Source organism: Thamnophis elegans, chromosome 13 (assembly GCF_009769535.1).
Source record: "Thamnophis elegans isolate rThaEle1 chromosome 13, rThaEle1.pri, whole genome shotgun sequence".
In the NCBI taxonomy this organism is placed as follows: Eukaryota; Metazoa; Chordata; class Lepidosauria; order Squamata; family Colubridae; genus Thamnophis; species Thamnophis elegans.
Genome location: NC_045553.1, coordinates 47,806,212 through 47,945,624, shown reverse-complemented (window position 1 = coordinate 47,945,624; position 139,413 = coordinate 47,806,212). Strand labels below are relative to the sequence as shown.

Sequence of the window (139,413 nt, the reverse complement as noted above, 5' to 3'; positions counted from 1 at the left end):
CCTCTCCCAAGTTATGATTCATCAATAGTTCTGAAAGCAGGTTCTTTGCTTAATTATTATTATTATTTATTTTAAAATCTCACTTAAGCATCAACAGATGAGTAAAAGCAGCTAAGAGCAAAAGAAAGGGCAGTCAATAAAACTTCACAGAATTCCAAAATTAAAAGGGGGCGATCATTTGAAAATGGCAGGAATTATGATAAAATTGTCAATCTAAGCCCGTCTCAACAGGGAAGTCAATTAATTAATTCTTTGGTAAAGAAAGCAAGGCTTAATCATTTGAGACCTTCTTAATGCCAGCAACGTTGCGAGGGCCACCTCCTCCAATCTACTGGGTCTTCCAAATGCTTTGGACCACAACTCCCATCAGCCTAGCCCGTTTGGCAGGAAAAGGGTAGGAATTCTGGGAGCCCTTCAAAATGCAAAACGAAAAGGAATTCGGTTTACCCATAACACAGGTTTCAAACTGGAGCAGTGGCCTTGACTGCCTTCCACCATAATTCCTGGGAATGATATTTTGATGAAAGGAGGGTTAGAGAAGAGATCTGAAAAGATCAGCTGTAGCTCTGAAGACCTTGTGGGAGAAGCTTCTTGGAATGAAAGCCCTATCAGGGTTGCCCAAACTTGGGCACTTTAAGACTTGTGAACTTCAATTCTCAGAATTCCCTAGCCAGGCTGGCTGGGGAATTCTGGGAGTTGAAGTCCACAAGTTTTAAAGTACCCAAGTTTGGACAGCCCTGCCCTAATTATTTGGGGAGGAGGAGAAGAGGCCAAGGAGACCAACAAGATATGGCCTTTTGGTGTCCATGAAAGACCACTTCCAGACTCACCTACTCAACATGACCAAAATTAGGTCATCTCACAAGGACGTTTTAGGGATCTGAGGTATCTCCTGAACTTCTTTCTTTCCTCTCAGGTTGTCCTTGGCAGGTGACTTCCACCTCGTTGACTTTGGACTTCAGTTCCTTCCCCGTCCGCCGGACCTCCACGCTCAGGATGCCATCGTGGGTCACTGTAGCTTTAACCGACAGAGGATCGACATCCAAAGGGAGGATATAGGTCCGGGTGAATTCACGGGAGATGAATCCATGGCGGTCCACCTTCTGAGGATGCTGGGCCGTCACCTCCAGGAGGTTATCCACGGTGCGGACAGCGATTTCATCGGGGGTGAACTGGCAGACGTCAAGGAAAACCTGGAATTTGTGTTCATTGAGGGCGACTTCTGAAATCCCCCGTTCCAGCTGTTTGTTAATCCGGGGCCTGATATAGTAACCGTGGTACAAGGTTGGAGCCAGGATATCTCCGGGGGAAAGGCCTGGAAGAAACAAGGACAGTGGCTTGACATAGATGATGGTTTATAAGAGGTCCTTGCAGCTCTCTGAGCTCGATTGTTTCCTTACAGGCATTTCAAGACCCAGCTAGGGAACATCATCAGTACGCTGCGTATGATGTTCGGGGCGTGAAACATCTGCAAGAAAACAACCAAGCGCGGAGACCACCAAGGACCACTCATTTCAGCCCTGAGCTACAAATATTCTCTCGTGTGGATTATGGCTTATTATGTTATGGCTGAAAAAGCAGTGGGGGGGGAAGAGAGAGAAAGCAATTTTGAGCAGGAGGAGGAATCTGTGAGGAAAAAGCAACGGGTTTTGATTCCTGCAGATTAGAAGCAGCTGTATGAAATTCTACGACGTATGAAAGAAAAAAGGGGTCAACTTTTTCTAAAGCATCTGAAGGCAGAACAAGAAACAATGGTTGGAAACTAATCAAAGAGAGAAGCAACATGGAATTAAGGAGAAACATCCTAAGAGTGAGAGGACAGTTAACCAGTGGAAAAGAAGTTGCCTTCAGACATTATAGCTGGTCCATCACTGGAGGCTTGTTAAGAAGAGACTGGACAGCCATTTGTCTGAAATGGTCTCCTGTCTGAGCAGGGGGCTGGACTAGAAGACCCCCAAGGTCCCTTCCAGCTCTATTCTCATTGATTGATTGATACAGACTCCCAGCTCTAAGCCCACTGTTGCTTCCACAGCTAAGCAAAGATATTGCGCAGAAGGCTAATCCTTGGTTTTAAAAACCCACAAAGCCCTTTTACTCTGAAGGAGAGGGCAGCACCATCTCCCTCCCACCCTGCAGAGCCCCAATCTCTTCGGTCTCCCCACTTCTGCCAGTTCTCCTTCCCCAAGTGGGCTCCATCCGGTTATGTCGTCGGGAGGCTCTGGCACGATTAGCTGGGCCACAAAGACACCCCACCTTTTGCAAGGCAGTTGTTCCACCGGTTCCTGCCAAGAGCTCCACCCCCTGCAGGCTGCTCGACGGGGCCGATGGCTGCCTCTGCATTCCTTCCAGGGGCGTTTCGGCTTGGCGAGCCAGCTGGGCTTTTCAGCGCTTAAGTGGGCTTCTCAAAGACTCCGGCCAGCAGCAGTGTTTCCCCCCCCCAAAAAAAGCTCCCTCTTCGTGCCAGCCGACTGCATTCCACCGGCTGTGCTTGTGCCAAGGGAGGGGAAAGGACAGGCAGAATCATCTCCTTGTCTGCAGGCAGATGGAGATTATTATTAGCTCCTCACCAGAGAGAAGTCCAAATCTTTTTGCAGCCGTATCTTCATCACCCTCATGCTTTCAGGAATACTTTTATTTCCCTTTGTCCTTTATTTCCTTTGTCCCTCTTTTCTTTTTTTACTATATTGCCCGGAGTTGTTCAGGAGTCGGGTGGCAACTAAATCGAGTAATTAAAAGCAATCCTCTCTATAATTAAAGAATGTTTGCCACCGGCATCCGAATTAACCACAGAAAGGGAGGGTTTTCCAGACCTCAGGAATTCGGCTGAGAACCAGAAGCAGCGAGTTCCCTCCTTTCCTGTAGACGCGGAAGAGAAATGGCCAGCCGTTGGGAAGATTTTCATTTGGGCCTCTCTTGCTTTGAGCAGGGGGTTGGGCTCGAATTGATGGCCTCAAGGGAACTCTTCCAACTTTCAAGAGTCAAGGCAAAGGCAAGCTTTTCCTTGGGAAAACTCCTTTGTCTTTGCGAAGCTTTGGGGTAGGAGAGGCAGGGAGGATAAGTTTCCCTATCCGATGAGTCTATGAAACGCAACCAGCAGCATGATTAAAAAACACAACAACCTACAAACTTTACAGCAAAGAAGGAAGTCCTATGGGTGCCCGAATCATCTACGAAACCGAGTTATTTATGGACAACCACCTTGCAAGGCTGGGATCCCCAAAATGTGTCCGCTGCCCCCCAAAATGTCCCTCTCCACTCCCCACCCATCACTGACAGTGGATAGGACGCTCAGCAGGGATGACTCCAAGAAAATTAACCGAAACTGATGCGGAATTTCCTCCTTCCCAAGCACAGGACCTCCATCCAGATATCCATGGTCCAGATATCATCTCGTTCTTTCCATCTACACAACCACACAATCAAGGCCTGGGAAAGATCAGGCTCCAGCCATACAAGGCTCACGATGCACTTTTTAGCACACTGGAACGGAGAGTGGGGACCCCAGGTTAACTATTCCCGGGAAGGTCTTTCCATCCCAGAGTTGGAAACATCCGAAAAACCTGCAAGCTGGAAGGGTGTTGGGGGGGTGGGGGGTGGGGGAGTCCCTGCCCGCCTTACCTTCTCCAAAATTCTGGTCGTAAATCTTGCTGGGGTTGGCAAACTCGCATTCCGGGCTCATGGGGTAGGCGTGGGGCAGGCTGTGCTGCTGTGCCATGGTGAGGAAGCTGTCTTGATATGCCCGCTCTCTCCAACGCCTTCCTTGGGAAGGTTGAAGCCGGCCGGACGGCTGGCTTGGACACTTGGATGAAGCAAATTCCACCGGGGGGGTGGGGGGAGGAAGCGATAAAAGATGGACCGAAATAGACAGGCAGGTCCCGCTGTGCTGAGCCCCCAGGGAGGGCCAGATGCTCGTGGCTCTGCCACCCACCCCCCAAGGAGAACATCTACGGGCTACTAGAAGGGGGTGGCAGATGCCCCTGGCTTGCGGGGGGGGCTACCACGGGGGGGGGGGATTTCATGTGACTCCTAGAATTCGAATCGGACAGTAGCTGAATTCAGATGCTGCCTGGCTGGTGGCATTACGGCTGCTGCTGTTGCTGCCACTGTCCATGGTTAAGGGGCCTCTCGCCACGCGGAAGTGTGCAAATTCCTGGGTACTTTCACGCCCAAATTGAAGCGAGAGGCAGACAATCGTGCACAGGCTGGGCTGCTTCCTTCCTTGGCATCTTGCAATCTGTTTATCCAATGGTTGCAGAGCTTCCTGAATGCGCTGGACCTGACCTCCAAGATGCGTGCAACGGTGGGCTTCCCATGTGCCTCATGCACAACCATCTGTAGCCCTGTGGAGAGGCTGGCTTGGACATCGCCGGAAGCCCTGGCTCGCTGAGCCACAATTGGTTGGATACACCAGGCAACTGTTGTGGTCTGCCGGTGGCCTGCAGAGTTGGCAGCAGATTCGGGCAGTGAGGAGGTTGGGGAGGAAGATGGGCCAGTCCTGGAGTCTGGGGAAGGCTCTGATGAGGGCTCTGTGTCGGAGGCAGAGAGGGGGCCAGGGCCGTCTGACAGTTATCAGCTGCCTTCGGAGTCAGACATCAGTGGGGCAGAAGAACAGCTGGAGCCTGTTCCCAGTGTGTGCATGCGCAGAGTTGCTAGACAAAGGGAACAGCTAAAGAACAGGGGATGACTTGGGAGTAAGGCCCAAAGGGGATGATTAATCCCACCCTGCAAGAGGAAATAAAAGAGGAGCGAAAGGGGAGTGGAGTTTGCAGGAGACAATTAGTTCGCTTAATGGATTCGTGACTCTCCAAGACTCCTTGCCAAGTTCTGCAGAGATCGGCCTGGCAGCTGTCCAAGCCAGAGAAGGTCTGTGACTGTAAATCCTCCCTCGAAAGACTTTTCTTGATGTGAATGAGCAGAATACACAGAAAATTAATAAAAGGGTTTTTTTGTCGGGACCAGGAGTTTGTTTTATGCTCTTGGGAAGCCTGGGTCAGAACATGCATCTTATATTTGCATCGGTAGATCAGGCTGCAAACCTTCCCTGCTCCCAATGGCTGACAGCTAGCAACTGCATCTGATTGATTGATTGATTGATTTAATTTGTATGCCGCCCACTCTCAAAGAGACTCCGGGCGGCTAATAAAGCCCCCTTCCAATGGCTTTGCTCTGGGGGGGGTGTCTCCAAGGAGAGGGCAGCACCAGCTCCCTCCCACCCTGCAGAGCCCCAATCTCTTCGGTCTCCCCACTTCTGCCAGTTCTCCTTCCTCAAGTGGGCTCTGGAAACGTTATTATATGTCTAGGAATAATCTTAGGGGTTTATTGCCACAACATTTTCCAACAATGAGCTATACTTTTCTTTATTTCCAAGGGCTCCTGAAAAGTAAACGAGAAACTTATTCTGCATGAAGTTTTGGAAGCTTCTTGTTTTTTTTCTCTCCAAACGTTCACAGTCAAAATCTAACCCAACTTGTTGTGCTAAATGTCCACTCCACCCTTTCACAGAGTCACAACAACATGTGTTTATTGACCTCACGGTTGCATATAAATAGGCACGTTTATTGCTGAATGCAAGCTTACTCAGAGGCTCCTTAACAGAGAACTTGTTGAGTGAAAGCACACCGGGGATGGACTTGACTCGGGAACAGGTCGTATTTCCAAGTAACCACGGACAGGTTCTCTACTCAGAGGCCCATCATGATCCCAGGATCTGATTTCCAAGGAGAAGTACTAATTACTCAGGAAGCTGCAGAGTGGAGGCCATTGTTGTGGGTGTCAGGCGTGCCTCCTTCAGCATCCAAGAAAGAAAACCCCCCAATTCCATTTAATTAGAGCAGTGGTTCCCAAACTTGGCAACTTTAAGACTTGTGGACTTCAACTCCCAGAATTCTGCAGAGCTGGCTGGAGAATTCTGGGAGTTGAAGTCCACAAGTCTTAAAGTTGCTAAGTTTGGGAACCACTGAATTAGAGAAAAGGTACTTTTGCTGGACATGAATTGAAAACAGCAAAAGTGAAGCGAGATCTGAAGCAAAAAAAGCGCAAACTGGCACATATCAAAAGTTTACCCAAATCCTTCCCCCCAGACAGAGCTGGCTGGAGAATTCTGGGAGTTGAAGTCCACAAGTCTTAAAGTTGCCAAGTTTGGGAACCACTGAATTAGAGAAAAGGTACTTTTGCTGGACATGAAATGAAAACAGCAAAAGTGAAGCAAGATCTGAAGCAAAAAAAGTGCAAACTTGCACATATCAAATATTTACCCAAATCCCTCCCCTCAGACACCCCGACCCAATGTCCAATCTCCAACCCCCCCCCAAGGGTGTCCTGTGGGGCGCATCTTCAGGTGGCCTCCTTCAGCTAGTAAGCAAAGACAGTTGGCCTTGACCAAACCCAGACACGAGACATCAGCATGTGCAGAAGGTGGTGAGAACAAAACCCCCTTTTCCGAGATATCTCCATCGACATGTTTCCCCTCCCAAATACCACGAGCCCCCCACCCTCCCCGTTACTATGGCAGCCGATAGCAAGCATGTGAGTATAGAGGCTGACACTGGGTCCCCCCCCCCCAGCATCTGATGACAAACTTTATTTAACCCACCCTCTTCTGAGCCGAGGTGGCGCAGTGGTTAGGGTGCAGTACTGCAGGCCACTTCAGCTGACTGCTATCTGCAATTCAGCGGTTCTAATCTCACCGGCTCAAGGTTGACTCAGCCTTCCATCCTTCCGAGGTGGGTGAAATGAGGACCCGGATTGTTGTTGGGGGCAATATGCTGACTCTGTAAACCGCTTAGAGAGGGCTGAAAGCCCTATGAAGCGGTATATAAGTCTAACTGCTATTGCTATTGCTATTGCTATCTATCTATCTATCTATCTATCTATCTATCTATCTATCTATCTATCATCTATCTATCTATCTATCTATCTATCTATCTATCTATCTATCTATCGGATTGTTGGGGGCGATATGCTGACTCTGTAAACCGCTTAGAGAGGGCTGAAAGCCCTATGAAGCGCTATATGTCTAACTGCTACTGCTATTGCTATTGCTATCGCTATCATCTATCTATCTATCTATCTATCTATCTATCTATCTATCTATCTATCTATCTATCTATCTATCTATCTATCGGATTGTTGGGGGCGATATGCTGACTCTGTAAACCGCTTAGAGAGGGCTGAAAGCCCTATGAAGCGGTATATAAGTCTAACTGCTATTGCTATTGCTATTCTGACCGTCTGGAAATTGTGTCCAGGTGTCCTTGCAACGGGACTTTAGACTCAGCAAAAGGATAACTCCAGGCCTGGCGAGGAGAAACTCTCGGCTCTCGGGGGAAAGGCATGGTAGCGCTTCCACCCTCACATAGTTGGGGGTGAAGAAAGAGGAGACGTGGGAAACTGGTCCAACCACATTCATGGCCTGCTGGAGGTGCTGCAGTCACGACTGGCGGGAACAGCCTTGCGTAGGTCTCCCGCCCGCCTGAGCAAAGAGGTTTAAATTTAACCCAGTGGTAAAAATGATTCATCTCTTCTATCTCAGCCTCCTATTAAAAACATTTGGCTCAGTGGTGAGGTCAAAGAAGCAACACCCGCCCCCTCTCCATGGTCCCCAAGGCCAAAATGAATGACCCAGGCTGTGTCTGAAGCCTTCTGCCTTGGGAGGAGGGAGGGAGGGAGGGAGGGAGGAAGGAAGGAAGGAAGAAGAGAGAAGGTAGCAAGAGAAGAAGGGAAAAAGGAGAGAGAGGAAGGAAGGAAAGAAAGGAAAGGTTAAGAAGGAAGGAAAGGAAGGAAAATGAAGAAGGAAAGGAAGGAAAATTGAGAAGGAAGGAAGGAAAGAAGGAAAGGTTAAGAAGGAAGGGAGGGAAGGAAGGAAAGGAAGGAAGGAAAGGAAGGAAGGAAAGGAAGGAAAATGGAGAAGGAAGGAGGGAAAGAAGGAAGGAAGGAAAGGAAGGAGAAGGAAGGAAAGCAAACAAAAAAAGGAAAATGGAGGAAGGAAGGAAGGAAGGAAGGAAGGAAGGAAGGAAGGAAGGAAGGAAGGAAACTGGAGAAGGAAAGTTAGGAAACTGGAGAAGGAAGGAAAGAAGGAAAGGAAGGCAAAGAAGAAGGAAGGAAGGGAAAAGGAAAGAATGAATGAAGGAAGGAAGGAAGGAAGGAAAGAAAGAAAGAAATAATTTTGGATCCATTGAATCCAACTTCTAACTACCATCAAAAGTCTTTGCAACATTCCAAGCCCAGTTGACCACGTACCCTTTTGCCGTGACATTCACAGCAGAGATCAGATACTGGGAGTGTGACCCTCCCTGCCCTTCCTTTCCTTTCTCACCCCCCCCCCACCTTCCCTTACGTTCCCTAACCCAACGGCCATCATCCTCAAGCGTTACGGGGGTGACCTCATCTTCCAACCCTTGGCAGGCCAAGATGACTCAACTCCCCCAGGGAGGGTGCGAGGGCCCGAGTCCCTTCCCCGTGGCCGTCCAGCCCAAGAGGAGCAGCAGGAGGCTGTTGTGGGCCGGATGACTGAATGCCAGCCTGATGCCAGCTTCCTGGCACTCTTTCCGAGACAAAGATAGTCAAAGGCAGGATTCGCGCCGGCGCCCAAAGGAGCAGGAATGTGGATCACGCTGGCTAAGCCTTTATTTTCTTTTCTTTTCCAGAGACCGGTGGGGTGGGGGTGGGTGGGAGAGAAGCTGCTGACCAGCTAGAATTTCACTGTGTTCTTTTCCATCTGCCATGCAGGCACTGAGGAGCCTCTGCCAGCCACCCCCCAGCCAATGGCCGGCCGACGCAGGCAGAAAAGCAGGACTGACATCATGGGTCGGGAGGATTTAGCCAGGGCAAAGCCTGGCACCAGGCAAGCATATAAAGCCGGGCCCCCTCGGCTCGCCAGGATACACTGCCACCGGCCGCTTCCTTGGGGGGAGATGGACGTCACCATCCACCACCCCTTCTTCCGCAGACGGCTCTTCCCCGGCCCCTCGCCCAGCCGCCTCTCCAGCCAACATTTCGGGGAGCCCACCATGGAATCCGAACTCTTCGCGGGCAGCTGGCCCCTGGGCTCCTTCCTGGCGAGGCCCTTCGCCTTCAGAAACGCCGGGTGGATAGACAGTGGACTCCCCGAGGTAAACCCTTCCCCTCGCGCCGATGCCAGGATGCCTGCAGAGGGCACCTGCTGACCGTTTGAGGGATTTGTTACATTAAGGACATTTATGTTGTTGTTGTTGTTAGTTGCAAAGTCATGTCTGATCCATCGCGACCCCCATGGACAATGTTCCTCCAGGGCTTCCTGTCCTCCACCATCCTCTGGAGTCCCTTTAAGCTCACACCGGCTGCTTCGGTGAGTCCATCCAGCCACCTCATTCTCTGCCATCCCCTTCTTCTTCTTTTGCCCTCCATCGTTCCCAGCATGAGGCTCTTCTCCAGGGAGTCCTTCCTTCTCATTAGGTGGCCAAAGGATTTGAGTTTCCTCTTCAGGATCTGGCCTTCTAAAGAGCAGTTAGGTTTGATCTCCTCTAGGACTGACCGGTTGGATGGCCTTGCAGTCCAAGGGGTCTTCTCCAGCACCAGAGTTCAAAGGCCTCCATTCTCTGGCCTTCCTTATGCTCCAACGTTCACAGCCACACACATTTATATGTAGCCACCCAACTCACTCTCGTTGCCTCCAGGAGCTTACAAATCCCCAATACGAAACCCAACACACACACACACACACACACACACACACACACACACACACACAGCAACAACAATCAGACCAGCCACTCGATGGGCTCCGTATCTTCCCCAGCTCCCTTCACGGTGGCAAAACCACACCTGCAGGAAAGTGTGCCGAAGTTATCTTTGCAAGGATGATGATGTTCCCCCGGGGAAGGAGCCACCACGGAGAAGGCCCTTCTTCTTGGTCCCACCATATAGACCTCCTTAAGAAAGGGGACCTGTGACATCTCTTGCCCACCCCCCCTGTTCTGATGGGTCAGTGGCCGTAACTGGGAAGAGAAGGTCCTTCGGCTTGTCTGGCCCCAAGGTTGTCATCTTTGCTCCGTTCTTCCTTTCTTTGTGAGGTTTGCTTGCAGCAGAGCGAGGGTGGTGGGGGGCTCCAGGCCAAAAAGCCTCTTGATTCGGGGGTTTCTGATGGTTGAGCCACAATTCCCGTCATCTCAGCTGGCATGGCCAGGAGGCGGTAAGCCAGCATCTCTGCCGACAGTCCGGTTCTCCTGTTGCACCAAGGACCCACTTCTTTGTGAAATGGGCATTGTTTCTATCTCTTCAGTTCAGATGCGTGTTTAACTGTTTATTAAATTTATAGGCCGCCCAATCCTGGAGGAGTCCGGGCGGCTTACAGAAACAGAAATTAAGAGAAATTAAAAACAGATAAAAACACGACAAATTTAAAAAGACACAACATGCACCAAATCTAAGCGGGGCTGGATCTCGATCCAGAGGTCAACAGCCCCAGGCCTGCCGGAATAGCCAGGTCTTAATAGCTTTTCAGAAGGCCATGAGAGTCGGTAGGTTCCGGATCTCTGGGGGTAGTTCATTCCATAGGGCCGGAGCGGCAACAGAGAAGGCCCTACTCCGAGGCATCGCAGCTGGCGTTGTCCAGCTGATAGCACCTGGAGAAGGCCCATCCTGTGCCATCTTATCGGTCTTAGGGAGGTGTGCGGCAGAAGACGGTCTCGAAGATATCCGGGTCCTAAGCCATGTAGGGCTTTAAAGGTGATAACCAGCACCTTGAATCGTGCTCGGAGCATCGCTCCTTTCCATGCGATCGGTGTTTAAACAAGGCTGGGTATTTTTTCCAACCCAAGGACAATTCACACCTTGCTTGCTCCTTGCAATCTTAGATTGGGTTAATGTTTCGACTGGTTTAATTTTAGAGTTTCCTTGCGGTTTTATCGGTCTTCTAATCTTGGATTGGGAGCTACCCAGGGCTGGTTGAGAGATGGGCGGCTATATAAACGTTTTAAATAAATAAAAGAGTAAACCAGGCCTCATAAAGGTAAAGGAAACATTAAAGAGGGGGAGGATAAATTAGAAAAAAAACAAGAATCTTTAAAGAAGTGGAAAGTTGGAATACAACTGGTCATACGAGGAGAGGAAGCGCGGAAGTGAGGGGTACTGTTTTCTGGGTTTGGACCAAGTACGTTAAGTAACCAAAGATGCTGGATTCACACATGATGCAAAACCACACACACAAAAAAAGCTGAGCTAAAGATTAAGCAAACTGGAGTTCTGACGTTGTGAGAATGCATCCCCTCCTTTTGCACTGACCTCATTAAACATATTTGCGAAACCGGCCCAACGAGAGAACAGAGAGGAAGAGATTCACAGCAACTTCCACACGATGGCAAATGTTGTCCATTTTTACAAGGGGTGGGGTCAAACTTTGCAATGAGGCGCACAAACACGCCAGAGTGCTCTGGGTCTAGAATTTCCCAACTTCTGATAAATAGGAAATCTTATTACCTAACCCAAACTTCTTTTGTCGTCAGATGCATTTGGACAACGCTAAGTTTTCCGTCAACCTGGACGTGAAGCATTTCTCACCGGAGGAGCTGAAGGTCAAGGTTTCGGGGAACGTGATTGAGGTCCAGGGGAAGCACGAAGAACGCCAGGTTGGTCTCTTCGGGGGACGAGCCCGCTCGGCAGGGCAACAGGAGGGGAACTGGGTTACATTTATATGTCGCCCATCTCGCTCTCCGAAGAGACTCCGGAGACGCCACGCGGCCAACGTAGCCGCACCTGGCGAGGCTTACAGCAGGGCATGGAGGGAGGCCAAATTAATTGACTTATTGTTTCATTTAACATCAGGGCCAGCAGAGATGAGGTTAATCGTGAGATTGCCCAGGTTATTTCGGGGTAACTTGTCCAGTTCTCAGGGAGAGGATAGTTCTTAACCCAGCACCCAGAAACCTAAATTGGAAAGCTGAACACAAGAGCTTTTCCACTGTAAGATGCTGCTTATTTTATCTATTTACTAGCCGCTAACCCTGCGTTGCCCGGGTATTTATTTATAGGGGGGAAATGTCTTGACCAAATGTAATTTCTAATGTTGAATTTCCCCCCTTGTGGAGTACTGTGAAGCCGTTACCATGGCAATTGCACTCTGCTGCACAGTAGAAGCCATTTGAAGGCACAACAGGCTGTATCTTAACAGAACACACACTCCGAGGTGTGTTAGGGGTGTCTTACCCCCACTGTATTTGTTTCCAGAGAGTAAGTCATCTGTGTACCAAGTTTGGTTGAAATTACTCAAGGCGTTCCAGAGTTATTCTGGAACAAACATACAAACAGTTGTTTTTATATAGACAGATTCAAGATTCATTCATTCATCATTCATTAAATTTATATCCTGTCTTTATTACTGTATAAGTAATTCAAAGGAACGGAAATACTTACTACTCCTTCTTCCACCATTTTTTCCCCGTAACAACCATCCTGTGAGGTGGATTGGGCTGAGAGGGGGACTGGCCAAAACCCCATTCAGCTGGCTTTCATGCCTAACGCAGGACTAGAACTCACCATCTCCCAGTGATGGGCCCAAAGTCACCTAGCTGGTTTTCCTCTCCTTTCATGCCTTATGCAGGACTAGAATTCCCCGTCCCCTGGTTTCTAGACCACCAGTTTCACCACTGGACCAAACAGGCTCCTGCAGGCCGATTCCCAAACTAACGCCTTTTCTGCCTCTCCCCACGAAGGACGAACATGGCTTCATTGCCCGCGAGTTCAACAGGAAGTACAGAATCCCAGCCGACGTGGACCCTCTCACCATCACCTCCTCCCTCTCCTCGGATGGCGTCCTGACAGTGAACGGACCAAGGAAACTCAAGGAAGTCCCGGAGCGCAGCATCCCCGTCACGCGGGAAGCAACATCGGCCCTCCTCCCAGGACCAAGGAAATGAAGAGACCCTCGGAGACCCCAACCCCCTTTTTTTATATGCCAAAGAAAGCCTCTCTCTAGGACAGAAACGGCAAAGCGAATCTTCTTCTTTATTTCTCTGTGCAAAGATAGGCACGCGAGCTTTTTTTAGTAACAAATAAAACGGGGGGGGGCAGCTTCTCCCCTCAATCTTCACGGCCAGCTGCAATCTTAGCTAAGGCTCGGAGGTCCTGAGTGGGGGGGGGGAAGGGGGGAGGTTGAATCCGGCTGTGGAGTTGCGAAGAGAGCCACCCACGAAACTAGGAAGGAACCAGAACGGAAAGGCGAACATGTCGGGAGTCTCCTGCCAGGCATTTCTTTTATTTTAGGAACGGCGGCTCAGGCAACCGCACTTCTTCTGAACTTGGTGGTGGGGCAAGGAGACCCTCCGGCAGAGATTTCCAGCCCCAGGGGATCCTGGAGCAGCGGCCTACTGCTTGGGCGGCGTCTCCGCTGCTTCCTTGGGCTTCGCTTCGACCAAGGAGCAGGCTGCCCTGCCGTGCGGGGACTCATAATCGATCATGTAGCACGACCGGGCGGTGGGCTTGATTGGCGGAGGCTCCAGCTCGGGCTGGTGTCCGGGGAACCAGTGGGGCTCTCGCGTCACCCCTAAGAGCAGACAGACAGGACGGAGAAAGGCAAGAGGAAAGGGAAGCATGTGTGTGCGTGTGTATGACAACACTTAGTTTAGTTTAGTTTAATAACATTTGTATGCCGCCCAATCCCGTGGGACTCCAGGTGGCTAACAATACAATAAATCCAAAAAAGAAGAAGAAAGAAAAGATAGATATAAAATACAACACATCATGCACTCCGTTCTGAGTGGGGCTGGACCATATTTTGGGGTCAACAGCCCCAGGCCTGCTGGAACAGCCAGGTTTTAGTGGCTTTACGGAAGGCCGGGAGAGTGGGAAGGGTGCGGATCTCTGCGGGAAGATCGTTCCACAGGGCCGGGGCAGTTACAGAGAAAGACCTCCCCCCGAGTAGTCGCCAACCGGCATTGTCCGGTCGACGGTACCCGGAGGAGGCCCAATCTGTGCGATCTTATAGGTCGTTGGGAGGTGTGTGGCAGGAGGCGGTCCCGTAGGTATCCAGGTCCCAAGCTGGATACTTGTAGGGCTTTAAAGGTAACGACCAGCACCTTGAAGCGCGTTCGGAGACCGATGGGAAGCCAGTGCAGCTCGCGGAGGATAACCCACACACTGGGCTCCCTTGGCAAGCGCCCGAGGCAGGCCTGGCCTTCTCAGGTCTTGGAGCCTTCTGTAAAGCGACCAAGACCTGGCTGTTCCAGCAGGCCTGGGGTTGTTGATTAATTTCCAGCCCCACTTGATGGAATGGATGTTGTATTGATTTTAATTCCGAATTTTTTAAATATTTTAAATGTTTTTATATTGTTGTGAGCCGCCCAGAGTCCCTAGGGAGTGGGCGGTATAGAAATCCTATTAAAGTTTAAAGTTTAAAGGGTCTCAGATCAGAGTCAATCAATATCCCAAGCAAAGACTTGGGGGCAATGGTGAAATTCAAATTCAGAGAGACCCTTTGGGATCTCTTAGCTCACATGCTACCGGCACTTGTATCTGTCTTATTTCGACTCTTCTGCTACCCTGTTTCTCTCAAAATAAGCCCTCCCCTGATAATAAGCCCTCCGCGAAAATATTGCAACACAGCAGCAGCCATGCGGTGACCACGCTCACCCCCTCCTGCACCTCAAAAATAATAAGTCCTCCCCGAAAATAAGGCCTCCCCGAAAATAAGGCCAAGCGCTTATTTTCGGGGAAACCCGGTAGGAATATATATATATATATATATATATATATATATATATATATATATATATATATATATATATATATATATATATATATATATATATACTTAAAGTCACAACCCCTGGTATGCCCAAGTATGGGAGGAAGGTCACACTTCCACTCTCTGTCATTAGGCTCGTCACAAGAGACCATCCAGACAGAAACCCAATATTTTTTACTGTTGCCTTTTTTGTTACATTTGTTATATTTATGCTGATAAATAAATAAAGGGAGACTAGTATAGATCTATTTCAAGCTATTTAGCTCTCATCAGCTAGCCATACCCAAGTTTTTGGGAATCGAACCTGTGCTCTATTGCCTCCCAGGCAGGGAGTGGTTCAAATGGTTAACTCCCTGCCTGGGAGGCAATAGAGCACAGGTTCGATTCCCAAAAACTTGGGTATGGCTAGCTGATGAGAGCTAAATAGCTTGAAATAGATCTATACTAGTCTCCCTTTATTTATTTATCAGCATAAATATAACATACATACATACATACATACATACATACATATATATATATATATATATATGTAGGTCTCTAGTTGTTCGGGTTTTCTCCCGCGTAGAATTGGAGATGTCTTGGCGACGTTTCGACGAAGTCACATTCGTCATCTTCAGGCTGCTGCTGACTGCTTCAGGTTTGGTGTTTCCAGGATATATGGGATATATGGTATATATATATATATATGGTATATATATATATATGGTATATATATATATATTGGTATGCCCAATATATATTTGGGCATACCAGGGGTTGTGACACTAAATACATACCTATTTCCCTGGCTCAGCTGATAAAGGAGGAGAACCTTGTGGCTTAGTGGTTAACACATCTGCCTAAGATGTAATACAGCACAGGTTCTAATCCCAGTAAGGGTATGGCTAGCTGATGACAGCTAAATAGCTTGAAATAGATCTATACTAGTCTCCCTTTATTTATTTATCAGCACAAATACAACACAAATGTAACACAGGCAACAGTAAAAATATTGGGTTTCTGTCTGGATGGTCTCTTGTGACGAGCCGATAGACAGAGAATGGAAGCAGTTAGCTTCCTCCCATATTTGGGCATACCAGGGGTTGTGACACTAAATACATATATATATATATTGGTTTATATATATATATATATTGGTTTCCCTGAAAATAAGGGTCTTATTTTATATTTTATTTTACACACACACACACACACACACACAGACACCCTTGCTCTCCCAGCTGTGTGTTTTCTATCTGCGTGTTAGTTCTGTGCACCTACTTCTTAATCTGCGAGGCTTTTCCTTGGAATAGTCTGTTGCGTAGGTGGACTCGAAATAGTGAGTGTACTGCAAGGCAAAAGGCGGGGTCAGTTGTGCACGCTTCATCCCAAAGCCCCTCTCCTTCACTCAGGCAAGCCCAGCCTTCGAGCAGAGGGGGCTTTCTCCCCAAAGCAAACCGTGATTTACAGAACAACAGCGGGAAACGAGGAGCGTGATGTGATCCCCTCCCAATTCCTAAACTCAGAGGTCAGTCTTGCGAGGCTCAATTAGTTTGCAGCCAAAAAAAAATACACTGTTTACCCAAAAATAAGACCTCCCCGGATAATAAGCCCAATCGTGGCTTTTGAGGGCATGCGCTAAAATAAGACCTCCCCTGAAAATATTGCAACACAGCAGCAACCTTGAGGTGACCACACTCGCCACCTCCTGCACCTCAAAAATAATAAGACGTCCCCGAAAATAAGGCCAAGTGCTTATTTCAGGGGTCAAAAGAAAATCAGACCCTGTCTTATTTTTGGGGAAACACGGTAAGCACCCAGCGTGGCAGACAAGCAAAATAACCCAGGAACTGAAGAGAGAAAGTAAGACAAAACAATAGCATATTAGAATAGAATAGAATAAGAATTAGAATAGAAATAAGAATAAGAATAAGAATAAGAATAAGAATAAATAAGAATAAGAATAGAATAGAATGTGGAATAAAATGTGGAATAGAACAGAATGTGGAATAGAATAGAATAGAAAGGGAAGGGAAGGGAAGAGGAAAAGAATAGGAATAAGAATACAGTTGGAAGGGACCCTGGAGATCTTCTAGTCCAACCCCCTGCTCACAACAAGCAGAATGTGTCTTGAGAGATGCCCAGAAAGCTGACTTTTTCCTCCAGCTTTTATGCACATCGTGTGATAGGTGAGGCTGAAAGAGAACTCACACAGCACAAAATCTTAAGTGTGGATTTTCTGGGTTTTACACGACGGTCGTTCGTGAAGGCCATCTGCAGTGGTTTGAAAAACCAAGAGATTATTCAACAAACCATCCTTTGGAACAAGTGTTGGGTGGGTGCAAATGCGTGAACGCAGCTGCTGCCTGCCCCCCAAGGCTACGCAGAGTTATCACCCCTGACCAAAAAAGGAACACACATCTCATCCTATGTTGAGTCCTGAAGGCTGAGCTTCAGACGTTTGCAAATTATAAAATGCCCTTTAGCCCTGGTGATGTTCCCTAGCTGGGTCAAGAAATGTCTGCAAGAAAACAACCAGGCTCAGAATCCACCAAGGACCCCACCATCCTCCTCCTCCTCCTCCCCATGAACCCCACTTCCTTCTAGCACTGATGATTTACTTAGTTTGGCAATGAAATGTCTGCATGAAAACAACTAAGATCAGATGGCACCAAGGACCCCACAGTCCTCCTCCTCCTCCTCCCCCACTCCACCTCTCCTTCTTCTCCTCCACTCCCCAAACCCCTCTCTCTTCTGGCACTGATGATGTTATCTAGTTGGGTCATGAAACGCCTGCAAGAAAACCACCAAGCTCAGAGAGCATCAAGCACCCAACACTTCTCCTCCTCCCCTCCCCAAATTCCACTCCCTTCTAGCACTGATGATGTTCCCTAGCTGGGTCATGAAACGTCTGCAAGAAAACTACCACACTCAGAGAGCACCAAGCACCCCACAGTTCTTCTCCTCCTCTACTTCAGAGCCGAGGTGGCGCAGTGGTTAGGGTGCAGTACTGCAGGCCACTTCAGCTGACTGCTATCTGCAGTTCAGCGGTTCTAATCTCACCGGCTCAGGGTTGACTCAGCCTTCCATCCTTCCGAGGTGGGTGAAATGAGGACCCAGACTGTGGGGGCGATATGCTGACTCTGTAAACCACTTAGAGAGGGCTGAAAGCCCTATGAAGCGGTATATAAGTCTAACTGCCATTGCTATTGCTATTACTTCTCCTCCCCTCCCCAAATTCCCCTCCCTTCTAGCACTGATGATGTTCCCTAGCTGGGTCATGAAACGCCTGCAAGAAAACTACCACACTCAGAGAGCACCAAGCACCCCACAGTCCTTCTCCTCCTCTACTTCTCCTCCCCTCCCCTCCCCAAATTCCCCTTCCTTCTAGCACTGATGATGTTCCCTAGCTGGGTCATGAAACGTCTCCAAGAAAACTTCCCAACTCAGAGAGCACCGAGGACTCCCTGAAGAGCTATAAGCCCCCCAAAAAACCTTGATAACTAGCCACGTCTCTTTCCGTGGCCGGAGTCCCGTCCCAAGAGAGCCTGACCTGGGAAGGGAGAGGTTTGAGCTGCCTCCTTTTCTGGATGTCGTAACGCTCCTCGTTCCAGTTCCCCAGGAGGGTCGGGCTGGTGTACATGTCCTCGTTGGTGGTGCACCGCCAGCCATACTGGAAGAACTTGGACGTGCTGTTCCAGTCGGTCCACACTTCCCCGTGGCCGTCCGCGTGGAGCAGGCATCCGTGAAGAGGGTTAAAGAAGCACGAGAGGGACATGTCCTGGAGGGAGACAGGAAAACAGGCCAAGGGCTGCACCGAAAATCAAGGAAGTCCTCGCAAGCGGTCCTCGACTTCCGGGCACTCGTTTAACAGCCACTCAGAGTTACAACAAGCCTCCACCCCCCACAAAGTGACGTATGACCGGTCCTCGCATTTACAGCCAGTCACCTGGTCTACTGAATTCGAGTCCTTGGCAACCACCACGTGCAGGCCGTCCTCAACGTACGACCCCAAAATTTCTATCGTTAAGTGAGACATCGGTTTCGCTCCATTTTACGACTTTTCTTGAAACAGTTGTTAAACGAATCACTACAGTTGATAAGTTAGTAACCCGAATGTTTCCTCCCCCCCCAAGTTTTTTTATTTTTTACATATCAGTGTATGAAGAGCGTGGTACCTGAGTATCACATAAGAGCCGAGGTGGCGCAGTGGTTAAATGCAGCACTGCAGGCTACTTCAGCTGACTGCAGTTCTGCAGTTCGGCTGTTCAAATCTCACCGGCTCAGGGTTGACTCAGCCTTCCATCCTTCCGAGGTGGGTGAAATGAGGACCCGGATTGTTGTTGGGGGCAAATATGCTGACTCTGTAAACCGCCTAGAGAGGGCTGAAAGCCCTATGAAGCGGTATATAAGTCTAACTGCTATTGCTATTGCTATTGCTATCTATCATCTATCTATCTATCTATCTATCTATCTATCTATCTATCTATCTATCTATCTATCTATCTATCTATCACAGTGTTTTTCAACCTTTTTTGTGCAAAGGCACACTTTTTTTCATGAAAAAAATCACGAGGCACACCGCCATTAGAAAATGTTAAAAAAATTTAACTCTGTGCCTATATTGACTATATATAAGGTGTTTTTCCCACGGCACACCTTATACTATGTCATGGCACACTAGTGTGCCGCGTCACAGTGGTTGAAAAACACTGATCTATCAGATTGTTGGGGGCAATATGCTGACTCTGTAAACCGCTTAGAGAAGGCTGAAAGCCCTATGAAGCGGTATATAAGTCTAACTGCTATTGCTAGTAATAATACACATCCTTATATTAAATGTTAATCTTTTGTTGTTTACTTATTCAATATTTCAATATGCTATTTTTGTACCGATCACCCTACCTGAATTATCATCCCTTTTGATGTGAATAAAATATCAATCACATGTGTTCCATCTGACAAACTTCTATAACTAACATTAACACCAGCATTTATATTGCATTGAGATCTTCCATTATTGCTTATTCAGCTTCTTATTTGATTATTCAGTATATTGTTTTTATATCAATCACTATATTCTACGTGACACAGCTGAAATATTATTAATCGTATGTTATTACATTTAGCATACCTATGCATATTTATATTGAATTATCATTTTTCATTTAGTCAGAAATTCTATGCATTCTTTTAATGCTTAGTCCCCATATTGTTTAAATTATTAACCCGGTTGGTAAGTGAACCTGGCTTCCCCATTGACGTCGCTCGTCAGGAGGTCGCAGAAGCGGATTGTGTGACCCCCACAACACTGCGACCGTCGTTAAGTATGAACCCGCTGCCCCAAGCCCCTGAATTTTGATCACGTGATCGCGGCGAACGCTGCAAAGGATCTAAGTTTGAGAAATGGTCGTAAGCCACATTTTTTTAGTGCCGCTGGAACTTGAAACGGTCACTAAACGAACTGTCGTAACTCGGGGACTTATCTGTATTTGCCACGTTTGCAATGTCAGGTCCTTTGGGAGTCATTTTAATCCAGAGTAGCAAATGGATGGCTAAGAGAATAATCAAAAGGGGGAAAAAAGGGAATTTCCCCCCCCCCCCCCCAACATTTTCAACCTGGAACGGTGAGAAATCTGGATGTTCGGCAGCCGGAAATACCTCGGAGTCCGAAGTCGTGGTGGTGATATTGGAACTACTGGTCTCGTCCAAATCCCACATTTTCTGGCTACTTTTCCCCTTTCTCAATTGGAAGATCTCAGAAAAATGGAAGGCCTCAGTAACCTGGGTGCGAAAGCTATCGATGGATTTTAAAAGTGCCAAGGGTTTTGCTGCGATGGGGACCTGGGGCAAGTCAGCCCCCCCCCCCACCCAAAAAACCCTCCTAATTTGTTTAGTTTGTGATGTAATCTCCTGATCATTGGGGAGGGCTGAAGTCACTGTCCTGTTGGGGTGAGAGGCTTTCATCCCAAACTGCATCTTGCCAAGGGAGGTGGGCACCAAATGCTTTGGTCCCTTTGCCCACCAGCTGGCATGACTAAGTCCCCGTTTCTGTTCTGCCTGAGTCTTCATGTTGTTGTTTTTTAAATTTATTTATTTGGGGTTTTTTTGGCCATGTTAGTGTAGTGCCTGTCAGAGGTGGAGACTATGAATGTTGTGTGTTTTAAATTGTTGTTTGTCTATTTGTCTATTTATCCCCTTGCTTTGTTTATTGTAAGCCGCCCGGAGTCCTTCGGGAGTGGGCGGCGTACAAGACCAATAAAACTAAATTAAACTAAACTAAACTAAGACCCTTTGGAAGTTGCATTTCATTTTAATGCACGCCGATTAGGGTACATTTAAAGGGACAATAAAGTTATTTTAAGACTTGTTGCCTTTCTCCTGCCCGTCCTCCATGAGTGAAGAGGCGTCTAAGTGGGCTCTAGCTGTCCCTGGGTTAAAGTGGTCAAAGGCAGGGAGTGGGAAGAGAGGGGGGGTATGAGAGGGGCAGCAGTGGGGCCAGTCTTCCCTCTTGCTGATGGGGAGGGGGCACTAAAGTCCCACAGGCACCCCCAGGCAGCCGATTTCATGCGCTCCTTTCAGTCTCTGAGGGTGGCTCAAACTACCACTATAATTTACTCGGAATAAGATATGCTTTGATGGGTTTCTTTCATATAGTGTAATTTTTTAAAAAAATGTAGGCTGGCCACACTTGTTTTGAATTTGCAGACACGGAGAGGGTCTTAGGGAACCCCCAGGGACCCTTGGGCCGTGCTATAAGCAGCACCAACTTAGAAGAACCCTGTACCCCACCCTGCATTTTTTTATTATTTGTATTTTGTTTTTAAGTTCCCCTTTTCCCCCTTTTGAATTGTTTGCCGCCCTGAGTCCTCCCGGAGAAGGGCGGCATACAAATAATAAAATTCTATTCTAATTCTATTCTATTCTATTCCTCGGAAAAGGTTGGACTAAATGCTCTCTAGAGGTACCATCCCACTGTAAAAGCCCTTTCCCTCCCTTCCTGTTTTTTCCTTCCTTCTTTTCTTTCTCTTTCTCTCTCCCTCCTTCCTTCTCTTTCCCTCCCTTCCCCCTTCCTTCCTTCTCTACTTTTCCTTCTTCCTTTCTTCTTCCTTTCTTTTTCTCTCCTTCCTTCTTCCCTTCCCTTCCTTATTTCCTTCCTTCTCTTTCTACTTTTCCTTCCTTCCTTCTTCCCTTCTTCCTTCCTTTTCTTTCTTTCTCTCTACCTCCTTCTCTTTCCCTCCCTTCCTTATTTCCTCCCTTCCTTCTCTTTCTACTTTTCCTTCCTTCTTCCCTTCTTCTTCTTTCCTTTTCTTTCTTTTTCTTTCTCTCTCCCTCCCTCCTTCTCTTTCCCTCCCTCCCTTCCTTCCTTCTCTTTTTCCTCCCTCCCTTCTTTCCTTGTTTTCCTTTCTTTCTCTCTCCCTTCTTTCTACTTTTCCTCCCTCCCTTCTTTCTTTATTTCCCTACCTCGCTCTTTCTATCCCTTCTCTTTTCGTCCCTCCCTTCTTTATGCCCTTCTTTATTTCCTTCCTTCCTTTTTTTTTGATAAAAGAAACCATGCTTTTGCCCAGCTTTCAGGCATTTTGCCCCTCCCCCTCCTTTTTCTTTTCTTTTTTTAAAAGCCAGGTTTTTCTTCAACGGGTGGCCTGATTTGAGCTAAGTGGGCTTTGGCTGCCCTCTCCAGCTAGGCAGGCTTACATTGTGTCCCCCTCCCCAATGGGGAAAAAAGAGAGACGATAGACTGCTGCTGAACCTGGAGGCTCCACCACCCACCAGGCTACCGTCTCAGCCCTTCCCAAGAAGTGACATGCCCGAAAAACGACCCTCTAACAGCTGCAAGGAAAGAAATAATTGCCCCCATCAAACCCCCCCCCCATACCTGCCCAAGACGCCCCCGCCGCCAAAAAAAAACCTCGGGGGGGGGGAGGAAAAACACGAAAGGGGCGGGGCAGGAGCGAAGGAGTGGAGCCGTTCCTATGGCAACCGCGGAAGCCGCGCGGCAGGAAGAAGGCGGGGGGAGGGCGCCGCTCGCGCCGGAAGTGACGCGAAAAACGGTCGACCGCGCTTCGGGAGCCCTTTGGGAGGGGCGGGGCTAGGAAGGGGGGAGGAGGGGGAGGGGAGCGAGCGGGGAAGTTTTGCAGTATTTTTTTTAATCCTTTTTCCCCTCCTCGCCTTTCCTTGAATTTGTTTTATAAATTGGTCAGAAGGGAATTTGGGAAGGGGGATAAAAATAGACAAAAATAGTCACCTGCTGGGTGTGGGTGCCGTACCCATCATCCCCAGCTAGGTGTCAGCCTGTCCTTTTCTTTCCTCTCCCAATGAATATAACAGTGGTAAGAATAGTAATGTAATATATTACAATAATATACTAACATAATATATTACAATAATATAATATATCACACCCCGGGGTGGGGTTTGAAAGAGAGCAGTGGAATGAAACCATAGGTTGATAGGGGTGGAAGGGACCTTGGAGGTCATCTAGCCCAACCCCCTCTGCCCAAGGCCTCATATATTCTGGATAAATTATCCAGGGTTTTTTTTTTCTTCTTGAAAATCTCCAGCGATGGAGCGACCACAATTCGGGAAGGCAAACTGTTCCCTTGATTGATTGTTCTCGCTCTCAGGGAATTCCTCCTTAAGTTCCATTTCCCTGCATTTCCCTTTGATCAGCTTCCACCTGTTGCTTCTTGTGCAAAAAACAACCTGGACTGTGACAGTTTTACCTCCTTGGTTTCACTCCTGCAGCATCCTTGGGAGGTAGTTTATAGGCAGAAAGCCAGGATCTCTTCTCTAATCCATCAGGAGGTGCTTCCTGCATGTTTGGGGGGCACAGCTCCCCAGTTTGCAAGCCATTGGCTACGCTGGCTGGTGCTGAGTGAAGCTTGATTGTTTCTCTGCTATAGAACGAGGGATCTGGTGGAGCTCGCAGCTCCTTATTTCCTGTTCCGAAAATGATTCAACCGATCGCCTCAGGAGCAACAGACTAAAGGAGCAGAACCCCCTGAAGTCTTCTACAATCCAAATTCTGGCTTTTGTCCCTGATCGTTTTCCTCCATGCAGCGTCAACTGGCACGTTTCCTCCTGGTTGGGGAAGGAAATTTTTCCTTCTCGGTCTATCTGTACAAAGCAAGAGGCTGCGACACTCATATTATTGCCACCTGCTACGGTAGTGAAGAGTCTATATCTGAACAAGCTTTCACCAAATCCAACGTACAGTTTCTGAGAGACAAAGGTAAACAATCTGTGGGGGGAAAGTAGTGTTGTTGTTGTTGTTATAAACTTTTATTCATTAAACATGAAACTCACTCAACTGAACATTTAAAAATGCATCACAAATATCATTGACTGGCACCGATGGTTGATACAGATTGCTGCCAGAATCCTAGGTATCATCTAAGTACCTTCTTAAAATATATGACGTTCCGAGTAGCACAGTTTCTTTGCAGTTCCGCTGGTGTGAACTGCAATTTCTTGACTTATTTTATAAAATTCTTGGACATGGTACCAAGTGCTCTGATGACAATGGGTATCACTGTTAGATGTTTCATCCATAATCGCGTATTGTTGTTGTTGTTGTTGCATTTTTGTTATCCTTATATTTTGTTTATCTGGGGAAAAAATGAAGTGCTAAACTGTGCATTATTATTCTTTTTCAATAATCCAGGTGCCGAAGTCTACTTTTCTGTCAACTGCACAAAACTGAAGGAATACTTCTTGCCGGCTACGAGGGATTTTGACCGTATTTATTTCAATTTCCCCCACTGTGGGAAAAAGGGTGGAATAAAAAAGAACAGGGAGCTTCTTGCCAAGTTTTTCTGCAGGTGAGAGAAAGCAAGATTTGTTTGTTTGTTTGTTTATTATATTTATATGCCGCCCTTATCCCCCGAAGGGGACTCAGGGCGGCTCACAACTCAAACCAGGGAAGGGGGATACAGACAAAAAATTAAAAAACGAAACATAACAATGCATAATTTAAAACACACAACAGTCATACCATTCGAGATGGGGGCAACAGCTCTTTAGCCCCAGGCCTGTCAGAACAGCCAGGTTTTAAGGGCTTTGCGGAAGGCCTGGAGGGTGGTGAGTGGTGGACTGCATAATTTTTCCTGGTTCCATGTGTGTGCCTGTTTCAAGGCCATTATGTTTTGCATTAGAAGCCTCAAAATCAGGAAAATAGAGCTACCTTTTGAACTTCCCTGCAGACACATCTTTGTTAATCTTAAGAGCTTTGTGTAAAGAGCTGCTGGATCGGCCATGGTATGGGCAGAAGGAATATAACTGAGGATTCCTATGACTTTCGTTCTTCCCTGTATGCACTGTAGGTTTACCGGTCCACAATAGAAAGCGTCCTCACTCATTGCATTAGAGAGCCGAGGTGGCGCAGTGGTTAAATGCAGCACTGCAGGCTACTTCAGCTGACTGCAGTTCTGCAGTTCGGCTGTTCAAATCTCACCGGCTCAGGGTTGACTCAGCCTTCCATGTTGCACTGGGACTGGGTGTTTGTTAGCAGGATTCACTGGCCTGGGGATTTTTTTTTGTCTTTCACTGTGGGTTGTGTTGGGGAGGGGAGAGGGGGCGCATGAAGGGAGGCTCAGCTAATCTCACCGTACACATGTTGTACTCTGACAATAAAGGTTTGAAACCTCTGACAGCAAAGGTTTTTATGCAAGACAATGTTTCCGAAGTTTGCTGAAAAGACTCCTTTGGAGCTGTTTTCCCTTCTTCTGAGAAGGACAGTTTGCTGCATTAGCTCCGTGGCAATGACATCCCTCTTTGTGTGTGTGTGTGTGTGTGTGTGTGTGTGTGTGTGTGTGTTCTAGCTGTGCAGATGTTCTGGCAGAGAAAGGAGACGTCCACGTGGCACTTTGCAAAGGGCAAGGGGGCACCCCTGCAGACCAGCCGGTGCGTGAGTGGCACAACAGCTGGCAAGTTGCAGAGATGGCAGCAGAAGCAGGATTTATCTTGAGCGGCATCGAGCCATTTAATATCAGAGATGTCAACGGATATAAAAGTACAGGCTACAGGTAAGCTGTGGTTGATCTTATGCCAGGTGCCATGTTGCCCAAGAAAGGGCCTTTGCATCATGCAAATTTTGTGGGTGAGAACTGCACATACAGGATTAATCTCTTATAAAACTAGTATGTCCCATATTTAAATTTCTATTACCTCTAGCACAGAAGATTTATGGCCCTGTTGGTTCTCGGGCCTTTGTGGCAGGCAAATTTATTAAAGGAACAGGTTAAATACACCAAGTGAATTAGAGGAAGAGTGGGAAGCAGAGGAGAGAAGAAAGATAGGAAGAGAGGGACAGGAGAGAGGGTGAGGGGGGAAGATGAGGTGTATAAGGAGGAGAAGGAGAAAGGAAGGGGAAGTAGAGTAGAAAATGATGGCGGGAAGAAAGGATGTAGAAAGGGGGAGGAGAGAGGGGGAAGAAAGTGTCGGATAAGGTATAAATATGGTGTATGGAGAGCAGAAGAGCCAATAACTGGTTTTTCTTTTTCTTTTTATTGTTTTGGTAGTTGATGGTGAGATGAATTGATGTAATTACTTAATAATAAAACATGATATTGACTGTGTAATAGTCTGCATGTGATTATATGCTATGAAAGTGGAAAATAAAACTTTCTATGAAAAAAAAAAAGAAAAGCACAGATTCTTCTGCCTCCAAACTTAATCGGCTTTCTTCCTAGGAATCGGGATAAATCTTTCTGCCTAGAAGGCGCTCTGAATCACATATTCACCCGGAGTGTGCCGTTTCTGCCTTCTCAACCTTCGGTTTGCAAAATGGAGCTGGAAGGCGAATCGGTGTCCTGCCAAATCCCACAGATGTTCCTAGAGAAGATAAGCAGGTATGCAGCTGCATTTCCAGATCCTTGGAGTCTGATCTCTGCCTAATGTAATCAGTTTGGCTAATGGGCGTGCTCTTAAAGGGAACATTTAAGGGGCTCTACATTTCCTTTGGAATCCAGATGCCTTTTGGACTGATATCTGAGCAACTGGAATAATACTAACGAATAGGCTAAAAAAAAAATCGTAACACACTTCACATTCACTGCTCCCATCAGTAATTTGCTGTTTTTGAAAGTACAATGTCTGAGGTTAGTGGCTTGCCTTGTTTAATACTGCTTTCTTCCTAATATTTTTATAACCTGAACTAGGAACTACTTAGGTATTCATTCGAAGCATCCCGTGAGAACTATAAATGAAAAACTAATGGATGGCCTCGGCAGATCGTTCGCAGTTCAGAAGGCAAATTCTTCCTTTCCTTTGGTATTCAAAGACAGAACTGCTTCTCCTTCATCGGACGCCTTTTGGATGGTTCCTGTCGCCAAAAATCACCCTGAAATTAAGTTTTTAGCTTCCAGAAGTGATCCTGGAACGGATGAGGACCAGGATTTGAGTTGGACCTTAGGAGAATATTACCTTCGGCCTTCCCTGTTGGTTTTTCTCCATTCTATTGTAAAGCAGAGAGATTTTCCTCCTGGGAGTTTGTTGGCCTTCAGTGGACTGGCTTTTAAAAAATGCAAAATTTCTGTCCACGTGCCGCCTATTTTTCACGAGGCCCTCTTTATCTGCGCACTTCAGGAAGATGTAGAAGGCGCGCAGCTCCTGGTGGAAAGCCTCATGGCCACATTAAACTCTTTACTCCCATCATCGGAGGTTAAACTGGACTCCCTGAACCAGGAGCCAGAAATCAGTCAGCAGGATATCTTTCTACCTTCTTACGGGCCGTTTCTGCTCAGCCCAAAATACGCCGTGACTGTGAGCTGCCAGGGCTTTGATTCCAACCCAAAGGAATTTCGCGTCGGGACAATAAGTACCGTTCGGTGGCAGCCGTCAAGCGTTCACCAAAACGCGCTTTGCGTTTCTTTGAACCTCGATCTTCTGGCGATGTGCGCCTGCGGCATTTTTGACTGGCGGATGCTCTGGACTTCGGACGAGCGTTTCGCGGGCCAGTTTTCGGGGGGCCGTTTAGGCGTTTTCCAGAACTTTTCCCTCCACCCGCCAGCCTATGGGCACAACATCAGCTTCTGGCTTCCGGAGGCAGAAACCTTCCGTGAAATCCAGCTCCACACCATTGCCAGGTGTGTGTCTTTGGAGACGGTTGTGTCTATCCAGCTGCTGGACCGTTATCGGCACCCGCGCGCACCACACGCCACCAGCCTGTGCTACAGGCTCACCTACCAGTCTTGCGATAAGGCTCTCTCTCGCCCCCTGGCGGCGGCCATGCAGATGTCCCTTAGGGAGGAGCTGCAGCGTTGTCTCCGGGTGGTGGTTAGGTAAGAGGACCAGAAGGAGAATTGAATTGAATTGAATTGAATTTATTGAATTTCTATGCCGCCCTTTTCCCCAAAGGGGACTCAGGGCGGCTCACAATCCAAGTCAAGGGGGTGGGTGGGGTACAAATAAGGGATAAAAAAGACAAACAGAACAATACCACAATTTAAAAGCACACAACAACCATACCATTCGAGGGGGGGGGGCAAAAGCTCTTTAGCCCCAGGCCTGTCGGAACAGCCAGGTTTTAAGGGCTTTGCGGAAGGCCTGGAGGGTGGTGAGGGTTCGAATCTCCATGGGGAGTTCGTTCCAGAGGGTCGGAGCAGCCACAGAGAAGGCTCTCCTCCGGGTAGTCACCAGTCGGCATTGGCCGGCGGATGGAATTCGGAGGAGGCCTAATCTGTGGGATCTAATTGGTCTAGTGGAGGTAATTGGCAGCAGGCGGTCTCTCAAGTACCCAGGTCCAATACCATGAAGGGCTTTATAAGTGACGACTAGCGCCTTGAAGCGTATCCGAAGACCAATAGGCAGCCAGTGCAGCTCACGGAGGATAGGTGTAACGTGGGTGAACCGAGGTGCACCCACAATCGCTCGCGCGGCTGCATTCTGGACAAGCTGAAGTCTCCGAATGCTCTTCAAGGGCAGCCCCATGTAGAGCACGGACTTGGCGGGGCCGGTGGTGCGGGCAAAAGAGGAGGGGTGGGGGAGGTGTGTTGGATGTGTTGGCCGCCTCGAGTTATTTATAAAAATAATAAAGCTGGAATTTAAATAAAATAAGATAAAAACAGTTTCCCCAAGGAGCAAGGTTTATTTATTTACTTATGGAATGTATTTATTAGTGATGGAAGAAACGTCCTTCTGGGTTCGGCTCCAAGTGGGGAAAAAGATACTGGAAACACGGAGGCTGCTTGGAAAGATGGTTTTAATGGTGGACAGGGTCCCATGGCTTGAGCTCCTGAACAGAAAAGGGGGATCATATCCTTCCAGATGTTGGGTGAAGAAGGAAAGAGAAGCCGAGATGTTGAAAGTCCCTGGTTTTATGCCCTCTCTGGCCTTTGATCTTGATCTTGTATTCTGATTGGTTGTCAGACTCCCAGCGGGCATGCAGGGGCAACTCTCTAGGCTGCGAGTCCATGTTTGGCTGAGCATGGCTTCTTCCCAGGTGCCCTGTGGTGAGATGGGTAAAGGGCTCATACTATCAGGCCTTAATCCCATCACCCTGGAGCTGAAGGGGGGAGGTCTTTGTTGTGTAGAATAGACTGGCTCAGGCCTTTTTATAGTATAGTATAATCTATACTATATAATCTATACTATAATTGTCATACTTAAATACAACACAATTGGTTGTCAATGGCCCATTGACAAAGATTAACCCCATTCTTAACCCCATCACCCTGGAGCTGAAGGGGGGAGGTCTTTGTTATGTAGAGTAGACTGGCTCAGGCCTTTGAATAGTATAGTATAATCTTTATTGTCGTACTTAAATACAACGGAATTGGTTTCAATGGCCCATTGACAAAGGTGGGGGCTGTTCAGATTGAGCCTGCTTCCTGCCTAAAAACATGTTTCTCCACTTCGGATCCAGGAAAACATAATATTCTGCCTTTTCAATATTTCCAGGGATATTTAATTTTTCTAGGAAGGGTGGGTGGGTTTTTAACTTCCTGCATTCGATTGAAGTGCATAAAAATAGCAAGCATCCATCTCCATGAAAGCAATAAGATTTTGCAGCAATTAACAGCAGCGATAGAAGAAATAAACATTATTCGCCTTTCGCAGTTGCAGCGCCCGATTGCAATGGGCAAATTGGGCGCAATGGAGAAAGGCAATTGAGGGGAAGGCAATTGAGGGGCGGAGGGACATGCAAATGAGAGTGGGGCTCTTCCCACTAGGCGCCGCTGCCCCGCCTATGGGACTTCGTGCCTTTTTTACACGTCGCCCGTCGCTGCACCAGCGCCGCAAGAGCAAGACGCGGGACTAGTGGGGAGGAAAAAAAGGAACTGCGCCTGCGCTGTGCCCACACTGAAGATGGCGGCGAGCGGCGTCGCGTCCCCGCGCTGAGCGCCACGAGCCCGGCCGCCTGCCCACACTCGGCATGGCAGCCAAGGGGGCCCGGCAGCGGCCTCGATGGGGCGGCGGGGATTCGGCGGCGCCCGCCCGGCAACGAGACGAGGGGCCTCCGCCGGGCGCCGAAGAGAACAAGGCCGAGTAGGGGCCGAGAGCGGGGAGGGACGGCCTGGTTTCTGCCCAGCGGGCGCTCTGGGAGGGCTGGACTACAACTCCCATCACCCCCCGGGGTCTCCAGCCTTCCATTAGGAGGTGGGAGGTACTGAGGGGTGACGGGAGTTGTAGTTTACTGCACCGCCCCCGTCCAGGCTTTGGAAAGGGGAGGGGGTTGGTCTTTCGTGTGCTGTTAATGGGACGAGGGTATTATGGGCTGGCCTGGAGGGGGTAAATGTGGGGGGGGGGGATAGTGGCAGAAAGGAAGGACCCCATTTTTTGGGGGGGGTGTAGAAGGAATGGGATTGCACCCTTTTAATTCAAATTAATCCATTCAATGGCCAGCCTTAGAGTGCCCACCCTAGGCACATCAACAACAGGAAAGGTAAACTTAAAAATTTCCCCCATCCACAAATCATAATTTTGCAAATAATGATGATGATGATATCTAGGACGCTGGCACCAATCCATATCAGCCATTAGCACTAGTCATTGATATTTCTGATGCATTTTTGAATGTTCAGTTGACTGAGTTTCATGTTTAATGAATAAAGTTAATAATGATGATGATGATGATGTACCGGGACTTGCAAATTGAAGTTGAGTGACTGTGGAAAAAGAAATCGTGTGTTGTCCCGATTGTAATTGGAGCCCTTGGAGCAATACCCAAAGGGCTACCTCGCTATTTGGAAAATTTAAATTTATCAGACTTGAACATTCTGATTCTACAAAAAACCTCCCTACTAGGAACAGTTTATATCCTCTGACGTTACCTTAACAGTTCCTAGGTCCTTGGTTAGGACTCGAGCTGTTGAGCTCGAGTCCCAAAGGCTATGAATCTTACCAAAAATTAACCACGCAATAATAACAACAACAACATAACAACAACAATCACCTTAACAGTTCCCGGGTCCTTAATATTTTTAAGAATAATAATTCTAAGAAGGTCCTTGGTTGATACCTAGGATGCTGGCAGCAAACCGTATCAACCATTAGCACCAGTCACTGATATTTGTAATGGATTTTTGAATGTTCAGTATCATATTTAATTAATATATATAATAATAATAATAATAATAAATACTTTTAATAGGTCTCTTTAACCAGGTTCTCTCCCCTTACAGGGCGAGGGTTTTGTCTTTATAGAACAGACCAGTTTTAAACCTTGTTTGCAGGTAATATATGATCGATTTGGAACAGGGGGTCTCCAAATTTGACAACTTTACGACTTGTGGACTTCGACTCCCAGGATTCTCCAGGCAGCCATGAATTGGGGGAATTCCGGGAGTTGAAGTCCACAAGTCTTGGAGACCTCTGATCATTTAAAATAATATAAGGATAAATGAGACTCGGATCCAAGGGAGCATTTTCATCCCATGGTTGGCCTTATATGCCTTCAGAGGGCCCCAAACATGGCGACTTTAAGACTTGCGGACTTCAACTCCCAGAATCCCCCAATTCATGGCTGACTGAGGAATCTTGGGAGTCGAAGTCCACAAGTCTTAAAAGTTGCCAGGTTTGGGGCCCTCAGTACATCTTAAATGCCCCAACTTGGTCCTCTTCCATCAGCCTTTCTGGATGCTCCATTGTATCCGAAAGCCAGAATAGCGGCCCAAGCAGCAATCATTTCCTCCTCTCTCTCATTTCTCTCCTCGCTTTCCCTCTTCCTTGTTTTACAGGGTTAATAAAAGCCACTTTGCTTTTCTCTTAGATCCTCGGGAAGCAAAGCGGGTCAGGTCTGGGCTCCTGAAGGATCAACAGCTTTCAAGTGTCTAATCTCAGCCAGGTTCTGCGCAGCTCTGCTAAGTAACATCTCCGACTGCGATGAGACCTTTAACTACTGGGAACCTGTGAGTATTGCCCTTGCCTGGGATAATAATACCTCTTCTTAGCTCCCAGGGGAGTGGATGCTTCATCAGCCTCTTTAATCACTTGCTGGATTTAAAGGTCTTGTCTTGGTCTCGGCTGAACCTGTTGAAACCAGGTCACGGATCCTGTAGAGCAGTGGTCTCCAACCTTGGCAACTTTAAGACTTGTTTTCCAAAAACAAAATCCCCCCAAAAAGTCCAGTTTCCTTTTGGGGTGTGTGTGTGTGTGCGTGTGTGTGTGTGTGTGTATGAAAACATCTTTGGGACAACCATGATTTGGATGATTGAGACAGCTGCTGGCTGAGTGCCTAGTATGTGCCTTGTATGTTGTAGAAAGCAAAATGTTAAACATTTTTTTGTTGTGAGTTTCTTTTATAGATGCACTACCTCGTTTACGGCAAAGGATTCCAGACGTGGGAATATTCCCCCGTTTATGCCATTCGCTCCTACGCGTACCTGTGGCTCCATGCTCTGCCGGCCCTCTTCCATGCTAGAGTCCTCCAGACGAACAAGGTAACACAAATCGCAGTCACACGAAACGTTCGTAAATGCGGGCCAGTCGCCCAAAATGCAGGTCACAAATCCCTTTTTCCAACAATGTCCATCCTGACTTTGAACTCAGGACGCGGTGGCTCAGTGGCTAAGACGCTGAGCTTGTCGATCAGAAAGGTCGGCAGTTCGGTAGTTCGAATCCCTAGCACAGCGTAACAGAGTGAGCTCCCGTGACTTGTCCCAGCTTCTGCCAACCTAGCAGTTCGAAAGCATATAAAAATGCAAGTAGAAAAATGGGAACCACATTTGGTGGGAAGGGAACAGCGTTCCGTGCGCCTTCGGCATAGAATCATGCCGGCCACATGACCACGGAGACGTCTTCGGACAATGCTGGCTCTTCAGCTTTGAAACGGAGATGAACACCGCCCCCTAAAGTTGGGAACGACTAGCACATGTGTGCGAGGGGAACCTTTACGTTTAACTTTGAACGGTTGCTAAATGACCAGTCGCAAGTTGAGAACTCCCTGTATGCGTTAACGTTTCTTTCTTAAGCCCGCTCTGTCTTAAGTCCCTTCTCTCTTGCGATTCCTTCTTTTAACTGTTTAACTGTTTATTTCATTTGTATGCCGCCCTTTTCCCCCGAGGGGGACTCAGGGCGGCTCACAGCTCAAAACAAGGGAAGGGGGGATACAAACAATTTGACAAACAACACAAAACAATACATAATTTAAAAGCGCAACAATCATACCATTCGAGATAGGGGCACGGTTCTTTAGCCCCAGGCCTGTCGGAACAGCCAGGTTTTAAGGGCTTTGCGGAAGGCCTGGAGGGTGGTGAAGGTGCGAATCTCCACGGGGAGATTTTGTGTTGCTGGCCAGCAGGTAGAGCTCTTGTCCCATTTTTAACGTTGTGTGTTGTCGAACTGGGCTCTATGCTTCTTTTCCTCTTTGGGGGAAGTTGCAACTTTCTTGGCAACTCCACCATGCCCGGACTGAGGGGGAAAGTCGCATAACAGGAGGGTGGCAGCTCCAAGGCCTCCGATTCTTCTCTTTTGCACCCTGACCAAGAGTGAAATCCTCCCGGTTCGGCCCGGTTCGGCCGAACCGGTAGGGATGGTTTTCTCTGGTTCTGCAAACCGGTAGTAAATAAAAAAAAACTTTGCGAGGATCACGCGGCTCAGCTGAGAGCCACGCGATCATCGGAAGCTGTTTTTCTGCTTTTTAAAGCATTGTATTCCTGTTGGTTCGGGCTGGTTCTTTCTCTGTAGCTGCCCCGGCCCTGTGGAATGATCTACCCGCAGAGATCCGGACCCTTCCCACTCTCTCGGCCTTCTGGAAAGCCATTAAAACCTGGCTGTTCCGGCAGGCCTGGGGCTGTTGACCCCAAAATACGGTCCAGCCCCATTTAGAACAGAGTGCATGGGGTGTTGTATTTTAAATCTATCTCTTCTTTCTCTGTATTTTATTTTTTTGATTTATTTCTGTAAGCCGCCCGGAGTCCTACAGGATTGGGCATATAAATGCTATTAAACTTGCAAACTAGGCAGGAAAAAAGTGCTTTCAAAGTGAAAAAAAGTTGGCCATGCCCATCCCAGTCACTTGAACCCCCCCCTCAACAAGCCACCCCCCACAGAACAAAAAGATATAGATTTTCCCACTGACCCTGATCACCTCAACTCAGGTCTAATCGAAACACGATTTTACTCAGCCTAACCAACATACCGAATGGCAAACTGGATCGAGTTGGGAAAACAATGGAAACCTGATTCTGCACATTTTGCGTGAACACAACCGCTGTCTGTTTCTAGAAATGTTGTAACCGGAACCATTCCTCCTAGGTCCTCATCTTCTACTTCCTGCGCTGCCTTTTGGCCTTCCTGAGTTGCGTTTGCGAGCTTTATTTTTACAAGTGAGTATCGGTCAGGGCCTCCTCGGTTATCTCTGTGCACAGTATCTCTGCGGGAGGGACATTTCCCCATCGGCTATGTAATGTTTTCCTCGTTTAATGACCCTGTAATTCCTTGGGGGTGGAGTCGGGGCAACTGAATGGAGCTAGCTGAGTGTTGCTTACTGGCCAGATGCCCTTCCCGTCGCCAATGCGGAGTTTTATTCAGCAGATATATTCTCATTGTGTTCAAAGAGAGAAATATCAGCCTCTATCTAGGATCGAACTCACAGCCTCCTGATTATGAGGCAAGGGCTTCCCTTCTAGGCCACTGCACCCAGGGTGGGTTTCTACCGTGCAATTCAGCTTGGCTGCAGGGCGGGGCAAGCAAGCCGGAAGGAGATATCTAGGACTGGATAGTGGGTGGGCGTGGCCAACCAGTGTTTGGAACTACCGGTTTGGGCAAACCGGTCCAAATCAGCAGCAGCCCACCACTGTAGGTGAACCATCCTTAAATGCTTGGCACCAAAGGTGGCATTCAGCTGGTTCTGACCGGTTCTGGCGAACCGGTAGCGGAAATTTTGAGTAGTTCGGAGAACCGGCAAATGCCACCTGTGGCTGGCCCTGCCCCCATCTATTCTCTGCCTCCCGAGTCCCAACTGATCGGGAGGGAATGGCCTGCCACGCCCACCAAGCCATGCCATGCCCACCAAGCCACACCCACAAAACTGGTAGGAAAAAAAAAATTGAATCACACCACTGTTTGGCACCACCAGAACAGGCTCTGATTCCCTCCTCTGTTTCCCAGGGCAGTGTGCAAGAAGTTTGGGCTTCATGTGAGCAGGCTCATGCTGGCTTTCTTGATTCTTAGCACCGGGATGTTCTGCTCAGCCTCAGGTAAGTTGAAAACGGAGTCCGGCAGGGGACCAATTTTGCAGTTCGATTAAGTACCTCCAGTTTTCAACTTAGGATCGCCTAACGGGGGCTGGAAAAACCCTTAGTTAAGCAGCACAGTTTTTAAGCAAGGCGCCACAAGACCGCCTCCAGTTCTACAACCCTCTTTGCCACGGTCACTAAGTGAATCAGGTCAGGCATCAAGGCAACCTGAGAGTGCTGAGGGGGGGGGGAGAGGGAATGGACCTGGCAGAGAGAGAGAGACAGATCAGGGCTGGAGCATGGGCCATCAGATGGAGAGTCAACCGCCCCCAGGTCTGGAGATGGCTGATGAGGAAGAGGAGGAACAGCTGGGCGTCTGATGCACGGCTGTGCAGAAGGCAGAGGAGAGGAGAGCAGCGGAAATCTATGGGCCGGTCCTTGGGACAGAAGATCCCTGAGTGCCTGATGTGCAGATGTACAGAAGGCAGAGAAGAGGAGAGCAGTGGAAATCTATGGGCCGGTCCTTGGGACGGAAGAACCACCGCTGCTAGCAAAGCCCCACCCTAGCTCTGGGGATAAAAGGCAGGGCATGGAGATGAATAATTGGTGTAGCAAATAACTATTCATCTCCCTGCCGGTCAGCCACTGATCACCTGCACGTCCGAATCCTGTCTGGGAATTATCAGAATTCTTGGAATCTACAGCGCAGGTGTGTGTCCGCTGCTGGAAGAAAGCGAGCGACCTCCCAGGACTTCCTTTGCAAGTGTGGGAAGAGAGAGAGAGGCTTTGGGGTGTTTGGCCAGCTCAGGGGGAAAGGGAGCGAGCGTCACTTCCCACAGGACGTAGAGACTCCGTAGCCTACTGTGGGAGAGAGCGGCTGCAGGCGCCCCTAAGAAAGAGAGCGTTTCATTAACTGCAAAGAGCTCGTCGGGTTCGGGAGCTGGGTCAGAACACTCTTCTGCTTCCTCCACTTTGCAGCCTTCCTTCCCAGCAGCTTCTGCATGTACTGCACCATCGTGGCCATGACGGGCTGGTACATGGACCGAACATCGTTGGCAGTCCTGGGTGTGGCTGCCGGAGCCATTGTGGGTTGGCCGTTCAGCGCAGCACTGGGGTAAATGGGAGTCCGAAGGAGGGGGTGGGGATGTCGGATGTGTTTCAGGATGGCAAAACGTGAGATGTTGTTTCTCAACCTTGGTGACTTTTAAGGCGGGTGGACTTCAGCTGTGCTGGCGGGGGGTTTCTGGGAATTGAAGCCCACCCATCTGAAAGTTGCCAGGATTGAAAGATTCAACTCCAGGGAACTGGGATTCGAAGATGCTTCCCAAATGGCGTCTTTCTAACCAGGTAATATCAGCAGTGCTGGGCTTTGCAGAGTGGAAGAGAATTTTGGGGGTCCTTGGTGCTCTCTGAACCTGGTTGTTTTCTTGCAGATGTTTCATGACCCAACTAGGTAACATCAGCAGTGATAGAAGGGAGTGGGGGTTTGCTCCATTGATGTACTGGTGGCTGGCTGTGTCAGTGTTGGTGGGAATCACCTTGGTGCTTCCTTGATTAGGCTGTTGGTGTTGTGGCCCGCTGGCGGTCAGCAGAACTGGCAGTAGAGTCAGATAGGGAGGAGTTTGGGGAGGAACATGGGCCAGTCCTGGAGAGTGAGAGAAGCTCAGAGGAGGGCTCTGCGTCGGAGGCAGAGAGGGACCCAGGGCCGTCTGGCAGTTCTTAGCTGCCTTCGGAGCTAGACAGCAGTGAGGCAGAAGAACAGCTGGAGCCTGTTCCCAGTGTGCGCATGAGCAGAGCTGCCAGAAGACAAGGACAACTAATAAATCAGGGTCAACTTGGAAGTAAAGCCACACCTTGGAGGTGAACGGCCCCTCCCATAGGAAACAAAAGAGGAGCGAATGGGGAGGGGGGCTTTTGCAGGAAACCTTTTGTTCATTCGCTCGTTTCAAGAGTGGAAAGTTCTGTTTGTGACTATAAAACACTCTGTGCCAAATTTTGCCTTGCCCTGCCTTTGGAAACTGGTTATCTGGCAGCTCTCCACGCGAGATAAGGTTCGTGTGGATAAACACTCCTCTGAAAGACTGTTAGCTAAGCCTGGCTGACTGTGAATGAAAGGAATTCCCAGTCGTGTAAATAAAAGAGGGTTTGCCGGGACCAAGACTCTGCTTCATGCATGTTAAGGAAGCCCTGATTAGAAGAGTTGGTTACTCTTTGACTGAGTTGGTAATTCCTCGACTGGGGTGTTGGGTATTACGTTGAGCTGCAATAGTTTCCCGCACCTCCCCTCATAACGTCCGCCTGGGTCTTCCGTTGGCCAGCCTCCCGATTGCCTTTGACTTGCTGGTCCTGAGAAGACGTTGGAAGAGCTTCCTGCAGTGGTCCTTGGTGTCTCTGCTGGTGTTTCTGGTGAGTCTTCCAAGGGCGTCCTGGGGGGGAGGAGGGGGCTCTTCTCAACCCTTCGCCCTTGGTGGGCTTCTACATCGCCCTTTGCCCTCGAGGACAACAACCCGTCCTTCCCCCGTCCTTCCCTAATAGCAATAGCAGTTAGACTTATATACCGCTTCATGGGGCTTCCAGCCCTCTCTAAGCGGTTTACAGAGTCAGCATTTATTGCCCCCACAGTCTGGGTCCTCACTTCATCCACCTCGGAAGGATGGAAGGCTGAGTCTACCTTGAGCCGGTGAGATTTGAACAGCCGAACTGCAGAATTGCAGTCAGCTGAAGTAGACTGAAGTGCTGCATTTAACCACTGCGCCACCTTGGCTCTAAGCTAAGTGGCCCTTCTGTCTGAGGTGGCCTTCAGATTGGGTAACAACCAGTTCGCCTAGTGCAGAACCGAAAACATGAGCGCACGCACAGGCACTTTGCTCGCTCACGGGCATGCCTTCCGCACTTGCGCGCAGCTTCAAACCCACGGCGCTTTCATGCACGCGGCTTCCAGCACACCTTGTCCACACCCGCGGGGAGTAGAGCAGGCGGGGTGTGGAAATCCCCTGCGTGTGGACGGGGTGAGCGAGCCAGAGAGTGGGACCTATAGGAGGGGATGGCACCAGGGCCAGTGGCGGTCAGAACTATCCGTACGGCAAACCAGTCTGAACCGGCAGCAGCGCACCTCTGCGTTCCGCCTGGTGTTTTCCAAACGGGCGGGAATCCAAGCGCTGGCGCGACACGGTCCAAAGCGGAGGACGAAGCTCTGAATGGTGGCTTGTTTCTCGACGAAGGTGCCCATGGTGGCCATCGATAGCTACCACTATGGGAAGCTAGTGGTCGCCCCTCTGAACATCATCTTCTATAACGTCTTCACCCCACACGGGCCGGACCTTTACGGTGAGTCTACCTGCGGACGGGAGGAAGCGTTTTGGGGGGGGTGGTGGGGTGATCGCACACTCTTCCTTCCCCCTCCCCAGGTTTCATTTCCCCGCAGAAATGAAACTTGGCTTGTCAGAAGTCAGCTGTGGTTACAAAAGCCCATGACATCAGACAGACAGACAGACAGACAAACTCCCCCATGGGATAGAGGACTGATGGCTAACGTTTTTGGTGTCGTGAACAAAGCGTGCACATACAAACCCCCAAAATGCAATGGGTGCGCCCCCTGTACATGCAACCCCCTCTTTGCATGTGCCCTGCCCCCGTGCACGCTCCCCCCTCCACACCCATTTTTGGCTTCCAGGTTGGTGTAGGGGTGCAGGAGGGGTGCGTGCATGCCCGTGAACCCCAAAAATGCTATGCGAGTGCCCCCCGCATATGCGGAGCCCCCACACATGTACCCGCCTCCCTGCATGCACCCCTGTGCATGCGCAGCAGAGACCCAAAGACCAGCTGGTTGGTGAGGTGCGCGCGCAAGCGCGGTAGAGCTACCCTGGGGCTATGGCTGGCGTGCACTGCAGAGAGGGCTCTGAGTGCCACCTGTGGCATGCGTGCCATAGATTCGCCATCACGGGGATAGGGCCTCCTGAGAGCTGCTGACTCTTCCCCTCCTTCCTCGCAGGGACGGAGCCCTGGTCCTTCTACTTCGTCAACGGCTTCCTGAACTTCAACGTGGCTTTCGTCCTGGCCTTGCTGGCCTTGCCCTTGACCTGCCTGATGGAGAGCCTCCTGCAGAAGTTCCGTGGTGAGCCCCGTAGACCTCAACCCCTTGGCTGGTGGGGAAGAGACTCGCCCGGCCTCTTGTCCCTGCTTCCGTAGAGGAAGCATCGGGATGGCCTGCTCTGACCAAAGACCTTCTTCAATTTCCTGGTTCAGGAAAGAGGCTGCCCCCTCCATCCAAAAAGCCCCCTCCTCCATTTATTTATTCCTAGTTGATAACCCAGCGTAGCCCGGGTATGTATTTATCCCAATCCTGTATTAGAGGGAGCCCCCTTGTGGAGTACTGCAAAGCCGTTAACATGGCAACTCCACTGTGCTGTACAGTAGAAGCCATTTTAAGGCACAACAGGCTGTATCTTAACAGAACGTGAATCCAAAATGCACACTATCACTGTCAAAAGTACTGTGACTTGACACTATAGATAGAATTCAGTCCTTTTCATTTCAGCAGCCCAGGCGTTCCGGAGTTATGCTGGAAGCCGCACAAACGGATACACACATATCCATTTTTATAGAGAGAGATTATTTATTTTATTCAATAACAGTAGACTTATATACCGCTTCATAGGGCTTTCAGCCCTCTCTAAGCGGTTTACAGAGTCAGCATATCGCCCCCAACAACAATCCGGGTCGTCATTTTACCCACCTCGGAAGGATGGAAGGCTGAGTCAACCTTGAGCCGGTGAGATTTGAACAGCCGAACTGCTGAACTGCAGTCAGCTGAAGTAGCCTGCAGTGCTGCACTCTAACCACCGCGCCACCTTGGCTCGCCACGGGAGAAGAGTTCAATAGTTATAAGGCAACTCCGACCAGTTTACAGCTTATACAAAGACAAATAGAAAAATGAACTATTAAGACCATGCAAATAGAAATTTTACACCTCTACCAAACCCCTCCCCTCCCACGCTTCCTCTTCCTTTCTGCCGCTGACCCTCTCCCGGTCTGTCCCTTCTTCCAGTCCAAAACCTGGGCCGCCCCTACTGGCTGACGCTTTCTCCCATGTACGTCTGGATCCTGATTTTCTTCAGCCAGCCCCACAAAGAGGAGCGGTTTCTGTACCCCATCTACCCCCTGATTTGTCTCTGCGGAGCGGTGGGACTCTCGGCCCTCCAGGTACGCTTTGGGGGCAGGAGCAATGTGGGGCAGGGGGCAAGAGAGGAGGGATGGGGGGGAGGAGGTTTCCTCCCAGTGGGCCTTACTTTTAAGCAAGGGTCTCCTCCAATGGCAACTTTAAGACTTAGGGACTTCAACTCCCAGAATTCCCCAGCGCTCATGTTTTTCCTCTCTCCCCCCCTCTCCAGAAATGTTATCACTTCGTCTTCCAACGGTATCGTCTGGAGCACTACACCGTCTCCTCCAACTGGTTGGCGCTGGGCACCGTCTTGGTCTTCGGCCTGCTCTCCTTCTCCCGCTCGGTGGCTTTATTCAGAGGTGGGTTTGGGCAAAGCAAGGGGGGGTCCGGGAGTCTACGACCGTTCGCCACGGGAGAAGAGTTACCCTAAGATCAAAGAATTGGTGGAATAGACTCATTAAAGAAAGGAGGGAAGGGGGCTTAGCAGTGAGAAGATGGACTTTCAGGCACTTCCTGAATGACCATCTATACCGGAGTCTTTTTTGGAGGATTCTTTTGAATCTAAGCTGTCCCGAAGAGACGGTGACGTGGCAGGAACTCCATGGTCCCAGAGGTATCCGCAAAATCTCTGGGAACCTAAGGAAAGCCTTCCTAATCCAGTGGCTTCCGGATCGGCTAAACAATGCCGACTGTAACTGCGAAGACCCAGAGAGAGAGCAGATATGAGCAGGTCGTTTGATGTGAGTCTTAAATCTTTTTTTTTGTTGGAAAGAGAGCACCCTAAATTTGGAAACTTAGTTTAAAATAAGGCTGAGAAGTGAGAAAAGCGGCGGAGATAAATGTTTGCCATTTGGAAGTTTATTTTTCTGTTCCTTTTTTCTAATTCCTAAGCCGGGCTGGACTTTCTTGTAATTTGAATCGGCTTTTTGCATTCCTTCTCTTTGTTGTCGACACCTTTAACTTTGAATTTATTGGGGCACTAAATCTTAAACTTAAAGTGCTTTGAAGATTGGTTTTTTTTTCTTTGGCTTGCTTTTTTTCGTTGCCTTTTAGCCCTTTTGAGGTTTGTCTTTTTTTTTTTTTTTTTTTACAATTAGTAATTAACAAACGGAATGGACTAAAACAAGCTGTAAATTACAAACTACAAGCCAACACTGCCATCTTGTGGACTTGAACTTTGTTATTAAAATCCCCCCTGTAATGCACTTGATTTACGTGTTTACGCAGCTGGCAAACTGAGATAAAACAGCAAAGCTGACCGTGACCTTGAAGAGACTCTTATCATAGGGGGGGAAAAAAAGAGTCCGGGAAAAATCATTTGTTTTAGCTTGTTGGCATCCTCTCATCTCCCAACACCATTCTCATATTACCGGCTGTGGAGATATCGACACCAAGTTTTTCTTTTTTGATCATCACCATCGACCTTTTGATCTTTTACATATTTTTTTTTTCTCTTCTCTGTTTTGATTTTTTTTTTACCTCTGGATCACCTCTTGACTATCTACATTTTTTCTGCTTCTTTCTTTTCTCACTTGTAACTGAAGCACCCCTTCTCCCCTTTTTGGAGGGGGGGTATCTTCCTTTTTTTTATTATTACTATTTCATACTCTCTTATATATATATATTTTACTGCACTCTACTGTACTTCATCCTTGAAACAAAAAAAAAAAAACCTTCCTCTTCTTTCCTTCCTTTTCTTTACCTTTTTTCTTTTCCTTCCTTTTTTCCCTCTCCCCTTATCTTATCTCCCCCACCTCTCCTCTGTGTACTTTACGTACTTAATCCACCATACTTATAACCCCCCACCCTCTAATACTAATTGGCTATGAGTAGAAAAGCGGCTGCCTCTGGCTTTACATCAACCCCTGCCCCCTCACCTGCGGGAGGCCAGAGGACAACACAGATGACGTCTCATCAGGAAAAAGAGAAGGAAGCCAACTTTGAAACACTTATACAAATGATGCAGAAAATGCAAGCAGGAAACGATACCCTTGTAAAAAAAATGGAGGCAATGGAACAACAAAATCTAAGTATTGTTCAAAAGGTTGATAATATGGAAGGAAAAGTAGAAAGTATACACAACTGGATGCTGAAATATGAAAATAGGATTCAAAAAATTGAAAATAAGATTCAAGAAGGAGAGAAGAAAACTGAAAAGCTAGAGATTAGACTAAGTGATGTAGAAAGAGAGAGCAGTGGAATATTAAGATGGGAGATGGACAGGTCTGAATTTTTTCTAAGATTCCAAAACATAGAAGAAGAAAAAGGAGAGGACTTAGTCCAGATAATTTCAAATATTTTGATAGATGTTCTGGGGATGTCCCAGGACCAAATAAAAGAAACAATTGATGAGACTTTTAGAGTATACACAAGGTATGCAATGAGAAATGCTCTTCCAAGGGAAGTGCATGTAAGATTTACTAAGAAAACAATTAAATCACAAATCCTACAGAAAATGAGAGACAGAAAATTAGAATATAAAGGAAAGGAGATTGTAGTACTTAAACAAATCCCAAGAGAGGTGAGAGAGAGGAGAAGAGAATATCAATTTCTGACCAAAGTATTGATAAAAAAAGGTGTTAACTACAGATGGCTCATACCGGAAGGTTTATTATGTACTTGGCAAGGACAAAGACACAGGATAGATACAATTGAGAAGGCAGAAGCTTTCTACGAAGAATACTTCAGAGAAACGGCGGAGAAAGCTGGGAAAGACGATGCAGTGATACAAATACTGGAACCACCTGTAACCGCGACCGAAAAAATAGAAGGAGCAGTAGGTGGAAGTGAGAAAGAAGGGGAGATAGGGAATGGGAGCTGCAAAGAAAAACGAGAACCTAGATCCACTAGAGCAATAAACCCTGTATATAAAGTATAAACATGGAAGAAAGAAAAATGATTACAATTAACATTAATGGACTTAATTCGGTAGCTAAAAGGAAGAAAGTATTTCATAAATTAGAGAAGTTACAACTTGACATAATTTGTCTGCAAGAAGTACATATCCAAAAGAAATATGAACATTTATTAACTCAACCAAAGCTTGGGAAAATGTTTTCATCATTGGCAAATTGTAAGAAAAGAGGAGTGGTCTTCTATATTAAAGGCAACATCCCAACAAAAGTAGTATACGCAGAGGAAGAGGGAAGAATTTTGATGGTGGAAATTATGGACACCAAAAAGACACTCCTAATTGGAATCTACGCCCCTAATGAAAAACAAGATGAATTCTACAAAAAACTACACAAAAAAGTTTTGGAACTAGACTATGCTGATATTTGTATGATGGGAGACTTTAATGGCATTGTGAATCCAAATATGGACTATAAAACACATAAAACAAAAAAATTAAACAGGAAGCCTCTGCCAAAATCCTTTTTTAGGATGACAGATGAATTAAATTTAAAAGATATATGGAGAGAAAGAAACGTTAAAAAAGAACAATATACCTTCTACTCAAATAGACATTCTTCACTCTCCAGAATAGATATGATATGGGTTTCAGCGGACCTGAGCTCCAACATAAAAGAAATTGAGATCGAAGCTAGCACCTGGGCGGACCATAATCCAATTTTAATTAAATGGAAAGGACAAAGGGTAAGATCTAGATGGACACTAAATAACACTATATTGAAAGAAAAAGAGTTTGTACAAAAAATGGAAAAAGAGTTAGTCCTTTTTTTTAAAGAAAATAGGAAAGAAGATACGTCGTTGCAGAATCTCTGGGACACAATGAAGGCTGTTATTAGAGGTACGACAATAGACTATACAAGGAAGAGAAACTCCAAAAAAAGACAAATGCATAAAGCTTTAGACAATGACTATAAAATACTTGAAAGAGATCTACAGAGAGCACCACAAAAAAAAGATGTTAAAATAAAGATGGACATAATTAAACACAAAATGGACTTATTAGAAAAGGAAGAACTGGCACAAAAAATTAGAGGTGCCAAACAGAATTATTTTGAAAATGCGAATAAACCAGGCAGGTGGTTAGCATATAAGATGAAAAAAGAGAGAGAAACAAAGATAATACTACAACTAAGAGACAAACAAGGAGAAATTCAATATGGAAATACCGAAAAGAAAAAAATTATACATGATTACTACGTTAAACTTTATGAACAAGAGAAGGTGGAGGAGGGACGAGTCAAAAAGTATCTACAAGATGCCAATCTCCCCCAGGTACCAGATGAAACTAGAACAATGTTAGAAAGTAAAATAACAATGATGGAGCTAACAGAGGCACTTAAAAAACAAAATAATGGGAGAGCCCCAGGACCAGATGGTCTACCCGTGGAACTCTACAGAACATTTGAAGAAATATTGACCCTCCCACTCCTACAAGTCATGAATGAAGTGATGACTGAGAACCAAATACCGAAGTCATGGTCAGAAGCGTATATCACATTACTACCCAAGGAAGAGACTGACTTAACACAAATCAAGAATTATAGACCAATCTCTTTATTAAACTCAGACTACAAGCTATTTGCATCTATACTAGCTGAGAGACTTAAAAAATACTTAAATGGCTTCATCCATTCAGATCAAAATGGCTTTTTACCTAAAAGACAAATCAAAGACAATATGAGAATAATTTTGAATACCTTGGAATACTATGAGGCCCATCCAGAAAAACAATTGGCACTGATGTTCCTCGATGCGCAGAAGGCCTTTGATAATGTGAATTGGCAGTTTATGTTTTTGCAACTGGAGCAGATGAACTTTGGCAAGAAATTCACTCAAAGTATACGAACGATATACCAGAAACAAGCAGCAAAGATAATGGTAAATGGAGAACTAACAGAACCGATTGAAATAAAGAGAGGTACAAGACAAGGCTGCCCACTATCTCCGCTACTTTTTGTCCTAACACTAGAGGTCTTAAACAGAAAGATTAGAGAAGAAGAAGAAATAAGAGGAATGAAAATTAGGAGAGAAGAGTATAAACTGCAAGCGTTCGCAGACGACTTAGTTTTCATTCTTGAAGACCCATTAGAAACTGCACCCAAATTGTTAGAAAGAATAGAGGAATATGGAGAAGTAGCAGGCTTGAAAATAAACAAAGATAAAACAAAGATCATGACAAAGAATATCCCAGCTACACAAAAGGTTCAGTTGTCAGAAATGTTGCAGATTCAAAACACAAGTAAAATTAAATATTTGGGGATACATTTATCACCTAGATGTAGCACTCTTAAAGAGGATAATTATACCAGATTAAAACGACAAATAGCAATCGATTTGGAGAAATGGGGAAACTTACATTTATCAATGATGGGAAGAATTTCTACAATTAAAATGAACATTCTACCTAGAATTTTATATCTGTTTCAGACAATCCCAATTAGACTGGGTAAGGACTTTTTTCTAGACTTAAATAAAATAGTTTTGAAATTTATATGGCAAGGGAAAAAAGCTAGAATAAAGCTTAAATTACTACAAGATGTTAGATCAAGAGGAGGTTTTGGTTTACCCGATTGGGAGCTATACTATCAGGCAGCAAACCTGATGTGGATTAAGGAGTGGATATCATTAAAAAACTCTAGATTATTGAACGTAGAAGGTCATGATTTGCTGTTGGGATGGCATGCCTTCTTATGGTATAAGGGAACTAAACCGCATGGTTACTTTAGAAGACATTATATAAGGGAGGCATTGTTGTTAAATTGGGAAAAGATTAAAAAACTACATTATTTAAAAATTCCAGTCTGGACATCAACAATTGAAGCATTCTCGTATCCGATAATACATAAAAAGGAACAAACAGTTAGATATATAGAATTATTGAATGCAGAGGGTGAGCTCAAATCTAGTCAAGAGTTGAAGCAAGAAGGGATGGAAATGAACTGGTATTCATATGTACAGATACAATCTAGATATAATGAAGATAGAAAAACTAAAGGTCTATATAATAAAATGACTGAGCTAGATAAAATTCTAACAGGTACCGATGAAAAAGTAATTAAAAAACTATATGGATATTTATTGGAGTTTAAATTGCATGAAGAACAAGTTAAAGAAACTATGATTGCTTGGGGGAAAAATTTTAAGTATGGGATTGATTTAGAGAATTGGCAGAAATTGTGGTCTCAAAATTACAAAATGACAATGTCTACTGCATATAGAGAAAATTTGTATAAGATGTTTTATAGGTGGCATCTACCCCCGACCAGAATCGCAAGAATGTTTAAGAATAAATCAGAAAAGTGTTGGAAATGTCACCAGATACCTGGCTCATACTACCACATGTGGTGGACTTGCACTGAAGCCAAAAGATACTGGACTAAAATCCACATGTGGTTGGAGAAAATGATACATAAACAAATAGACTTTAAACCAGAGGTCTTTTTATTGGGAATTTTACCAGAAACCTACAACAAAGACTTAAAATATTTGATTGTAAATGTTGTAACAGCAGCCAGAATTGTATTTGCAAAAAACTGGAAAAATGAAACAATACCAAAAGAGGAAGAAATCATTCGAAAAATAATGGACTGTGCCGAAATGAGTAAATTGACATTTGAAATTAGAGAGCAAGAGGATGAACAATTTTATAAGATATGGGACCTGTTTTATCAATGGCTAAGGGAAAAAGAACAAAATTTTGGAAATGAAAAATGATATACTTATGCTTTAATTGGAAAAAGTAAATGATGATATAATTATGCTGTGAAATAATTCAACAATGATATAAGGAAGTACTAATATAAGGTCTGGTGATATAATGTATAAGGTTAAGAATTTATTATAATGATATTTCGCTGCTGATAAGGTAATTCTAGTAGGGGAACAAATGAAAACTGGTATATATAGGCAGCGATGCCTTGTTGAACAATGAAGGAATAAGATCTCTGTTTGAAGGCATGAAATGTAAGGTTAACAATGAATAGAAGTATATTCTCTGGGGGAAAACAATGCTAATGTTAACTGAATATATATGGTAGAAGGAAAACGAGACCTTTAGTTACATTAGAGGAAATATCTGAGATGGTAAACACTATTTGAAGATGTAGATGTTAAAACAACCGTAATCAAACGACATGCTGCATGTGATGATGGTTTTTTTTTTTTTTTTTTTTTTTCTTGTCTTTTTTTTCCCCCTTCCTTTTTGGACCTTTTTTGTCCTTTTTGGCCTTCCCCCCTCCCCCCACCCCTTTTTTTTTTTTCTCTTTTCCCCTTCTCTTTTCGAACTTTTTTTTTTTTTTTTTTTTTGGTCCTTTTTGGCCTCCCCCCCTTCCCCCACCCTTTTTTTTTTTTTTCCTCTTCCTCTCCCCCTTGTTTTACTTTGTTGTTTTTTGTTTTCTAAACCCTAGCTTATTGTGGTGCTTATTAAATATACAATAGAGAGATACGGGATGTATAAACTTAGTAGGGATGCACCTGTGATTAAACGACATATTGTATGTGAAGATGGGCTTTCCCTCCCCCCCCTTTTTTTCTCTCCATCCTCTCCCTTTCCCATTGTTGTCTATGTAACCAAAAAATAAAAATATTAAGTCTAAAAATAAAAAAAAAAAAAAAAAAGAAAGGAGGGAAAAGGAGGGGCCGAATGAAATGGGAACAGCAACATTTTAAAATATTTTTATTTATTTACTGCAACTCATTAAATAGAATAGTTAAAATTGTTCCTCAGGGAGTTTTCCCACAGCGAGTTGGCCATCATTGAGTTGGCTATGGCTAGTTGGCTGTGATGAGTTGGCCATGGTGGGTTGGCCATGGTGAGTTGACCATGAGGAGTTGGCCATGGTGAGTTGACCATGAGGAGTTGGCCATGATGGGTTAGTCATGGTGAGTTGGCCATGAGGAGTTAGTCATGGTGAGTTGGCCATGAGGAGTTGGCCATGGTGGGTTGGCCATGGTGAGTTGACCATGAGGAGTTGGCCATGGTGAGTTGACCATGGTGGGTTGGCCATAGTGGGTTGGTCATGGTGAGTTGACCATGGGGAGTTGGCCATGGTGGGTTGGCCATGGTGAGTTGACCATGAGTTGGCCATGGTGAGTTGGTCATGGTGAGTTGACCATGAGGAGTTGGCCATGGTGAGTTGGTCACAACAAGTTGGGTGTAGAAAGTTGTCCCATTCCCGGGTTCCCGTCCTTCCTTGACCACACAGAGCAGTTAACCAGTAGATCCTCTGCAGGGATCGGTTCCTCTTCCCCATCCCGTCCCCCTCTTACTTCCTGCAGCGATCCACCAGATTACAACCAGACTTCTCCAGAGTTTAGGCACTGCTTCATCATTCAGCAATAAGGGTTGAGAAGAATGTTATCTAATGTGGCTTCCTAAGTCTTGACAACCCTTTGCTTTCAGGGGGCAGGGAGGGAGGCCTATTCCGATCCCACCAAAAGTTCTAAGCTACGTTGAGTCCATAATTAGGAGGGTGTGTGTGTCTTATCATAGATAAGCAGAGTGTTTTTCAGCCTTGGTCACCCAAAGTTGGTGGACTTCAACTGCAAGAATCCCTCAACCAACAAGCTTGAGCAATGGCTTCAGCCTTCTGGCTGGGGAATCTTGGGAATTGAAGTCCACCCATTTTAAAGGGTGGGGAAAAACTGAGTCAAGACACAGAGCTTGGTCTTCCCCCAGATGTTGTGACAGTGTCTCCCTGGACTCCTCAACCAACCTGGGACCTTTGGGGAGTCCTGGGACTTTCTACCTCAACATATCTGACGGGAGAAGCGTTTGAGGGGGACATTAGCAAATAGAATAGAATAGAATTCTTTATAGGCCAAGTGTGATTGGACACACAAGGAATTTGTCTTTGGTGTATACAGAATGGAATGAAATAGAAATAGAATAGAATAGAATTAATAGAGAATAGAAATAAGAATAGAGTAGAATAGAGTAGAGTAGAATAGAACTTAACAGAATAGAATAGAATTATTTATTGGCCAAGTGTGATTGGGCACACAAGGAATTTGTCTTTGGTGTATACAGAATGGAATGGAATAGAAATAGAATAGAATAGAATAGAATTAATAGAGAATAGAAATAAGAATAGAGTAGAGTAGAAGAGAACAGAACAGAACAGAATAGAATATAATTCTTTATTGGCCAAGTGTGATTGGGCACACAAGGAATTTATCTTTGGTGCAAATGCTCTGATTGTACATAAAGAAAAATAAAATACATTTGTCAAGTATCATGAGGTACAACACTTAATGATAGTCATAGAGTACAAATAAGCAATCAGGAAGCAATCAATATCAATATAAATCATAAGGATAGAAGCCACAAAGTGACAGTCCTGCAGTCATAAATGGGAGGAGATGGGTGATGGGAACAATGAGAAGACTAATAGTAATAGTAATGTAGCCTTAGTGAATAATTTGACAGTGTTGAGGGAATTATTTGTTTAGCTGAGTGATGGCGTTCGGGAAAAAACTGTTCTTTTGTCTAGTTGTCTTGGTGTGCAGTACTCTGTAATTTTCAAAGGATTGCCATTTTTTTCAGTAGCTGTTGCCAACTTCTCTCTCCTCTTCCCCCCCCCAGGTTACCACGGGCCCCTGGACCTTTACCCAGAGTTCCACAGAATTGCCACGGATCCCACAATCCACACTGTGCCCGAAGGCAGGCCGGTCCACATCTGTGTCGGGAAGGAGTGGTACCGGTTTCCCAGCAGCTTCGTCCTCCCGGAGAAGTAAGTCCCTGGTCCAAAATGAATTTTCATTACTGCCTGGGGGCACAAGGGGCACCCGTCATGCTAGAAGTAAGGGGACCCTTCCTGGGCCACAAAGCCCGGGGAGGCAGGAAGCGATAGAATCACAAAATCACAGAGCTGGAAGGGACCTTGGAGGTCTTCTATTCCAACTGAGTCGGACAGTGAGGAGGTTGGGGAGGAAGATGAGCCAGTCCTGGAGTCTGGGGAAGGCTCTGAGGAGGGCTCTGTGTCGGAGGCAGAGAGGGGACCAGGGACGTATGCCAGTAATCAGCTGCCTTCGGAGTCAGACATCAGTGAGGCAGAGGAACAGCTGGAGCCTGTTCCCAGTGTGCGCATGCACAGAGCTGCCAGAAGACAGGAACAACTAAGAAAGCAGGATCGACTTGGGAGTAAAGCCACACCTTGGAGGTGATTAACCCCTCCCATAGGGAGCGTAAGAGGAGTGAATGGGGAGGGGGCTTTTGCAGGAAACAATTTGTTCGTTAGGTCCGGAAAGTTATGTTGGTGATTTAAGAGATCCTGTGCCAAGTTTTGCTTTGCCCTGCCTTCTGGAAACTAGTTATCTGGCAGTTCTCCAAGTGAGATAAGGTGCGTGTGGATAAACATTCCTTTGAAAGACTGTTTGCCAAGCCTTGCTGACTGTGAATTAAAGGAATTCACAGTCGTGTAAATAAAAGGGGTTTTGCAGGGACCAAGACTCCGTTTCTTGCTTTTTAAGGAAGTCTGGGTCAGAACCCTTCCTCACTAAAAGCCCTTTATAAAAACGCCTATTTCCCCCTTTCTTCCCGCAGCTGGCAGCTCCAGTTCGTTCCCTCCGAATTCCGGGGACAGTTGCCCAAGCCGTTTGCCAAGGGCCCCGGGGCCACCCGCCTCGTTCCCACGGACATGAACGATCAGAACCGAGAAGAACCTTCCAGATACGTAAGTGGGGGCCTGTCTTCTTTTCAACTCTAGGCCTGTCTCTCGTGGTGCATCATCACCCTCCCCTCTGCGAAAGGGGGGGGCAGGTCTGGACAGTTTGACCGGTGACCTCTGCCCCGCGGTAGGTTTAGGGCAGGGGTGTCAAACTCCATTTCAGCATTGTATTTGACCTTCCTTCCTTCCCTCCTTTCTTCTCTCCTTCTCTTCTTCCTTCCCTCCTTCCTTCCCACATGCGCACAATATTAGAAAAGGGGGGGAAATGACGTCTTGATGAGTTCTTGATGTTTTTATTGGACTCGCTGATAACTGGTTTTGGTTTTGATTGGAAATGTTTCACTTCTCGCCCCAAAAAGCTTCTTCAGTTTAATTTGTTCCTCGGCTCCATGTTTCTAGCGCTGATGATGTTACCTAGCTGGTTCATGAAACGCCTGCAAGAAAAAGGGTCTTGCAGGAGGGAGTTGAAGTCAAGAGACCCCCACCCACCCTCATCGAGGCTCTTTCCTTCTGCAGTTCGACATCTCCAAATGCCACTACTTGGTGGATCTCGACAGCCCCGACGAAGCTCCCCGGGAACCCCGCTACGCAGCTAACAAGGAGGAGTGGATCACAATCGCTTACAAGCCTTTCCTGGATAGTTCAAGGTGAGGGACCAGGGCGCGCTGGCAGGGCGGGGAACCCTGGGGCTCCTTGTGGGTGGAAGGGCCTCGGATGCCAGCTTAGAGCAGCAAGAAGGGTTGGTTTCCCAGTCTTCTGGCCAAGGCTTCCCAAGAGCAGGAAACAAACTCCTGCTCCCGACAAAAACCCCTTTTATTAATTGACTGCGAATTCTGCTCATTCACATCCAGCAAAGTCTTTCAAAGGAGGATTTACAGTCACAGACCTTATCTGGCTTGGAGAGCTGCCAGGCCGATCTCTGCAAAACTTGGCAAGGAGTCTCGGAGAGTCCAGGATGAGTTTTGCAAGGAGTCTCGGAGAGTCATGAACCAATGAACTAATTGCCTCCTGCAAACTCCACTCCCCTTTCGCTCCTCTTTTATTTCCTCTGGGAGTGGCCATTCATCCTCCACCTGTGGCTTTACTCCCAAGTCGACCCCTGTTCTTTAGCTCTTCCCTTCGTCTGGCAACTCTATGCATGGTCACACTGGGTCACACTCCAGCTGTTCCTCTACCTCACTGCTGTCTGACTCTGAAGGCAGCTGATAACTGTTGGATGGCCCTGGCCCCCTCTCTGCCTCCGACACAGAGCCCTCATCAGAGCCTTCCCCAGACTCCAGAACTGGCCCATGTTCCTCCCCAACCCTTCTCACTGTCCGACTCTGCTGCCAGCTCCACCGGCCACTGGTGGGCCACAACAGAAGTTGAGTTTTGACAATTCAGGTTCAAAACTTTCTCAAGCTCCCTCCCTCCCTCCCTCCCTCCCTTCCTTCCCAACACTGGAGGTTTTTAAGAAGAGACATTTGTCAGAAATGGTGTAGGTCTCCTGCTTGAGCAGGGGTTGGAGTAGAAGACCTCCAAGTTGCCTTCCAGCGTCTTTGGTCATCTTTTCCCCCTTGCTAAGGGGAGATAGAGGAAGGGCCAGCCATCTGGGAAGGGGGTCCTGGAAAAAATGTGGAGGTCTAAGAGAAAAGAGGCTCAGAGGTGACAGCCCCTTCCTCTCCTCTCCCATACTGGGGGGGGGGGGCAGTGGCAGCAGCCTTCTCCCGAAGCGTCTGGGTGCTGGAGAGCAGCTGCTCCCTTGGAAAAGGAAGGCTAATTGCTGGATGAGATGAGGGAGTGGAGAAGGGAAGAGGCAGGGTGAGAATTCCCCCAGGGAGAGAAAGCAGCCGGGGGGGGGGGACCAGGAAGAGCCGGTCAAATCTCTCCCCCCCCCCTTGAAATCCATAGCAATGCAGTTCAGCTCACCCCTCCTTGCTTCAGAGGGGCTGATGGCATTTATCAGCTGGTGCTTTGCAGCCCCATTGAAAGGAAGGAAAGAAGGAAAAAGAGAGGGATGGGAGAAAAGGAGAGGAGAGGAAATGGGAGGGAGGAGAGGAAGGAAGGAGGGAAATGAAAGGAAGAGGAGGAGAGGAGAGGGAGGAAAGGAGGAGGGAGTAGAGTAAGGAAGGAGGGAAAGGAAAGAAGAGGAAATTGAAGGAAAGGAGGAAAGGACGGAGGAGAGGAAGGAAGAAAAGGAAAGGAAGAGGGAGGGAAGAAAGGAGGAGGGAGAGGAGGACAGAAGGAGGGAAAGGAAAGAGGAGGAAGAGGGAGGGAGGAAAGGGGGAGGAAGTAGAGGAAGGAAGGAGGAAAAGGAAAGAAGAGGAAATTGGAGGCAGGAAAGGACAGAGGGGAGGGAGGGAGGAAAGGAAGAGAGATAAGGAAGGAAGAAATATGAGATGAAGGCAGAGGGAGGAAAGGAGAGGAGGAGGAGGGAGAGGAAGGAGGGAAAGGAGAGGAGAAGAGGGAGAAAGAGAGGAAAGGAGGAGAGAGGAAGGAAGGAGGGAAAGAAAAGGAGAGGAAATGGGAGGGAGGAAATGAAAGGAGGAAGAGAGGAGAGGAAAGGAAGGAGAGGGAGGGGGGAAAGGAAGGGAGATGAGGGGAAGGAGAGAAAAAGAAAGGGAAAGAGAAATATGCAGGCAGGGAGGGGAGCTGTTGGAGGAGTATGCAAAAAGGGTGAATCCTCCCCCCCCCCAACACCTGTTGGGGGGGCTTTGTCCTTCTTGCAAGGGCTGCTCAGCTCCTCCCCCTCCCTCCCCCCGGATTCCTGCTGGCTGAGCCGGGAGCTTCTGGGAGAGCCGAGTCTCCGGCTGACGTCACCGGGAGCCACAAAGGCAATTCTCCCTTGGCTTCCCTCAATGGGGCTTTAATTGAATTAGAGAACATTTGCAGCCACCGGCTAATTACGGAGCCTGGCTAGCAGCTCCCTCTGGGCGCCCTGAGCCCTGCGTTGGCAGCCGGAAGGCCTGGGCCCCCCTGGATGGGGTTCAGCTGCCCCCACCCATCCAGTTTTCCTTTGCTTCCAAGGGGGGCAGCCCTCCTGCATCACAAGCCCATGGCCAGCTTTCCCCCAAGCTGCTTGGCAACCCCCCCCCAAAAGCCGCCTCCCCTTCGGGCCAAAGGGGACCTCTACACTTGAGCAAGGATGGGGGGGGGGCTTTCCCTTGGGTGGCAGGAGAAGAGACGGCCTTCCTTCCCCCGTGAGGTGGGCGCGGAGACCCAGTCGAATGAGTCGCAGGGAAGAGCCAGCAGCTTTGAGGGAACTAAATTTCAGTTCCGTTGAAATTTGGCTCCTACCATTTCTTTCCGAAAGAACGAAGACCCAAAAGAAAAGATGGTTGCAGCTTCTCATTGTCTTCTTCTAGATCCTCAAGGTTGTTCCGAGCTTTCTACATTCCTTTCCTCTCTGACCAACACACGAAATATATGAACTACACGATCTTGAAGCCTCGGCGGGTGAAACTCGGCCGGAAGAAATCAGGAGCCTAACGGGCTGAAGAAGATTCTCAGCTTCCTCTTCCAATTTCTGTGATCCTCTTCCCCACTTTTGAGAGTTCCGGCCTAAAAGAGCTTGGAGGGAGAGAAGGAGAAAAAGAAAGAACCAAAAAAACTTTCTGTGTTTGTGACGGCTTCCCATTTTTTTCGAGCGGCTGATTTTTTTCTGCAAGACGTGGAAGAGATCCAGTGGCTCCTTTTCAGAAACACCCCCGGGGAAAATACTTAACAAGTTGCTCTTTAATTCTGGCGAAGGGGGCTGACTGGATTCCTGGCTGCAGAGGGGGGGCTGGGCTGGACCGGGCTGTGGTGGGGCGGGGGCCGTTTTCAAACAACCCCCCTCTCCCCATCTCAGTGATGGCAAACCTTTTCGGCACTGTGCCCAAACTGGAAGGCACGTGCATTCGCATGTGTTTGCGCGCATTGGAGTGCAGAAACCCTGAAGACCAGCTGACTGGCACACGGATGCCTGGTTTGGGGGCATTTTTCAGACTGTTTCCAGGCCATTTTGGGGGCCAAAAATAGCCTGAAAATGGCCCAAAAACGGCCTGAAAAGGCCCCCCAAACGATCTGAAAATGACCTGGTTTTTTGGCCGTTTTCTGGGCTGTTTTCGGTGCTCTGGCACCTGCGATGACCAGCTGGCAAGGGCGCCCGTGCCCACAGGGAGGGCTCTTCGTGCCACCATTGGCACGCCTGCCATAGGTTTGCCATCACATACCCCTCTACTTGCCCCGGAGCAAACGCTTCATCCGACGTTTCGAGAGGCCTCACCGTTAAACGTCTGCAAGAAAGGAAGAGGCACCGAGCGGGGTGTCTTTGATTGTGGGGAGGGGGCGGTGGGGGGGAGGTCTCCGCGCTCAGCATGAGCCAGAATAATTTGCACTTTCGGAAATCGCGCTGTTTAAGCGAAACCCGCGTGACGACGGGCATTCGGTTTTTCAAAAGCGCCGCCGTCTTTCTCGCCCGCCTGTGCCCCCCTCTCCCAAAACACCTTTTTTTTAAAGGATTTTTTTCCTTCGGGACTCCTCGCCCGGTTCTGGATTCGTCAAGGAAACATCTTGTCTGGATTGTGTTTCTGGATCTGGGGAGGGGGGCATCCAATGTTGATTGTCCTGTGCGTTGACCTCCACCCACCCACCCACCAACTGTTGGCTGTGAAATACCGTCTCGTTCCATGCCACCCGATCCAGGGTTCTGTAAAACTTCCGTGTTGATTAAAAAGAAAATTGGCCTTTTGGTCCTGTGTGTAGCCTACACACACACACAGACACACACACCGTCTGTTTGGCCAGCGGCCGGCCAGAATTGGCACAACCACTGATGGCTGGCAAGGAAATTGGCTTCTCCTTTTCTGCCAGTCACAAGGTTTCATTCCCACACGCAGAAGAGAAGGAAGCCGCCTAATAGGTAAGGCTGTTTTTGCCAGCAAGGGGTTGGCACCTGCCAACAGATTTGCTCTTGGACCCAATATGGTGCCAGGCGAGAGAAGACGAGAACCCATGGTTCCCTGCAGGACCGGAGAGGTTTTCAGGCGGAAAAAATAAGAGAAAAGGCCATGTGGCAAGAGAATTGGGCAGCATCTTCCCCTTTGCGTTGAACCCAGATTCGGCTCCTAAGCAGTTACTAGTTTCTCAACTGTGGCAACTTGAAGCTGTGCGGACCTCAAGCTCCCAGAATTAGCCGGTTAACAGCCGGCGGGGGAATTCTGGGAGTTGAAGTCTGCATCTTTTCAAATTGCTGATTTCCTCGCTGCACTTCTGCTTTCTCCGCGCCTTACCCTGTTCTCTGTGCTGAAATCTTTTTTGGCTGCAAAAACAAAATTATTTGCAAGTTTTCTAGCTGTAAAAAAAAATATTTGCAAGTTTTCTGGCTGAGAAAAATTCTTTGCAACTTTTCTGGCTGCCCCCCAAAAAATTCTTTGCAACTTTTCTGGCTGCAAAAAAAAATTCTTTGCAAATTTTCTGGCTGAGAAAAATTCTTTGCAACTTTTCTGGCTGCCAAAAAAAAAAATTCTTTGCAGCTTTTCTAGCTGTAAAACATGTTTCGCCTAAGAGATATTGGGAATCAGGTTCACCCCAAAAGCTTCGGCTAAATTCTGGGATCTCTTCCTTGCTTCTCCCACTGCCCCCAAATGACTTTTGGGGCGTAGCAGGCAATCAGTGGTGAGCAGGTGGGGGTGGGGGTGGCGTGAGGCCTGGAAATCCCCAAATCTTGAGCTGATTTTCCAGTGACTTGGAGTGACCCAACTGGGTTTTTACAAGGGCGGCGTGAATCAACCTCATCCCGAAGCCCCAAACTATTATTAGATTAAGAAATTGCTGCTAGGATCCAGAAATCCCCCCCCCCAAAAAAACCCTCCTTTTTTGGCTCTCGTTCTTGACCGTGAATGGTTGGGTCGTGGCATCGTCTGAAAATAGACGGATAATTGTCTTCCGCAGCTGCTTCGAATGGCTCCGACGACGCAATTGGAACGGAGGCCCCCCTTCTGTGGCTGCCGAGATGCGCGCCAGCTGGTTTTGTGGGTTTCCCATTCACAATCTGGCCAGGCGCCGGGCAAAAACAGGTGCAACCTCTTGCCAAGACATTGTAGCTCCCCAACAGTTCCTCCCCAGGGGTCAAAGCACGCCACCCCCCGTCTTTGCCAGCAGGTTTTTTCCAGGGACAGTTGCTTCAAAAGGCTTTGGGGGGGGGATTTGATCAAGGGGTGTCCAACTTAAACAGCGTGCAATATTTATTAAGTGTGGCAGGCCACAACCAAGTGCATTAACCACCTAGCAATCCACCACCAAGGAACTAAATATGGGGTGTGGGGGGGACACATCTCTCATCAGTCTATCACTCAAGGTTTTTAAGAAGAGATTGGAGTGCCCTTTGTCTGAAATGGTGTAGGGGTTGGACTAGAAGACCTCCAAGGTCCCTTCCAACTGTTCTGCTATCCTTCCTTCCTTCCTTCCTTCCTTCCTTCCCCATCACTGGAGGGTTTTAAGAAGAGATTGGACAACCATTTCTTCCCTCCCTCTCTCCCTCCTTCCTTCCTTCCTTTTCTTCCTTCTCCATCATGAGGTTTTTAAGGAGGGATTGCACAACCATTTCTTTCCTTCCTTCCCCATCACTGGAGGTTTTTAAGAAGAGATTGGACAACTACTTCCTTCCTTCCTTCCTTCCTTCCTTCCTTCCTTCCTTCCCCATCACTGGAGGTTTTTAAGAAGAGATTGGACAACCATTTCCTTCCTTCCTTCCTTCCGTCCGTCCGTCCGTCCGTCCCCATCACTGGAAGTTTTTAAGAAGAGATTGGACAGCCATCTATCTGGAACGGTACAGGGTTTCCTGCTTGAGCAGGGGGTTGGACTAGATGACCTCTAAGATCCCTTCCATCTTGATTCTGAAGGCAGGAGAAGAAGCGACGGATAGAAACTAATCAAGAAGAGAAGCAACTTAGAACCGAGGAGAAATTTCCTGACAGTGAGGACAATGAACCAGTGGAACAGAAGTTGCCTCCAGAAGTTGTGAATGCCCCAACACTGGAAGCCTTTAAGAAGAGGTTGGATAACCATTTGTCTGGAATGATATAGGGCAGGGGTATCCAAACGTGGGAACTTTTAAGACTTGTGGACATCCACAAGTCTTAAAAGTCCACAAGTCTTAAAAGTTCCCAAGTTTGGATACCCCTGAGATAGGGTTTCCTGCTTGAGCAGGGGGTTGGACTAGAACAGTGTTTTTCAACCACTGTGCCGTGGCACACTAGTGTGCCGTGACATAGTGTAAGGTGTGCCGTGGGAAAATTACTTTATATATAGTCAATATAGGCACAGAGTTAAAATTTTTTAACATTTTCTAATGGTGGTGTGCCTTGTGATTTTTTTCATGAAAAAAGTGTGCCTTTGCACAAAAAAGGTTGAAAAACACTGGACTAGAAGACCTCCAAGGTCCCTTCCAACTCTGTCATTCTGAGGCTGGACACCACAAGTGAATTTGTGCAGAGCGTCATTTCCTGCAAACACAACTCGCCCCATGCAACCTCATGTGCATCTCCTCACGTACCAACGGGGCGTTTCTTCCCCAGCTGGAAAAAGCCTTCTCTAAGCCTTCCGTCAACAAACCTCACGACCTGGACTCCAGCAGGCAGAACCGCCATCCAAACGAGCTCAAGCAAAATAAAATATGATTTAAAAAAAAATGAAGATTAAGTGCTGCGGAAATGCTAACAGCTTGTTGGGAACAGCAAATATTGATGGATGAATCTCCAGTGTTTCCCTCCTGTTCTCAGCCCCCCTCTGATCTGCACAAAAAGACCCCAAAGGAAGAGACTCTGCAGCAACTCAAACGTTCATTGCACGTATCCGTCCCAGGGGCCGTAGTTTGAGGACCCCCGTAGTTTGAGGACCCCCGATTTAGTGCAAGATAAAAAATGCAAATAATGTTTTTGCGGACCACCAAAATGTTCTCACGGACCACCAGTTGGTGACCGCTGCTCTATTGGGGAGAACCAAAACCAGAAAGGCTTTATTTTTGGATATGATATATATAATTTGGAGGGGGGGGGTCATCAGTAGAGAATTCAGCACCTGTTTAATTCCCTCCCTCCTTGATTGCACTAAGTTGGCAGCCCTTTGGAGTCAAGGACCATCTCCTCTCCAGGCAGCCAAGACCCCTCCCCTCCCTGCCAGCCTACAGGAAAGCCCCCCCCCCCAAAAGGAGAGCTGGCAGCTGATGCTGGTTCCATTCCAAGCCGGATGGGAAAAAGCAAGTTTGGGGGGAGAGGGAGAGAGAGAATGCATTTGGAGCACTGTAGCCTGATTTCCAAAGGTCCAGCCACAGGACTCCCATGGGGGGGTGGGGGTGGGGAGGACCTAGTTTCCATGGCTACTGCTAATGATGTCATTCTTGCTCGGCAGCAAGAGACCCCTCCGTGCTCCAGGCCAGCTGTGGGGTGGGTTTGCATGGGGTGTGGGGGGGAAGCAGCATTCCCCAGGCCAGTCTGCTGAATTCTGCAGCTCGGATCCTGCAGAGGCTCGGGAGGCTGTTTATGGGCTTTGCAATCCAAGGGCAGATTTGCAGATGGAAGATTGAAGTTCCCTGGCTGTTCCTGGGTGGGTGGGGGGTGTCCCCTTCCGCCCCTCAAAATCTCAGGTCTGCTCAATTCTCTTTTTATCCAGCTTGGTTGCTCCAGGGGAAAAGGGCCCTTTCTGGCTCTGCAGCCAGAAAAGAAGGCAAGGGGAAGCATTCTTCTTTTCAACAGTTGGCAGGATTCATCCGGCTGGCATTGGGTACAAATTCTGCCCTTGCTGGGTAGGGCTCGCAGCTCGGGCAGGAGACCAAAGGCCGAGCTTGAACCCAGGACACTGGGCGCCTCCCGAGTGGCCCTGGGGATGCCCTTGGAGCCTCTGCCTTGGCATGCAGAGTGGCAGGCAGGCAGGGTGAGAGGCACGAATAATTCATGCTAGTCCATTTGTGGCTGCCTTTCCTGTGTGGGGCAGGGAGGGCGAGAGGATGGCAGCACCCCCACCCCTTTCCATTCCAGGGGATGGCGGGCACACATACCCACGGTCTCCTTGGAGCCGTTGCCATGCCGACGCATCTGCTCGGCTGATTGCCACTTGTCGAAAGTTTGACTTTCCAGCAGCCACTGGAGGAGCTTCCTGAGCCATCCACAAGGGTCATAGAGCCGTGGTGGCACAGTGGTTAAATGCAGCACTGCAGGCTACTTCAGCTGACTGCAGTTCTTCAGTTCGGCTGTTCAAATCTGACCGGCTCAGGGTTGACTCAGCCTTCCATCCTTCCGAGGTGGGTAAAATGAGGACCCGGATTGTTGTTGGGGGCGATATGCTGACTCTGTAAACCGCTTAGAGAGGGCTGAAAGCCCTATGAAGCGGTATATAAGTCTAACTGCTATTTGGTGCCCACTGTTGGCAGAGGGTACATCAGCCCACCCTGGCCTGGGCTTAGAGGCAGTCGTTACACACACATACACACACACACATACACACACATACACACACATACACACACAGAGGTTAAGGGCAGTGGTGAAATTCAATTTTTTTTTACTACCGGTTCTGTGGGCGTGATGTGGCTTGGTGGGCGTGGCAGGGGAAGGATACTGCAAAATCTCCCTCCCTTCCCCACTCTAGCACCAGCCAGAGGTGACATTTGCCGGTTCTCCAAACTACTCAAAATTTCCGCTACCGGTTCTCCCGAACTGCTCAAAATTTCCACTACCGGTTCTCCCGAACTGCTCAAAATTTCCACTACCGGTTCTCTGGAAACCTGTCAGAACCTGCTGGATTTCCCACCTGGTTAAGGGGGTTCCTGAGACAGGAAGTTTTGGGTGCCCAGAAAGTGTGCCAAAGAGGAGCATGTCCAAATTCTTGGGACCAAAACCCTGAGAATTTCCCATCTTTTGCCATCGGTCCAAGTGGTGCATCTGAGCTTTGCCAGCTGTCCAGCCTGATGAAGCCTCATGAAAGGATCCGCTTCAGTACAGGATCCTTTTTAACCCCTCCTCCCCCCGCCCTGGGGATAAAGGATCAGAAGCTTTTTCATTGGCTAGTTTGAGAAGTCCGGCTGGCTGTTCCGATGCCCAGCCGAGGGGGCAGCTGCGGTCAGACAAAGGGAAACGGTCACCTCTGGCTAAATTCACACCTTTTGCCAAGTCACACGACCTTCCCCTGCTGCCCACAGCTTGCAGCTCAAGTGTGTCTTTTCTGTTCCAAGGATTATAATTCAGTTACAGATGTGTGTGTGTGTGTGTGTGTTCATGCCTGCGCACTGCTTTATCTATCACACAAAGCCACAATCCAAAGCCTTCTTAAAAATAGGTGAAGCCTATTATAGGCTTGGAGGAATTCAGAAGCCATTCTTGATATTCATTGCTCTTTTCTCTTTCTGCACTTCTATTTCTATCTCTCCTCTTTCTCTCCTTTTCCCCTTATTTTACCTTAGTTCTTACAGACGGTGTTTTGCAAAATTTTAGTAAAAGATTTAGGAAGAAAAGAGCAGGCAAAAATGACTTCATGCAGTGCGAGAACGCAGCCATTGGTTGTTGCTAATCTTCCTTTCCACACTCGGCCTATTTCTACACTGCGTGTTTGTGTGTGTGTGTGTGTGTGTGTGTGTGTGTGTTTGTGTGGCTAAGAGCCAGTCTTGCTTGCTGGCGACATGAACAAGTTCCTACATTTTTGGAAGTGTTTGCCTTTGCTTTCAGAGAGAGACAGAGAGAAAGAGAGACAAACAGCTGGCTCAGTGCCTAAGGGAGGATTTAAAACTCACAAGGTTTGTGATTTCCAGCCAAGAGACTTTCACTCCAGTGTGTTTCAACTGTGCCAACTTTTTAAAGACAGGCTCAGCTCCCAGAATTCCCCGTTTCAAATAACCCTTTATCGCCACAACGCCTGCTGTGCGTTTTAAAAAAACGGGAGTGAAAATCCCACATTGGTTATAAAACGGGTTGCTTTGCAGAATGGTGCCATCTAAGGCAGTGCTTTTCAACTTTTTGGCAACTTTTAAGAGGGTGGGACTTCAACTCCCAGAATCCCCCAGGCTGGGGAATCCTGGGAGTTGAAGCCCCACCCCTCTTAAAAGTTGAAAAATGCTGCTTTAACCACTAGGTCCAGCTGACACTTGGTCGTTTATTCTAGTTCATTAACACAGAAGAGAGAGATGCGTTTTTGCAGTGAAATGCCACTAAATACAATTTAAAAGCTATGGCAAATCTAGACAGCATCCTAAAAAGCAGAGACATCACCCTGCCAACAAAAGTGTGTCTAGTCAAGGCTGTGGTTTCCCCAGTTGCAATGGATGGCTGTGAAGATTGGAGCATAAGGAAGGCTGAGCGCCAAAGAATGGAGGCCTTTGAACTCTGGTGCTGGAGAAGACTCCTGCATTGAGTCCCTTGGACTGCAAGGCCATCCAACCGGTCAGTCCTGGAGGAGATCCACCCTGGCTGCTCTTTAGAAGGCCAGATCTTGAAGAGGAAACTCAAAGACTTTGGCCACCTGATGAGAAGGAAGAAGGACTCCCTGGAGAAGAGCCTCATGCTGGATGGAGTCACCGAAGCAGTCGGCGTGAGCTTAAATGGACTCCCGGAGATGGTGGAGGACAGGGAAGGCCTGGAGGAACGTTGTCCATGGGGGTCGCGATGGGTCGGATACAACTTTGCAACTAGCAATAACTTAAAACACCTTTTCTGATAAATCAGCTCAGCACCTTAACCCGTGGAATCCATTTGCCTCCTTGGAAATGCCCAACAGGCTGAATTTCTACCCTCAAGGAAAGAGAGAGAGAGAGAGAAAACAAAACCCCAGAGTTATTTCCCATGGCACCGTGCAAAGCGACTTGTTTGCGTTCGGCATTACTTGTGCCATACGATAATCCTCGGGGTAGAAATCAAATTTGACAAGGGATTAAGCCGCACAGGGAAGCACCCATGTTCGGGCTGGAGGAAGGCGGCTGCAACCTGATTATTGGCAGCCTGTCGTATCAAAAGGGGAGAATGAAGAAGAGGTGGAAACGTCAGGCTACCTTGCTTTTTGGGGAGACGGCCGAGGTCGGTCCCACACATTTGGTTTCCGATTAAAAAAAATGTGTTGTTATTGCAAAAGACATTTATAAGCTAAGAATAGGACAAGAAAAACCTCAGATGATGAGCCTGATAATAAAATGTCCAGAAACTAAATTGGAACAAGCTTGGAGGGCAAACCCTGCCAAAATAATCTATTATTCTCTAACTTTATGGGAGAATATTACAGGGGGGCTCAGTGACTAAGATGCTGAGCTTGTTGATCAGAAAAGTCAGCTGTTCAGCGGTTTGAATCCCTAGCGCCGCGTAACGGAGTGAGCTCCCGTGACTTGTCCCAGCTTCTGCCAACCTAGCAGTTCGAAAGCATGTAAAAAATGCAAGTAGAAAAATAGGAACCACCTTTGGTGGGAAGGTAACAGCGTTCCATGAGCCTTTGACGTTTAGTCATGCTGGCCACATGGCCACGGAGACGTCTTCAGACAGCGCTGGCTCTTCGGCTTTGAAACGGAGATCAGCACCGCCCCCTAGAGTCGGGAACGACTAGCACAGATGTGCAAGGGGAACCTTTATGATTCCTTCCAATTCTGCATATATAAGTTTAAGTGTCATTGCTATCTGACATCCTAATATGTAACAGCCAACCAAACATCCTGGTGGCGCAGTGGTTAGAATGCAGTATTGCAGGCTGACTCTGTCGACCGTCAGCAGTTCGATCCTGACCGCCTTTAAGGTTGACTCAGCCTTCCATCCTTCCGAGGTGGATAAAGTGAGGAGCCAGATTGTTGGTGAAAAGATGCTGACTCCGTGTAAACCGCTTAGAGAGGGCTGTCAAACTATGGCGAAGCGGCATATAAATCTAAGGGCTATTGCTTCCCAAGTCAGAACCTTAATCCAACGACAACGATGGGCCCCCGTTGCTTCTGATGCTGGAGCTTTGATTGGTAACTACGCCCACCTTTGTGAGCAGCTTCCTGAAGATCCCTAAGAGAGAGAGAGAGGATTCCTGAAGATCCACAAGAGAGAGAGAGGCTGCCAATCCCGATGCCCAGGAGCCGATGACCCGGAGCTCAGCAAAATTAAAACAAAACAAAACACGGAAGGTCCAAGTTCTTTATTCTGCATTAATACATTGTAATTGCTTTGACAGAGTCGGGCATGAAAATACTACAGAGGGAGCCCCCACCCCCACCCCAAAAAGAGGCGTTTGCAACCTTAGTGCAGGTTTCCCCAAGCGAAGGCTAAATCCTTTTAACTCTTCTGTTTGTTTGTTTCCTTAAAAAATACATTAAAGAACGTACCACACACATATTGCACTTGTCTCCAGAGTAAAAGATTGTGGGAAACAACCCCCTCCCTCCCCGCCCCCCCAAAAATGACGCCGCACCAAAGTCTCTTCAAAGGGACCTGCGTTTTCAACGGATAAAGCTAGTCGTTTCCTAAAAAAAGAAAAGATAAACAGTAGCGTTCGTGAAACCCCCCTCGGAAGGACCCACACAGTAATTGGACCAAAAGCGGCTACACGAGCTGGAACACGGGAGGAAGGAGATTTGGGGGGGGGGAGTCCTGCAGGCAGGGGGGAGCCCGGCTGGGAAAACGCCGCGTTTTTCCCTGGACCGCCGTTGTTGAGAAGACACCAAGGGCGAGAAACACACAGGCTGTTCAAGCGGAGGGAAGAGATGGAAAGGAGGGACGACGTGTGAACTAGTTTTACATTCAGAGGCTCGGTCCCAACGTGGGGGGGGGGGGAAGTAACCCCTCCCAACAATAGAATGAGGATGGGTCACTCAAGGGTGGGGGGCACCAATCTGCACCAGGTGGCCACAAGGTGGGCTCTTGGAAGCACAGTTGGGAGCCAGACCAGCTCGGTTGACTGGCCTTCAGTCAACCTGGCAAGGAAAGGATCCCATGATCCTCCTCTGATCCACTCGTGGAATAGATCTCCAGCCAAGGGATACCTGCCTGCTCCCAGGGTTCCTACCTGTGCGGTTTAGAGGGATGTGTTGCACAAAATCAGCAGCGTCCTTGCACCGGGAGCTGCCCCCTGCAGGAAAGAATGTTGGCTCCTTAAAAGGGGGGGGTGTCAGCAACGGAGATGACCGTGTCCGGCCCAGCGGGGTTCTTGCTAGCTCAATCCGTTCTGCTGTGAGGGGACAGGCCAGAGGTCTTCATCCGGGGTTCAGAGAGGGAAGGAAGAGCTGGCCTGGGCTACATTCCCCTCCCCCAGATCTACCTGAGGTCCCCAAGATGGCCAGCATGGGGGGGGGCACTGATGGATATCCTTGGGCTGGGGCAATCTCTTCCCCGCTCGTGAAAACTGAACGAGGGACCGATGGGAACAAGAGGAGGCAGCAGACCGGAGGTTTCCATGCTCCGTTGGGCGTGAAACGCCTGGGGGTATGTGTGCGCGCGGGGAAGCGCTCTCCAAAGGCACCAGCCCAGCACCATGGGAACACGGATTCCTTCTCCAAGGGGTTGGAGCTGAGGAGGAAGGGAAGCAACAAGGGCCCCTTCGCCCCTCCCGGGAAGTCCCATTTCTAAGCGGTTCCCGATGAGATCCGTTGGGCGTTATTTCACGGAAACGATTTCATCGCGCCGATTTTGGAGAGCCGCTCCGGGGTCCGACTGTAGCTGCTGGGGGACATCGTTATGGGGGCAACCACTTTCTCTTCTGTCAAACTGGCCCAAACTTTGCAAACATAGAGCAGAAGAGATCTAGGCCATTTGGGGTTGAAGGCCTCTTCCCCAAAATTTTATTGCAGTTAACCTACTACAACTGGGTTTTTCCCAAGCTTGGCCATTTTAAGATAGGTGGACTTCAACTCCCAGAATTCCCCCTAGCTTCTGGCTAGGGGGAATTCTGGGAGTTGAAGTCCACCCATCTTAAAAATGGCCATGATTTGAGAAATGCTGTCCTACAGCATCCATCAAATGGGCCAGCAGATCCCTGGAATGGATCCCCAGAACCTTGCTTCCCACCAAGCTAATTTTGCCGAGTGACCCCCCCCCCCCTTTTCTTTTTGTTGTGCTTAAAAACATTCGAGGTTGTGCTTCAATTTTTACCCAAGTTCAAAGAGGCGGCTTCCAACCCGCCGGTGTGTCTCAAACGCTAAGCCCCGCCCCCTCCTCTTGGAACAAAGTATGTTTTTCCTAGAGAGGCCTGTCGAAGTGATGAACGAGTCAATGGTTACCGATCCTAAATATTGCTGTAATACTTCTTCTATTTCCCCCCCCCCCAAAGGGAAATGAAAATCAGGTCTCTAGATGAGGGGGGTCAGAAAGAATTATGGTGGGGGGCGAAGGAACCCGAAGCCCGCATTCCACACGGTGGAACCTGGGCTCTGAAGGGACTTTGGTGTCAGCCTAGACAAGAGATATGGGGTGGGGGGTTTAAAAAAAAGAAGAAAAGAACTTCAGAATTAAAAAAAGAGAGAAAGGGCCTTAGAAAGAACCGGGGGGGGGGGGGGAAAAGGCACGGCACTATCACTTCACATGGGTTTTCTGATAAGTATATTCTGCTTTGTCCTTAAAACACTACACCCCTAAATAGTTGCCCAAATATGCAAAGACTAAGAACCATCACCAACGCAACACTCTTGAAGTCCAAGTGGGTTTGCTTCCTCTAAAAAAAAAAAGAAAAAGAAGGAAAAAAAATAAAATAAAGCTACCAAGGGCAGCTTAGAACAATTTGTCCAGTGATCAAGTCCTTCCCAAGCTTGCTTTGATGCTGCTTTAGCTTCAGAGTCCTGGTTCTCCTTCCTTGCTGACCTCTGGAGGACGACTTCAACGGTCCTAGGTGTTGACTCCCGAGCGGAATTTCAAGAGGGACCGATGGGAAGCTTTCGTCGGCAACCCGGGGAGTTCACAAGATGTGCAAAGTTTTGGCGTCCCCCCCCTGCAAGTCATCCGGCCAACGAAAGAAAGAAGTCCCAAGAGTTCCTGCAAGTCCTCTGAAGAACATCTACACAAAGGTTCAGGAATGGTGGCCCTTTTAGGACTTGTGGACTTCCACTCCCAAAACTTCTCAGGAATTCTGGGAGCTGGAAGTCCACAAGTCCCAAGAGGGCCATCGTCCCCCCACTTCTGATCTACAGCCTAGCCTAACTTAGCAGACCAATTCTGAAGCATCCTACATTCCTGTCTGGCTTCCGTCTCGGCCAGATTCCAATGGGAAAAATAATAATAATAATAATGTATTGCTTTTATTGCCAAGTATGGTGTAGAGCAAATTCACTCCTCTTCCTGAATTCTCCCAGGCTTTCCTCTGACAGAGGTTGAGTGGAACACCCAAGATTTCTGGAAGGACCAGAGATCCTCCTAGAAGCGAGAAGACCTTCTCAGACGCGGGTTGCCCCCGTCCCTTCAAGAGTCGTTCTTTGTTCTGTGTGAAGGTGCAGGGCCTGCCTTCAGCCCCTCCTGGGAAGGGAAGCCCTGGCCCTTCTCCGCTAGTACCAGTTCAGAGGGTTAAGATCTTCATCCATGAAGCTCGGAGAAGCAGCCATGGAGTCCCGGTGGAAATCCGCGGCCACGGTGTGACTTGAGTTCGGCCCACCGTCGTGCCCCTTCTCCAAGAAAGCTCCCCCTTAAGCGGCTAGTTGACCAAGACGTAGCCTCCGTGTTGGGGATCGACCGTCTCCATCATTTCACAGTCCAGGAGCCCTGGCAACTGGGCCAGGTTTAAGGGGTCGTAGCTGGACTGAGGCCCAGGAGGTTCTAAGCCGCCCTGGACGTTGGTCATGGCGACGCCACTCTGCTGGCTGGGGTCCAGGGGAAACTGAGGCTGGCCGGCATAGTCTAGGTCGGGGGAGAGGCCGAGCGGCCCTTCGCAAGTCGGATAGGGATACTGCTGCTGGGATGGAGCCTGGGGGGAGCCGTGGAGGGCGGGGGGAGGCTGCAGGTCGAGCTGCAGCTTCTGATACTGGCTGAGGAAAGGGCCGTATTGCATGTCTTCGGCAGACGGAGGCTCCATGACGGGGCTCAAGGGTGGCACCAGGTTGAACTGGGAGGGAGGGAGAGGAGGAGGAGGGGGCTCCTCGTGGCAAGGGAGGGGCAGCTGGCTGGAGCGGGAGTAGGTGCCCTCGGCAATCTGCATCTGGTTGAAGTAGGTCTGCAGCTGGGATTGCTTCTGGAGGAAGAGGTGCTTCTGATACAACCTAAATCAAGAGGTGGAGAATAAGCGGGTTAGTCTGCTTTTCCCACAGGCTCTCAGCATCTTAGAATAGAGTAGAATAGGAATAGAACAGATTTAGAATAGGATAGGATAAAATAGGATAGGATAGAATAAGAAATAAAGAATGAATAGAATAGAATTCTTTATTGGCCGAATGTGATTGGACACTCAAGGAATTTGTCTTTGGTGTAGATGCTCTCAGTGGACAAGAGACATTCGTCAAGAATCATAAGGTACAACACTTAATAATAGTCACAGGGTACAAATAAGCAATTAGGAAACAATGAGTATAAATTGTAAGGACACAAGCAACAGTCCTGCAGTTATAAGTGGGAGGAGGTGGGTGAGAGGGACGATGAGAAGACTAATAGTAACAGTAATGCAGCCTTAGTGAATAGTTCAACAGTGTTGTGGGAATTATTTGTTTAGCAGAGTGATGGCATTTGGGAAAAAAACTCTCCTTGTGTCTAGTTGTTCTGATGTGCAGTGCTCTATAGCGTCGTTTTGAGGGTGGGAGTTGAAACAATTTATGTCCAGGATGCGAGGGGTCTGTAGATATTTTCTCAGCCCTCTTTTTGACTCATGCATGTTACAGACCCTCAATGGAAGGCAGGTTGGCTGTAATTGTTTTTTCTGCCGGTCTGATTATCCTCTGAAGTCCGTGTCTGTCTTGTTGGGTTGCAGAGCCAAACCAGACAGTTATGGGGTGCAGGTGACAGACACATCTCCAACCTTGGCCACTTTTAAGACTTGTGGGACTTCAACTCCCAGAATTCTCCAGCCCAGATTGGCAAGAGAATTCCATTAATTTATTACCGATGAGCCTGTACTGAATGGGGAGGGAAGATCTGGGCTACTTAGGTTGAGGCGGCTTTTCTTCCAGCACCAAAGGGAGATTCTATTCTATTTCCGCCCTGAGACTCTTTGAGAGTGGGTGGCATACAAATTAAATCAATCAATCAATCAATCAAATCAATCTATATCCAGTGGAAGAACCCGCTGTTAAGGCGGGTTGTGTTCTCCTGAACCTGCACTGCTCATTCAGTCTCTGCAAATGGGGAACGGCTGGCATCCTGACCCCCTCCCTGAGCTTGGGGCTCACCTGTGCTCCTGCAGCTGCTGTTCCAGGCTCCGAGGGATCTCCTTGCAAAACATCTGGCAGGCGTGCTGGGCTTTGGAAAGCAGGCTGGGCTTCTTGGGAGGAGAAAGGGGAGAGAGAGAGAGCTGAGAATGGCATTTCGGAGCTGCCCGTCGGAAGCCTTGGCAAGTTGGGTGGAAAGCTGAATTGGTGAGTTGGTCTAAGCCTCCCCCATCCCCTCCCCGGGCCTTTCGACTTGGAGGGGGTGGGGGAAAGCAAGGGCTTTGCAGATAAGAGACAGACCCTCCCCTCCTGCCCTTCCCCACTGAATGGATCTGAGAAGGATGGGCAGCCTTCTCCTACGGAAGGACCCATTTCCGTTGGCTTGAAGGCTTTCCAGGAAGGGGAACCTACCTGAAGCCGGTGCTGCAGGTACTGCGTTTCTAAGCTCTGGCGCCTGGATAGCAACGGGGGATGGAGGCTGCCGGGGAAGTTGGAAGCCGCCTCCTGCGGCAAGGATGCCTCTTCCTTCGGGGGAAAAAGAGGGGGAGGAGGACACCTTACTAGCCAAACGATTGTTCTGACCAAAGCTTCCTTAACAAGCATGAAATGGAGTCTTGGTCCCGGCAAACCCTCTTTTATTTACACGACTGGGAATTCCTTTCATTCACAGTCAGCAAGGCCCAGCAAACACTCTTTTAGAGGAATATCTATCAACACGAACCTTATCTCGCCTGGAGAGCTACCAGATAACTAGTTTCCAAAGGCAGGACAAGGCAAAACTTGGCACAGAGTCTCATATAGTCACAAACAGAACTTTTCACTCTTGAGATGACTGAAGGAACAAATTCATCCCTCTGCTGTGGCTCCCTGTCGCCAGTAGGCTCCAAAATGGATAGGGCTTTCGGTTAGGACAGGAAGAGGAAAAAGGACGCCATGCTAGGAGGAGACTCTATGGTGGGGGAACCAGACTTCTAGTCGGTCCAGAATTGAATGGGGGCTCCCGTTTAGGATCCTTGTGGCTCTTTGAGTGCTTAAGGTTGCCGACTCTCCGATCCCCAATATTCAGAATTTCACAAGCTATTGGTTCAGCCCCCCCCCCCCCTAAAACACCTGCACTCCTTCCATGGTAGCTTCAGGAACAGGTTTATAATGTAGGAGCTCGGCGGGGGGGCTCCAGGGACCAACACCAACCCAGACGATGAAGTTGCTCTCTAAGGACCTACCTGCCGGGAGCTGCTTTCAAGGTCCTGGAAGTGAGGAGAAGCGGATTCCAGAGAAGGTTCGTCTTCTGACCTCATCTGGTCATACAACATCTGGACTTTGTTCAGCTCCAGGATGCCTTTGGTTCTGGCCAAGTTCTGAAGGTGTTGCCTGAAGGCTACAATTCCTGTTGTTGGGAGGTTAAAGAGCAGAGGGTCTAATGGAGATTCTCTGTCCTCCAGGTCAATGTTGTCCCAAAGGCGCATTTTTCTTTTAATATACTTTTTATTGTTTATATATCAACATATTGAATGCAGTGTAATTGTCCTGGCATTTCACTTGCCATAAAAACCAAAGTGAAATCGAATGACGTATCTACTATTTTAAACAGTGCTAGTTATTCTAACACAATAATGCCTATATAGCAGGGGTGAAATCCAGCAGGTTCTGACAGGTTCTAGAGCAGTGTTTCTCAACCTTGGCAACTTGAGGATGTCTGGACTTCAACTCCCAGAATTCCCCAGCCAGCGAATGCTGGCTGGGGAATTCTGAGAGTTGAAGTCCAGACATCTTCAAGTTGCCAAGGTTGAGAAACACTGCTCTAGAGCACTGTAGCAGAAAGTTTTGAGTAGTTTGGAGAACCGGCAAATACCACCTCTGGCTGCCCCCCGAGTGGGGAGGGAATGGAGAGATTTTGCAGTATCCTTCCCCTGGAGTGGATATATATATATATGTTATATTTGTGACTTGACTTAAGTCTTTAGCGTCGGTACGGCATCGCCAATCCCTTCGCTGTAGAGTCGCATGCATCCCGAATCAACGGGATCCATGATTCTAGGCTGAGTACTACTTGAGCTCGCCGGGCCCAAGAGTCGACAGAGCCCCTTCTGTTGGAAAACGGTGGGCACCTCGAGAAGACAGGGGTTGTCTTGATAATGAGAGGCTATATTTTGCGCGTCAATTATCCTTTATTATATTTGTGCTGATAAATAAATAAAGGGAGACTAGTATAGATCTATTTCAAGCTATTTAGCTCTCATCAGCTAGCCATACCCTTGCTGGGAATCGAACCTGTGCTCTATTGCCTCTTAGGCAGATGTGTTAACCATTGAGCTACAGAGCTCGACTCCTTATCAGCCAGGCCAGGGTGAAAGGTATATATTTAAAGTCATACCAGGGGGGCATACCAGGGGTTGTGACTTTAAATATATATATATAGTATCTCTTTCCAAGTCCACCTAACTATTTTTTTTTCTGTATTCCACCTTCCACCCGGTGTTTCTAACCATGGATAGAATCTTTCCCAAGTTCTGCAGGTTTGCAAGAGACAATCCCAAACCTCCGTTGGCCAACCCAACCCATCGCGGCCCCAACTCCTGCATCCCGTGGTCGAGAGAGCCTTTGGCCATCAAGGACCACCTGTACCCCTCTTGACGCCCCTCAATCCACAGCCGTTACCTTGTGTCAGGGATGTGTCCGACGCCCTGCGCCCCTCTCGGAAGCTGACCGGGGAGCGATTGTGGGCTTCCCTTTTCTGGGCCGCCAACGCCTGCATCGCCGGATTGGGCGGTCTCAAGCCAATGAAAGGGGGGTTCATCCTGGGAGCTGGTGGGTTGGCCAGAACCATTTCCTTCAAGGAGGAGGTGTCTTCCAGGAAGTTCAAATCCCTCTGGATAGATCCCATGTCGTATTCCGAGTCAACGCTGCTCAAGGGCTGGTTCTCGTCCATGGAGAAGACTTTTCCTACAGGGCCCGAGAAGAACAGCAAGAAACAGAATTAGCCACCATCCTCCCACCAGGGTCGTCGTCTCTAAAGTCCTAGAAAGGCAACTGACGACTTTGCAGGACCTACAAGAAAGAGTTTTTTTTTCTCAGTATTGGGTTTCACTTATAAGCTACTTTTGACCTAAAGAATGTGGCCAAAGTTTCTCCTCTAACACAGGGCTCTCCAACCTGGGCAACTTTAAGACTTGTGGACTTCAACTCCCAGAATTCCCCAGCCATCCGGTCCTGCTTCCAACTGGGCAGAGAGAGAGTGAGCCCCCTGCTTCTACCCCGCTGAAGGCAGGCAGCAGAGGGAGGGCTCATCCGGCATCCTCTGGAGCTCTTCACCAGACCAAGCCAGACCTTGGTTTCAACACTTGGTTCAAGCAGATGATCTCCCTTGGCCCCTGGAAAATCCGTAGTTGACATGCCTGTCATGGCTTTAGAGGGATGAGCCTCGTAATGGTGGTTTTGCCAAATCCTACTTCTTTCTTTTCTTTCTCCTTCCTTCTCTCTGTCTCTTTCCTTCCTTTTCTCTTCCTTTCTCTCTGTCGCTCCTTCCTTCTTTTCCTCTTTTCTTTCTCCTTCCTTCCCTCCCCTTTCATTCTCTCTCACCTTTCTCTTTTCTTTCTCTCTCCTTCCTTCTCTTTTCTTTCTCTCTTCCTTCCTTTTCTCTTCCTTTCTTTGTCTCTCCTTCCTTCTCTCTCCTTCCATTCATCTTTTCCTCTTTTCTTTCTCCTTCCTTCCCTCCTTTCCTCTCTTCCTTCCTTTTCTTTCTTTGTCTCTCTCCTTCCTTCTCTTTTCTTTCTCTCGCCTTCCTTCCCTCCTTTCTTCCTCTCCTCCTTCCTTTTCTCTTTCTTTGTCTCTCTTCTTCCTTCTCTTTTCTTTCTCTCGCCTTCCTTCCATCTTTCTCTTTCTCTCTCTCCTTCCTTCCTTCCTTCCTTTTCCTCTCTCTCTCCATTTCTTTCTCAAACTAGGCCGCCCTTTCGAGCGTGGGCAGCCCTTCCCTCTTGCAGACAACTAACATATGCCACGCAAACGGAAACCCGTGAACCGAGAGAAAAGTTGTTCTCTTGCGAGGGCTTTTCTGTTTGCCACCAGCCCAGCGGAGCCCTTGCCAGCTGGTGGCTTCTGAGCTGACACTGTTTGCTCTCCCCAGTCTGTGCACCCTGTCATGAGACACGGCTTGGCACAGCAGGCAGCCACCATCTGTACGGTTATCCCCCTCGGGTCTTCCTCCAAAGCACATCCACGGCTGGCTCGCAAGGCAGGCAGAAGACTCACGGGTCCTCCTTTCCTGGCGGCTGAATTCAGTGGGTCGTAAAACCGAGTGGGAGGCCCTTCTCCTGCACCCCTTCAGTGGCCTGTAGGGTAAGATCTCCTACTGGTTTCCTCAGCTGGTGACATAAAGTCAATGAGATTACACACGGAGCGAGGGCTGCTCTTCAGCCTTAAGTGGGGCTTTGCTAGATCAGTGTGGCAGCACCAGGAGGCTTTCGAACAGAGGTTGGACAATCCTCTCTTTGAAATGGTAGAGGCCCTAGAGCAGGGAGTTGGTCTAGAAGACCTCCAAGGCCCCTTTAATTCAATTCAATTCCATTTATTAGATTTATAGGCCGCCCAATCCCGGAGGACTCCGGGCGGCTTACAAAGAACAAGAAAAGAAAGCAGAATAAAATAAAAAATAATTTAAAAATTCACCAACACGCATACGTTCTGATCGGGGCTGGACCCTACATAATAAGGTCAACAGCCCCAGGCCTGCCGGAACAGCCAGGTTTTAACAGCTTTTCTGAAGGCCATGAGGGTGGGTGAGGTCCGGACCTCTGGGGGCAGCTGATTCCACAGGGTCGGAGCAGCCACAGAGAAGGCTCTCCTCCGAGGCCCCGCCAGCCGACACTGTCCGGCTGACGGTGTCCTAAGGAGGCCCACCCTATGGAATCTTATCGGCCGTTGGGAGGTATGTGGCAGTAGGCGGTCTCGCAAATACGCTGGTCCTGAGCCATGTAGGGCTTTAAAGGTAATGACCAACACCTTGAATTGAGTTCGGAGACCAATTGGCAGCCAGTGCAGCTCGCGGAGGACAGGTGTAACGTGGGTGTACCTCGGTACACCCAATATCGCTTTACAACTCTGTGATTTTATTACCAACCTTCCTCAACCTGTCGTGGTGGGATGGTCCTTCCAGACCTTCCCAGAGAGCATAAGGGGTGGGTGGGGGGTGGGAGGTTGGATCAGAAACGACCCCTTCGCCTGAAGCTCTGATCTCCAATCCTGGACCCTCGGACCTTCGTTTCGTACCTGGGCCTGGCATGGCCAAGAGGGGGTTGGTCACTTCTGCCAGGGTATGTCTCCTCTTCCCACCGCGAGATCCTTGCAACGCCTCGAAGGCCTGGGCAGGATCCGTTTCGGATTCCCCTTCCGCTTCAATCCCTTCATCGATGGACGTTTCCATCATGCTGGTGGGGAGGGACTGGCACCCCTTCCTCACCATCATCGGGGGGACAGGATCCAGCAGGCAACCATTCACCTGATGAGGAGGAAGAGGGAGAAAGACATTAAAGAGTATGGTTTTAGTACGGAAGATTCAGAATTAGATAGGATACTCGTGGGAACGGATGAAAAAAAATGATTAAAAATTGTACAATTACTTACTTAGAATAAACCTAGAAGAAGAAGAGGTTAAAGACACAATAATAAGGGGCAAAAAACTTTGGATATACAATAGAACTATAAAAATGGCAACAACTATGGGAAAGGAACTATAAAATGACAATGGCGACAGCATACAAAGGGAATTTATATAAAATGTCTTATAGATGGCACATGACACCGGAAAGATGAGCAAAAATGTTTAAGAATAAATCAGCTAAATGTTGGAAATGTCACCAACTACCAGGAACATATTATCATATATAGTGGACATGTAGAGATGCAAAAAGCTACTGGGTTAAAATACAATCATGGTTAGAGAAAATGATACATCAGCCCATAGAATTTAAGCCAGAGATATTCTTATTGGGTATTCTACCAGAGAAATATACTAAAGAAGACTCATATCTGATTGTACAAATAATAACAGCAGCTAGAATTGTATTTGCACAAAATTGGAAAGCAGGCAAAATCCCATCAGAAGGAGAGATAATAAAGAAGATGTTAGATTGTGCAGAAATGAATAGGTTGATATTGAGAATAAAGGACAAAGAGGAATCGGTGTACTACAGGACATGGGGGAAATTTTATGATTGGCTTGAAAAAAGATACAAATAGAAAGGAACAAAGGACAAAACAACTCAGACGACACATTATTAAATCAGGGGGCGGGGAAATAAAGTATGAAAATGTAAATATACAGGCGGAAAAATGATATGAATTGACAAATGTTAAATAGCAATTATAAGAATGTATATTTAAGAATGAATTTGGAAGGAAAAATAAAAAACAACTTTTTTCAAAAAAGAAAAAGAAAAAAAAGAAACCCGGGGGTGGGGGGATGGACGTTGAAGAGAGGAATCTGCACGCAGGCTATTCGTTTAGTGACGAGATGACCACATACAACCATTTATTGAGTGACCAAACTTAAAACGCACTGAAGTAACTTAGGAGTAACCCACGCATTTGTGACAATCAAAGCGCATGACACCATGGTCATGGGATCAAACATACAACTAAGAGTTGATTTAAAATAGCCAGAGTGGCGCAGTGGCGAGAACACAGGCTGACTCTGCCAATTGCCAGGAGTTTGATCCTGACTGGCTCAAAGTTGACTCAGCCTTCCGTCCTTCAGAGGTGGGTAAAAGGAGGACCCAGATTGTTGGGGGCAATTAGGCTGACTCTGTAAACCGCTTAGAGAGGGCTGTAAAAGCACTGTGAAGTGGTATATAAATCTAACTACCCTTCCTTCCTTCCTTCCTTCCTTCCTTAATCCAGTATTGCAGGCTACTTCTGCCAATTGCCAGCAGTTCGATCCTGACCTGCTCAAGGTTGTCTCAGCCTTCTGTCCTTCCGAGGTGGGTAAAATGAGGAGCCAGATTGTTAGGGGGCAAGAGGCTGACTCTGTAAACCGCTTAGAGCAGGCTGTAAAAGCACTATGAAGCAGTTACATAAGCCTAAGTGCTATTGCTAGTCGGTCCTTCCCTCCTTCCTCTCTTCCGTGTTGGTGCAGTGGCTAGATGAGTATTGCAGGCTAATGCTGCCAACTGCCAGCAGTTTGATCCTGACCGGCTCATTGCCTCAGCCTTCCATCCTTCTGAGGTCAGTAAAATGAGGACACAGATTGTTGGGGGGCAATGTGCTGACTCTGTAAACCGCTTAGAGAGGGCTGAAAGCCCTATGAAGCGGTATACAAGTCTAAGTGCTATTGTTATTCCATCCGTCCTTCCTTCCCTCCTTCCTGTTAGAATCCAGTATCGCAGGCTTAATTCTGCCAATGGCCAGCAGTTTGAGTCTCACCAGGCTCAAGGTTGACTCAGCCTTCCATCCTTCCGAGGTGGGTGAAATTTAGGACCCAGATTGTTGGGGAAAAGGGGCTGACTCTGTAAGCCGCTTAGAGAGGGCTGTCAAGCCCTGTGAAGCAGTATAGAAATCTAAATGCTCCTATTGCTAGATCAGTGTTTCTTCACCTAAGGAAGTTTAAGATGGATGGACTTCAACTCCCAGAATTCCCCAGCCAGCAAGGGTCACCATGAAAGGGAGTTTCTCATACCCTCCATGCTCTTTTCACAAGAGAGTCTGCCCCTCTTCAGCCCCCATCTCTGCTGAAGCCTCAGCCCAAGCTCACCGGAGCAGCCGTGCCTTTGCGCATAACCACACTGACGGTGTCTCTCCCAATTAATCAAGCTTAGCGCCAGCCCCTCTACTGGGGAGGGGGAGGAAATGTGCAGGGAGGGGCTGGATTGCAGCCACCAGAAGCAAAAGGGGGCACAAGCATCGCGCCACACAAACCCCTCTCCCCCCCCTCTGCAGAGGGAAAATGCGAGAGGTCCTTACTTTGGGGGTGTCAATTCTCTCTTCCTCCATGAAGGCCGCGTCCGCCTGGCAGACGGATCTGGGAAAGGAGAAGGCCTCGGCTGTGGGTGGGAGGCCAGGAGACCTTCGGAGCCGAATGTTTTGAGAGTGCAAGTTGACAGGAGCCACGGAAGCCTGCGAAGGGCGAGAGAAAAGGACAGTCAAAAGACGGTTCAAGCAGAAGACCAAGGGAAGCGGGAAGTTCAAGGATGCCATGACGAAAAAGGCGTTAGGCTAGAACAATAGAAGAACAGAAAAGAATAGTAGAAGAATAGAATAGAAAAATAGAACAGAATAGAATATAAGTAGAAGAATAGAATAGATGAATAGTAGAAGAATAGAAGAACAGAATAGAATATAAATAGAAGAATAAAATAGTAGAAGAATAGAGGAATAGAATAGTAGAAGAATAGAATAGAAGAATAGAATAATAGAAGAATAGAATAGAAAAATAGAACAGAATAGAAGAACAGGACAGAATAGTAGTAGAATAGAAAAATAGAACAGAATATAAATAGAAGAATAAAATAGTAGAAGAATAGAGGAATAGAATAGTAGAATAGAATATAAATAGAAGAATAGAATAGTAGGAGAATAGAATAGAATAGAAAAATAGAACAGAATAGAAGAACAGAACAGAATAGTAGTAGAATAGAAAAATAGAAGAATAGAATAGTAGAAGAATAGAGGAATAGAATATAAATAGGAAAATAGAATAGTAGAAGAATAGAAGAATAGAATAGAATATAAATAGAAGAATAAAATAGTAGAATAGAATAGAATACTAGAAGAATAGAATATAAATAGAAGAATAGAATAGTAGAAGAATAGAATAGAATAGAAAAATAGAACAGAATAGAAGAACAGAACAGAATATAAATAGTAGAAGAATAGTAGAATAGAAGAACAGAATAGAATATAAATAGAATAGAATAGAATAGAAATAGAAGAATAGAATAGAACACACTCTTCTGTGTTCTAGATTGTCCAACTGCTCTAGAACAGAGGCCAGTTTTTTTACCTTGGCGACTGTTTGTTCGGCGATGGTGCTGGGCCGCCGCTGGCGGGAGTCTAACCGCTGATCGATGGGGAAGCTACTGCGGTGGGACTTCAGCCTCTCCACCAGCAGGTAGTAGATGGCAGCAAAGTGATTGTAGCTCTTATCCTGCAGGGACTGAGAAGGAAAGAGGCATCCGAGAGTTAAGTCAGGGCACCGATTCCTCTTCCCCGGCGTCCTTCGGGGCATCGGATCCTGCCCCAATGCCTTGCCCCCCGGGATGGTGCAGAGCTCCCCTGAATCAAGGTGCAGTCCTCGAGTTACAACCATTCGTTTAGTGACCGAAGTTACAATGGCACTGGCACTAAAGTGACTTAGGACGGGGTTTCGCTTCTCCTCCAAGAAGCTTCTTCAGCTCTAATCGGATGGTGGGGAAGGGAAGGATTGATACTCCTTGCAGACGGCTGGTCATTTGCATCCTTCTAGAGGGTCCTTGAGGCCATTTGGAAGCTTATCTGTGTCCTCAGGGTCACCTGAGTGGCCTCTGGCTACTACCCGGGGGAGGGCCTTCTCTGTGGCAGCTCCGGCCCTCTGGAACGAACTCCCCGCAGGGATTCGGACCCTCGCCTCTCTCCAGGCCTTCCGGAAAGCCGTCAAAACCTGGCTGTGCCGGCAGGCCTGGGGTTGATGAGTTCCCCTCCCCTCTCGACTTGTGTGGTTGCGTGATTCTTGCTTATTTTAATTATCTGTATTCTGTCCTATGTTCCCCTTTTCCCCTTTTTGAGTTGTTCGCCGCCCTGAGTCCCTCCCGGAGAAGGGCGGCATACAAATAATAAAATTCAATCCAATTCAATTCAATTCAAATGGTTCCTGTGGCCTGCAATAAATCCTTCCATTCCCCACTATCTTTTCAGAGCTGAAGAAGCTTCTTGGATGAGAAGCGAAACGTCTTCGAAAGGAAAAAAACAAGGAACTCCAGCTGTCGCTTGCAAAAGCACCTTTCGGGCAACCACGACCTGGATGACTTTTTAGCTATGCAATTTGGGATGAAGACCCTTGGAATGGGGTGGGAGAAAGAATGGATTTCCAGAGGGGGGAAAATTGCAGACTACAGGAACCATTTGAACCACTCAAGTGACCCTGAGGACACAGATAAACCTCCAAGTGGCCTCAGGGACCCTCTGAAAGGATGCAAATGATCAGCTGTCTGCAAGGAGTATCAATCCTTCCGTTCCCCTCCATCCAGTCAGAGCTGAAGAAGCTTCTTGGGTGAGAAGTGAAACGTCTTCAAATGAAAACAAAACAAAACTTGCCTCTTTAAAAAAGCCCCTTTGGGACAACCGTGACCTGAATGATGGAGAATCTCTACAGACCTTTAGCTATATAATTTGGGATGGAGACCCTTTGAAGGGTGTGGGAGGAGGAATGGATTTCCAGATGGGGGGAAAGTTGCAGACTGCAGGAACCATTTGCAGCACTCAGGTGACCCCTGAGGACACAGATAAACCTCCAAGTGGCCTCAATGACCCTCTAAAAGGCTGCAAATGACCAGCTGTCTGCAAGCGTGGCACGACAAAACCGCGCTCGTCAAAATCGCGGTGATAAAATCGCGGTGCTAAAGCCGCAACGTCATCACCGCGCGTCATCACCGCCGCGACAACAGCGCGGCAACAGAAGGGCGCTTTAAAACGGCGCCGCGGCAGAAAGCCAATTTCAATTAAGGTAAGGGTTAGGATTAGGTTTAGGGGTTTGTTTTAGGGTTAGGTTTAGGGTACTGAGTGCTTGGGAATGTGCGGATTTGCCCTCTGCGATTATGTCATCGCGGTAGGGTCGCGTTTTTCCTTAGCGCTTAGAACGGTGCGAATTAGTCTTCGCGCTTATGTCTCCGCGGATAAGGGCTTCGCGGATTTGTGGTGGAACCGTCTGCAAGGAGTATCAATCCTTCCATTCCACACCATCCTGTCAGAGCTGAAGAAGCTTCTTGGATGAGAAGAGAAACGCCTTCAAAGAAAAACGAGAAAGTCCACTTGCCTCTTGGAAAAAAAAAAGCACCTTTGGGTGGAGGAGGGAGACTCTCTACAGGCTTTACCTGAAGTGTACCCCAATCGTTTCAACCTAATGGGGGACACCGGACTCTTACACCCCGTGGCCGTTGGAGCTTTTCCAACCCCATCCACCCCTCTTTTGCAGAGGGAAGCTGAACCCCACCAACTCAGGTCTTCGGATCCCTGCATAAAGCGAAACCCAACTCCAGTTGGGTCTTTCTCAATTCTGAGGCCCGGAGAGAAGCGAAGCTCCAAGTTTCATTGATGTACATCCTCCTACCCTCCTCCTAACCTCTCCCCCCCCCCCCACCACACCCCCTGCTGGAGTTGCTGGCAGGAAGCATTAATATTGCAGGCTCCACACCAGCTAAAAATATCGACCGGCTCTCAGGAAGGGATTGCACAGAGTCCGTCGGGAGCCCTCGGAGTGTATTTATTTCTGGAAAGAAGCTCCCTTTGGAATCCTAGCCCAGAGAGCGAAAATAATCATTAAAAGGCGGCTCTGCAGGCTTTTTAAGCAGACGGGTCTTTCTTGGGGCCGGGAAGAAGCGGTGATGCGCAAAGAGGGTTGGATTTCCTGTTTTGCTCCCCGGCTCCTCATGGCTTCCCAGAACTTCCTGGAGAAAACAACGGCTGCTTGTCCTTTGGGATGCGAAACCTTGGGCGTGAAACTTTTAAGAAGCGTTCCTGGGGTTTAAGCGGGAGGGATTAAAACGTTCCTGCAATCATGAGAACCGGCCCCTTTTTTAAAAGAAAGGAAATAGCGATCCGGGTGGCTTGGAGGGAATTTCCAAAAGTTGTGGTTAGGATGGGGGGAAAAAACATGAAAGGAAAAGTACCTATTTTTTCCCCCAGTTCTGATATATATTCCCCTCCCCCAAATCTATCTATCTATATCTATTTATCTCTATTATCTATCTATCTATCTATCTATCTATCTATCTATCTATCTATCTATCTATCAATCATCTACCTACCTACCTACCTACCTACAACTCCCAGAATTCCCCAGCCAGGTGTGAAATCCAGACATTTTAAAGCATGCTGCCTGGGGAATTCTGGGAGTTGAAGTCCACAGGTCTCCAAGCTGCCACTTTTGGTGACCCCTGGATTAAACAGTCCGTCAATGCCGGAGATTGTTGTTACCTCGATGGTTTTTTGCTGGTCGATTCCCAGGCTGTGCATCAACCTCAGGACCTGCTCGTTGTATTCCCCGATGGGAGGTCCGTTCTCTTGCCCCTGGGAATAGAGAGCGGGTCTTTGGACCGGAACCTCTATCAACATCCACTTGTGCTCCTTAATCTGAGCAATGCTGAGTCTCTTGGATGGATCCAGAACCAGCATCCTCCGGATGAGATGCTCGCACTCTGCGCAGGCCCCAAAAAACGAGAAAGAGAGTTGGATACAGGAAGGGAAAGCGTCTCGATACAGAACAGAAGAATTTACTGTCACTTCTGAATGTTCACTAATCGGCATATATTAAAAACAAAATTTCGATCAGTGATGACCCAAACCTTTGTGCATTACATCATCTACGCATTACAAGCCATTCATACAGGCGATCCGCCCCTTAACGGCCCCTATTGGGACCAACAGCTCCGTCACTCAGTGACACCGTCGTTAAGAGAAATGTCAGTGGCTGCAAAATTTGAGGGAGTGAGCAAAGATGGCTAAACTAACCGCTTTGATTTTTTTTTAAAAAATATACTTTTTTATTTTCCATTTTCATCACATACAATCACATGTATACTATTATATAGCCAATATCCTATTGTATTAAGTAGTAATTACATCAGTTCCTCTTGTCATCAACGCCCAGAAAGATAAAAAAGAAAGTGGGTCTCTGGGACTTCTCCTATCTCCATCACTTGCAGCAGGTGAGAATCCGTAGGGGATGGAAGGCAGAAAGAGGCCGAAAACGGGGGGGGGGGGGGGGGGGGGGGGGGGGGGAGCTGTACCTTCCGACATGAAGTAGGGGATGCGGAACCTTCCTTCCAGAACTCTCTGCCGCAGGATGGGGAGGGTGGGTCCATCGAAGGGCAGAGCTCCACAAACCAAGACGTAGAGGACCACGCCCATGCTCTGCAAAAGAGGATCAGAGGGACACAAGGTCACATCACCACAACCCTGCTCCAAACACAGCAGTCACTGTCTCATGTTTCGTTTCCTTCCGAATCCCCATCCCCTTCCTTCCCTTCTCACTCTTTCCTTCCTCCCCACTCTCATCTCCTTCCTTTCCTCTCCCTCCCATCATTTTCCTTTCCTTTACTCTTCCTTCTTTTCTTCCCTCCCATTTTTCCTCTCCTTCCTTCTTCCCATTCCCTTCCTTTCCTTCCTCCTTCCCATTCTCATCTCCGTCCTTCCTCATTCCTCCCTCCTTCTCATTTTCCTTTTCTTCTCCCCCCTCCTTCCTTCCTCTCTCCCTCCCTCCCACTCCCACCATTTTCCTTTCCTCTTCCTCATTTTCCTCCCTTCCATTTTTCCTCTCCTTCCTTCCTTCTTCCCATTCTCATCTCCATCTTTCCCTTCCTCATTCCTCCCTCCCATTTTTCTTTCCTTCTCTTCCTCTCCTTCCTTTCTCTCTCCCCCCATTCCCCTCTCCTTCCTTCCCCTCCTCCTCTTTCCTTCCTCCCCCTCCCATCTCCTTCCTTTCCTCTCCCTCCCTCCCTCCCTCCCATCATTTTCCTTTCCTTTACTCTTCCTTCCTTCCTTCCCTCCCTCCCATTTTCCCTCTCCTTCCTTCCTTCCTTCCTTCCTTCCCAATTCTCCAACACCTGGCCGAGCCCTTCTCTGACCTGCTCTGGTTCCTATCAAAGCCACCCTTAGGGAGCAAACATCCTGAGCGGTTGTGTCAGCAAAGACACCACCACCACCCCGCCCCACCACCGATCTCCGTGCTCTGAGGCACATTCTTTCCTTCTGGGATCCACAGGCAGGATGTTTTTGTTAGCAGCCCAGCCAAGTCAACAGCTCCCGCCATCAATCCTCCTTGTTTTGGCACGCGTGCAGAGAGCGTGAGGTTCCGTGTTTGAGCCCTCGGGTGTGTTTGAGGGCGTCCAGAGGGTTTGTTTGCAAGTGAGGGGCAGGGAAACACGGGGCAGGGGTGCAGCTGCTCCTCCTTACGGAGCCCTGATGGGAGAAATGGGCTCGTTTGCTCAGCGGCGGCAGGGGGGGGGGGGAAGAGGACGGGCGCTTCCGGAGGACCAACTTCAAAGGAGGCCTTTGGTCCTGAAGGGACCCTCCTTACATCCTGCAGGCCTGCGAGAGATCCCATCGGCAGATAGGCTGAGAGTGCTGGAAAGGAAGAGGAGGCTCTGGACTGCCCCGTGTTCTTCTCTCCCCTCGCCTGGCGTGACCCAAAGGGATGGAGGACTTTGCCTCCAAACCCCCAAGTGCCTGCAGAAGCCCTGCTAATCCCCCGAGAGACCCAATTAGTGGAGAGAAAGAGCAGCAACCGTCTTTCCAGGCATTCTTTCAAAACCCTGTTTTGGTCTCCAGGATGTAGCAAAGATGTGGAGACTCTAGAAAGAGTGCAGAGAAGAGCAACAAAGAGGATTAGGGGACTGGAGAATAAAACATAATTAAGAACGGTTGCAGGAACTGGGTATGTCTAGTTTAATAGAAAGAAGGAGAGACATGATAGCAGTCTTCCAATATCTCAGGGGTTGCAACAAAGAAGAGGGAGTCAAACTATTCTCCAAGGCACCTGAGGGCAGAACAAGAAGCAATGGATGGAAACTAATCAAGGAGAGAAGCAACTTAGTACTAAGGAGAAATTTCCTGACAGTGAGGACAATGAACCAGTGGAACAGAAGTTGCCTCCAGAAGTTGTGAACGCCCCAACACTGGAAGTCTTTAAGAAGATGTTGGATAGCCATTTGTCTGAAACGGTATAGGGTTTCCTGCCTAGGCGGGGGGTTGGACTAGAAGACCTCCAAGGTCCCTTATCCTATGTCATTTAAAAAAAAAACACACCACAAGGCCCTGGACTTTTCTGAGGGATTCTGGATTCCCCTCCGTGTTTCTTTCCCCCCCCAAGAGCTGCATGAAGGAAGAAGGCGGCCCAGGGCCTGGTCCGGCCCCAGGAGCAGGAGTGCCAAAGGCCTTCTGACCTTCTTCCCCCTAGAAAGCCAGCAGCCAAACCCCTCCAGCCTTTGAGAATCTGGTTGGATCTCCCAAGGGGGAAGAACTTAGCTAAACCCAGCATTGACACACCAGCACAGCTTGATCCAGATTCAGGATGGAGGGAGGGAGGGAGAGGGGGAGGGAGGGAGGGAGAGAGGGGGGAGAGAGAGAGGAAGGGAGGAAGAGAGGGAGGGAGAGAGAGAGAGGAAGGGGGGAGGGAGAGAGGGAGGGAGAAGAGAGGGAGGAAAGGGGGGGAGAGGGGGAGGGGGGGAGAGAGAGAGGAAGGCATGGAGGGAAGGGGAGAGAGAGGAAGGGAGAGAGAGGAAGGGAGAGAGGGAGGGAGGAAGGGGAAGAGGGAGGAAGAGAGGGAGGGAGGAAGAGAGAGAAGAAGGGAGAGAGGGAGGGAGGGAGGGGGAGAGGGGAAAGGAGAAGGCATTTTTCTTAGCAAGTCAGAGAATCCGAACGGGAGGAGGAAAGGCACAGGGGGCTTCAACAAAGACAAGAGAGGCAGGTACCCAAATGTCCAGCTGCGGCCCCTCGTACTGCTGGCCTTCAAAGACCTCGGGAGCTGCGTAAGGTGGACTTCCGCACCACGTGGTCAGAGGCTCCCCGCTTTTGTAGAAGTTTCCAAACCCAAAATCTGCAGAGGAAAAAGAAGAAGGGGAAAAAAACACCCAGATTGACAAGAGATCCTCTCTTCTATCCGGCAGGTGTCAAGAACCTCTCATGGATCCAGCCCAATTCCTGGGTTCTGGATCACTTTGTGAAAGAGCCTTCATTCCTTCACATCTCCCTCTCTCCCTCCCTCCCACCTTTTTCCTTTCCTCTTCCTTCCTTTCCTCCGTCCCTCCCATTTTTCCTTCCACCTCCATCTCCTTCCTTCCCTTCCTCCTCCCTCCCATCTCTCCCTCCTTCCTTCCTCCCATTCCCATCTCTTTCCTTCTTTCCCTTCCTCATCCCTCTCCTTCCTTCCTCCCATCTCTCTCTCGTTCCTCCCATTTCCATCTGCTTTCCTTCTTTCCCTTCCTCTCCCTCTCCTTCCTTCCTTCCTCCCATCTCCTTCCTTCTTTCCCTTCCTCCTCCCTCTCCTTCCTCCCTCCCTCCCATTCCCATCTGCTTCCTTCTTTCCCTTCCTCCCTCTCTCCTTCCTTCCTTCCTCCCATCTCACTCTCCTTCCTTCCTTCCTCCCATTCCCATTTCCTTCCTTCTTTCCCTTCCTCCTCCCTCTTCTTCCTTCCCTCTCTCTCATTCCCGCCCACCCCTTTTTCCTTTCCTTTACCCTCCCTCCCTCCCTTCCTCCCATCTCACTCTCCTTCTTTCCTCCTCCCATTCCCATCTGCTTCCTTCTTTCCCCCCTCTCCTTCCTTCCTTCCTTCCTCCCATCTCACTCTCTTTCCTTCCTTCCTTCCTTCCTTCCTTCCTCCCATTCCCATCTCCTTCCTTCTTTCCTCCTCCCTCTCCTTCCTTCCCTCTCTCTCATTCCCACCCACCCCTTTTTCCTTTCCTTTACCCACCCACCCTCCCTCCCTTCCTTCCCTCCTTCCTTCTCCTGGGCTCCTGGGATAATTTTGTAAAAGGAGGCTTTCCTTTCTAAATGCTTGCCTGTCCTGGTTTCCTTGAAACCCAACCGTTTACAATGGCATTTCCCAACTGCAGCCATTTTAAGACGGAGGGACTTCAACTCTCAGAATAGCCCAGCAGTGGGAAGGCTGCCTCCTTTATCTGCCACGTTTCCTCCAGGAACAAAAAAAAATTGGAAATCCCACAATAATGACCTAGGATCCAAGCTGCAGGGATCCTGGACCCCGTGGCCAGCTTTCCTCCCTACCCCGCACCTTCCCAGATGCTGAACGAGAGGAAAAGGTGCATTAATCTCACCCCTCGTGGCTGTCAGACGTTAAGCCTCGGCAGATCAGCGGGAGAGCTCGCTCTTCCTCTCGGCAAATCCATATTCTAAGATAGATTCGGCAAGGGGGGAAGCCGGCCAGCCTCCGGCCGCTGAAATGCCCTTTGGGTCTCTTATTATTTTTTAAGAGGGAAGGTTACATTTCATAATCCCCCCCCCTTCTTCTTAAAAAAAAACAACAACAATTCAAGTGCAACTGTTGGCGCTCCCTCGGGTGCAAGAAGGAATTTCTGTAGGCGCTGAAATTGCATGGATAATGAACCGGAGGGGATTAATGGGCTAAGAATAAGGACCCCCCCCCCCCACCTCCTCCTTCTTGCGTCTTTCTTTCCCCATCTTTGTCAATTTTAAATCAATTTTACTGCTAATGTTTATTGTTCCGATGCTTTATTTTGCTGTTATTGATCGTAAGCCATTTAAAGCCTCCCTAGGTGAGATGGGTGGCATCTAAGTTTAATATCTCTCTCTCTCTCTCCATACATACATATACATATACATATATATGTCTTTGGTTATTTGGGTTTTCTCCCGCATTAAATTGGACGTGTCTTGGTGACGTTTCAACGAAGTCTCATTCGTCATCTTCAGGCTTCGTCACGAAGCCTGAAGATGACGAATGAGACTTCGTCGAAACGTCGCCAAGACACGTCCAATTTTACGCGGGAGAAAACCCGAATAACCAAAGACCTACATACTAACACCCGCGAAAACCTCAGAAAACAAATATATATATATATATATATATATATATATAGATAGATAGATAGATAGATAGATAGATAGATAGATAGATAGATAGATAGATAGATAGAGCGCTTATATATAAATGGCTCTGTGTGTCTGTCCCCAGCATAACTCAGGAACGCCGGGAGCCATTTCAACCAAACTTGGTACACAGATGACTTACTCTCTGGAAACAAATACTAGGGGGGAGAGAAGACACCCCTAAACCCCTTTGGGTGTGTGTTAAGATACAGCCTGTTGTGCCGTAAAATGGCTTTACTGTACTGGTGTAAAATGGCTTCTAATGTACTGGCGTAAAATCGCTTCTACTGCACTGCCGTAAAATGGCTTCTACTGTACAGCGCAATAGAGTTGCTATGGTAACGGCTTCACAGTAACTCCAGAAGGGGGATCCCTCTGGTAAGGGGGAAAATCCAACGCTAGAAATTATGCTGGGTTATCAACCATAAATAAACAAAATATTAAAAATTCTCTGGAGAATCTGTGCACGTGCCTAGATGCTCATGAGGATATCCATGGTAGATAATGCAACGTCCTTCTGAAGATATGCTGTATTCTGCCCAGGTTCTTGGCCTTTGGCTAGGATTATGGGAAACGGAGTCTAACATGTGCAGAAACACACCGGTCTCTAACCCCCAGGAGCCAAATTCAACATCCCTTCCTGCCACGTCACTTAAACATTTTTGTTTAAACGCTATGAAAATGTAATGTTCTTGGAAGACTCAGCCTCTGTAACCACTGGAGATCAGAAATTGGGGGGGGGGTGTTCCCCCCTGTAAAAGGCAATTAGATTTTCTTGGTGTTTTTTCCAAAAATATTTCGCTTCTCCACCCAAGAAGCTTCTTCAGTTCTTCTTACAATACAATATAATACAATAGCAGAGTTGGAAGTCCAGCTGCCTTTTTTATTTTTGGATGGGTGGATGGGTGGGGAAATCTTTGGGACAACCATGAGCTGAAGGACTGACGTTCTTCAGAGACACCTAACCCGTTGCAAGCTTTGCTAAGGATCCGAAAAGAGGTTTTAGCAGGCCTGATCTGATCCCCTCTTCGCTGCCCTTGCTACTTGATTCAAAAGGTTAAGCCGAGCCCAGTTGGCATTTCGAAAGGAGGCGACCCGCGGCGGCCTAGATGGGGACGTGGGAAAAAATAAATCTGGGAACAGGGGGAGAAAAAACAAACCACTTTTCCACCGTTGCTAGGAAACTGTGGGATATCTCAGGAAGTCACCTGGCACCAGGCTTGGACGGAGAATGATTTCATCTCCTCCCTCTGCTTCATCTTCTTTTGTTGTGGCCCGCCAGCAGAGCTGACAGCAGATTCGGACAGTGAGGAGGTTGGGGAGGAAGATGGGCCAGTTCTGGAGTCTGGGGAAGGCTCTGATGAGGGCTCTGTGTCGGAGGCAGAGAGGAGGCCAGGGCCGTCTGGCAGTTATCAGCTGCCTTCAGAGTCAGACATCAGTGAGGCAGAAGAACAGCTGGAGCCTGTTCCCAGTGTGCGCGTGCACAGAGTTGCCAGATGAAGGGAAGAGCTAAAGAACAGGGGTCGACTTGGGAGTAAGGCCACAGGTGGACGATGAATGGCCCCTCCCAGAGGAAATGAAAGAGGAGCAAAAGGGAGTGGAGTTTGCAGGAGACAATTAGTTCGCTTCATTGGTTCGTGACTCTCCGAGGCTCCTTGCCAAGTTTTGCAGATCTCGGCCTGGCAGCTCTCCAAGCCAGATAAGGTCTGTGACTGTAAATCCTCCCTCGAAAGACTTTGCTGGATGTGAAGGAGCAGAATTCACAGTCAATTCATAAAAGGTTTTTTTTCTGCCGGGACAAGGAGTTTGTTTCCTGCTCTTGGGAAGCGTCTCAGTCAGGACATCTTCTCTGCCTGGTTCGACCTCTCCAAATTTGAAAGCGCCAACAAGGAAGCCGTTAATCAGCTGGCGGCCAACGGAGCATTTCTGGTCCCAAATATCTGTTGTTGCTGCCAATCCACAAACACACACACACACACACACACCCCTTTCCAAGGAATGCCTAAAATCTCCACCTCCTAAACGGCCTGAGCATTGCAAAAAAAGAAAAAAGAACTGGAGGTTCGAAAGGGCAGAACCTCTGAGCCAAGGAGGAGCCGACTGTGAAGGGAAGAGGAGATGATGGGAGGAACCAGAAGAGCCTGTTTTGTCCCCTTTCACGGGTTAACCTCACCCGCCCAACCAGCCAGCCTCTGGCAAGGAGGCTGCCGGAGGGAAGGGAAGGGAGGGTATTCGAACTAGCGCAGCACAGTCCTTGGTGGGAAAGGCTCCAGGAGGCACGGAAGTGCGTCTTTCGTTTGTCTCGGGCAGCCTGTTCTTTTTCGCACGCCGCTGTCAAGGAGTCACCCGCGTTGTTGGCAGGGCGAGAACTTGGGGCGCGGCCTTGTGCGGCGCCCCGGCGTGCAAATCGAGAGCCTTTCTAAAGAGGCTGCCCTGATTTCTCTCTTGCACAAAGCAGAGAGAGAGAGAGAAGCAAATAAAATTCTCCGCAGTGGTTTTTGCAACCAATCCCTTCTCGGGTCAAATACATTTTGTGTGTGCGGGGTGTGTGGGGGTGGGGGTGGGTGGGTGGGTGGGTATTTGGGTGAACGTACATCTGATCCCTGGTGGATTTCAGGAGGGGTAAATTTCACAGAGCTGTGGGGTCCCTTGTTGTTCTCTGAGATGTTTCATCCCCTGACACGGTAACAGAATCAGCACTAAAAGGCCCTTGTCTATAAAACCCCCTCCTTTCTAGCATTGATGATGTTCCCTAGTTGGGTCATGAAACGTCTGCAAGATAACCAAGCTCAGACAGCATCAAGGACCCCACAGTCCGTCCGTCCTTCCTCCTCTTCCTCTTCTCCCTTCTCCCCCACTCCTTTCTATCACTGAAGATGTTCCCTACTTGGGTCATGGAACCTCTTGCAAGAAAACCCCCAAGCTCAGAGACCACCGAGCACTCCCCAGTTCCACCCTGAGCTATACATTTTCTCTCCTCCGTCTTTCCCAGAGCTGCTTGCTTGGGTTTGAACTCAACCGAGCGATGCCATGTGACATTATCAGCAGACGCCGGGATGACAATTATACAGTCTTTACAAGACTTCTTGCAGGCATCATCAAGGCTTCACTTCGCATTAACGCTGGGTGGGGAAAGCAAGGAAGAATTTATCTTGTTGGGCAGCAAAAACACCCAATGGATTTCGCTGATCTCCATACAAAGAAGTAGATTCTTCCCCCTCCCTCCCCCCCTTTGTTCGTATCTAAGGCTAAACCATGTTTGGAGGTTACAAGGAACAGCTTCTGGGTGCTCGCCTAGATCTTCACCCTAAATTATCTTCAATCTCTGCTGGGATCAACAAAAAGAAACCAGCTTCATAAATGATAGCCTGGAGTTCTGATCAGGAAGTTAAAACAAGCTGCCATTGAGCCAAAAAAACAGAAGGGCAGTTTTCGGTCCTTCTTCTTCAAGTTACGTCAAACAAGGATGTTACTAACATCCAACTCTCAGTTGTACCTTCTCCAAAACTATGACAATGGTGTCCTTGACTGGCTTTATTTAAAAAAAAACCAAAACCGTTCAGGATGTACCTGCCATTCCTTATTTTATTTTAGACTAGCCGATAACCTGTGCTGTACAGTAGAAGCCATTTTAAGGCACAACAGGCTGTATCTTAGCAGAATACACACTCCAAGGGGTGTTAGGGGTGTCTTATCCCCACAGTATTTGTTTCCAGAGAGTAAATCATCTGTGTACCAAGTTTGGTTGAAATTGCTCGAGGCGTTCCAGAGTTAGGCTAGAAAACACACACACACATACACTTTTATATATATATAGATTCTGTTTTGGAGTTGAATTAAGTACCTGCCAAGAGTTGCAAAAAACATTGAATCCTCTAAACAGCATAAGATGGTCCTTTACAAGCAAGTAGAAGTGACAATATTTTTACCCAAACCCAATTGGGAACCAAGGTTGCTTTTTTTTTAGATCATGGTTTGTCTCTCCATTCAACCTACCCTGGATGCAAAATTAAACTGCGATAATATATGACCTCTGTTACTAAAGCCAGATGCTTTGAAGTCATTTTAGCATCCGTTCCCGCTTCCCTATCGCTGTCAATCCCTCTGGAACGCAATGCCCCCAGTTCCTCCTCCTTCTTAGATCCAAGCACTCTCTGCCAAAGTTGCGAGAGATAATTTCTTCCAAGAACTCGACAGCGTTACAAAACCCTCTGAAGCTCAAACATCTCCCCGCTTCTCGTTCCTCTCATTTTTTTTTTTAAAAATTCTAGTTAGGCAAATCCACGAATCCTTTTGCATTATACAGAGGCAGAGGGAAATTATCCTACTGCGGCAAACATCTGCTGTATTTAGATTTGTAATTAAAACGGAATCAAGCGTGCTAAAATAACCCAAGTTTCCATTTTGAGTTTGCTGCTGCTTCTTCTTCTTCTTTTCTTAAACCCTCCAAATTAATTAATTTGATTGTGACTTGCACATCTGGCTGGGGGGCGGGGGGGAAGAGTAGGGGGTTGCTAAGGTGCTGCAAACAGGAGTAAAAACTCTACAGCGTTCAAAATGACTCTGGTTTGGCCAAGAAGAGGGGAAGGCATCAAGCAGGAGCCATTTTTGTAGCAAGACTTTAGGGCCAATTTTATCTAACCCTCCTGAGGGCAAGTGGGATGGGAGGGGGGCACTATTGTTTTTACTCTCTTCATATCGGTTTTTAAAAAAATGTTTGTAAGCTGTCATTGAAAATTATGATTTTCTTTATAAATAAATAAATAGCAATAGCAATAGCAGTTAGACTTATATACCGCTTCATAGGGCTTTCAGCCCTCTCTAAGCAGTTTACAGAGTCAGCATATTGCCCCCCACAGTCTGGGTCCTCATTTTACCCACCTCGGAAGGATGGAAGGCTGAGTCAACCTTGAGCAGGTGAGATTTGAACAGCCGAACTGCAGAACTGCAGTCAGCTGAAGTAGCCTGCAGTGCTGCATTTAACCACTGCGCCACCTCGGCTCTCTAAACACCCGTCCACCCCATGCGGAAGCTATTCACGTTTATGGAATACCTGCTATCTTAATATTCATGTTGTTATCAAGTAGGAGATTCTCCGCTTTGAGATCCCGGTGTACGATCTTCCGGCCGTGACAATATTCCACAGCCGAGAGGATCTGCCAGAATTTGCGCCTGGCATCCGTCTCGCTCAAACGTCCCCGATTGGCCAGGTAATCTGCGGAAAGAGGAAAGGCAAAAGGTGAATTGCACAGAAGGCAGCTCAGTGGTGGTGGTGGTGGTGTTTGCTTCTCATGGGTTTTGAGGGGGGGGGGAAACTCTCCTCTCTCCCAAATTCAGAAGCCCGAGCATGGCATCATCTTGTAACGGGCAGCAGGAGGGGGTGCTCTGAGCGGAGAGATTTTCGTAGCTAGCTAGGTGGACGTTTCTGCATTCGTATGCACCAGTGCCTGCCCTGATGGAAACCAGAAAGGAGAGACAGCCAATTCTCCCCTGGAAGAGCGAAAGGCCCGGCCTTTCTTCCTAGGACATTCTGTCCTGGCTCTTTGCAAGAACGAGGACGCTAAAAGGGTTGCTTGGAGGCCACCTGGAATTTCCTGTGTGTGCTTGGGAACGGGTGGGGTGGGGGAAAGAGAGAGGGGGGGGAGAGAGAAGTGGAGGGAGAGAGAGGTGGGATGGAGAGAGAAAGGGGGAATAAAAGGAAGAGGGAGGGGGAGAAGGAGAAGGAGGGAGGGAGAAGGAAGGAGAGAAAGAGAGAGGGAGAGAGAGAAGGGGAAAAGAGAACAAGGGAGAGGGAGAGAGAAAGAAAGAGAGAGAGACAGAAAGAGAGGGAGGGAAGAGAGAACGAGGGAGGGAGAAGAGATAATGAGGAAGAGAGAAACAGAGGGATGGAGAGAGAGGGAGGGAAGAGAGAATGAGGGGAGAGAGAGGGAGGGAGAAGAGATAATGAGGAAGAGAAAAACAGAGGGACGGAGAGAGAAGGAGAGGAGAGAGAGGGAGAGAAGAGAGAATGAGAGGGAAAGAAAGAGAGGGGGAAAGAGAGAATGAGGGGGAGAGAAACAGAGCGAGGAAGACTTCAATGTTTTCAACCCTCCTTAATGCTGTACAGGTATATTTATATATATATCTAAATAAAAAAGTGCAAAAAAATGTTGTACTTGTTGGCAGGGCTAACCCAGCTATCTGGTGCATTCCCTTAAGAGTTTCAGGATTCGAGATCTACTGAAGGGGACTTCCGCTACAAGTCAAGCGAGATCTTTTCCTGTGATTTTTTCATTATTATTTTTATTGTTCTTATTATTACTACAGCAGTCAAGTAAGAAATCCCCAGATGTCCTTCTGGCACTTCCTCCTTCCATCTTCTGGTAGGGCGGCTATGGGCTTGGCGAAATGGCAAACAGGAAGATGCGTCGGGCGCTAGAATGAAGTCTTAAGGAAGGGCCTTCGGTCATGCTTCTCACACCCGCTTATAAGGTTTATTATTAGTATTGTTTTTCTGAACTACATTCCCCCTCCGACACCATCTTCCCTAAACTACGGTACACTCCCACCCACCCCTAAAAAAGCCAAGTTTTAAGGTCCTTCTGAACCCCAGGAGGGTAGGGGGTCAGGGGTAGGTTCCTACCTGCACTAGTTACCGGTTTGCTTCAGGCGTGCTTCACTGCGCACAGATGCGCAATTCGGTTGTTCTGCGCATGCGCAAAGACCATGAAAACCTAACAAAAAACACACCGGCAACAGCAGTGGAGACCGGGGAACCAGTTCAGGGGCGTGGCCAGCCTGAGTCGCTGCCGGTTCTGCGACCAAAGCCAAATTAGCATTAGCGGTCCGTCCAAACCGGTGGAAACCGGTAGAAATCCACCTCTGGGTAGGAGTCGTGCCGGAGCCGGCCCCGTTTCCTAGATCCCTTTTAAGATGAGCCAGTACAGCGGCCACACGGCCTTTATTATAAAGGTTGGTCTTTTATTTGGGAAAGCTGTCCTTTAGATTTATTTATTTTTCAAAAAGCTCACTTCTGTCCTTTATACGGTCCGTTTGTGCAAATGGTACCACTTAATGCGCACGCTTTCAAATTCATACGAAACATGTGAAAAGGGAATTGCCCTTTAAAAAAAGAAAAAAACAAGTTTGCATCATATGCCGTTGGATTTTTTTCAGTATTTCTTTTTATTATTAGAACAAGCCCTTTTTTGTAAAGTGTTGCCCTTAAAATTCTTCTTGCAAAGCGAAGTTCTAAACGTAAACAACTAAAGAAAAGGAAAAATTAATCCCCTTTCGGGTTTTTTTCAGGTCTGCCCTTGATTTTTCCCTTAAATTTTTTTTCTTGCAAAGCGAAGTTCTAATACGTAAACAACTGAAGAAAAATTATCCTCTTTCAGATTCCTTTCTTTATTTTTCTCAACAAAATAAGGTCGTATACCAAGGAGAAAGTGGAACCCATGTCCCCTGCTCAAACAGGTCAGAAATGACAGGAAAACAGTATCATTCAGGACAGCAGTCAACAAGTCCATGAGAAAATTTTGGTGGTCCCCAGAAAAATTATTTGCATTTTTATATTACACTAAATCAGTGTTTCTCAACCTTGACAACTTGAAGATGTCCGGACTTCAACTCCCAGAATTCCCCAGCCAGCCAAGGTTGAGAAACACTGCACTAAATACTATTTATCTTTAAAAAAAATCATATTAGTGGTTCAGGGGATTTAAAATTATGAATTTAGTGGTCCCGGAGATCCAAAAAGTTGGTGACCCCTGTTTGAGGAGACCCTCTTGGAAAACCAAGAACAAAATATACTGCGCTTCTATTCAACACACAGTTTCAGCCATACAGGTAAGACTTATGTTTGAAGTTACAAGAGCACGGAAAAAAAATGTGATTTATAATCCTTGCAGCAACCACCTCCCTACCCCTCCAATCCCGGCGATCAAAATTTGGGCACTTGGCAACATGCCCCCAACCAAGAGAAAGCTTGCCTGCTCCCCTTCCTCTTCCCTTGCCAAGAATGCCTGAGTAACCCTTGCCAAGAACGTTTTGAGTAAAACCTACGGCGGTGGCTGCCTCTTTAAGGCGATTTATACAGATTGGGGTGGACTCACGAGAAGGGATGGGAGTGGAAAAAACCATGACCTTCTATGGTGGCATGGGTGAGGTGTGTGTGTGTTGCATATGTGTATGTGTGTGTTCCTTCGGAAATGAACAATGAACACAGCCGACTCGCACCTCCACAAGAAGGGGGGGTGGGGGGAGAAAGCCAGTGGGGGAGAATCCGGATTTGCATCCATGAAGACCTGCGAGCGAGCGGAGGAGAAGGAGAAGTCATTTCGAAGGAGAAAATCCAAAAACCCGATTTTTTGCAGGAGCCACTTATAATAAAACGAAAAAGGCTCTTTTAAAATGTACTTCATTAGCAAGGTTGCTGGGGAGGAGAGAGAAATATAAAAGTGGTTGTCTTTTTTTAAAAAAAAGAAAAGATATTTTGTGTTATTATCTTTATAGGGCTAGGAAACCTGGACGGGCACTAAAAAATTATGTTTTCTTTCTGCACCAAATTGCAACTCCCCAGGAAGAGATCAAAAGAGGCTGCATATTCTATCCCCCCACCCCCAGTATAAACAAAAGGAGATGATGTAACCACGGATGCCAGTCCGTTGCAATAATCTCACCGTCAGATCTGATTAGTGGTTTTACTTACGGATTTTCAGTCGAACGGGTTATACAATTGTCAAGCCACCAAAGGAGGCTGGCCTAGAAACCTCGAGTCTCTCAGCAAGGGACGGGTTTGGGAGGGGAGGGGGGAGGGAATAAGCCCCCTCTAAATAAGCAGTCCAGTTGGAGTGGGGGCGGAGGCGGGATGGCAGAGCACCCCCCATTTTGTACGCTTTCTAAGTTAGGTGAGTTGCGTTCGTATTTGTAACGGGACACAAAGGGTAAGAGGGAAAAAAAAGTTATGTTGAGTTGTGTTCGTTTTTGTACAGGGTGCAAAAGGGTAAGGAAATCAGCTCTGGGCCAACTTCCCCAGGAAGGGATCTTTGCAGGTGGCATTCGGGCCTTTTGGGGAAGTGGATTATAATACTTGTTGTGGCCTGCCAGCAGAGCTGGCAGCAGATTCAGACTGTGAGGAGGGTTGGGGAGGAACCTGGGCCAGTCCTGGAGTGTGGGGAAGGCTCGGACGAGGGCTCTGTGTCGGAGGCAGAGAGGGGGCCAGGGCCGTCTGGCAGTTCTCAGCTGCCTCTGGAGTTAAGACATCAGTGAGGCAGAAGAACAGCTGGAGCCTGTTCCCAGGGTGCCCTTGGACAGAATGGCCAGACGAAGAGAACAGCTAAAGAACAGGGGTCGACTTGGGAGTAAGGCCACAGCTGGACGATGAATGTCCCCTTCCAGAGGAAATAAAAGAGGAGCGAAAGGGGAGTGGAGTTTGCAGGAGACCATGAGTTCGCTTAATTGGTTCCTGACTCTCCGAGGCTCCTGGACAAGTTTTGCAGATCTCATCCTGGCAGCTCTCCAAGCCAGATAAGGTCTGTGACCGTAAATCCTCCCAAGCCAGATAAGGTCTGTGACCGTAAATCCTCCCTCGAAAGACTTTGCTGGATGTGAATGAGCAGAATTCACAGTCAATTAATAAAAGGAGTTTTTGTCGGGACCAGGAGTTTGCTTCATGCTCTTGGGAAGCCTCGGTCAGAACAATCCTCACTAGTGCAGAGTTTTAAGGCAGGGGGACTTCAACTCCCAGAATCTGCCGAATGGCCAAAATGCTGAGAAACACTGAATCAGCAGAGCTGGCTGGGGAATCCGGGGAAATTGAAGTCCATCTGGCTTCCAGCTGCCAAGGTTGAGAAACACTGAATTAGGTTATTATTCTTGCTGTCTTCCATCCTTCCGAGGTCAATAAAATGAGGAGCCAGATTGTTGGGGGCAATAGGCTGACTCTGTACACCGCTTAGAGAGGGCTGTAAAAGCACTGTGAAGTGGTATATAAATCTACTATTGCTAAGTGGAAAGGGAGGGAGGGAGGGAGGGAGGGAGGGAGGGAGGGAGGGAGGGAGGAAAGGAAGGAAGGAAGGAAGGAAGGGAAGGAAGGAACTGTGGTGGCACAGTGGTTAGAATGCAATATTACAGGCTAACTCTGCAGACTGCTAGCAGTTCGATTCTGGCCAGCTCAAGGTTGACGCAGCCTTCCATCCTTCCGAGGTGGGTAAAATGAGGACCCAGATTGTTGGGGGGCAAGAGGCTGACTCTGTAAACCGCTTAGAGAGGGCTGTAAAAGTACTGTGAAGTGGTATATAAGTCTCAGGGCTACTGCCATTTTCCTCCCTCCCTCCTTCTGTGTTGGCGCAGTGGCTAGAATGCAGTATTGCAGGCTAATTCTGCCAACTGCCAGCAGTTCGATCCTCACCGTCTCAATAGCAATAGCCCTTTGACTTATATACTGCTTCACAGTACTTTTACAACCCTCTCTAAGCGATCGGTTAGTTAGGCCATGCCCACCCAGCAACCAAGCAGAGAACCCCCTTGCTAAAACGTTTGAAGCCCACCCCTGCTTCAAAGAGGGTTTCCTCTTGGATCATCATCTCTGGCCTCACTTTGAGAAGGAAAGCAGATTGGAAGAGCACCAATCTGATGCCAATTACTACAGGCAGCCTGAAAAGAGTTGTGTGTTTTCAGAAGGCTTTTGAATTGGGGGGGCATGGGATAAAAAAATACCCAATCAAGCAATTACGACACTGTTGAAAGGACAGATATTCCATCAACAACATACTTCTGCACCAGAGACATTTGGCCCCGTGTATGTGTGTGTGTGGGGGGGGGGGGGGGGGGTTGCCTGTCTAAAACCATTGTCGGCAAACATTTACTTAACCTCTAATGTACTTACACAACCAATGGAAAGCAACTTCCATGTTGTAGCCAAGAAAAAGACATGGGGATGTCCGTGAAATGAACTCAAGAGGACAAAAGTTGACGGAGTTAACAGAGATGGGCTAAACTGACTGCTTTGATTAAAGAAGAAGAAAAAAATGCAATTACTTTTGTTCGGACTTGGAAACCACTTCTGGACTTTGTGCCTGAGGTGGTGAAAAAAAACCTTTGAAGCTTTGATTTTGGGGGTTTACTCACTAGATAAGGTTTGTTGTTATAGAAAAGGCGAGTTTAGAAAAGAAAAGGGAAAATAAGGTGAGATGTGGAGGAGAGGTAGGGGAAGAAGAAAGAGGTAAGGAGAGGGGGTGGGAGGGAGAGAAAGAGAAGGAGAGGAGGGAGGAAGCGAGAGAAAGAGAAGGAGAGAGGGTAGGAAGGAGAAGACAGAGGGTAGGAGTAGGGGAGAAGTAAGGGAAGGAAGAAGGGGAAGGAGAGGAGGAAGGAAGGAAGTAGAGAAGGAAGGGAGGGAGAAGAGAAAAGAAAAGAAAATAAGGTGGTGTCACAACAGGTGTGAAGGATGGTAAATAATACATTCCAAATTATACCTTATACCCTTTTAAATGGAATAATAATAATATAAGAATGGCAAAGAAAAAGAATACCTATGTGAATGTATACCTATAACTGCATGTAAGAGAATAGATGACAGTAAAAATATAAAGCACGATATAGGTAAATAATACTTGATCATAAGTAGCTAAGTAGAAGTAAATAAAGAAATGTATATATATATAAAAAAGAAAATGCGAGTTTATACTGATATTATTATATAAAAATAAAAATAAAAGATTTGATGCCATTATCTTATTCTATTGCACCCAAGGGAATTGGAAGTCAACGCCTTTTCTTTCTATTAAAACACCACCACCACCACCCACTTTTCTACACTTTTCGGAAGTTGTGGGAGCTTCATCCCTGGAGGCTTTCAAGAAGACACTGGACTGCCATCCGTCAGAAATGATGCAGGGTCTCCTGCTTGGGGGGGAGGGGGTTGGACTAGATAACCTACAACTGTGATGGCGAACCTATGCCACAAGTGCCACAGGTGGCACACGGAGCCATTTGTTAGGGCATGCGAGGCTCTGCCCTGTTGGCCTTCATTTTTTGATCGTTTTTTTTGCCCTCCAGAGGCTTCCCTGGTTTGTGCCTTGGCCTGTTTTTCGTGCTACGGAGGCTTCAGGAGGTTCCCCCGAAGCCTCTGGAGGGTGGAAAACGGCCCTATGGGCAAACCGGAAGTCCATTCCCAAAGTTCCAGTTTGTGCATTGGGGTTGTTTTTAGTAGTAGCAATAGCAGTTAGACTTATATACCGCTTCATAGGGCTTTCAGCCCTCTCTAAGCGGTTTACAGAGTCAGCATATCGCCCCCAACAACAATCCGGGTCCTCATTTTACCCACCTTGGAAGGATGGAAGGCTGAGTCAACCTTGAGCCGGTGAGATTAGAACCGGTGAACTGCAGATAGCAGTCAGCTGAAGTGGCCTGCAGTACAGCACTCTAGCAATAGCAGTTAGACTTATATATCGCTTCATAGGGCTTTCGGCCCTCTCTAAGCGGTTTACAGAGTCAGCATATCGCCCCACAGTCTGGGTCCTCATTTCACCCACTTCGGAAGGATGGAATAGCAATAGCAATAGCAGTTAGACTTATATACCGCTTCATAAGGCTTTCAGCCCTCTCTAAGCGGTTTACAGAGTCAGCATATCGCCCCCAACAATCCGGGTCCTCATTTTACCCACCTCGGAAGGATGGAAGGCTGAGTCAACCCTGAGCCGGTGAGATTAGAACAGCTGAACTGCAGAACTGCAGTCCGCTGAAGTAGCCTGCAGTGCTGCATTTAACCACTGCGCCATCTCGGCTCTTTTTCACGCTCCAGAGGCTTCAGGAGGCTTCCCTACAGCCTCCGGAGCGCGAAAAACAGCCCTACAGGTAAACCGGAAGTCACTTGGATAGAATAACCTATCCTGGAAGTCATTCAGTTTCCCATTTTTTAAAAAAGAAAAGACAAATGCAAAGTTAAGATATTTTCCCCTCGTAGACAAAGATAGCGAGAAGAGACTGGGCTGGCATTTATCAGAAAGGGTGCAGGGTCTGCTTGGGCAGGGGGTTGGACTAGATGACCTACAAGGTCCCTGCCAACTCTGTTAATCTGTATCTAAAGTCCGTGGTGGAGTTTGGGGGGTTGATGGATTGTGTGTTTGTTTGTTCTCCCCGCTGTCTTTCCTGGCTGATCTGGTCCTTGCTTGTCCTCTGACGTGATCTCATAGTATCCCTCATCAATGAGCCGTCACCCTGGGGGAAAAGCTGCCTCTTAAATTATTATTATATCCGGTCAGTCCTCCCAAATCTTCTTAAGAGGGAAGCCCAGCTGGTATTTTCAACGGCCTCTTGTGAACAGTAGCAAGTAGCTAGCTTTTCTTTCTTTTTTTTTGTCAAAAATCCTGCACTGTTGTGATATGGTACAAGTTCACACCCAGCAATCCCATCCCAGTAGAGGCTTCTTAAAAAAAAAAGAGAGAGACTTTTTAATATTGCTAAGCCAAATATTATCAGTCTTGTTATTCCACAAAGTCTCTTTGATTCCACCCATATTTTTAATGGAAGAAATCAGAGGCCTGACAATTTAATGCATAAAAACTTGATTTTGTTATACGGTTCGAATATAAAAGGCAAAAAAGGCAAAAAAGGCAAATGAAAATAATAGGAACCAGAGGGGGTGAAAAAGGGGAGGGAAGTTATAGATTAACAGAGCTGGATGGGACCTCGGAGGTCATCTAGTGCAACCCCCCCCCCACCGCCCAAGCAGGAGACTCTACATCATTTCTGACAAATGGCAGCCCATCTCTTCTTGAAAGCCTCCAGTGATAAAACTCCCACAAAAGTGTAGAAAAGAGGGGGGAAATAGAAAGAAAAGGCGTTGACTTCCGACTCCCTTTGGCGCAGTAGAATAAGATAATGGCATCCAACTAGCCAGGCCCAGTTCCTGCCACCGTTCACCGTATGTTTCAGCCTCCAGTCCCCTAAAATCATCCTGCTTGCTCTTCTCTGCACTTTGTCTAGAGTCTCATCGTTTTGATAGTCAGTCTGTCTGTCTATCTCCATCTATCCCTCATCTGTCTGTCTGTCCGTCCACCCATCTATGTATGTATCTATGTATATGTATCTATGTATGTCTCTGTCTGTCTGTCTGTCCGTCCGTCCATCTATGTATCTATATGTATCTGTCTTTATGTCTCTACCTACCTACCTACCCATCCATGTACCTATGTATCTATGTATGTCTCTGTCTGTCTGTCCGTCCGTCCATCCAAGCATCTATACGTCTCTGTCTCTACCTACCTACCTACATATCCATCCATTCATGTCTCTCTCTCTTTCTCTCTCTCCTATCTGTCTGTCCGTTTGTCCATCTATGTATCTATCTATGTATCTCTATGTATCTCTTTATGTATCTATGTATCTCTGTCTCTACCTCTGTATCTCTATGTATCTCTTTATGTATCTATTGGTGCACTGACAAATGCGCGCTCGACAAAAGCGCGCCGACGAAACCGCGGCAAGAAAACCACGAGTTCTAAATCGCACCGACGAATGAGCGCAGAAGCGCGCCGACAAAAGCGCGCCTTCAACAAACAAGAAATAACCGCGAGTTCTAAACCTAACCCTAAACCTAACCCTTACCTTAACTGAAATCGCGCTTTTGTGGGTGCGTTTATGACATCGCGGTTTTCTTGCCATGGTTTCGTCAGCACGCTTTTGTCGTGCGCGCATTTGTCGGGTAACGGTATCTATTTCTCTATCTATCTATCCATCTATCCATCCATCCATCCATCCATCCATCCATCCATCCATCTATCTATCATCTCTCTCTCTCTCTCTCTCTCTGGCTTCCACCCCTAATTCCCCCACCCCCGCCCTACGCACGGAGGTCACACATGACCTACAACCTCCTGAAGTCATTTTAATTGGGGTAATTCAGAAGAACTGGAAACCACCTCAGTTTCAAACAGAACAATAGCTGGAATAAACAGACCTTTCACTTGGAAATGAGGCCGTTTCCTGCCTTGCTTATAACGGCAACCCTCTCGCTTCTCATTTACAAGAAACCCCAAAGGCTTGGAAGGGCCCGATATCCCAGGGATGATGACTAAACGGGAGTCCAGTCCAATGAAGATACCAGCTGTTTGGACTTTCCTTTCTTGAGAATTTCCAAAGTCTTTCCTCTCCTCCTCCCGCCCCTTATTACTACGTATTTGCCAGCTAGGAAATCCTGGGGGAAACTTTGTTAAGAGGAAGCTAAGAAAATTAAAATTTTCGTGCACTTGGCAGCCTCTTTATGTGCTGGGAAACCGGTTGGAAAGGATCACCAGGGAATCACGTCTTTTACACGATCTTCTGACCATATTACTTTCCCCCCTCCTCCCTGTTGCTGACCACGAGAGCTGCAAAAATCCACCCCCCCCCCCCAAAAAAAAAGATGGGATTGCCAAACCAAGCTGGGTAAAGTCTATGCTTTGTTCGGTGGTGCCAGCCTGCCTCCCAATTCCTGCTTCGGCACGAAAGCAAAGCCCTTTGATTTTAGCGTGCTTGGCAGGATTAATAATCAGATTTTACGAAAGCAAGCAACTTTTGAAGAGGCTCCCCGTGCGACTGGGGCTGGAGACCCAGCAACAGAGGCCTCCTCGGGCCTGCTTCACACACCAAACAACACCAGGAATTTGGCTTGTCAACTCTTTGCTATTTAAGGAAGTGTGGGGGGGGGGGGGGAAACACCAGCCAGAATCTACAATTGTGGGATCAATCAGAGATCAGCGTTTTTCTAACTTTAAGAGGGGTGGGCTTCAACTTCCAGAATTCCCCCACCAGCGCTAAGATTTGAAAAACATTGAATTAGAGGGTCGTGGGTTAAAGATATGGCCCTTAACTTTGATTTAGTCAGGAGAGGACGTGTCTTTTGGTCTTTATAAAAGACTCTGTGGAACATCACAAACCCAAGAAGACTTGAACAGATTAACAGAGTTGGAAGGGACCTTGTGGGTCATCTAGCCCAACCCACCGCCCAAGCAGGAGACCCTACACCATTTCTGACAGATGGCAGCTCAGCCTCTTCTTGAAAGCCTCCAGGGATGAAGCTCCTACAACTTCCGAAGGCAACTTCTGTTCCATCAGTTGATTGTTCTTACTATCAGAAAATTCCTCCTTATTTCCAGGTTGAATCTCTCCTTGATCAGTTTCCATCCATTATTCCTTATCCGGCCTTTGGGTGCTTTGGAAAATAGCTTGACCCCCCCACTTCTCTGTGGCAGCCCCTCCCTCAAATATTGGAAGCCTGCTATCCTGTCTCCCCTGGTCCTTCTCTTCCCTAGACTAGCCAGGCCCAGTTCCTGCAACCGTTCTTCCTATGTTTTAGCCTCCAGTCCCCTCATCATCCTAGCTGCTCTTCTCTGCACTCTTTCCAGAGTCTCCACATCTTTTTTATAGTGTGGTGCCCAAAACTGGATGTGGTACTTTTAAAGGGGAGTAAGATCCTTGAGCTGCTTGTTGCTTGCTTTCCAACACAAGTAGTGTGAGAAACGCACAACCAGGAGTTCAAACGTCTTGCTTAAGTGCTTCGTGTTTGCATAGCCTCCCTCCAACTATTTGCTTTCTGGACGTGATTATCGGTGTCCTACCGTGCCTTGCTCAGCAAAAGGGGACATTGGGCAAAGCACAGCCCACGCGCCCAGAGGTTCTTCCCTGGTACCACGTTAGATCAAACGAAGTATTGACCATTAATTGGGGCGTCCCTCCCCTGACCAGTTCTGAACATTTGCAAGGCTCCCGGGAGAAAGGCCATCGAACCAATGGGCACCAAAAGAAAATCTCCAGTTGGAACAGAACAGGCTGATAAAAGTGACCTTATGCGCACAACCAGGCCAAACACACACACACACACACACACACACACACACACACACAACGGTGGGTAAGTGGCCGGAGAGGCACCCTGGCAAGAGAGCCTCGCGGCTTTGCCCAGGGTATTAAACATGTGACGAAACGCCAGGAGTCTGCTTCACGTGCAATTCACAAGAAAGGTGGATTTAATATAAACCCAACTTGGTGTTGACGGAAAAAAAAGGAAACAGTTCAGCGACACAAGGCAGATCTGTTATTTATTTCGGCTGACTTTTATTATCAACAGTGTCCCTATTCTGGGCTCTTATAAAACGCCTTTCTATGCACGTGGCTAATCTGCATTCCAGGCAATGATGGGAATTCTACTTGAGTGGTAAGGCTGATGAGGTGGGGGGGGGGGGAGGCAAATTTAGAACGACGGAATAACAGAGTCGGACGGCACCTTGGAGGTCTTCTAGTCCAGCCCTCTGCTCAAGCAGGAGACCCTATCCAAGGCAAATGGTTGTCCAATCTCTTCTGAGCACCCACAACTTCTGGAGGCAAGTTGTTCCACAGATTAATTGTTCTCGCTGTCTGGAACTTTCTCCTTAGTTCTAGGTTGATTCTCTCTTGAATGATCTTCCACCAGTTAGTTCTTGTCTGGGCCTCAAGTGTTTGGAAGAATAGAATCCCAGGATCCTACAGCTGGAAGGGTCTTTAGATGGTTCCACCACAAAACCACGTTCGACTAAACCGCGCTCGACGAAACCGCGTAGCTGACATCATCAACAGTGCGACAACAGCACGGAGACAGAAGCACGCTGTAAACGCTAAACCTAAAATTAACCCCTAAACCTAAACCTAACCCCCCTAAACCTAATCCTAAACCTAACCCTAACCCTTAACCTAATCCTAAACCTAAACCTAATCCTAACCCTTAAACTAACCCTAAACCTAACCCTAAGCCTAACCCTAACACTTAACCTAACCCTAAACCTAACCCTTACCTTAAGTTGAATCGGCTTGCTTTCAAAGCGCTATTTAAAGCGCCCTTCTTTCTCCGCGCTCGCTGTTGTCGCCCTGTTGATGACGTCAGCGATGCGGTTTAATCGGGCGCGGCTCAGTCGAGCGCGGTTTTTTCATGCCACGCTTTAGATGCCTTCTAATCTAGTCCTGGGGCTCAAGCAGGAGACCCCGTGCCAGAGATGCCTAACCTTTTTGGTGTCAAGTGCCCAGAGCATGCACCCGAAACCCCAAAATGAAATGCGAGAGCCGCCCCCAGGCATGTACCCCCCGTAAAATAATTCTGCGTTATTATTTTGTAATAACCAAATCCGGCGAAACAACTGGCCGCTGTGATACAATTGTATAATAATAATAATAATTTATTTGCAAAGAAAGAAAATGCCAATTTTTCTAAAACAGTCCTTTTTAGAGTGGAAACCTTTTCTAAAAGTTCTAAATAAGGTTATAAGGGATATTTGATGCCAAACCGGTGACCTAATACATTCCGAGCACGGCTCTGCATAATTTTTTTTTTTTTAAATTCCAGGGAAGACTTCTGATTCACATACATTATTTATGCAATTAAAAATATATGCAAATTCTGCAGCATACTCCAAAATCGCGGTCGTTGACTTTAAGCATTTACCCGCGTGGGATTCCTGGTGAGCAATTTTTAACCTTCTTAAAAAGGGGCCACGTTTTGGGGAGCTGGTGGATTTCGGAGTGTAAATGGCCTCCAGTTCATGCCTTCCACAATAGCAGCATCATTTCAGCAAAGTCAAGGGGGGGAAAAACAGATTCGCTTAATGACCATGTGATTCCCTTAACCGCTGCAGTGTATTGGCCTACCAGGGGTCGAAAATCTCTCAATAAATTGTGTGCTGACGGTTGTCGCACATTGGCGGTTGTGACGCATATTTTTAGCGACAGGGAGCCGCAGCAGAGGGATGAAAGAGCCACATGTGGCTCCGGAGCCGTAAGTTGCTGAGCCCTGTACTAGAGGAACAAAATCCAGAAAAAGTTCCTACAGAAAGAAAGGAATCTCCGAACATGAATAAATAATTAAAAAAGAAAAACTAAAAACACCAAACCAGTGATTTTGTTCTCACACGCAAGCTGATGCCCCAGTGAGGAATTTCCTCTTAAAGAGATCTCTCTCTTGAGCCCTGGAAATACTGCACAATTATGCATCCAACACACACACACACACACACACACACCTCCCCAAAAGAACACTAGGCTCTTTGGGAAGCCGAAAACCATGAAAACCTGTTTTTCTAAATGGTGAAACATAGGAAGACTTTGAAAAAAAGAAGCAGAACAATAATATTCACCCATCGAAGATGACTGAAAGGGGGCAAAACAAGGGGGCCAATCGGTCATCCGGGAAGCCAGCCTCTGCAGAGCAGCGCACACGGCCTTCACCGATGAGGAAGTGAAGCACGAACAAAAATAGCCCCTTTCTCAACCATGAACATTTTCAGTTATGTGCAAGGCTGGCTGGGGGAATTCTGGTTTTTGGGAGTCCACGCATCTGAAAGTGACCAAGGTTGAGAAACAAAAATCTAACCCAGTGGTGGCACACAAAGCCCTCTCCGTGGGCATGTGTGCCTTCACCCCAGCTCTGTGCCGCGTATCCACAAGCGCCTCCCACCGGCTAGTCTTTGGGTCCCTGCTGCACATTTGCGAGGGGGTGTATGCATACACGGGGCGCACGCATGCACCCACGCTTTGCTGCTTGGGTGGGTTGCAGGCACATGCACAATGGTGCACGCATGGGCACACATGCGCCTGCGACTTGCAGTTTGGGGGCGTGCACACACTTTGGGCACTTGGTGGCTTAAAAGATTCGCCGTCACTGGTCTAACCTCTCTCCATTTTATGCCACCCAGAAAATAGGCAAAATTGAGGCTGGAAGAATATCCTCCAATCCGCTTAATAATGGTGACATGGCTGATACCTCCAAGAATTCTCACGGGCATCTCTCTTCTTGGAAGGGTTTGGAGCCCTGTATAATGTTCGTCCCCCGTTTGAGTTTTATCTAAGCATTCTGGAGAAGCCGGGCCAAGGCATGGATTAGGCCCAAGGACATGGGGGATGACTCACCCTACGGAGAGACCAAATCCTTGTGGTTGTCCTTGGGGTTCTCGGAGTTTGGTGGTTATCAGTAGGTTATCGACCTAGATAACACAATCGCTAGCTCTGATGATATTACCCAGCTTGGTCATGAAACGTCTGCCAGAAAACAACCAAGCTCGGAAACCACAATTGCGCCCTGAGCATAACGAATAAGGTGCTCTCTTTCTACCGGGACCAAACTCTCGCCCGCCCGCTTCTCTATCAGGGACCCCCACGCAAATTCCTCCTGCCGTTAATCTCACAAACCCTCAAAGCTCTTCCGAAATAGGAAGCCAAGACTGCAGCCTGACTCTTAGTCATCCACTGGATTTTGCGTTCTGAAACATCCCGACGCAAAGAAGTACCCAAGAAATGTGACATTGGAGGAAGTTGCCCTCAGTCATATATAATCTATCATGTGCCACCTTTCTTTCTCTTTCTTTCTTTCCCTTTCTTTCTTTCTCTTTCTTTCTTTCCCTTTCTTTCTTTCTTCCTCCCGCCCTCCTTCTTTCTTTCTTCCTTCCTCCCTCTTTCTTCCTTCTTTCTTTCTTTCTTTCTTTCCCTTTCTTTCTTCCTCCCTCCCTCCTTCTTTCTTTCTTTCTTTCTTCCTTCCTCCCTCTTTCTTCCTTCCTTTCTTTCTTCTTTCTTTCTTCCTCTCTCTCTCTTCCTTCCTTTCTCTTTCTTTCTCTTCCTTCCTTCCTTCTTTCTTTCTTTCTTTCTTTCCTTCTTTTTCTTTCTTTCCCTTTCTTTCTTTCTTTCTTTCTTTCTTTCTTTCTTTCTTTCTCTTTCTTTCTTTCTCTTTCTTTCTTTCCCTTTCTTTCTTTCTTTCCTTCTTTCTTTCTTTCCCTTTCTTTCTTTCTTTCTCTTTCTTTCTTTTTCTTTCTTTCTTTCTATTTCTTTCTTTCCCTTTCTTTCTTTCTTTCTTTCTTTCTCTTTCTTTCTTTCTCTTTCTATTTCTTTCTTTCTTTCTTTTTCTTTATTTTTATTTCTTTTTCTTTCTTTTTCTTTCTTTTTCTTTCTTTCTCTTTCTTTCTTTTTCTTTCTTTCTCTTTCTTTCTCTTTCTTTCTTTCCTTCTCTTTCTTTCTTTTTCTTTCTTTCTTTCTTTCCTTCTTTCTTTCTTTCTTTCCTTCTTTCTTTCTTTTTCTTTCTTTCCCTTTCTTTCTTTCTCTTTCTCTTTCTTTCTTCTTTCTTTCTTTCTCTTTCTTTCTTTCCCTTTCTTTCTTTCTTTCCTTCTTTCTTTCTTTCCCTTTCTTTCTTTCTTTCTTTTTCTTTCTTTCTTTCTCTTTCTTTCTTTTTCTTTCTTTCTTTCTATTTCTTTCTTTCCCTTTCTTTCTTTCTTTCTTTCTTTCTTTCTCTTTCTTTCTTTCTCTTTCTATTTCTTTCTTTCTTTCTTTTTCTTTCTTTTTCTTTCTTTTTCTTTCTTTTTCTTTCTTTCTCTTTCTTTCTTTTTCTTTCTTTCTCTTTCTTTCTCTTTCTTTCTTTCCTTCTCTTTCTTTCTTTTTCTTTCTTTCTTTCTTTCCTTCTTTCTTTCTTTCTTTCCTTCTTTCTTTCTTTTTCTTTCTTTCCCTTTCTTTCTTTCTCTTTCTCTTTCTTTCTTCTTTCTTTCTTTCTTTCTTTCTTTCTTTCTTCTTTCTTTCTTTTTCTTTCTTTCTTTCTTTCTTTCTTTCTTTCCTTCCTTTCTTTTTGCACAGTCCAATCCCAAGTCTGGCAATCTTACCCAATGACGACTCAAGATAAAGCGGGCTAATGAGATTAAAAGCAGCCTTTACATTTCAGCTCTTAAAAGACTTTTGGCGGTTGGCTCCTTACACCCTCGGTCCTTTGCATACATTATCTGGTTTAAACACTTCCAGGACGTCCTGATTATTTGGATTACACAGTGGGAACCTTGCATGCTCTCTCTCTAATGTGCTAGTCTACGTCTGCAATCATCGGCCAGCGGTGCCCTTCGTCAGTGTTTCTCAACCTTGACGGCTTTAAAACGTGCGGACGTCAACTCCCAGAATTCACAGCTGGCCGAGGAATTATGGGAGTTGAAGTCCGCACGTCTTAAAGCTTGTCAAGATGGAGAATCGCGGCTCTTCGGAATTCCGTGCAGAACAAACAAAGGCAAATTTTCCCCCAAAAGAATGACGTGACACGAGTTTGACCAAATAAGGACAAAAATAATATTCAAAGCACTTTGGTTTCCAAAGGAATTCCACGACAGATCTCTTTTGGGGGCAAAAAGAGAAATAATAACAGCACCATTGAGTGAGAGATTGCCAAACACGCACGCATCCAAAGTTTTAGGCTGCCTCAAAAGACCTCAACAAATCCAGTGGTTTTGTTACAAATGTTAATTGACAAAATAATATTTCTTCCATATAGCCTGCAATTGCAAAATTATCCCAGTTCCGCACCTTCTCTCTTCCCACTCTAAATCCTTCATCAATTTGGCCACTTCAGACCACTGATGAAATGAATGATGCCTCACAAAAGTTTCTACCTTTTCATAAAAGGCATTGATCCGAAAATGTGCTACCCTCTTCCTGATTTGGGTGACACAAACAGGAAGAATCTGGAACTAACTTTCCAGGATTTTCATTAAAAGGCACAAACTTGTGAGAGAGACAGCTCATATTACTCTCTTAAAATGACTACCATACCCCACAGCATGACGGGGTTGTGCTAGTGAGATTGCATACTTCCCCTTCGCAGGTGTATAATTTCAAACTCCCCATGCACATCCTGAATTAAGGAGTGGAATAAACATTTCAAAGCCGTGCAAGACTCAAAAAAAAAAAAGTTGAGCTTAAAGATTGCGAGAACATCTGCAGGACGGATTTATTTGCAGCCTGAGAAATTATTCTGGAGCCCCAATCAATGGTTACAAATAATAATAAAAAATAGTTTTGCTTTAACTGTTGACCCCAGACAGGCAACGCAAACTGCCTTCACAGTGAAATGTTTGCCATTTGTCCTAAAACAGGGTTGGGAAGGAGGAGTCTGTGCTGTTATGTTCTCGCTGTCATCATCTTAGCCAACATTGCCAATAATCTAAGACAGTGTCTCTCAACCTTGGCCACTTGAAGATGTCCGGACTTCAACTCCCAGAATTCCCCAGCCAGCATTCTGGGAGTTGAAGTCCGGACATCTTCAAGTGGCCAAGGTTGAGAAACACAGATCTAAGAGAAGGGAAATTGAAATTGATGAAGACTGCACTTCCCCTTCTCAAACCACTCGCAGGATACGGCATGCCAATGGAAAGAGGAACCATCTTAATTTTGGGACCGAAGATCCCTCAAGAGGACATACCGGAGTGAATAATCTACTGTCCAAAATCCCCCACTCTTTGTTTCTGGACGACTGAGCAGAGAAAAGCTTCTATTTTTAAGAGCAAAGATCATTTCCAAATACATGACAGCACACAACTGTTGGAAGAAACCAATGAGCTATTTTTATAGTCGTAAAACTTACCAAAGATTTCTCCATTTTTGGCATATTCTGTCACAAGGTAAAGCATGCTTTTGGTCTCCATCACCTGTGAATGAAAGACATAAAACATCATTTTAACTGGCAAAAAGAGGGAAGGGGTGGGGGCGGGGGGAAATCCCAGGAAATCTTTGGAAGCAACTTTTTCAGTATTTTTCCGGAGGTAAATGAAACACCATACATCATTACATGTATACAATTCTAAATGACTTCAAAAATGCAAAGGTGAAGAAGGCAGGATGGAGATCAGGCATCCCCAAATTGGTGATTAAAAGGAATGCCTCGTTACCGGAACACAAACAACCTTAAGATATATGGAGGTTTCTCAGAATAAACCGCAAGACGAAAGTTGTGGGATTTGAGCCAATATCCTGAAGCAATAACTTCCAAATTAGCAGGCGAACAAATAAAATCCATAGTCCTGAATTCTGCATCGCTCCCTGACACATCTAAGCATTTACTGTGGGATGCCAAATATAAGAAAACAATGCCAGATACTTTTAATCTTGAAGGCAGAGACAAGATAAATCACTTGGCACCGAAATGATTAGATGTTTTTTTTGGGGGGGGAAGATCAGTTCTCATTAAACAATTCTCCAATGGCTTTTGCACAAAATAGGAAGGCAAGTAAGAACCGCAAATGGGATTTTTGAAATCTTGCAAGAACAGAGTATCCCAATACTCTCGTCCTTGCCGGTTAACCGTATTCTTCTCCAGGGTGTTATAATTTGGGGTGAAGAGAAGACAGCATTGGTCAAGTGGGGTATTTTAGATGGTCCAACTAGATCAGTACCAATTTCTGTCTCCCAAGTGTTTAAATACGGAAATGAGGGAATTGGATGGGATCCACAAAGGGGTTTATGCCAGAATACGTTTGTCTGCTTTCAAGCTATCACAAGACACTTCCAAGAACTTCAAATATATATTTTTTCCCCAAATCGAACACAGATTGCAAACCCTCGTGTGCCGGAGAGAGAGAGAGAGCTGCTGGCGTTTGTGAATAATAATCTCACTTAGAATGTTAAAACAGCCTGGCCCCTTCTTGAAACGAGGGAGGGGAGACCGAAAGGCTTTTAATAAATGTTGGAGAAAGTTGGAGACTTGCAAAGCTGGGAGGGTTTTTCTCGGGCCTTGAGAAGAAGTGCAAGGATGGCGAGCGAGGGCTGCGGCTATTTCAGACCAGGCCTCCTGACACACACAAATCAGCAAAGTCCCCAACGTAATTTCTCAGGTTGAGATAAAGGATGCCGGCTCTTCGCCATAGTTGGTTAGAACAGACTGGGTCTGTCTCTCTTTCTGTTTGTCTATGTATCTATGTATCCATCTATCTCTACCTATCTCCATCTCTCTCCTCCTCTATCCATCCATCCATCTCTATCTATCTCCACCTCTCTCTCTTCCTCTCTCTCTTTCCATTCATCCATCCAACCATCCATCACTCCCTCCTCTCTCTCTCTCATCTATATCTATCTATCTATCTATCTATCTATCTATCTATCTATCTATCTATCTATCTATCTATCTATCTACTCTATCATCTATCTATCTATCTATCTATCATCTATCTATCATCTATCTACTCTTATCTATCTATCTATCTATCTATCTATCTATCTATCTATCTATCTATCTATCTATCTATCATCTATCTACTCTTATCTATCTATCTATCTATCTACTCTATCATCTATCTATCTATCTATCTATCTATCTATCTATCATCTCTCTCTCTCTCTATCATCTATCTATCTACTTCTATCTATCTATCTATCTATCTATCTATCTATCTATCTATCTATCTATCTATCTATCTATCATCTATCTACTCTTATCTATCTATCTATCTATCTATCTATCTATCTATCTATCTATCTATCTATCTATCTATCATCTCTCTATCATCTCTCTCTCTCTCTCTCTCTCTCTCTCTCTCTCTCCCCACCCACCTACCTACCTACCTACCTACCTACCTACCTACCTACCTACCTACCTACCTATCATCTTCTACACTGCCCATCTCACCAAAGTAATTCTGGGCAGTTTACAAACAACACTATAAAATAATATAAAAATGTGACTAACAGCACAGTTAAGAAAAGAATTTTTTTAAAAAAACCAGATTAAAATTAACAAATTAAAACTTAAAAAAAAACCAGTTAGGAAATCAACAAGGCTGAAAAAGATTTGCATGAAACACCACCCAACCATAGTAAGCTGGGAGGCTTCTTCTGAATGTATTTATTGGCGAAATCATTGGAAGGATTTGGATAATTAGAAGTCAAAGGAAGTCTCGACTGCTCCATAGCAAAAGCAAAAGGCTTTTTAAAGATGACTAAAAGAATCCTGATGACAGCTGGCTGCTTTTTCCAGAAGATCTCAGAGCATGAAATAGTATTATGTTGAGTTTTTTTTTTTTTTTAAACGATCTGGATCGTTCTCTCATGTCTAAATTCCAGTTCAAATAAGTAAGCTGTTCGTTTTATTATATCGCCATTAACCGCTTGATTTACAGCCCGCTGTCAATATTGAGACATGATTTAATAAAAAGCCCCAGCCAATCCTTGTTAAACCAAATGTTTCTTCTTTAAATGGTGGGGAGGTCTCTTCTTCTTGAGCTTCAACATTTAATACGAGTAATTTGCTAATGACATTGGGTAAACTAATAAAGATAGTTCTAAGCAAGACATTTACAGGCGTCGGAATCCGATGGCATCTGGTGGCCCACAGCACAGCTTCCGAAAAACTCTGCTCATTTGACTGATTCACGCCTGGGATTTGCTCCTGAATTACTGCCTTCCCTCTCCGCGCTTAAAACTTCTGTTCTTGAGTTTTGGCTCACTCCATGGTGAAGTCTCAACTACTTCCTTCCCTGTTTCCCCAAAAATAAGACAGGGTCTTATTTTCTTTTGACCCCCCCCTCTGAAATAAGCGCTCAGCCTTATTTTCGGGGAGGTCTTATTATTTTTGAGGTGCAGGAGGCGGCAATAGCAATAGCAATAGCAGTTAGACTTATATACCGCTTCATAGGGCTTTCAGCCCTCTCTAAGCGGTTTACAGAGTCAGCATATTGCCCCCAACAGTCTGGGTGCTCATTTTACCCACCTCAGAAGGATGGAAGGCTGAGTCAACCCTGAGCCTGGTGAGATTTGAACCGCCGAACTGCAGATAACAGTCAGCTGAAGTAGCCTGCATTACTGCACTCTACCCACTGCGCCACCTCATGGCTGCTGCGGTGTTGCAATATTTTCGGGGAGGGCTTATTTTAGTGCATGCGCTCAAAAGCCCAATTGGGCTTATTATCTGGGGAGGTCTTATTTTCAGGGAAACTGTCAGCCTCCGCTTTGCTGCTGCTTAGGCTGCCATTGAAACGGGGAGGGGGGGCATAGTATTTGGGAGAGGAATCATGATGTGCTGGAGGAAGATTCTAGACGCTGACCTGACCATCTTACTGCGCATGCGGAGGAAGGGAGTTTCCCGCCAAGGCTAACTGTCCAGCATTCCATCCTGGTGATGTCTTTTGAAGTTATCTCCCACCTGACAGTTGGGTGCATTATAATTGGACTATGGACTGGGGTGCCAAGGGGAGGGGATTGAATTATACATGATATTATTTGCTTTCGCGCCTAATTAACCAGATTCAGCTTAGCTTTGCTACTGTTTGTTTATAACTAGTAAAAGTACACTTAGCAATAGCAATAGCATTTAGACTTATATACCGCTTCATAGGGCTTTCAGCCCTCTCTAAGCGGTTGACAGAGTCAGCATATTGCCCCCAACAACAACCCGGCTCCTCATTTTACCCACCTCGGAAGGATGGAAGGCTGAGTCAACCTTGAGCCGGTGAGATTTGAACAGCCGAACTGCAAAACTGCAGTCAGCTTGATTTCAAAGAAATGGAGTTGAGTGGTTTCTTTCCTGATTACTAAATGAAGTCGCAGCTGACAGAAACAGGGTAAGATCTCCCTGGATAATAATCCCAATCGGGCATTTGAGCGCATGCGCTAAAATAAGCCACCCCCCCAAATAAGCCCTCCCCAAAAATATTGCAACAGAGCAGCAGCCATGAAGTGACCACGCTCGCCGCCTCCTGCACCTCAAAAATAATAAGACCTCCCCGAAAATAAAACCAAGCGTTTATTTTGTCTTATTTTCGGAGAAACACAATACCTCGGTTCTACAACTGGCTGCCATCATTTCAAACACCTGGTTCATGAGAAAGACTTCTGTTCAAAATCAAACCATCCTTCTTTATCAGACAGATCAACGTTGAGTATCAAAATAAGTAGCGTTTAACTGTTTAAAGGGGCATAATGTAGCTTTCTGTATCGATGTTACATAAACTCCTGATTGCTTAATACTTTGTGTGCGCATACCACCCGCATAAGATAAAAGATAATCAATGCTAATGGAGATACGGTGCCCTAGACAAGGACGTTTCTAAGATATTCACTTGATTAATGCTAAAATGAAATTCTTTTTGGTAGGACAGCATGGAGGAACATAACAAGGAAGGCCATATTAAAGTCAAATATTATGTGATCTATTTAAACTTTCAAACTTATTTAAGAGCTGTATTTGTCTGAAGGAATTAGATCAGTCTTCAGCGCTTTGGCCAGTAGCAACTCACCGATAAATTGGGAGAGTTGATAAACAGGTTCCACATAAATTCATATTTGCGGAATATGGATTAGCATTAAGTGTAAGAAATAGAAAACTAAGACTAGCCACTTCGTATACAGAAAACTTGTACAAAATGTTTTATAGGTGGCATCTTCCTCCCACGAGGTTAGCAAAAATGAATAAGAATCCATTTCTGCAGCGTTAGAAATGTAATTTGGCTTTTTATCATATGTGGTGGTTATGTACAAAAGCCAAGGAATTTTGGCGTCAGATAAAGACATGGTTGGAAGAGATGTTAGATCAAAAGATAGATTTGAAACCAGAAGTATTCCTATTAGGAATAATAAAAGAAAAATATAGTAAAGGAGTGACATATTTAATGCTGCATGGGATAACCGCAGCAAGATTCGTATATGCACAAAATTGGAAAAACAGAGATGCCCTCACGGAAGAAGCGGTAATAAAAATTTTTTTTGATCTGTGCAGAAATGGACAGACTGACAGTAGAAATCAGAAATAGAGATGAGACAGAATATTATGAAATTTGGAACAAAATGTATCAATGGCTGGAAATGAGGAAAAGGAATCGGAACAGAATATTTTGAGGATTGTAAAATTGGAATTGGACAATACATAGATAAATATATAAAGGAGGATAAGGGGATGTGTTAATAAGGTTAACGTAGCTATGTACGATAAGCGGAAAGTGCATTTGTGGTTATGTTAAAATACGTATGGAAATGACAAAGCCAGAGAGGTCGCTTTATGTCCAATGTTTGTAATGTTTATTCAACTAAAACCAAATTTAAAAAAAAGGGAATTCTGGGAGTTGAAGTCCGCAGCTTTAAAAGGGCCACAGATGCCCATCCCTGCTTTACACCAAGAGTAAAAGTCACGATACAAATGGAAGCTGGCAAATTGTGGCGTAGGGAATCGCTCGACTTGAACACGCTGGGGCAAAGCTATTCAGGTCACACCGCAGATTACATAAACAGGATCCTGTCAGGGATCCCACTGATCCATCCGACCTTATGTTTAGCGAGAGCCAATAACCTCAAGCGTCTCACTGCTTTCCTTAAAAGACTCTTAAGCCAGGATTCTTCCCCAACGTGGCTTGTTAGTAAGAAAGTGGGCTGATGAATCTTGGCTTCCTGCTCCACTCTTTCTTCAAGCAGAGGCAGATAAACTAACCAGCAACCAGGGTGGAAATGTTCAGCATTATGCCCAAGCCATGGCCATTTCTCTTAACACGCCTGGGGTTACCGTATTTTTTTGGAGTATAAGACGCACCTTTCTCCCTCAAAAAAGAGGGTGAAAATCTGGGTGCGTCTAATACACTGAATACAGCATTTTTGGCCTCCTGAAACCCCGCTCCCTTTGAATAAATTGCCGTGCAGAGCCTTTAGGAGGCCTCCAGAGTGCTCCTGGGGGCTGGGGAGGGCAAAAATGAGCAGAAAAAATGGGCTGTTTTTTGCTCATTTCTGCCCCCCCAGCCCCCAGAAGCACTCTATAAGCTTCCTAAAGGCTATGCATGCCCTTTTTTGGGGGCAAAAAATGGGCCTGGTTTTTGGCTCATTTTTTGCCCCTCCCCAGCCGCCAGGAGCATTATAAAGGCTATGCATGCTCTTTTTTTGAACAAAAAATGGGCCTGTTTTCGTGAAAAACGGGCTGTTTTTGGGAGGTCTGCAGAGTGTAAAACCTTTTTTCTTAATTTGCCTCTTCAAAATCTTGGTGCATCTTATACTACAAAAGATACGGTAAACATTTCTAAACCTCGGTTCCTTGCAGACCAACAAACTGGCTAGAAGTCAAGCCATTCAGATATACGATGGTTTACCCTGCAAGCCTTTGGTTAGCATAGCTGTCAGCCCTGCAGATGAAAGAAACCACATAGGCACAATTGTGCAACATGGGCAAGGCCTGCAGATAATCCTTGACATACGAAACGTTCCTGTCACTAAGCGAGACAGTTCAATGAATTTTGGCCCATCTTACAACCTCAAGTTAAATCACCGCAAATCTTAATAACATGGTTGTTAAGGGAACCTCGCTACCCCCCTTGAGTTCGCCTGTCAGAAGGTTGCAAAGGGGATCGCGTGACCCCGGGACGCTACAACCGTCATAAATAAGGAACAGTTGCCAAGTGCCTGAATTTTGATCATACGACCGTGGGGATACCACAACGGTCGTAAGTGTGGAAAATGGTCATAAGTCACTTTGCCCAACGCTGTTGTAACTTCACAGTCACTAAACGGATGGCTGTAAATCCACCTGTACTTGCTAACAATTATTAAGTCAAGATTATAAGTCAAGAGGAAGGATTGAGTCTGTCCTCTGCACCTCCATAACTGTCTGGTTTGGCTCTGCAACGCAACAAGACAGACACGGACTTCAGAGGATAATCGGAACGGCAGAATAAACAATTACTGCCAACCTGCCTTCCGTTGAGGACCTGTAACACTGCACGAGTCAAAAAGAGGGCTGAGAAAATATCTACAGACCCCTCGCCTCCTGGACATAAATTGTTTCAACTCCCACCCTCAAAACGACGGTATGGAGCACTGCACACCAAGACAACTAGACACAAGGACAGTTTTTCCCCGAACGCCATCACTCAGCTAAACAACTAATTCCCTCAACACTGTCGAACTATTCACTAAGGCTGCATTACTGTTACTATTAGTCTTCTCAGCGTTCCTATCACCCACCTCCTCCCACTTAGGACTGCAGAACTATAACTTTATTGCTTGTATCCTTACGATTTATATTGATTGTAAACCTGATTGATTATTTGTACCCTATGACTATCACTAAGTGTTGTACTTTTATGATTCTTGACGAACGTATCTTGTCTTTTTATGTCCACTGAGAGCATCTGCACCAAAGACAAATCCCTTGTGTGTCCAATCACACTTGGCCAATAAAGAATTCTGTTCTGTTCTATTCTATTCTATTCTACTCTATTCTTATTTCTATTCTCTATTAATTCTATTCTATTCTATTCCTATTTCTATTTCATTCCATTCTGTATACACCAAAGGCAAATCCCTTGTGTGTCCAATCACACTTGGCCAACAAAGAATTCTGTTCTATTCTAAGATCCTGGCATTCAGAAGCTGTTGCTGCTGCTACCGATTTTCCAAACGGAACACAATTCCTGCAGACTAGCCTCAATCGGTTAAAAAACTCTTGTTCTTTTCGACAATGACCGAGTCAACAATTTTAAGGCCGGCTCCCCCTTGGCTTTTCGTTGCCGAAGCCAAGGGAAGTTCAGGCCGGTGAATTCATGAATTATTCAAAGCCATACAGCTGTTAACGTTCAAAAAAGGATGAAGGGGAAAAAAAACTAACCTTGAAGGATCTGAAGTATCAAATTGTTTCCAGATTTGTACATTGGGAGGGAGAAATTACTGCTCAATAATTCCACCAACAGCAACCAACCACGGATGAATTAAGGATTTCCCCTGTCACTTTTTTAACTTTCAGATTCGACAGGCGAGAGACAGAGAGAGGGGGGGGAGGTGTCACATACCTGATAAAGCTTGATAATATGTGGATGGTCCAGCATTTTCATGATTTGTACCTCCCGGTAAATTTTTTCCAGGTTCACAGAATCGAGCTGAGATTTGTCGATGATTTTTATTGCCACCTAGAAACACACAAAAACAAAAGGATGAGATCAGCCCTGCCTTCATAAGCCGCTTCACCAAAGTGCAAAGAAACTGCAAGAACCAGTTTTGACTTAATGCTGAACCATCGCACGAGGGGTGGGTGGGGTGGTGGATTGAGTGAGAGCAAATATTATATATATATATATGTGTGTGTGTGTGTGTGTGTGTGTGTGTGTGTGTGATATTTGTGCTGATCAATAAATAAATAAATAAAGGGAGACTAGTATAGATCTATTTCAAGCTATTTAGCTCTCATCAGCTAGCCATACCCTTACTGGGAATCGAGCCTGTGCTGTATTCCCAGTAAGGGTATGGCTAACTGATGAGAGCTAAATAGCTTGAAATAGATCTATACTAGTCTCCCTTTATTTATTGATCAGCACAAATATAACAAACGTAACAAAAAGGCAACAGTAAAAAAAATATTGGGTTCTGTCTGGATGGTCTCTTGTGACGAGCCGAAGGACAGAGAATGGAAGTAGTGATCTTCCTCCCATATTTGGGCATACTGGGGGTTGTAATATATTTATATTTATATTTGTATGTATGTATGCATGTATGTATGTATGTATGTATATATATTGTATAAAAACCAATGCGGTGCTTGAGTTGATGGAAGCTGGTTCCTGAAAGAATGGGATCCACACTCACTGGCTAGCGCATTTCTCCATAGCAACGTGTTTCAAAGACTTCTCCTAAAAGTAGATTTTGAGAATATACTTCTCCCATTCGATTAGCACTGGATCCCATTAATTTATCTCGTTTTACTCTTTACAGCTATCCTGCTGTGAGAGAACGAGTGGCAGGAGCGAGGGGGAGAGTGAAGAGAGGGACCAGCCTAATCTCTACATAGTCACAAGCGAGATCGGCCCACTCTTCCTTGAGCACTGTTGGTCCCTTATGTAACTCTTTAACAAGCGTGGTGGCGCAGTGATTAGAATGCAGGACTGCGGGATACTTCTGCTGACTGCCGGCTGCCTGCAATTTGGCAGGTTCAATCTCACCAGGCTCAAGGTTGACTCAGCTTCGGTCCATTCGAGGTGGGTAAAATGAGGACCCAGATTGTTGGGGGCAAGAAGCTGAGTCTATAGACTGCTTAGAGAGGGCTGTAAAGCAGCGTGAAGTGGTATATAAGTCTAAGTGCTATTGCTACTTTCCTTCCTTCCTTCCTTCCTTCCTTCCTTCCTTCCTTCCTTCCTTCCCTGTTACTATTCAATATTGCAAGCTAATTCTGCTGACTGTCAGGAGTTCGATCCTGACTGGCTCAAGGTTGACTCAGCCTTCCAACCTTCCAAGGTTGGTGAAGTGAGAACACAAGATTGTTGGGGACAAATATGCTGACTCTGTCAACCGCTTAGAGGGGGCTGTAAAGCAGTATATAAGTCTAAGGGCTACTGCTATTAGTGGTGAAGATTCATGTGCACAGGCTACAGCAATAAATCAGTTTAACTGAACCTAATCCGGAGCATCGACTGTCGTCCTGTTTGTGCTAAAATGGGACAGAGAGCTTTAAAGCGAGGCTTAAGTATTGAGCCTTATCCTGGCCACCAGAGATCACAAGGGAGAGCAAACTTTCTGAGGTTTATCGTGGAGGAAAGGATAAGCAAAGCAAGGGACTGCGGCCGAGAAAGAAAACAAATAAATAAACCAGACATTGCTTCACACCAAATGTGCCTCAAAGGTTGCTCCTATTAAAAGGGCATGACTAACATGTTGTGCATTAGTCATAGGTTTAACTCACATTCTCTGTGCTTGCAGGAGGAATCTCCCCACCTACTATTCCTCAGAGACGGGGGGGGAGGGAAGGTTATTTAAGATAAAACCGTCCTTTAAGAAAGTGGGATTAGAAAGCAAAATCAATGGGGTTGATTTATTGCATGTCTTTCTATTTAACTATGATCAATCTTTCGGATGTAAAAACCCACACAGGTAGTCCTAGGCCAGTGTTTCTCAACCTTGGCCACTTGAAGATGTCCGGACTTCAACTCTCAGAATTCCCCAGCCAGCGAACGCTGGCTGGGGAATTCTGGGAGTTGAAGTCCGGACATCTTCAAGTGGCCAAGGTTGAGAAACACTGGCCTAGGCATACAATTGAACCCAACATTCAGGTTGCTAAGTGAGATTTATTAAGTGAGTTTTTTCCCTCCCTTACGACTTTTCTCACCACATTTGCTAAGTGAATCAACACAGTTCTTAAATGAATAACCAGGTTGTTAAGTGAATCTGGATTCCTCATGGACTTTACTTGTCAGAAGGTCACAAAAGGGAAACACTGCAACCGTCCTAAATGTGAGTCACTTGTCAAGGATTTTAATGTAAATCAGGTGAAAAATAGTCCTTCCTTCCTTCCTTCCTTCTCATCTCTCCTTCCTATCTCTTTCTCTTTCCTTCCTTCCTTCTCCTCATCTCTCCTTCCTATCTCTTTCCTTCCTTCCTTCTCCTCATCTCTCCTTCCTATCTCTTTCTCTTTCCTTCCTTCCTTCTCATCTCTCCTTCCTATCTTTCTCTTTCCTTCCTTTCTTCCTTCCGGTTAAAATGCTTTTTTAATGCCGCTGTAACTTTGAATGGCCACTAAGCAAAATGTTGTAAGTGGAGGACTCCTGTATATTATTATACAACCGCTAAGAGAAAGCTAAGCCACTTAGCTTAACACAATTCAAACTATCTACAAATCTGGATATATTTTTTTTAAAAAAAAGAGTCAAAGAGACAGCCATTTAGAAATTTAAATAGTAAAGGTTCCATTCACACATATGTGCTAGTCGTTCCTGACTCTAGGGGGCGGCGCTCATCTCCGTTTCAAAGCCTAAGAGCCAGCGCTGTCCGAAGACGTCTCCGTGGTCATGTGACCGGCGTGACTCAACACCAAAGGTGCACAGAATGTTGTTCCCTTCCCACCAAAGGTGGTTCCTATTTTTCTACTTGCATTTTTTTTTTTACGTGCTTTCGAACTGCTAGGTTGGCAGAAGCCGAGACAAGGAACGGGAGCTCACTCCGTTACGCGGTGCTAGGGATTCGAACCGCCCAACTGCCATCCTTTCTGATCGTCTTAGCCAACGCGTCCCCGTGAGAAAAATTAAAATACGCCCATGTTAAAATTAAAAATTAGAATTTAGGAGTGACCAACTGAAAAATCACAGTGCATTGTCAGTGAAGAATCAGGAAAGAACAAGGTGACCTCTAAAAAAATCAGTATCAATTGTTCTCGTTCTCTCTCTCATACAAACGTTGGCAGACAGGTTTAGCTTATAATTACACAATGTGGTTTATTTGGTTTTCACCCCCTTATCAATCTTCGGAGTTTTTTTATTAAGTTGCTTTTTATGCAGACGGCATTATTCTGAACTGTTACGGTACCACCACCACCCCCTTTTTCATATGTTGGACAATACATGGTAGAGGCAAATATTGAATATTAAAAACCAAAATGGCTCTAAGCAGGCACTTTTCTCCAGAATATTGAAAGCTGCAATCCATTTGAGAAAGAGAAATGGTGAAAATTTCTCGGCGAGTAAAGGGAAATCTTTCTTGGTGGTGCATATATTTAGTTGGCGTAATTTGCTGCTCGCAAAGACAGTGTAAAAACTATAAGCGCATTTCCCGAACACCTCAAGATTGAGAAGACAATTATCCTCATCCTGCCGGTTGGTGGGCTTCCAATAGCATCCCAACTCAGTGGTGGGATTCAAATTTTTTTTACTACCGGTTCTGTGGACGTGGCTTGGTGGGTGTGGTTTGGTGGGCGTGGCAGGGGAAGGATACTGCAAAACCCCCATTCCCTCCCGATCAGCTGGGATTCGGGAGGCAGAGAATAGATGGGGCCGGGGCCAGAGATGGTATTCCGGCTCTCCGAACTACTCAAAATTTCCGCTACTGGTTCTCCAGAACTGGTCAAAACCTGCTGAATCCTACCTCTGGCCCAATGGGAAGAGTTAAAAATGCTTCTTAAAACTTCTTTTAAAATGTGAATAAATGTAAATAAGACGTTTACAGCAGCGTTTCTCAACCTGGATAGTTTTAAGATGAGTGGACTTCAACTCCCAGAATTCCCCAGGGTGAATTCTGGGAGTTGAAGTCCACCTATTGTGAAGTTTTCAGAAACATGGATTGAGCCCCATCATCTCCTTCTTCTATGCATTGATTTTAGGCAAATCTGGTTGGCATGCAGGGGGCACAAAAAAGGGACTGTAAGGTACAGATAGTCCTCGAGTTACGCCCACAATTGAGCCCGACATTTCTGTGGCTAAGGGAGAATTTGTTAAGCGAGTTGCGACCATTTTTACAACCTTTCTAGGCACAGTTGTTAAGGGGATCACTGCCGTTGTTAAGTTAGTAACTCGGTTGTTAAGTGAATCTGGCTCCCCCCCACGGTGGAGTTTGCTGGTCAGCAGGTCGCAAAAGAGGATCAGGTGACCCCCTAGGACGCTGCAGCGGTCGTAACTACGAACCAGTCTCCAAGCGTCTGAATTTCGTTCACATGTTCGTGGGGAGGATGCATAGGTAACCATGGAAAACGGTCGTAAGTCGCTTTTTTCAGGGACGTCGTAACTTGGAACGGTTACTAAAAGAACTGTTCTAAGTTGAGGGCTAATCTGTACTTTTCATCTGTCCCAAAATATTCGAAATATCCCCAGTCAAGTTTTTTCTAAGAACAGGTCTATTTAGGAGGGATTATTTTCCAAGCCCCTGTCATCAGCAACCATCCTGGGCAGCAAAATTCCACTGTAACCATCTGCGGAAACCCAGCGGTGGTTTGATGCAATAGGAAATTCCATCTTTTCTTCTTCTTCTTCTTTTTTGGCCTTATCGGGGAAAGCACTTCTATCTCGAACAGCGCTGGAACCTAGCGATCGAGGGCTGCAAAGCATTGTGTCACGAACACAGGCCTGGAAACTGAAAGTCAATCTCCCCGGGAGAAGCACCCAACCCACACTTCTCTTGTTTACCCAACAGATAACCAGCTTATGAAAATGTCACCACGTATAATTAAGATGAGCAGGGCTTCCAACGGAGACAGAAAGAATAATCAGCAGAAACAGCTTTTATTAGAAACTAGCTGAATATCCGTGCTCGATAAATTGACACTTACAGCTTGGAAATTAAGGAGTAGTTATGATCGGCCTCTCCTATCCCCTTCTCTCCCTCAGGCTGGCCCCATTGATCCTCTCCCCTCCAATTCTCTCCCTTAGGCTTGCCCCACAGAGGCCTCTCCTATCTTATCCCCTTCTCTCCCTCAGGCTAACTCCTTAGCATCAGAGCATTTTTCAGGTGGGGAGGGCGAGTAGAATGTCTAAACTCCCAACCCACAGGCTGGATGAGTCATGAACTGGCCACGCCCACACCCAAGTGGTAGTTGGAACAGAGTTCTTTTCAGGTGGGGCGGGGGAGTTTCTCTCCCTCAGGCTTGCCCTACAGAAGCCTCTCCTCTCCTCCTCTCCCTTCTCTTCCTTAGGACGGCCCTTTGATCCTCTCCAAACTCCCATCCCACAGGCCGGATGAGTCATGCGCTGGTCACACCCGAGTGGCAGTTGGAACAGATATCTTTTCGGGTGGGGAGGGGGAGTAGAACTCCTTAGCATCAGAGCATGTTAATAATAAGAAATGCTAATGCTCTGGTCGTTTCGAAAAATCCTTTCTAAGAGCGCACCTTAGAAGAAGAGGAACATACATGCCCCATTTCAAGTTGTAAGCTTTACGGTTCTGGAAGTTTCATGATCGCGGCATGAGAGCCGAGGTGGCGCAGTGGTTAGGGTGCAGTACTATCGGCCACTTCAGCTGACTGTTATCTGCAGTTCAGCGGTTCTAATCTCACCGGCTCAAGGTTGACTCAGCCTTCCATCCTTCCGAGGTGGGTGAAATGAGGACCCAGACTGTGGGGGCGATATGCTGATTCTGTGAACCGCTTAGAGAGGGCTGAAAGCCCTATGAAGAGGTATATAAGTCTAACTGCTATTGCTATGAGTGGTTTTCACTCTCTCACACACACATGCAAAAGAGAGAGAGAGAGAGAGAGAGAGAGAGAGAGAGAGAGAGAGAGAGAGAGAGAGAGAGACGGAGAGAGAGAAAGTTTAGAAACTCTTATTCATCCCTGAAAACCTTGCATGTATCAAGAGAAAGAGAGAAGGGAGGGGGAGAAGGTCCAGGAAGCAGCTTGCACCATTCAAACAAAACAAATCCACAAAGATACAGGGACATTTGTGAAGAGACACAAAACAGATGGACCCGGCTTGTATTTTGGCAGCAGGACAGTTATTCTCCCTGCGCTATCGAATTATTTCCAAATAAAAGAGAATAATGCGTGTCGTAGAATCAGATCGCAGGATCCAAAGTGGGTCGGTCAACCAAAAGTCGCCAAGGCCGGGAGACCCGGCCTTAAGGAGTCAAAGATGCTCTTTGGTCCCGATCACAGGATGTTTGTTGCCTACTCCAGGTTCTGCTAGAACTGGGATGGCAAACTTACGGCAGGCGTGGCACAGGTGGCACGCAGAGCCCTCTCGGGTGTGTGTGTAAGCCATTGCCCCAGCTCCGCTCTACTGTGCATGCGCGTGCGCCTCCTGCCGGCCAGTTGATTTTCGGGTCTTTGCCGCACATGCACGGGGGCACTGTGCATGCAGATGCACACACATGCGTGGGGGGTGCAGGGGAGTGCAGTACACTCACATGCAGCCCATTTTTGGGGGTGCATGTGTGGTGCCCCCCCACCCCCGTCCATTTTTGCTCCTAGGAAGCTGCAGGGAGGCTTACTACGCCCAAAACAGGGCACTGGGAGGGGGGAGTTGTGAGCACGTGCGTAGAGGGCGCGGTGCACGCATTGCATTATGGGTGCGGGCGCTTGCCTGTGCTTTCGGCACGCGACGACAGAGAGTTTAGCCATCCCTGTGCTAGAATGTGGTTTCTATCATCTATCTATCTATCTATCTATCTATCTATCTATCTATCTATCTATCTATCTATCTATCTATCTATCTCTATCTATCTATCTATCTATCTATCTATCTATCATCTATCTATCTATCTATCTATCTATCTAATCTATCATCTATCTATCTATCTATCTATCTGTCTATCTATCTACTTACCTACCTACCTACCTATCTATCTATAATCTATCCACACACACATACACTCACAAGCAAAATAATGTTTCCAAACAATGAAGAAAGACATTTCTCCTGAAGGTCTGTGAGCTATCCAGTTCCAAGAACTTCACTTCACGGTAAGTCAGATGCTTCACACCAAAGCCAGTGTGGTCTTTGCCACGAACGTCTTCAGCATCTCAACTCGGAAAAGGAACTCTGTGCTATCTTAACGCCTAAGCCTTCTGATTGCAACCAAATCTCCTCTTCAGCTGTTCTACCGCAAAGGAGGCCCTTCACCTCACTGCTCAAGTCCTTGCAGGAGACCTGGCCACCCAGAGATAATTCTATATTTTCTTTAAAGCATGCAATCAAGATCGCCCGGGGCTCCAATATATTGCAGGTTTCTGTTAGAAAGTTCTAACAGAAAAAGCTCAGCTTGATAAAACAGCGAAATAACGATGAATCTCTTTATACCTGGGTGGCGGTACCCAGCTTTTACACCTGAGACGTTAGTGGGCCTTGACAATCACGGTGGCATCAAATTTCACTGCATGGATTATTTTATCCCACCATATTAGTCCCTGTCCTGAACTTTGTCCGTTAGATCATTTCTACTCTGTTTCCCTGAAAATAAGCCCTCCCTGGATAATAAGCCCAATCGGGCTTTTGAGGGCATGGGCTAAAATAACCCCCCCCCCCAAATATTGCAACAGAGCAGTTGCCATGAGGTGACCACGATCGCCGCTTCCTTGTTTCTGAAGAGACAAAGATGTCAAGTTTGGAGCTTGGGTTTCGGTTAAAAACGACAGGATTTGAGGTAAACATCATTAAAACCCCATTTCAATGGGGTTTTTTTAATGGCACTTGGTCATTGATTTCGGTAGATCAAATCTAACTCTAAACTGATCTGGAATGGATTCACGGATTTGGATTAAGACCCGGCGGACGGAATATGCCAGGTCTTCAGACGTTGTGCTAAGCCATAAATCATGGTTCAGTAACCATGGCTGAGCTCACACATGGCGCGAAACCAAGACTAGGTATGTCTTTTAATGGCTGGCCAAGAAACTTGGTCACTAGACCATCCCCATCCTAAGGCAGTGTTTCTCAACCTTGGCGACTTTAAGTCCTGTGAATTTCAACTCCCAGAATCCCCCAGCCAGCACAGCTGGCTGGGGGATTCTGGGAGTTGAAGTCCACAGGACTTAAAGTCGCCAAGGTTGAGAAACACTGCTCTAAGGAGTTTTGCTTGTAATTATAGGCAGCAAATAAAACTGTTTGATGCCTATTCAGAAGATGAGTTTTGAGAGTGTAAGATTTTAGTCTGTAAGGAATTTTTTTTAAGGTTTCGTAACAAAACAGCACAAATTAACTGCACCGTTAGCATCTGGTCAAAGGCCTATGGCACCCTTGGCCACACTGAGTTGATGGGAGCCGCCAATGGGAAGATCTGTATTAATAAAGGGGAATATTCGTAGCTCAGGGTTGAAACAAGGAGGCCTGGGTGCATTCTAGAATTAAAACTGGATTTTTAAACACAGCTATAGTTAAGGCCACGGACATGGTAACTCAGTGGCTAAGATGCTGAGCTTGTCGATCAGAAAGGTTGGCAGTTCGGCGGTTCGAATCCCTAGTGAGCTCCCGTGACTTGTCCCAGCTTCTGCCAACCTAGCAGTTCGTAAGCACGTAAAAAATGCAAGTAGAAAAATAGGAGCCACCTTTGGTGGGAAGGGAACAGCGTCCCGTGCACCTTCGGCATTGAGTCATGCCGGCCACATGACCACGGAGATGTCTATGGACAGCGCTGGCTCTTCGGCTTTGAAATGGAGATGAGCACCGCCCCCTAAAGTCAGGAACAATTAGCACATATGTGCGAGGGGAACCTTTACCTTAAGGTTAAGGTCAAGCAACTTTCCAAAACCCCAAAGCGGAAAGCTCTGAATATTGTTTCTTGACTGCAAAGGTGAAGTGTGGGCCAGAACATTTATGAAAATTCATTTCTGTAAACCTCGTCCCAACCTAATATTTAAGATGATGTCATAGAAGCGTTCTTCTTGTATATAAAGACGATGCTAAATGAGGCGGCGCATAGCTTTGAACACACGCAATCTCCGTTCTGGGCAGAGCAATTAAAAGCGGGGTGCAATTTAATGCTCAAACTCTACTCGAGGGGGAATTCAACACTTGAAACGAAGCATAGGAATAGAAAGAAAGGAAATAAAAATCCCTATTTATGAATTCTTATGTCTAAAGAACCAATGATCCTAGAAGGAGCATCACGGAAGGAGCATCACGATAAGGAACATCGTGATGGGCAGAGAGTCAACCGAGATGGATTTTCCTTAGGACTACAGAACCAGTTGGAAAACTTTCTCTGCCCGGTCCCCTCTTCCAAAATATTCAGCTCTAATGGGATTCAGGATTTAGGGACTTGCAATGTAGCAACAGGCTGTAAACCAATTTGTTCATTAGCCTTTATGCCTTGGCTAAAGGCACCATGGCCACAAATGGCTATTTAAATGCCAGCGCTTCTAAAAGGCTACATCAGCCCCCATTAAACGGAGTGCAAATGCCAGCGAACTGTTCTTTTTGGCCGCAATAAAATGGATCTCTCCTCCAAAGTCAGGCCCAACTCAACGCCAATCAGCTTTCTTGGCGTGATTTTCTGAATGAATGGAGAAAAAGTTATCTATAGCGTTCTCTGAATGTGGTGACGCTGTTGGATTTTCCAGTGTAGTTATTTATTAAACATGCATACCATCACTTTCAATAAATTAACCAGAAATCTACTCCATCTTTGTTTGACGTATTCATTGGTCTCCACCAAGAACTTTTAAAAACCCACTGGATGTCTCAATTTAAGACGAATCCTTCAATTGTTCTTTCAGTGTTTAACTCACAGCTGTGGTGGGTTGCAGGCGGTACGTCTCGGTACGGGCGTACCGGAACCTGCCCTCAGCACCGGGTACCGTTCTGATACGATGCTCCGGAGGGCCCACCTACCTGCCCGAGCTCCTTACCTGTCCTTTAAAACCTTCGGCATTTCTGCGCATGCACATGGCGCATACAGGGCCTGCACAACGCTCTGCCGAGCAGCTGGAGCATCGGGGAGGCATCGCAGGCAGGTACGGCATGTGGGCGACACTGGGCCCACTGCCTCACAGCCACCTATTGATCCAGCAAATCATAGGTAGTCCTCAACTTATGACAACCGAGCCCATTTGAGATTTGTTAAAGTGAGTTTTGCCCCATCTCTCTTGCCACCATTGTTAACTGAATCATTGCAGCAGTTAAGTTAGCAAACCTGGTTGTTAAGTGAATCTGGCTTCCCCTTGCTTGTCAGAAGGTCGCAAAAGGGGATCACATCCCCCCAGGACGCTGACATAAATACGAATCAATTGCCAAGCGCGTGAACTCTGATCACGTGGCCCCGGGGATTGCTTTAATGGTCGTTAAGTGTGTAAAATGGTCAGACATCACTTTTTCCCCCCAGCGCCGTTGTTAACGGTCACTCAATGAACTGTCGTAAGTCGAGGACTCCTTGTACACAGACTACACAGCAGGACAGACCAAATTACTCTACCGATGCCGGGTTTCGGAGACAGGGGTTTGCATTCTGCATTCTGCAGTTCGGCGCTTCAAATCTCACCGGCTCAAGGTTGACTCAGCCTTCCATCCTTCCAAGGTGAAATGAGGACCCAGACTGTGGGGGTGATATGCTGTCTCTGTAAACCGCTTAGAGAGGGCCGAAAGCCCTATGAAGAGCCAAGTTGGCGCAGTGGTTAAATGCAGCACTGCAGGCTACTGCTAGATCAGCAGTTCAGCGGTTCAAATCTCACCAGCTCAGGGTTGACTCAGCCTTCCATCCTTCCAAGGTGGGTAAAATGAGGACCCAGATTGTTGGGGGCAATATGCTGACTCTTTGTAAACCGCTTAGAGAGGGCTGAAAGCCCTATGAAGCGGTATATAAGTCTACTGCTATAACTGCTATTGCTATTGCTATTGCAACCACACCATTAACACGATCAAGGTGTGAGTTCTTTTCCACGGTAGTTAACAAGTGGAAGTACAAGGCTGCTTCCACAGCTGTTGCCACGCTTGTCCAAGCCGTTAAAAGCCTGGCTGAGGCAACCCATCCATGCTGTGTATGACAGCCGCACTCCAAATACGTCCCTCCGGGTCAGGCGCCGGGGCTAGGCCTCCGGAGACTTTCCCTGCTTAAGCACTGAAAGGAATCGAAAGTTTGCCAAAAGCTGCCCATCGGGCTCTGCGCTTTAAAAGTGGGCAAAGCAAAGGAATTGGGGGGTGTTGTTCCTTCATCTTCCTTTCCAAACCGGCGAACGGCGTTACCAGCGAAAGAAAGACGGACGGGCTGCGAGATTAAGACAGGCCTAGACTAGCCGGCCTCTTTTTTTGATGCTGGGATGGCAAAAAGAGAGAGAACAAACATTATGCACCCCATTGTATTCTCAGCTACTGGGGGGGTGGGGGGTGGGGGGGAAGGCTGCAAGAACAAAGGCCTAGCAGTGGAAAGGTGGATTTGTGCCATCTAAGAGTCGGCAGAAATCAGAAACTGCTGGGAAAATGGGACCACGCTTCGGATTGGCACTTAGAAACTGGCATCGTTGTGGTTGGTTATACCGCTCGCACCTCCGAAGCTCAAGTCGTTGTTTAAGAGGGCCACGTCCTCTTGCCTGGATCGAGATGTATTTTCGAGTTATTTTTTGTTATGAGATTTATTTCTTCATTTATTTTTTCAAAGAGCCAGAAGGCGAGAGAAGAAACGATGGATGGAAACTAATCGAGAGAGAGAATCAACCTGGAATTACGGAGAAACTTCCTAATGAACCCAGTGGGAACAGCTTGCCACCAGAAGTTGTGGGCGCTCCATCACTGGAGGTTTTTAAGAAGAGACTGGACAGGCACATGTCTCAAATGGTATCGGGTCTCCTGCTTGGGTGGACTAGAACAGTGGTCCCCAACCCCCGGTCCGCGGACCGGTGCCGGGCCGTGGAGTACCTGGCACCGGGCCGCGCAGCGGCCGGGGGACATGAACAGCTGCCCAAAGGTCTGCGCGCGCGCTGGTGGAATCCCCGGGCGCTGCTGGTACTGCCGTCACCGCCGCCCCCTGCGAAACCCAAGAGCGGCTCTTCTCCTGCGAGGCGGCTGGCTGAACAGCTGCCCAAAGGTCCGCGCGCGTGCTGGTGGAATCCCCAGGCGCTGCTGGTACCGCCGCCACCGCCGCCCCCTGCGAAACCCAAGAGCGGCTCTTCTCCTGCGAGGCGGCTGGCTGAACAGCTGCCACCGCCGCGCGCCTTCCTGCCTCAGCCACTCCGTCGCTTCCAAGGAACGGCGTCAGCAGCGGCAGCTTTACTTCTGAGGTACTGCACACTTCCCCAATAGTCGTCACAGCCCAGGTAAGAGAACGGGAACTTCCCGCCTGGCTTCCAGCCCGCACCGAAAGGGGGCCGTTGGGGTTTTTTGTGGAGCTTGGAAAGACGCGCGTCAGCTGTGCACGTCCGCCTCCTCGGGGCCACTTTTGCCCAAGCGCCCGAGGCAGCCAACCCTGGTAAGCAGGTGGTGGTTAACTGGCGCCTTTGCTGCAGGTTTTTCTGGAAGGGGCCACTGCCGCTGTCCGGAGGTGACCTTGAGCTGCTCGCTCGCTCTATGCGGGGCTGGTGGGGTTGTGACGCTCGGAGGTGGCGCGTGTGGGAGTGAGAGGCGCGGGGACTGGCTTTCTCCGGACCGGCTTTCTCCGGGGGGGGGGAGGCGAAGGAACAGGCTGCAGCGCAAAGGCTCCTGGGCCGTGCGCAAAAGCTCCTGGGCCGTGCGCAAAGGCTCCAGGGAAGAGAGCCCTGTGTGCCCCTGCGCGCGCTCAGCGGGCCACGGTAAAATTATCAAAGGCTGACTGGTCCGCGGCGATAAAAAGGTTGGGGACCACTGGACTAGAAGACCTCGAAGGTCCCTTCCAGCTAATATTCTGACTGAATCCTTGGAAATTTACAGCATTTTTCTACCTCTCCCCTTCCAAAGTTATCTCATTCTCCAATGGATTTCTCGAATTTCCTTCCAAAAAAGATCATAGATTTTATTTAATCCTAATTCCAAATCTCTTTGAAGAGCAAGGAAATAATTCCTCACCGTTCTACCTGGGAGGCTGGTCCTGCTAGCAGCTCATGGCCTCTTAAGTCCCCTTTTTCCTTCAAGCAGGTTCATCTCAAGATCATCAATCCTTCAGCTAAGGAAGGAAGCCCCTTTTCAGAACCATCAACCTGTCTTCAAGATGCTTTATCATCCATCTCGACCCGTGACTTGGTTCTCACAATATTCCTAAAATGCCCCCCCCCCCAATCAGGATACCATGTCTGATTCCCTTCAAGATTCCTTACTTCTGTCCTTTTTTGGAGAAAACGCTTTGAATTTCAGAAAGCAACTTCAATGGATAATCTTCTGAAGGACATCTCAGATGACCTTCTTTTGAGGCCGCTCAATATCTCTGGATCTTCCTTTCCCTTCTGATAAGACTTGTTTCCTAGATATGGTCCTCCACTTCTGAAGGACCTGGCACAGCAAGTTTCACTAGAAACCATCCCTGGATGAAGTATCTACACATTGAAGGAAGCTATTTTCCTGTCTATGGAATTTTTTTCCTGAATAAGGAATCAGAGCAAACAGGAAGCCCCTTGATCTTTGAAGGATGTCTTCCCGAAGACTTTCCTTTTGGTCATCTTCATGCACAAAGTCTCAGAAATATAGTAAGCTGCCACGAGAGAGCATTATTCCCACTCATCTATACCCTGTGTGAGCATCCTAATTATTTGGAAGGGGGTGTTGTGGCCCGCCAGCGGTCAGTGGAGCTGGCAGCAGATTCGGGCAGTGAGGAGGTTGGGGAGGAAGATGGGCCAGTCCTGGAGTCTGGGGAAGGCTCTGATGAGGGCTCTGTGTCGGAGGCAGAGAGGGGGCCAGAGCCGTATGCCAGTTATCAGCTGCCTTCGGAGTCAGACATCAATGAGGCAGAAGGACAGCTGGAGCCTATTCCCAGTGTGCGCATGCGCAGAGTTGCCAGACGAAGGGGACAGCTAAAGAACAAGGGTCGACTTGGGAGTAAGGCCACAGGTGGATGGTGAATGGCCCCTCCCAGAGGAAATAAAAGAGGAGCGAAAGGGGAGTGGAATTTGCAGGAGGCAATTAGTTCACTTCATTGGTTTGTGACTCTCCAAGACTCCTTGCCAAGTTCTGCAGAGATCGGCCTGGCAGCTCTCCAAGCCAGATAAGGTCTGTGACTGTAAATCCCCCACTTGAAAGATTTTGTTGGGTGTGAATGAGCAGAATTCACAGTCAATTCATAAAAAGGGTTTTTCTCGGGACAAGGAGTTGCTTCATGCTCTCGGGAAGCCTCAGTCAGAACAGTGGGGGAAAGAGGGCAGGGGACCTCCAATTTGGTGAAGACCACCCTCTCTTGAGGTGCAACCCACCCTTTTCCAAAGGAGCCACTTATCAACATGGCCCTCACATCTTCTTTGGTAGCCCTCCATGTTTCCCTTTGGAGCAGCTACTACAATTTCTCAGAATCTATTTCATTATTTATCTTTTAAGCAAGAAACACAGAGGCCACCATTCAAAAAACAATAATCGTAAGTAGGTTTCCAAAGCAGCTTACAAATGCAGCACCCAGAGATTCAAATGACATTTCAGGTTTCACATCAAGCATCGAAAAGCCACAAACAACCATTTTTAAAGTAGTCGTAGCCAGAGTAAGAAAGCAAAGGCAGCACCGAGAGAGACAGGTGCCTTGGCTGCAACCCCCGAAACAAACGGAGCAACCCTTTTGAGAATCTTCGGCATTGACCAAAATCTCTACCCGTCAATTGCAAAAGGCAATTTGGATCAGCTTACATTCTCATTAAACCACATTTGCCTATCTCAGCTCCTTGGGAAGGACTCGAAAGGTGGATAAAAACGCCAAACCCAGCCTGAACATCTGGCTGACAAGCCATGATAATACATCGAAGGTGTACGCTCCCCGAGTCTCAAAAATCCCGCGTGGCTCACAACAACCCAGCCAAGAAACCGACAACCGAACATAAACAAGAAAGAAAGAAAAAGAATAAATGAAGTTTCTCAGGTCTCCTGGAGAGTCGTGATGGGGCTCCGTGGAGATAGGAAAGAATGCTGGAACGTTTGAATCCACCACTAGTCCTCTCTCCTGTCTACTCTCGGATGGGTGCCTTTGAATCTACTGCCCAGGAGGGGGAATTTTCCCCAGATGATCTTATCATTGCATCCACAGAGATCTCTGAAAAGATCTGAAGCCACGTGGGTCACCGGCCCGAGGAGACCAACGGCAACACTCAGCATTCTTCTTCCAAAGCCAGCCGGGCTCCACAACACCTTTGGTTTGGGGGGCACCTCTGCACCAAGCAATCTGCATGGGGGGGGGAGTCCCCCCCTTTCAGAGACCACACCCCCTGGCTGTCCCAAACCTGTCCCCCCCCCCCCAAAAAAGGCAACTGGATTTCCTTGGCTTTTGACCTTCGGGATAACCTGGATGATCGAGAATCCGCACAGACGCCCCCTTCTTCTTTTCTCTCGCACCCAGACCCCAAGACCTCCCTCCCCCCCCATATTCTTGGGGTGTTGGTGTTTCCTCTACTCTTCCACCTGCCCCTGCCCCAGGTGGGCAGCACGGCCAGGCTGTCTGCAGCATCACTGCAGTCCCAACTTGGAGGGGTGTGTGTCACAGCATAGCAGGGGAGGGAGCACACCCCACCCCCAAAGCCATGGGGGTGCCCTGCCCGACTCCCTGCTTCCCCCCAGCCCCCCCCAATTTAGGGTCCGAAATGTGGGGCAGTCTGGGGGAGGAAGATTGAAAAACAGGATCACCTCCCAAAGCTATGGGGGTTCCTTTACTGAATCCCTGCTTCCTTCAAAGACACCCCCCCCCCAATTTAGGGTCCCAAACCATGGGGCAGGATTGGGGGAAGCAGAGCAGGATTTCTCCCCCCCCCCACCAAGCCAAGAGGGATTCTCTTCCTGAATCCGTGCTTCCTCCCATCCCCTCAATTTAGGGTCCCAAATGTGGGGCAGGGTTTGGGCAGCGGGACCCTAAATTAGGGAGAAGCAGATTTAAGAGCGGGATCTCCCCCCCCAAACCCATGGGGGGTCCCCTTTTTGAATCGTTTCTCCCCAAAGCACCCCCAATTTAGGGTCCCAAATGTAGGGCAGGGTCTGGGGGGGGGGAGGCAGATTGAAGAAGAAGACACCCCCACCCCAAAGCTATGGGGATCCCCTTATGGATTCTCTGCTTCCCCCCAGACCCCCCAATTTAGGGTCCCAAATGTGGGGCAGATTGAAGAGCAGGGTCTCCCCCCTTCCTTACGCAGAGGGAATTCCCCCCCCCCCAATTCCCCGCTTCTCACGTTCTGCCCCTTTCGGGGACGCGCGCCCCCTCCCCCCCCAGCAGACACGTGTCTCCGGTGCTCCGTTCCCACGACCTTCCCCTGCCCCCTCCCCCCCCCACCGCCGCGTGCCCCTCTCTGACCTCGCTGCGCGTGATGCGGTGCCGGCCCAGCTTGACCACGGCGAAGTTGCCCTTGCCCAGCGTGCCCTCGATCTCGTAGAAGCCGACGCGCACCGGCACCGAAGCGCCGCGGGGCGGCTGAGGCTGAGCCGGCGAGGAGGAGGAGGAGGAGGAGGACGGCGGCGGCGGCGGCGGAGGCTGCAGGAGCAGCGCGGCGGCGGCCGGAGGAAGCCGGCGGGGCTCGGCCATCACCATGCTGCCCGGGTCGGCTCCCGCGCCTCACCCGCCGCCACCGCCGCCGCCGCCGCCAAGGACGGAGAGCCGCTGAGGGAGCCCGAGGGGGGGGGGGGGGGGACACGGGGACGCGCACGCGCGCTCCCTCCCTCCCGGACGCCCCGGCCCCGCCCCTTGCGCGTCACCACGGGCGGAGCGCGTCGCCCCGGCAACCGCCGCCCGCCGCCAATCCGGACGCTCGGCTCGAAGGGGCGGGGCCGCTCCCGCCAAATAAAAGAGAGGGGGGGGGGAGAAAAACACCCAGCGGGAGAGATTCCCATCATGCCCCGCGCGAGCCAGTCCTCAGTCGGGGCTCTGGTCATGAGGGGAAGCGCTTTCCTTTCTTTCTTTCCTTTCTTTCTCTTTCCTTCCCTTTCCTCCCAACTTTTCTTCCTTTCCTTCTTTCTCTCTCTCTCTCTCTCCCCCTCCCTCCCTCTCTCTCTCCTTCTCTTTCCTCCCAACTTCTCTTTTTTCTTTCCTTCTTTCTCTTTCCTTCCCTTTCCTCCCATCTTTTTCCTTCCTTTCTTCTTTCCTTCCTTCCTTTCCTTTTTTCTTTCCTTTTCTTTTTCCTCCTTTCTTTCCTTCCTTTCCTTCTTTCTCTTTCCTTCCCTTTCCTCCCATCTTTTTCCTTCCTTTCCTTTTTCTTTCCTTTTCTTTTTCTTTCTTTCCTTCTTTCTCTTCCCTTTCCTCCCATCTTTTTCCTTCCTTCTTTCCTTCCTTCCTTCCTTTCCTTTTTTCTTTCCTTTTCTTTTTCCTCCTTTCTTTCCTTCTTTCCTTCCTTTCCTTCTTTCTCTTTCCTTCCCTTTCCTCCCATCTTTTTCCTTCCTTCTTTCCTTCCTTCCTTCTTTTTTTCTTTTTCCTCCTTTCTTTCCTCCTTTCTTTCCTTCCCTTTCCTCCCATCTTTTTCCTTCCTTCCTTTCCTTTTTTCTTTCCTTTTCTTTTTCCTCTTTCCTCCTTTCCTTCCTTTTTTCTTTCCTTTCTTCCTTCTTTCTTTCCTCCCATCTTTCTTTCTTCCCTTCCTTCTTCCCCCTTCCCCTCACAGAGGGGTCCTGATGAGTAGGGGGTGGTCTGGGAAAGCCTTCGACCCTGAGAATGTCTCGTGGACAGGCTGCAGCTTCTGCCTTCGACTTTGGTCCTTGATCTGCCTTCTCCTTTTTGTTTGGTTTGGATTGACAACACGTGTCCTCTGGACGTGCGTTCCCACATGCCCGGGCACGCCCCCTCCCTTGCATGCGGCTCAGTCGGCTTGTGCAACCCGCTGTAGCCTGGGAGAAGCTGATGATGTTGGTTTGGCCTCAAACCAGGGTTTGTTCTTAGCTAGGATAGTTTGAATCAAAAGCAAAGGGGCTGTGCTAAGACCACATGGGATGACACACACACACACACACACAAATCTGCCCCCTCCTCAAAATCAGCCATTCACACTGCAAGATCTGCTAATTGGATTGTAATTACAGGGAGTCCTTGACTTCACAATCATTCGTTTAATTAATAATTTGTTAAATTCTGGTCCAAATGGATCTCTTGGGATCTAAAGAGCCTGTCAATAGGAACTTAATGCAAGCAAAGGAAAGATGGTGCCCAAAAGTCTTGAAATCAGGAATTGACTTGCCTGATTTATCTCCATGTGGAAATGTTTTCAAGGTGAATCTGCAAATCCACCTTGCTGAAGACGGTAGAATGAATGGATGAATCTAGAGATTCTCAGTCATCCGGGTCGTAGTTGTCCCAAAGGGGCTTTTTGTAAAAGGCAACTGAATAACAGATTAACAGATCTGGAAGGGATCTTGTAGGTCACTTAGTCCAACCTGTCACCCAAGCAGGAGACCCTACACCATTTCTGACAAAAGAGGGCAGCCCAGTCTCTTCTTGAAAGCCTCCAGGGGTGAAGCTCCCACAATTTCCGAAGGCAACTTCTGTTCCATTGGGTGGATTGTTCTCTCCGGACTTTTTCAAAGCAGCAACTGGATATTCTGGTTTTCCTTTGATTACCTTTCGCTTCTCATGTGAGAACCGTCTTCAAAGAAAAGACACTTTGGGATAGAATAAATTGAATTTGCATCTTGCATAGACGCAACTGTAACTTCAATGGGATTACAAATGAATATTCATAGTGTGTAATTTTAGGATAGGAGTGAGTTGAGTTCAGGAGAAGGGTTACAGTAGTTTAGTTACGGTTCTTCAATCGCTAAATCGTGCCTGACTCTTTGCAACCCTGTCTCCCTGTCTTCCAGAATTTTCCCAAATTCATGTCCATTGCGTTGATGACACTATCTAACCATCTCATACTCTGGAGCCCCATGCTTTGGCCTTTCATCTTTCCCAACATCCAAGGAGTCCTCTCTTCTCATCTGGTGGCCATAAATATCTGAGCTTCAGCTTCATTTAGAATAGAATATACAATAGAATAGAATATACAATAGAATAGAATATACAATAGAATATACAATAGAATAGAATATACAATAGAATAGAATATACAATAGAATAGAATATACAATAGAATATACAATAGAATAGAATATACAATAGAATAGAATATACAATAGAATATAGAATAGAATATACAATAGAATAGAATATACAATAGAATAGAATTAGAATTAAATAGAATAGAATAGAACTAATTGAATTCTTTATTGGCCAAGTGTGATTTGGTGCAGATGCTCTCAGAGTACATAAAGAAAAATAAAATACAATACATTCATCAAGAGTCATAAGATACAAGACTTAGTTATACTCATAGGTTACTAATAAGCAATCAAATCATACCAGGAAGCAAAACAATATAAATTGTAAAGTACAAGAAGCATCATTATAGCCATAAGTGGGAAGAGGTAGGTATTAGGAAGGATGAAAAGAATAATAGTAATAGTCTTAGTAAATTAGTTGTTTAGCAGAGTAGAACCGGCATTCCTTTAGTTTATGAGACTCTCCTGGGTTAGGGAAAGTCCCAGAATCATCCCACAAGACCCTCCGCTACAGCAAAAGGTTTGGAAGTAGTTTCAGGATCTTTGGGATCATTCTGAGACTTTCCCTAACACAGGAGAGCTCTTTTGAAGAAGCTTGTGTGCCGAAAGCTGAGGGGTAGAGCTCTAATCAGTTCATGCTTGAAGAAGTAGCCATTCTGGAATTTATTTTTCAATTGGGCTACTGCCCAATTGTGCTTTTCATTCCTTAACCTTCCTTAAGGACTATTAATCTTCATTAAACTGGAAGAGGCTAGCTTTAGCTACCGCCTGCTATCTTAAAAAAATATATGAATATAAAGGCAGAAAATTGTTGTGGTTCTAGATTATTTTTAGCCATTTGTAGCTTGGTCTGCTTTTGCTATGGGTGACTAGAACTAAAAGGTTCTGATTTTTATGATTCCCGATTGGTCAGCAATTTTTAGGTGAGTTACAAAAAAAAGCTACTCTTTGACTAAAGAGGAGTTAAAAAATGGAGGAGCAAATTATTAGAGGTATACTTGAAAAATATTTCAATAAAATCCATCAGTTTATAGAACAGCTATGCTCCGACGGTGTTAAGAAGACTGCTCAATACCATTCAAAGTGAAAAGGTTACTTTTACTAAAAGCCAAGTGATCAGGGTAATGCCGAGACACAACTCAAGTTTGAGTGTAAAAATTCCTAGGTTAAAATTCCCCTTCCCAAGCCATGACCTTTATTATTTCCACATTATACACTCATGTTTAGAGAATATGTTTTGGTGACGGGTCTGTGTGGTGGTTTGCTAGATGGATATGGGCTTCATTCGCAAGACC

The 139,413-nt window shown here is 47.2% G+C and overlaps 6 protein-coding genes across 9 annotated transcripts; 3 read left to right on the top strand and 3 right to left on the bottom strand.

The window, feature by feature from the left end:
* Positions 1-681: 681 nt before the first annotated feature.
* HSPB2 (heat shock protein family B (small) member 2) lies at positions 682-3,780 on the bottom strand. The gene is made up of 2 exons (XM_032230001.1): positions 3,619-3,780; positions 682-1,315 (listed from the first exon to the last, which is right to left on the bottom strand). Exons 1-2 carry the CDS (start codon positions 3,713-3,715, stop codon positions 873-875), a joined length of 540 nt encoding a protein of 179 aa, XP_032085892.1. The 5' UTR covers positions 3,716-3,780; the 3' UTR covers positions 682-872.
* A 5,132-nt stretch (positions 3,781-8,912) lies between these two features.
* CRYAB (crystallin alpha B) lies at positions 8,913-13,102 on the top strand. The gene is made up of 3 exons (XM_032229575.1): positions 8,913-9,110; positions 11,481-11,603; positions 12,687-13,102. The coding sequence occupies exons 1-3, from the start codon at positions 8,913-8,915 to the stop codon at positions 12,888-12,890; spliced, it is 525 nt and encodes a 174-aa protein (XP_032085466.1). The 3' UTR covers positions 12,891-13,102.
* Positions 13,103-13,198: 96 nt separating this feature from the next.
* C13H11orf1 (chromosome 13 C11orf1 homolog) lies at positions 13,199-22,702 on the bottom strand. Of its 2 annotated transcripts, XM_032229573.1 has the most exons (5): positions 22,575-22,702; positions 18,252-18,479; positions 16,910-16,972; positions 15,980-16,046; positions 13,199-13,516 (listed from the first exon to the last, which is right to left on the bottom strand). In XM_032229573.1, the coding sequence occupies exons 2-5, from the start codon at positions 18,474-18,476 to the stop codon at positions 13,338-13,340; spliced, it is 534 nt and encodes a 177-aa protein (XP_032085464.1). In that variant the 5' UTR covers positions 18,477-18,479; positions 22,575-22,702; the 3' UTR covers positions 13,199-13,337. The 2 variants fall into 2 exon arrangements, with proteins under 2 accessions (XP_032085464.1, XP_032085465.1); XM_032229574.1 differs by lacking the exon at positions 16,910-16,972.
* A 117-nt stretch (positions 22,703-22,819) lies between these two features.
* FDXACB1 (ferredoxin-fold anticodon binding domain containing 1) lies at positions 22,820-28,052 on the top strand. The gene is made up of 5 exons (XM_032229299.1): positions 22,820-23,930; positions 24,363-24,519; positions 25,519-25,722; positions 26,389-26,547; positions 26,857-28,052. Exons 1-5 carry the CDS (start codon positions 23,753-23,755, stop codon positions 27,980-27,982), a joined length of 1,824 nt encoding a protein of 607 aa, XP_032085190.1. The 5' UTR covers positions 22,820-23,752; the 3' UTR covers positions 27,983-28,052.
* Positions 28,053-29,922: 1,870 nt separating this feature from the next.
* On the top strand, positions 29,923-55,769 carry ALG9 (ALG9 alpha-1,2-mannosyltransferase). Of its 2 annotated transcripts, XM_032229300.1 has the most exons (15): positions 29,923-30,184; positions 31,908-32,046; positions 32,443-32,577; positions 34,394-34,464; positions 35,249-35,337; positions 36,295-36,430; positions 37,635-37,722; positions 38,538-38,643; positions 39,308-39,430; positions 40,364-40,518; positions 40,707-40,836; positions 49,974-50,121; positions 50,934-51,063; positions 51,574-51,704; positions 54,402-55,769. In XM_032229300.1, exons 1-15 carry the CDS (start codon positions 30,072-30,074, stop codon positions 54,523-54,525), a joined length of 1,818 nt encoding a protein of 605 aa, XP_032085191.1. In that variant the 5' UTR covers positions 29,923-30,071; the 3' UTR covers positions 54,526-55,769. The 2 variants fall into 2 exon arrangements, with proteins under 2 accessions (XP_032085191.1, XP_032085192.1); XM_032229301.1 differs by lacking the exon at positions 29,923-30,184 and having other exon boundaries at positions 31,959-32,046; positions 32,431-32,577.
* A 10,508-nt stretch (positions 55,770-66,277) lies between these two features.
* LOC116516382 (serine/threonine-protein kinase SIK2-like) lies at positions 66,278-135,708 on the bottom strand. Of its 2 annotated transcripts, XM_032228819.1 has the most exons (15): positions 135,396-135,708; positions 118,637-118,753; positions 110,470-110,533; positions 92,161-92,322; positions 84,952-85,076; positions 82,270-82,393; positions 81,458-81,678; positions 78,291-78,443; positions 77,252-77,404; positions 74,564-74,792; positions 71,957-72,241; positions 70,522-70,685; positions 69,710-69,823; positions 69,320-69,411; positions 66,278-68,200 (listed from the first exon to the last, which is right to left on the bottom strand). In XM_032228819.1, exons 1-15 carry the CDS (start codon positions 135,627-135,629, stop codon positions 67,639-67,641), a joined length of 2,799 nt encoding a protein of 932 aa, XP_032084710.1. In that variant the 5' UTR covers positions 135,630-135,708; the 3' UTR covers positions 66,278-67,638. The 2 variants fall into 2 exon arrangements, with proteins under 2 accessions (XP_032084710.1, XP_032084711.1); XM_032228820.1 differs by lacking the exons at positions 110,470-110,533; positions 118,637-118,753; positions 135,396-135,708 and adding an exon at positions 93,730-94,222.
* Positions 135,709-139,413: the final 3,705 nt, after the last annotated feature.

What these genes read in the sequence shown, in the direction of transcription:
- HSPB2 (XM_032230001.1), bottom strand. Translation starts at nt 3,715, where the DNA reads ATGGCACAGCAGCACAGCCTGCCCCACGCCTACCCCATGAGCCCGGAA. An exon ending in CGACCAGAATTTTGGAGAAG is followed by an intron (nt 1,316 to 3,618) that starts GTAAGGCGGGCA and finishes TGTTTCTTCCAG; the next exon opens with GCCTTTCCCCCGGAGATATC.
- CRYAB (XM_032229575.1), top strand. Translation starts at nt 8,913, where the DNA reads ATGGACGTCACCATCCACCACCCCTTCTTCCGCAGACGGCTCTTCCCC. An exon ending in TAGACAGTGGACTCCCCGAG is followed by an intron (nt 9,111 to 11,480) that starts GTAAACCCTTCC and finishes TTTTGTCGTCAG; the next exon opens with ATGCATTTGGACAACGCTAA. An exon ending in GGAAGCACGAAGAACGCCAG is followed by an intron (nt 11,604 to 12,686) that starts GTTGGTCTCTTC and finishes CTCCCCACGAAG; the next exon opens with GACGAACATGGCTTCATTGC.
- C13H11orf1 (XM_032229573.1), bottom strand. Translation starts at nt 18,476, where the DNA reads ATGTCCCTCTCGTGCTTCTTTAACCCTCTTCACGGATGCCTGCTCCAC. An exon ending in TCAAACCTCTCCCTTCCCAG is followed by an intron (nt 16,973 to 18,251) that starts GTCAGGCTCTCT and finishes AAACCACTGCAG; the next exon opens with ATGGCCTTCACGAACGACCG. An exon ending in CACTTAAGATTTTGTGCTGT is followed by an intron (nt 16,047 to 16,909) that starts GTGAGTTCTCTT and finishes TTTGCCTTGCAG; the next exon opens with TACACTCACTATTTCGAGTC.
- FDXACB1 (XM_032229299.1), top strand. Translation starts at nt 23,753, where the DNA reads ATGCAGCGTCAACTGGCACGTTTCCTCCTGGTTGGGGAAGGAAATTTT. An exon ending in CTTGCCAAGTTTTTCTGCAG is followed by an intron (nt 24,520 to 25,518) that starts GTGAGAGAAAGC and finishes TGTGTGTTCTAG; the next exon opens with CTGTGCAGATGTTCTGGCAG. An exon ending in TATAAAAGTACAGGCTACAG is followed by an intron (nt 25,723 to 26,388) that starts GTAAGCTGTGGT and finishes CTTTCTTCCTAG; the next exon opens with GAATCGGGATAAATCTTTCT.
- ALG9 (XM_032229300.1), top strand. Translation starts at nt 30,072, where the DNA reads ATGGCAGCCAAGGGGGCCCGGCAGCGGCCTCGATGGGGCGGCGGGGAT. An exon ending in TGGGACTCTCGGCCCTCCAG is followed by an intron (nt 40,519 to 40,706) that starts GTACGCTTTGGG and finishes CCCCCTCTCCAG; the next exon opens with AAATGTTATCACTTCGTCTT. An exon ending in CCTTTCCTGGATAGTTCAAG is followed by an intron (nt 51,705 to 54,401) that starts GTGAGGGACCAG and finishes GTCTTCTTCTAG; the next exon opens with ATCCTCAAGGTTGTTCCGAG.
- LOC116516382 (XM_032228819.1), bottom strand. Translation starts at nt 135,629, where the DNA reads ATGGTGATGGCCGAGCCCCGCCGGCTTCCTCCGGCCGCCGCCGCGCTG. An exon ending in AGAGAATTGACACCCCCAAA is followed by an intron (nt 74,793 to 77,251) that starts GTAAGGACCTCT and finishes CCTCCTCATCAG; the next exon opens with GTGAATGGTTGCCTGCTGGA. An exon ending in CTTGGCCATGCCAGGCCCAG is followed by an intron (nt 72,242 to 74,563) that starts GTACGAAACGAA and finishes CGGGCCCTGTAG; the next exon opens with GAAAAGTCTTCTCCATGGAC.